The sequence below is a fragment of the Phaseolus vulgaris genome, chromosome 10, assembly GCF_051622355.1.
Source record: "Phaseolus vulgaris cultivar YP4 chromosome 10, ASM5162235v1, whole genome shotgun sequence".
Lineage (NCBI taxonomy): Eukaryota > Viridiplantae > Streptophyta > Magnoliopsida > Fabales > Fabaceae > Phaseolus > Phaseolus vulgaris.
In genome coordinates this window covers 36,273,767-36,417,945 of record NC_143507.1, presented here as the reverse complement: position 1 = coordinate 36,417,945, position 144,179 = coordinate 36,273,767, and the positions used below count along the sequence as shown (strand labels likewise).

Sequence of the window (144,179 nt, the reverse complement as noted above, 5' to 3'; positions counted from 1 at the left end):
TATTATTCATGAAGTAACCCCATCGTATTACCTGAGTCTAATGGAGTAGCTGAAAGGAAAAATAGGACTCTTAAAGAAATGATGAATGTCATGCTTATTAGTTCTAATGCTCCTGATAATTTATGGGGTGAATCTCTGCTTACCACATGTTTTTTGCAAAATAGGATACCACATAGGAAAACTGGTAAAACACCCTATGAGTTGTGGAAAGGTTATCAACCTAACCTGAAATACCTAAGAGTGTGGGGGTGTTTAGCTAAAGTGATGTTACATGATCCTAAGAAAAGGAAAATAGGCTCTAAAACATCTGATTGTATGTTCTTAGGATATGCAGAACATAGTGTTGCCTATAGGTTTTTAGTTCTTAATAGTGATATAATTGAACGTAACACTATAGTAGAGACGAAAAACGCTGAGTTCTTTGAACACATCTTTCCTCTAAAGAGTAGTGGTACATCTGAACAACCTATAGATAGTGCTAGTGATACCTTGAGTGAGGATGTTAGGAGAAGTAAAAGACAGAGAAAGGAAACATCTTTTGGAGATGACTTTTATACTTATCTAGTTGAGAATGATCCAATAAGTTTTTTAGAAGCTACTAGTGCTCCTGATGCTAAACATTGGGATAAGGCCATTAAAACTGAGCTTGATTCAATTAAGAAAAATAATACGTGGACCTTAGTAGATCTGCCTAAAGGAACAAAACCCATTGGTTGTAAGTGGATCTTTAAGAAGAAGTACCATCCTGATGGATCCATAGAGAAATATAAGGCAAGATTAGTAGTTAAAGGGTTTACTAAAAAACATAACATAGATTACTTAGATACTTTTTGACCTGTTACTAGGATTTCCTCTATCCGTGCATTGCTAGCCTTAGCATCTATCCATAAGTTAGTAATTCACCAAATGGATGTTAAAACAACTTTTCTGAATGGTGAATTAGAAGAGGAAATTTATATGACTCAACCTGAAGGTTGTGTAGTTCCAGGTCAAAAGGAAAAAGTATGCAAACTTTTAAAATCCTTGTATGGTTTGAAACAAGCACCAAAACAATGGCATGAAAAACTTGATAATGTTACTTTGTGAAGGTTTTTCTACCAATGATGCTGATAAATGTGTGTATTCTAGATCTGAAAATGGTGAATATGTCATTATATGTTTGTATGTAGATGACATGCTAATTTTTGGTACATGCAATGATATAGTTTTCAAACAAAATTGTTTCTTAGATCTAAGTTTGAGATGAAAGACATGGGTGAAGCAAGTGTGATTCTAGGAGTTAAAATCATAAGGAAGGGAGATAGTATATTACTATCCCAAAAAAAATACACTGAGAAACTTCTTAAGAAGTTTGGTTACTATGACTTTAAGTCAGTGAGTACCCCTTATGATGCTAATTCTAAATTAAAGAAGAACAAAGGAGAATTTATTTCTCAAACTCAGTATGCCCAGATAATTGGGAGCTTATTGCATTTAATGAGCTTTTCTAGACCAGATATTGCTTATGCACTAGGTAGATTGAGTAGATACACTCAATGTCCTAGTCAGGATCATTGGGATGCACTTGCAAGACTCATGAAATACTTGAGAGGGACAATGGATTATGCCATTGAATATAGTGGATTTCCCGCTGTGCTAGAAGGGTACAGTGATGTTGACTGGATCTCTAATTCACATGAGACAAAATCCACTAGTGGTTATGTATTTACACTTGGGGGTGGTGCAGTTACATGGAGATCAACCAGGCAAACTATTATTGCAAGATCAACAATGGAATTTGAGTTTGTTGCTTTAGAAATGGCTGGTAGTGAAGCTGAGTGGTTGAAAAACTTCTTAGCAAACATTCCATTAGGAATGAAACCAACCCCATCTGTATCAATGCATTGTGATTGTCAATCGGCAATAGCTATTGCTAAAAATAAAAGCTACAATGGAAAGAATAGACATATACAATTGAGAGATAATTTGGTGAAACAGTTGTTAAAGAGTGGAACGATTTCTATTGACTATTTCAAGTCAGAACGAAATTTGGCAGATCCTCTGACAAAACCCCTAGGGAGAAAAATGATTTTTGAAACATCGAGGGGAATGGGACTTAAGCCACCTGCAAACAAACAAGTGATAGAAACCCAACCTTTGTGATTGGAGATCCCATGAATAAGGTTCATATGGGTAAAAACTGTTAGAAAAGATGGCTTTAAACTAGAGGGGGGTGAATGGTTTAAAGGGGTTTTCGCAAACTTTTCAAAGCTAGAATGAACTTATTTCAGAAATCAAATGATCACTATCATCACTTGAATCTTGTTTTCCCTTATGTTTGGATGCTTTCAAGGCTATGCTCCTTGTGTGCTTATCTTCACTTTCTTGAACATTGAGTCTATTCATCTCTAGCTCATGTTCCCTAAGCTTTCCAAACAAAGAGGCAATACTTAATGATGTTAGATCTTTAGATTCTGAAATAGTAGTTACCTTTGGTTGCCAACCTCTATCAAGACATTTCAAGATCTTGATGTTCAGCTCCTCTTTATCAAACGTCTTGTCAAGGTTCATAAGGTGATTTATGATGTGTGTAAACCTTTTCTGCACTTCAGCTATGGTTTCACCTTTCAGCATTCTAAACATCTCATACTCTTGGATGAGAGCATGCTTTCTAGCCCTTTTCACCTCATTTGTTCCTTCATGAGTGATTTCCAAAGTATCTCACATTTCCTTTGATGACTTGCATTGTGAGACCCTGAAAAAAATCATCAGAATTTAAAGCAGAGGTTATAATATTTTTGGCAATGCAATCGAATTTGGCCTTTCTACTTTCTGCTTCAGTCCATTGAGACCATGGCTTCTCAATGACAGAACCATCTTTTTCAAATGTTGGAATAAAATGACCATTTTCAATTGCATCCCAAATTCCTTTGTCAAGAGATTCCATAAATATTTTCATTCTAACTTTCCAAAACTGGTAATTCAAACCACAAAACAAGGGTGGTCTGTTTATTGAGGCACCTTCCCCAAAAGGTAGTCTATCAGCCATTTTGAAAGATTTTTAGGATCAACTTGAATGACTTACAAGAACCAAGCTCTGATACCAATTGTTAGAAAAGATGGCTTTAAACTAGAGGGGGGGGGGGGGGGGGGTGAATGGTTTAAAGGGGTTTTCGCAAACTTTTCAAAGCTAGAATGAACTTATTTCAAAAATCAAATGATTAAGCAATTCAGTTAACCAAAACAGCAAGCAAAACCGAAATACCAGGAAAAACAATCGGTTGTTTCTTCGAAACAATCGGTTGTTTATACCAGAAAACAACAAACAAACTGAAATTAAAGAGTTAAGGATAGAAAGATTGTACACAGCTGTTTATACTGGTTCACTCCAACCCAGAGCTACATCCAGTCTTCTCAGAAACCCTAATGAAATCCACTAAGCAACCACACCTTGATCACTTACAATAATAACCAAGAGAATGACCTTGAATACCTCAAGAAACACACTCTCCTTGGCCAACACTAAGATTGCTGATCTTGAACACCTCAAGAACACACAGCCAATCTCAGCAACACACACAAACAGAATTGTTCAGCAGTTTACACAGATTACACTTGTTACAGATGAATATCTGAAATCAATACAAGAGAATCCTATTCAGCACTTTGATCAATCTCTCAACTCTTTTGCAATCTCAGAATATCTTGAAAAACTCTTCTTCTTTTTAAAACTTTGTTTCAAGATTCTTAATATATCAAAACTGTTTTTCATAATATATCTAAGAATATAGTTTGTTATTAAATCTTAACAAACTCTTAATTGCATTTAAAATAGATTGGTCAAAGCATTTAATGACTGGAACGTATTCAGTTAAAGCATTTAAAGCTCAGTCAAAGAAAACAGTTTTTCTGTTATGGTTTTAAAACAAACAATCGATTGTTTCCTCGAATCAATCGGTTGTTTTGTTACTTAACAGAAACACCATTCAAAAACACCTAAGTGTAAACAATCGGTTGTTTCGACAAAACAATCGGTTGTTTCAACTTAGTTTGAAAAACATTTTGCTTTGATAAAATTGAGATGCTAATTGCTTTGAGATTTAATCTAAGTGTTGATTACAACATTGAACTACCCCAGAACAAGGCTAAAACCAACACAGCAGCATCAAACAAAGCAGAGGCTTTATCATCCTTCAAAGGATTTGGATTCTTCAAAACATTGAACACCACTTGGTTCAACAATCTTCCCCTATTTGATGAAGACAAATCCCTGATGCTTGTGTTGTTCTTGATTAAATCTGAAGCAGTTTCTGCAAAAGAACTTTGAGCAATATTTTGAAATTTCTGATATTCTGTTAGTATACAGATAAACAATTAAAGCTTAAAACAGTTAATATCATAGCCAAACTTCATGTTACTCATGTTTTTAACACTATGAAAAACAGAAAATTAACAAACTTTTAACAAACTTCAAGCACAGCATATATCTCCCCCTATTTGTCTTCACAAATAGACAAAGATAAGAGATAAAAAGAAACATTGTTCACATTACATCAGAATAAAACAGCAACAGCAGAAGGAAGGAAATTTTTAAAAAAAACCAGAAACGAGAACAGCCAAAAACAATCGATTGTTTCGATTTTCAATCGGTTGTTTTTCTTCAATCTTCTTCATCAGCAAACTGAAGATCAAAGATCTGATTCTGGACAGCTTCAATCTGTTCGTCCAGTGTCATAAACCTTGCATCCATGTTGTCAAACCTTGTGTCAATCCTTTGAAAGTTGCTAACACACAGATCATGAAGGCTCCTTTGATTTTCAGCAAAGCTATCAAGCCTATTCACCATGAGTCTTTCAAAAGGTGACATGGTTTGCATTCTTTCTCTTTGATTTCCATCTTCAGTGCTAGGTCCAGCATCTTGAAAATCTCCAGTTGGATCTTCATGTTGAACATCCATATTAGCAGCTTCATCTGGTTCAAGATTGGCAGCACCACTTGATGAGGCACCATGATCACCATCCTTACTTAACCACTTTCCACCTATTTTTGTGAAGCCCATCTTGCTGAGTGATCCATTGTTCAACTCTTGAGTTGACTTGACCAGCTCAGAAGTTTCTCTTCAAGATTAACTTCAAAATAGAGTAGAAACTTAGATATTAAAACAGCATAGGGATAATGGTAATCACCTAACCTTATGGCTTTTTGCATATGTTCTTTGATTATGTGAATCCAATTGATCTTCACTTTCTTGGTAATGCAGAAGATGTAAACCAGATCTTCTTCAGTCAACACAGAGTGATTGCTCCCCCTAGGAGTTAGGATCCACGTTACAATGAGAGCAAGCAGCCTCTCATCTAGCTTCAAGCCACCAACCGAACAAGTGCTAACTTGAGTTTGATTATTCTTCAAGCAACTTTTGTAGAACTGAATCTTGTTGAAATCTTCTACCACACCAAGGTTTCCTTTGTTGATTCTCAGTCCAGAGAACTTGAGTCCAGCTACAGCAGCCCAAACCTCATGGGTTATCTCCATCTCCACGCCTTTTACATGAGAGACCAAGTTGTTTCCCTCAAACTTCAAGTTGGTGTAGAAGACTCTCATCAAATCTGGATATATGTTACCTTTGAGCTCCAGAAACTTTCTAAGTGACTGGTCTTTGAGAAGCTTCCTCACATTGTCAAGCTTTTGATCCTTCAGCCAGTTGAAGCACACAACCTTGGGGTTGTTTATTTTCTTGACACTTGTTTCATATCTATACTTCTCAATGAGCTCGATGTCACCAGAAGACTCTCATCAAATCTGGATATATGTTACCTTTGAGCTCCAGAAACTTTCTAAGTGACTGGTCTTTGAGAAGCTTCCTCACATTGTCAAGCTTTTGATCCTTCAGCCAGTTGAAGCACACAACCTTGGGGTTGTTTATTTTCTTGACACTTGTTTCATATCTATACTTCTCAATGAGCTCGATGTCACCAGAAAACCAGCTTTCAAGCCTTCCTCCAGACCTTACAACTCTGGTTTTGACTCTTTTAGCAGTGGGAGGAGTTGATTCCATGATAGCAGAGACGAAAACAGAGGAGAGCACAAAACCCAGATTTTTCAAGAGATAGAGCAAGAGATATTGCAAGAGATGTTGCAATTGGTTGTTCTTGTTGAAAGAAATCTGCACCTGATTTTATAGCAGCAAGAGAATCAATTTGAATTTAATTTCATTCAATGGGTACCTGATTTTCAGAGAGAGGGCTTGACTCTGTTCTGCACTGAAAATGTCAGAAAAAGCTGAAAATCACATGGTCTTCACATGTGATCTTTGACTAGTCATTAAGGCTTTTGATTTTCCAAGATTTTGGAATATATTCCTTTATGACTGTTGTAAATCCTTTCTGAACGTGATCAGCTTTCAACACAGATCCATTGACCAAGATTCTCCCTTTGAAAAATATCTGCAACAGCTAGAAATTCAAAAATCAGTTAAATCAATTTCTACACAGTGCTGTCAGACTCAAAACAATCGGTTGTTTTCTGCAGCAGTTAAAAACTTGATTTTTCAATTTTTAACCATAAACAGAAACAGATTAAGGCACATGACATTGATTGAAATACAATTAATCATAAGAAAGAACTTTGAAACAGAAATTGAGAACAAATAAAAGGAAGGTCTTATCCTTGTGTTGTTTCTTCAATGAGCCAATCGCTTGTTGATCAAGAAAACTTCTTTTCACTGTTTTGACCTTTTGCACAACATTGACTCAGCTTCAATGACTGCCCTTTTTCTTCAACAGCTTGATCAGAAGGCTCAAATCTTCCTTTTCTCTTCATTTTTCCTGCATAAACAAATTCAAGTTGCAAGATTTGGTCCCCTTACAAATTTGGGTCCACTTGGCTTTTCTTTGCTGTTAGAAACATCACATCCCTTAGGAATCCATTTCATAAAACATTTAGGAACATAATATTTTCTAATTTTGCAGAATCTAACAGAGTGGCCTTTCTTCATGCAGTAAAAGCATGTAACAACCGGTTGTTTCGTCTTAACAATCGGTTGTTTTTCTGATTTTCTCAAAAAACTTTTTGAAAATATATCTTGCTTGTTCTGTGGATTGAAGCCTAAACCAGCTTTTTCAAAAACACAGTTTTGAGATGCTAGGACATTCTCAAAGTTTGACTTTCCTTTTGAAAGCTTTTCAACAAGATAGTGAACCTTTTTCTCAAGATTTTCACAATTTTTGCAATTGAGAGTATCACACTTGCAAGAGGCATTTTTGAAATCTTTTTCCAGTTTTTCAAAATCATTTTTTGCTTTTCTCAGTTCCTCTTCAAGTGATCTAACTTTCTTTTCAAGCCCATTGTTAAGATCTTTCAATCGGTTGTTTGAAAGAACCAATCTATTAGCTTCATCATGTGTTTCTTGAAAAGCTTCAAACAATTCACTATAGTTTTGTTCATTTAAGGAAGCACATGAACTTACCTCACTTGAACTGCATGAATCATCACCATCATCCTCAGCAACTAAGCAAATGTTGGCTTTTTCATCTTCACTTGATGAAGAACTTGATGATGACACTTCATTTTCATCCCAAGCTATGTAGGCTCTTTTTGTTTTGCCTTTCTTCTCCTTGTAGCTTGTCTTTTTCTCTTTACTCTTGTTGGGACAATCAGCCTTTATGTAACCTTGCTCACCACAACCAAAACAAGTATAGTTATTTGAATTAAATTCATTGGGTTTCTTGTTTCCATACCTATCCTTGTTGTTGTCTTTGTTGCGGCTTCTCTTGAGGAATTTGCTGAATTTTCTTGACAGCAAACTTAGATTTTCCTCATCACTATCATCACTTGAATCTTGTTTTCCCTTATGTTTGGATGCTTTCAAGGCTATGCTCCTTGTGTGCTTATCTTCACTTTCTTGAACATTGAGTCTATTCATCTCTAGCTCATGTTCCCTAAGCTTTCCAAACAAAGAGGCAATACTTAATGATGTTAGATCTTTAGATTCTGAAATAGTAGTTACCTTTGGTTGCCAACCTCTATCAAGACATTTCAAGATCTTGATGTTCAGCTCCTCTTTATCAAACGTCTTGTCAAGGTTCATAAGGTGATTTATGATGTGTGTAAACCTTTTCTGCACTTCAGCTATGGTTTCACCTTTCAGCATTCTAAACATCTGATACTCTTGGATGAGAGCATGCTTTCTAGCCCTTTTCACCTCATTTGTTCCTTCATGAGTGACTTCCAAAGTATCTCACATTTCCTTTGATGACTTGCATTGTGAGACCCTGAAAAAAATCATCAGAATTTAAAGCAGAGGTTATAATATTTTTGGCAATGCAATCGAATTTGGCCTTTCTACTTTCTGCTTCAGTCCATTGAGACCATGGCTTCTCAATGACAGAACCATCTTTTTCAAATGTTGGAATAAAATGACCATTTTCAATTGCATCCCAAATTCCTTTGTCAAGAGATTCCATAAATATTTTCATTCTAACTTTCCAAAACTGGTAATTCAAACCACAAAACAAGGGTGGTCTGTTTATTGAGGCACCTTCCCCAAAAGGTAGTCTATCAGCCATTTTGAAAGATTTTTAGGATCAACTTGAATGACTTACAAGAACCAAGCTCTGATACCAATTGTTAGAAAAGATGGCTTTAAACTAGAGGGGGGGGGGGTGAATGGTTTAAAGGGGTTTTCGCAAACTTTTCAAAGCTAGAATGAACTTATTTCAAAAATCAAATGATTAAGCAATTCAGTTAACCAAAACAGCAAGCAAAACCGAAATACCAGGAAAAACAATCGGTTGTTTCTTCGAAACAATCGGTTGTTTATACCAGAAAACAACAAACAAACTGAAATTAAAGAGTTAAGGATAGAAAGATTGTACACAGCTGTTTATACTGGTTCACTCCAACCCAGAGCTACATCCAGTCTTCTCAGAAACCCTAATGAAATCCACTAAGCAACCACACCTTGATCACTTACAATAATAACCAAGAGAATGACCTTGAATACCTCAAGAAACACACTCTCCTTGGCCAACACTAAGATTGCTGATCTTGAACACCTCAAGAACACACAGCCAATCTCAGCAACACACACAAACAGAATTGTTCAGCAGTTTACACAGATTACACTTGTTACAGATGAATATCTGAAATCAATACAAGAGAATCCTATTCAGCACTTTGATCAATCTCTCAACTCTTTTGCAATCTCAGAATATCTTGAAAAACTCTTCTTCTTTTTAAAACTTTGTTTCAAGATTCTTAATATATCAAAACTGTTTTTCATAATATATCTAAGAATATAGTTTGTTATTAAATCTTAACAAACTCTTAATTGCATTTAAAATAGATTGGTCAAAGCATTTAATGACTGGAACGTATTCAGTTAAAGCATTTAAAGCTCAGTCAAAGAAAACAGTTTTTCTGTTATGGTTTTAAAACAAACAATCGATTGTTTCCTCGAATCAATCGGTTGTTTTGTTACTTAACAGAAACACCATTCAAAAACACCTAAGTGTAAACAATCGGTTGTTTCGACAAAACAATCGGTTGTTTCAACTTAGTTTGAAAAACATTTTGCTTTGATAAAATTGAGATGCTAATTGCTTTGAGATTTAATCTAAGTGTTGATTACAACATTGAACTACCCCAGAACAAGGCTAAAACCAACACAGCAGCATCAAACAAAGCAGAGGCTTTATCATCCTTCAAAGGATTTGGATTCTTCAAAACATTGAACACCACTTGGTTCAACAATCTTCCCCTATTTGATGAAGACAAATCCCTGATGCTTGTGTTGTTCTTGATTAAATCTGAAGCAGTTTCTGCAAAAGAACTTTGAGCAATATTTTGAAATTTCTGATATTCTGTTAGTATACAGATAAACAATTAAAGCTTAAAACAGTTAATATCATAGCCAAACTTCATGTTACTCATGTTTTTAACACTATGAAAAACAGAAAATTAACAAACTTTTAACAAACTTCAAGCACAGCATATATCTCCCCCTATTTGTCTTCACAAATAGACAAAGATAAGAGATAAAAAGAAACATTGTTCACATTACATCAGAATAAAACAGCAACAGCAGAAGGAAGGAAATTTTTAAAAAAAACCAGAAACGAGAACAGCCAAAAACAATCGATTGTTTCGATTTTCAATCGGTTGTTTTTCTTCAATCTTCTTCATCAGCAAACTGAAGATCAAAGATCTGATTCTGGACAGCTTCAATCTGTTCGTCCAGTGTCATAAACCTTGCATCCATGTTGTCAAACCTTGTGTCAATCCTTTGAAAGTTGCTAACACACAGATCATGAAGGCTCCTTTGATTTTCAGCAAAGCTATCAAGCCTATTCACCATGAGTCTTTCAAAAGGTGACATGGTTTGCATTCTTTCTCTTTGATTTCCATCTTCAGTGCTAGGTCCAGCATCTTGAAAATCTCCAGTTGGATCTTCATGTTGAACATCCATATTAGCAGCTTCATCTGGTTCAAGATTGGCAGCACCACTTGATGAGGCACCATGATCACCATCCTTACTTAACCACTTTCCACCTATTTTTGTGAAGCCCATCTTGCTGAGTGATCCATTGTTCAACTCTTGAGTTGACTTGACCAGCTCAGAAGTTTCTCTTCAAGATTAACTTCAAAATAGAGTAGAAACTTAGATATTAAAACAGCATAGGGATAATGGTAATCACCTAACCTTATGGCTTTTTGCATATGTTCTTTGATTATGTGAATCCAATTGATCTTCACTTTCTTGGTAATGCAGAAGATGTAAACCAGATCTTCTTCAGTCAACACAGAGTGATTGCTCCCCCTAGGAGTTAGGATCCACGTTACAATGAGAGCAAGCAGCCTCTCATCTAGCTTCAAGCCACCAACCGAACAAGTGCTAACTTGAGTTTGATTATTCTTCAAGCAACTTTTGTAGAACTGAATCTTGTTGAAATCTTCTACCACACCAAGGTTTCCTTTGTTGATTCTCAGTCCAGAGAACTTGAGTCCAGCTACAGCAGCCCAAACCTCATGGGTTATCTCCATCTCCACGCCTTTTACATGAGAGACCAAGTTGTTTCCCTCAAACTTCAAGTTGGTGTAGAAGACTCTCATCAAATCTGGATATATGTTACCTTTGAGCTCCAGAAACTTTCTAAGTGACTGGTCTTTGAGAAGCTTCCTCACATTGTCAAGCTTTTGATCCTTCAGCCAGTTGAAGCACACAACCTTGGGGTTGTTTATTTTCTTGACACTTGTTTCATATCTATACTTCTCAATGAGCTCGATGTCACCAGAAGACTCTCATCAAATCTGGATATATGTTACCTTTGAGCTCCAGAAACTTTCTAAGTGACTGGTCTTTGAGAAGCTTCCTCACATTGTCAAGCTTTTGATCCTTCAGCCAGTTGAAGCACACAACCTTGGGGTTGTTTATTTTCTTGACACTTGTTTCATATCTATACTTCTCAATGAGCTCGATGTCACCAGAAAACCAGCTTTCAAGCCTTCCTCCAGACCTTACAACTCTGGTTTTGACTCTTTTAGCAGTGGGAGGAGTTGATTCCATGATAGCAGAGACGAAAACAGAGGAGAGCACAAAACCCAGATTTTTCAAGAGATAGAGCAAGAGATATTGCAAGAGATGTTGCAATTGGTTGTTCTTGTTGAAAGAAATCTGCACCTGATTTTATAGCAGCAAGAGAATCAATTTGAATTTAATTTCATTCAATGGGTACCTGATTTTCAGAGAGAGGGCTTGACTCTGTTCTGCACTGAAAATGTCAGAAAAAGCTGAAAATCACATGGTCTTCACATGTGATCTTTGACTAGTCATTAAGGCTTTTGATTTTCCAAGATTTTGGAATATATTCCTTTATGACTGTTGTAAATCCTTTCTGAACGTGATCAGCTTTCAACACAGATCCATTGACCAAGATTCTCCCTTTGAAAAATATCTGCAACAGCTAGAAATTCAAAAATCAGTTAAATCAATTTCTACACAGTGCTGTCAGACTCAAAACAATCGGTTGTTTTCTGCAGCAGTTAAAAACTTGATTTTTCAATTTTTAACCATAAACAGAAACAGATTAAGGCACATGACATTGATTGAAATACAATTAATCATAAGAAAGAACTTTGAAACAGAAATTGAGAACAAATAAAAGGAAGGTCTTATCCTTGTGTTGTTTCTTCAATGAGCCAATCGCTTGTTGATCAAGAAAACTTCTTTTCACTGTTTTGACCTTTTGCACAACATTGACTCAGCTTCAATGACTGCCCTTTTTCTTCAACAGCTTGATCAGAAGGCTCAAATCTTCCTTTTCTCTTCATTTTTCCTGCATAAACAAATTCAAGTTGCAAGATTTGGTCCCCTTACAAATTTGGGTCCACTTGGCTTTTCTTTGCTGTTAGAAACATCACATCCCTTAGGAATCCATTTCATAAAACATTTAGGAACATAATATTTTCTAATTTTGCAGAATCTAACAGAGTGGCCTTTCTTCATGCAGTAAAAGCATGTAACAACCGGTTGTTTCGTCTTAACAATCGGTTGTTTTTCTGATTTTCTCAAAAAACTTTTTGAAAATATATCTTGCTTGTTCTGTGGATTGAAGCCTAAACCAGCTTTTTCAAAAACACAGTTTTGAGATGCTAGGACATTCTCAAAGTTTGACTTTCCTTTTGAAAGCTTTTCAACAAGATAGTGAACCTTTTTCTCAAGATTTTCACAATTTTTGCAATTGAGAGTATCACACTTGCAAGAGGCATTTTTGAAATCTTTTTCCAGTTTTTCAAAATCATTTTTTGCTTTTCTCAGTTCCTCTTCAAGTGATCTAACTTTCTTTTCAAGCCCATTGTTAAGATCTTTCAATCGGTTGTTTGAAAGAACCAATCTATTAGCTTCATCATGTGTTTCTTGAAAAGCTTCAAACAATTCACTATAGTTTTGTTCATTTAAGGAAGCACATGAACTTACCTCACTTGAACTGCATGAATCATCACCATCATCCTCAGCAACTAAGCAAATGTTGGCTTTTTCATCTTCACTTGATGAAGAACTTGATGATGACACTTCATTTTCATCCCAAGCTATGTAGGCTCTTTTTGTTTTGCCTTTCTTCTCCTTGTAGCTTGTCTTTTTCTCTTTACTCTTGTTGGGACAATCAGCCTTTATGTAACCTTGCTCACCACAACCAAAACAAGTATAGTTATTTGAATTAAATTCATTGGGTTTCTTGTTTCCATACCTATCCTTGTTGTTGTCTTTGTTGCGGCTTCTCTTGAGGAATTTGCTGAATTTTCTTGACAGCAAACTTAGATTTTCCTCATCACTATCATCACTTGAATCTTGTTTTCCCTTATGTTTGGATGCTTTCAAGGCTATGCTCCTTGTGTGCTTATCTTCACTTTCTTGAACATTGAGTCTATTCATCTCTAGCTCATGTTCCCTAAGCTTTCCAAACAAAGAGGCAATACTTAATGATGTTAGATCTTTAGATTCTGAAATAGTAGTTACCTTTGGTTGCCAACCTCTATCAAGACATTTCAAGATCTTGATGTTCAGCTCCTCTTTATCAAACGTCTTGTCAAGGTTCATAAGGTGATTTATGATGTGTGTAAACCTTTTCTGCACTTCAGCTATGGTTTCACCTTTCAGCATTCTAAACATCTGATACTCTTGGATGAGAGCATGCTTTCTAGCCCTTTTCACCTCATTTGTTCCTTCATGAGTGACTTCCAAAGTATCTCACATTTCCTTTGATGACTTGCATTGTGAGACCCTGAAAAAAATCATCAGAATTTAAAGCAGAGGTTATAATATTTTTGGCAATGCAATCGAATTTGGCCTTTCTACTTTCTGCTTCAGTCCATTGAGACCATGGCTTCTCAATGACAGAACCATCTTTTTCAAATGTTGGAATAAAATGACCATTTTCAATTGCATCCCAAATTCCTTTGTCAAGAGATTCCATAAATATTTTCATTCTAACTTTCCAAAACTGGTAATTCAAACCACAAAACAAGGGTGGTCTGTTTATTGAGGCACCTTCCCCAAAAGGTAGTCTATCAGCCATTTTGAAAGATTTTTAGGATCAACTTGAATGACTTACAAGAACCAAGCTCTGATACCAATTGTTAGAAAAGATGGCTTTAAACTAGAGGGGGGGGGGGGTGAATGGTTTAAAGGGGTTTTCGCAAACTTTTCAAAGCTAGAATGAACTTATTTCAAAAATCAAATGATTAAGCAATTCAGTTAACCAAAACAGCAAGCAAAACCGAAATACCAGGAAAAACAATCGGTTGTTTCTTCGAAACAATCGGTTGTTTATACCAGAAAACAACAAACAAACTGAAATTAAAGAGTTAAGGATAGAAAGATTGTACACAGCTGTTTATACTGGTTCACTCCAACCCAGAGCTACATCCAGTCTTCTCAGAAACCCTAATGAAATCCACTAAGCAACCACACCTTGATCACTTACAATAATAACCAAGAGAATGACCTTGAATACCTCAAGAAACACACTCTCCTTGGCCAACACTAAGATTGCTGATCTTGAACACCTCAAGAACACACAGCCAATCTCAGCAACACACACAAACAGAATTGTTCAGCAGTTTACACAGATTACACTTGTTACAGATGAATATCTGAAATCAATACAAGAGAATCCTATTCAGCACTTTGATCAATCTCTCAACTCTTTTGCAATCTCAGAATATCTTGAAAAACTCTTCTTCTTTTTAAAACTTTGTTTCAAGATTCTTAATATATCAAAACTGTTTTTCATAATATATCTAAGAATATAGTTTGTTATTAAATCTTAACAAACTCTTAATTGCATTTAAAATAGATTGGTCAAAGCATTTAATGACTGGAACGTATTCAGTTAAAGCATTTAAAGCTCAGTCAAAGAAAACAGTTTTTCTGTTATGGTTTTAAAACAAACAATCGATTGTTTCCTCGAATCAATCGGTTGTTTTGTTACTTAACAGAAACACCATTCAAAAACAGTTTTCAAACTTTCTCAAAAACACCTAAGTGTAAACAATCGGTTGTTTCGACAAAACAATCGGTTGTTTCAACTTAGTTTGAAAAACATTTTGCTTTGATAAAATTGAGATGCTAATTGCTTTGAGATTTAATCTAAGTGTTGATTACAACATTGAACTACCCCAGAACAAGGCTAAAACCAACACAGCAGCATCAAGCAAAGCAGAGGCTTCATCATCCTTCAAAGGATTTGGATTCTTCGAAACATTAAACACCACTTGGTTCAACAAAAACAAGTCACTTGTTAGCTCTGCTAGCACTGATATTGATTTAAAATCAATTTTGTCCATTCCTATGGTGTGTGTGAAAGTGCTAGTTACTGCATTATAGAGAGGATAAACCTTATGGTTAAAATTCAGAGGTAAAAGAGTTTTAACGATTTACAAAGTTTTAATGATTTTCATATCCCTTATGGGTGGTGTATGATTTGCAGCATACACTTGATGAAATCACCTATATGAGTGTCAAGTGGGGCCGTTTCCATGAGATCTTGGCAAGATCTCTATAGCACTCATGAATATCGGGCAGGCGCATGGCCTAGTAGCGCAACACAACAATAATAGCAAGTAATGTGGGGGTGTATTGTGATTGATAAACCTCTAACACATACTAAGTGTCTTGGTTCATATAGCTTGCTATACCAACTACACTATGTGTTAAGTTCATCAATCTAAGACTGGTTCATATAGCTTGCTATACCAGTTCTGATGCATTACATCTTAGATAAACCCAGTATTTTTTGTCTTTCTCTATCTCTATGTTTTATATTTTGCAATATGTGGGGGATTGTTGTAAAACAGAACCTAATATAGCAAAATAAAAACGAAAAACAGAGTGTGTGAAACGGAAATCAGATTGTGCGTAGAAAACCCTAGATTTTCAATTCCATTGGAGGAGATCTCGGAAGTGCAGTAGAGACTGGAACTTACCGAGATTGTCGCGCTCATTGCCCTCTCCACCCTGGATCGTGGCCGCATGACCAGGAAATCACTGCCTTGCCCTTCGAAAGTTGAAGAACGTTGCTCCGCTTCCGCGCTCGCAGTGCCTGGTCCTTCGGGATTTTAGAACGTTGTCGCTGCAGTTGCGATGTTGAACGGAAGCACGTGGGTCTGGAAGTTGCAACGGACTCTTGGATCCTCTCCCTATATAAAGAGAGCTTCACCCTCTTCAGAAAACGCATCAAAATCACTCACCTCTTCATCTTCTTCAAACCCTTCGTTCACCATCTTCTTCCTTTTCAATTTTTCCTTTTCAATTTCTCTCTCCTCATTATTTTATTATTATAATATTTATGGGTTCTATTTGGGTATTACTCTTTTAAAGAGAAACTTGCTAGTTCTGATCCTTAGAAATTACCGGGAAGTTCCTATTGTATCCTGAGGGGCTTGCACAATACACTGCAGATAAGTCCTTACGAACAGTGATCACTCACACCTCGAGAAATCTTTTTTTTCGTTTTAAAGCCTATTTTACTAAACAAACTACATAAAATTTTGTATGATTTAAAACAAACAACAAGAGCATGTTATAGTCATGTAGAGTCTCACTTTATTAAGAAATGGTAAAAGTTCAAATGAGCAAACATTGTTTAAGACCAAACATGTAAGATTTTAAGATTAACAAAGACTTCTTCAATGTTTATCATTTTATTAAATTTATACATAAGTAACATGCACATAATGAACACGTGTATAGGTATCTAACAAGTAGAAAGGTGATGATTAAAATTGCTACTTATATAAAGATAAGTTGGGTTAATTTACAAAAAAAAAATAGTGTAGTTTTCTTTTAAATTTACTAGAATGGGTAAATTTTAAAGTTTTATGAAAATAAAAAAATTGTGATTAGAAACACGACTTTAAAATGAAGAATTAATCATGTGTCAAACACAACTTTGATTCTGTTATCTATTCTACTTTTGAAATTGTGATTGAAAATGTATTTTTTATTTTTTAATTACTTTTAGAAAAATAAGCATGATTTTAATTTTTTAATTTTTATGTAGAAATCACGTCTAAAAACATGATTTTACCACTTCTTCTTCCCTTTAATGTGTTGAGACATTTTACATTCTTTAATTCAAATATTGCAATTGCACTCCATCATTACCACCACCCAATTCCTTCTTCTATCTCTTCTTCTTCTTGCACCCTTTCTTTTTGTTCTTTTTCTATGAACTCACATTTGATTTCCTTAGTTGTTGCACATTCACTTCGTCGTCATTGTTTACCTCGTTGCACATCAAAACTTTCTTCACCACCACTCGTGCTCTCTTCTTCGTTTTCTCTCATTTTCACATTCTCACTTCTATATTTTCTTTTGTATTTGAGTTTTCTTTTACATGGTGTGCCATGTTGTTGTTCTCTTCTTCTCCCCTTTGGTCATCTTCATATACTTGAACACTTTGCCCGTCTTTCTCACTTCTACCACTTTTCTAATCATTGTCCAAACCTACAACAAATCCGTTTGCACCCAAAACTTCTTTCTTAATAGTGTTTCCACCCTTACTTTTAAAATATAAATATTACTTTAAAATTAAATTCAATATATTTATTTTAATATTTTAAAAAAAATCAAAAGATTTAAAACAAAATAAACATTAAATAAGTGAATTGCATGAAGATTACTTTCTCATGTTTTTGTAAGATTAATGAATGAGTGAATTGCATGTCACTCCTTTAACCTGTCTCTCTAGGATAAACACTTTAATCTTCTTCTTCACCTAACTCAAGTGATATAACCCAACCAATCACTTGAGTGATCAAAGAAGTTTTTGTTGAAGCTGGAGGAAGTTTCTTCCCTACCAAGGCTTGATGTGTGTTTGATGAAGAAAATGGCTTGGGTGCTTTGAAGATTGTAATAGGTTTTTAGATTCATTTGTAATTAGGCTTGTAAGTGTGTATGATTGCCTTTTGCTGTGTAACCTATCCTAGATGCCTAACCAAGTCTAGATCAAGCACATGATGTGGTTAAATGGTTTTTGAAAAGTCTTTTGAAATGTTTTTAACAGTTTTAAAACAGTACACAAATAAATCTGTTTTATGGAGAAAGAATCTGTTTATTTCTTCTCTGTTAAAAAGGCTTTCGTTAAATGGTTTTGAAAAGCTTTTTAAAATGGTTTTAACAGTTTTAAAACAGTACACAAATAAATCTGTTTTATGGAGAAAGAATCTGTTTATTTCTTCTCTGTTAAAAGGCTTTTCTAAACTTCTGTTAAGGCACCAAGGGAAAGCTCAGTACGTTATTTCAGTTAAGCTGAGCTGGCTTGTGTGCTATACTTTAATCTGTTTTACTGTGAAAGAACAGGTTTATTCTTTGGTCTGCTGAAAGGTTTTCACAAGTTAGTTAGGGCACCAAAGGTACCACTCAGACAGTTATTTCTGTTAAGCTGAGTTGGCAGTTTTCACAAAATAAATCTGTTAAGTTCAAAACTGAATCTGTTGTTTTCTTAACTGCTTTTCAACTGTTTTTTGAAAAGAAGTTAGAAACTGTTTTCTATATAAAGAAAAGTCTCTCTCACATGAATTAGTGCTGAGGAATTACGCTTTTAACAGAGATCAAACAATTTCCATGTGAGAAGAAGGATTGAAAAGAGTTTTTGAAAGGTTTCCAAAGAGATTTTCAAGTGTGCTTGTTCTAGGAAACCTTGAATCTTGGTGAAGGTGCTGGTGCAGTTTCTGCAGCAAATTGAACTACTGGTTTTGAGTTCTTGCATCTTCTTTTCAGGTGTAATCTTTCCTTTATTCTGTTTTGTAAAGGTGTAAGTGTTAGTCACTCCTTGATAGGGTTTCTTGGAGTGCAAGGTGTGCTGAAATAGGGTTTTTCAGCATTGTGTGTGGTGTTCTTGTAGTGTTCAAGAACTGCTGGTTTTGTAAGTGATTGGCACTGTTTTTTAGTGAATTCCACCTTGGGGTAAGGTGAGACTGGATGTAGCTCTGTATAAGTGAACCAGTATAAAAACGTGTGTATCTTGCATTCTCATCCCTGCACTCTTTTCTGCTTTTGCTTAATTCTGTCAAGAACTAAATCTGTTCTTTTTAAATTGAATCTGTTAATTCTGGGTTAAGTGAAAACTGTTCTTCCTGTCTTGTTAAAGTTTTCTGATCATAAACAAGGTTGCTGCATATAATGGCTTAAGTGAATTGTGAACAAACTGACCATTCATTAAAACCTGTGAAAGGATCATTCTTCTTGAAATCTTGTGTTGTGTAATTTTGGTTGGTCTCTAAGCATAGCTATATCCTTCATCCTCACAATAATAAGCTGATCTGGTTCTGTTCTGATTCTCTGTTGATCACAATTTTACAGTGAACAAAATTCAAATTGTGCCAATACTGCTCTGAAAAATCAATCTGTTTCATGTAAAAACAATCTGTTCTTTTTGCCTCTGGAATACTGAAAAATTGTGTGTTCTTGCGAAAATTTTATAAGCTCAATTCACCCCTCCCCTCTTGAACTTAGACACTAATAGACCCAACAATTGGTATCAAGAGCTAGGGCTTGTATTTTGCTCAAGTGTGTGTATGATGTCTGAGTTTAAAATGCCTTTTGCTGAAGGTGCATCTATTAATAGACCTCCTATGTTTGGTGGTGTTAACTATGCTTTCTGGAAAATCAGGATGAAGATCTTTATGGAATCTATTGACATGGGAATCTGGGATGCAGTGGTCAGTGGACCTTTTATACCTATGCAGGTTGTCAAAGATGAAACAATAAAGAAGCCTTGGTCCGAATGGAGTGAAACTGAGAAGAAAAAGGCCCAATATGACTCCTTAGCCAAGAATATCATCACCTCTGCACTGAATATGGATGAGTTCTTTAGAGTCTCTCAATGTAACTCAGCAAAGGAGATGTGGGATGTACTAGAGGTGACTCATGAAGGAACTGATGATGTGAAACGGGCAAGGAAGCACTCACTCATTCAGGAGTATGAGCTGTTCAGAATGCAATCTGAAGAAAGTATTGCAGATGTGCAGAAACGATTTACACACATTGTAAATCACCTCACTGGCCTTGGTAAAGTCTTTGACAAGGAAGTGCTTAACATTAAGGTATTAAAATGTCTTGATAGGAGCTGGCAGCCTAAGGTAACAGCAATCTCAGAATCCAGAGATTTATCCAAGATGTTCACTGCAGCACTTTTTGGAAAGCTGATAGAACATGAAATTGAGCTGAAAAGATTGAAAGAACAAGAAACAGTGGAAAAGAAGGCCAAAGGAATTGCTCTGAAAACTACCATAGAACATGATACAAGTGAGGAAGAAGGTGATCCAGAACATGATGAGACTGTGAGTCTGCTCACCAGGAAATTCAGCAGATTTCTTAGAAAGAAAAATCGTGACAGAACTCAGCAGAGAAAGAGGTATTCCAAACAACCTATTGATTCAAATTCTTCCAATTACATGTGTTTTGGATGTGGTAAACCAGGTCATATAAAAGCTGATTGTCCAAACAATCAAAGTAAAGAAAAATCAGCAAGCAAGAGGAGTGACAAAGGGAAAGGTAGAAGAGCATATATCTCATGGGAAGAAAATGATGTATCCTCATCTAGTGATTCTTCAACTGAAAGTGAAAAAGCAAATCTTTGCTTCATGGTGAATGATGAGGGATCCAACTCTGACTCAGTAAGTAATTTCTCCACTGATTCTGAAAACTATGATCAACTGCTATTAGCCTTTAAGGAAACACATGATGAAGCAAACAGGTTGGCTGTAATGTGCAACAGATTGAATAGAGTAAATAGGGTACTTGAACCAAAGGTTAAAACTCTTGAAGAAGAACTGCACAAAGCTAAAACTGAATTAATTAGTCTTGAATTGACATGTTTGCATGCATCAATTAAAACTTGTGATAATTGCAAAAAGCTGGAAAAATAGGTTGAGTATTTGTTAAAAACATTTCAAATTTCACTAAGGGAAGAGAAAATCTTGAAACCTTATTAGGTTCACAAAATGTTGTTTTCAATAAAAATGGTTTAGGATATAATCCTGGAATGAAAGGTAATGTGAAAAAGCTGTCCAGTTTCTTTGTTCCTTCCAAAACAGGTTTTTCCTCTTTTAGTAATTCAAAAACAAGGCATACTGCAACATGTTTTTATTGTATGAAATTTGGTCATGTATCTAGAACATGTAAGGCTAGGAGATATCTTGTTCCTAAAGGATTGGCCAAATGGCTTCCTAAGGAAAGGTGTTAATCATGCTGGACCCTAGACTAAAGGGGTACCATATATGCTAAATCTGTTTTGTTGCAGAAAAACAGCAGGAGAAACCAGTGGTACCTAGACAGTGGCTGCTCAAAGCACATGACTGGTGATGTGACTCAGTTTATAAATCTGAAACTCAAAGCTGAAGGGCATGTCACATATGGAGATAACAATAGAGGAAAAATTCTTGGAAGAGGAGATGTTGGTACTAAAGACTCAACTACAATTGAGAATGTTCTATATGTTGAAGGGCTAAAACATAGTCTTCTAAGCATTAGCCAGCTGTGTGACAAGGGATACAAGGTCAATTTCGAAGCAAATACTTGTACAATTTCAAATGAAAATTCTGGTAAGGTGTTGTTCACTGGAAAAAGGGTAAACAACATTTATCTCCTAGACATTATAAAGAGTTGTTCTGAAAATGAGTGTTTGCTATCTAAAAATGATGAGTCATGGCTGTGGCATAGGAGACTAGCTCACATTCACACAAATCACTTGAACAAGCTAAAATCTAAGGAACTTGTTTCTGGTTTACCAAACATAAAGTTTCAAAATAACAGATTGTGTGATGCCTGTGTAAAGGGAAAACAGATTAGAACTTCTTTTAAATCAAAAGATATGGTTTCCTCAAATAAAGCTTTGGATGTTTTGCATATGGATTTGTTTGGACCATCTAGGACTGCTAGCTTAGCTGGAAATTACTATGCTTTGGTGATTGTTGATGACTTTTCAAGATATACATGGACTTTGTTTCTTGCTTCTAAAAATGATGCATATAAAGCCTTTAAGAAACTTGCTAAGGTTCTGCATAATGAGAATGAAAATAGGATAAAACAGATTCGTAGTGATCATGGGGGAGAATTTCAAAATGCAAAGTTTGATAAATATTGTGAAAAACATGGGATTATACATAGTTATTCTGCTCCTAGGACACCCCAACAAAATGGTGTTGTAGAAAGAAAGAATAGATCACTAGAAGAGTTAGCTAGGACTATGCTAAATGAATCTGGTTTACCTAAATATTTTTGGGTTGATGCTGTATATACTGCTTCTTATGTGCTTAACAGAACATTGATTAGACCAATCCTTAAGAAAACTCCCTATGAATTGTATAAAGGAAGGAAGCCTAGCATTAGTCATCTTAGGGTGTTTGGCTGCAAATGTTTTGTTTTAAATAATGGTAAGGATAATCTAGGGAAGTTTGATCCTAAATCAGATGAAGGAATACATATTGGTTATGCTATAAATGGTCATGCTTATAGAGTATATAATAAAAGATTGCTTGCTGTTGAAGAATCTATACATGTTGTGTTTGATGAAACAGATTTTTCTGTGCCCAAATCTGTTGTGGATGAACCTGGTATGGATGATTTAAGAACAATTATGCAACAGAATCAATCCAGTGAGCTTGATGCTACTAATCCAAATTCTGTCAAAGAATCTACTGTGAATGCAGGACTGCCTAAAGAATGGAAGACTCCAAGGGATCTCACTCTTGACAATGTGATTGGTAAAATTGAGAAAGGAGTCTCAACAAGGAATTCACTCAATAACTTCTGCAGAACAGTAGCTTTTGTGTCACAGATTGAGCCTAAAAGCCTGGAAGAAGCACTACAAGATAGCAATTGGATAACAGCAATGCAGGAAGAGCTGAACTAGTTTGAATACAATGAAGTGTGGACTTTGGTTCCAAGGAAGCATGAGATGAACATCATAGGAACCAAGTGGGTGTACAGGAACAAGATGGATGAACATGGAGCTATCACTAGAAATAAAGCAAGACTGGTTGCTAAAGGATATAACCAAGAAGAAGGTATTGATTTTGGTGAAACCTATGCACCAGTAGCACGTCTTGAAGCTGTCAGACTTCTTTTAGCATTCTCCAGCATACAAGGTTTCAAGCTGTTTCAAATGGATGTCAAGAGTGCATTTCTAAATGGCTACATCAATGAAGAGGTGTTTGCATGTCAGCCTCCAGGTTTTGAAGATCACAAGAATCCAGAACATGTGTTCAGGCTTAAGAAAGCCTTATATGGATTAAAGCAAGCACCTAGGCAATGGTATGAAAGGCTAAGTGAATTTCTGCTGTCTCAAGGTTATAGCCGTGGCAATTCAGATAAAACTCTCTTTCTAAAGAAGAAAAGTGAAGATATCATACTTGTGCAAGTCTATGTAGATGATATTATCTTTGGATCCACAAATGAAGAGATGTGTGAAGACTTTGTGAAAACCATGAAAAGTGAGTTTGAAATGTCAATGCTAGGAGAAATGAATTTCTTCCTTGGTCTACAAGTTAAGCAACTCAAGGATGGGATTTTCATAAGTCAAGAAAAATACTGCAAGGAACTGCTCAAGAAGTTTGATATGGACCAATGCAAAGCAATCAACACTCCTATTTCAACAAATTGTCAGCTGGATCAAGATTCTGCAGGAAAATCAGTGGATCAAACGAAGTATAGGGGTTTAATTGGTTCCCTATTATATCTAACTGCCAGCAGGCCTGACATTATGTTTGCTGTATGTCTATGTGCTAGATATCAATCTGATCCAAAGGAATCACACTACAATGCAGCAAAGAGAATTCTGAAATATTTGCAAGGATCTAAGGATGTTGGATTGTGGTATCCTAACAAGGTATCTTTGAATTTGATTGGTTTTTCAGATTCTGATTTTGCAGGTAGCAAAGTTGATAGGAAGAGCACAAGTGGGACTTGTCACATGCTTGGATCAAGTCTAATCTCTTGGCATTGCAAGAAGCAAGCTTGTGTTGCTCTCTCCACAGCAGAAGCAGAATACATAGCTGCTGGAAGTTGTTGTGCTCAAACCTTATGGCTAAGGCAGCAGCTAAGTGATTTTGGTATTCTGTTAAATAACATACCTATAAAGTGTGATAATACAAGTGCCATAAATTTGTCTAAGAATCCTGTCATGCATTCTAGAACTAAACATATTGAAATTAGACATCACTTTTTAAGAGAACATATAGCTAATGGAACATGTGATATACAATTCATTGGTACTGAATTTCAATTAGCTGATTTATTCACTAAACCACTTGCTAAAGACAGGTTTCACTTTCTTTTAAATGAATTGGGTATTATTAGCTTGAATTGTCCTCTGCAGTGAAAATTTCAATATGTTGTTTTATGCTTTAACATGTTTCATTGCCTGTTTCAGAAATCACAACTGTGACTAGGAAAGAGAAAGATTTATTTTTTTCCTCTCTCTCACTTTATTGTTGACTGCTTTTACGGTTATTAACCAGCAGGCCTATGCCAATTAGCTTGTGGGTATCCCAACTGATTGGATTGTGTGTAAGTGCAACAGATTTGATTTATCAAATTAAAATCTGGTTCCAATATATTCTTGTGCAAATCAATATCTGAATCTACTGCACCACAGGAATAAAATCTGAAGCATATCAAATTGATTTTCCTTTTAATCCATAATTGTTGAAATCTGATTTAAGTGATTTGCTTTTACAATTGGTGATTTCCAAAATCTGATTTAAGCTCTATAAAAACCTAGCTCAAATCAGTTCTTTCTCACACTTTCTCATTTGTGCTATAAGCTGTCCAGGTTCACACTTGCTTCACCACAGGTTTCGTTTCTGTTCTGAGTAATAATCTGTGCTGTTTTTTTCTCTAGAATTGTATGTTAATAAACTGATGCAGGAAAACACAGATTAAGCATGGCATCCTCATCACACAGAAGGAAGAAATCCAAAGAGCAATCCAGCAGCAACCAAGGCATTCTGGAGAAATGGTTTGCTGGAGATTCTGAAGCAATGACAAGGTACATCCATGAGACAAGCAGGAAGCAAGTCAATGCACCCAAAGTGCTGGAATTTTCTTGGCTGAGAGAAGAAAATCTGATTGAAGCAAAAACCTTGCTCAAGCATCAAAAACTGAAGAACTTTCTAGAGATGACTGGAAATGTATATCCAGATTTAGTGAAAGTTTTCTACAGCAACTTGGTTCAAGATGGCAAAAATCTGGTCTCCCATGTGAAAGGTGTGAAGCTGAAGATTACAAGGGAAATATGGAGCAATGTGGGAGGAATCAAATATTCTGGAATGAAGGTAAGCAAAGGGAACACTGCTGGAATCCAGGGATTCAACAAGATGCAGTTTTACAGAAGTTGTGTGAGGAATCCTGCTGAACCAGTGGCTAGATTTCATGCTGGAAATCTCACAATCATTCCAAGACTCCTTGCCTACATCATTGCTTGGCAGCTTACTCCAAGAGGAAGTAATCATGCAACTCTCCATGAAGAGGACTTGATTTTATTATACTGCATCATGAATCAACTCAAGGTAAATTGGGTAAGTACTATGGTGGAGCATATGCTCAAATCCACAAGGTTACCAGACTATCGCTTTCCATATGCAATTTTTGTGTCAAAGCTAATTGATTACTTTGAAGTTGACACTACAAATGAAAGAAATGACACAATTAAGGCAGCAAGTGAGATAGACAACTCCACTCTCCTCAAGATGGGATTTCAAAAGGAAGATGATAGCTGGATATTCAGAAGGAATGCTGCAAACAGAGCTGAAAATGAAGCTGCTGATCCAGAAAATGAAGAAGAAAATGCTGATGGAGTGCAGAACATGGATGCATCACCAGTACACTCTGCTGGACATGAGGATATTGCTGCTACAAGCCAAAATGCAATGGTTGCATATGAGGCACCTGAATACAGAGGTGAACCTTTGTCTATGTTTGAAAGACAAGTGCTAAGCAGGCTGGACACACTCACATATGAGCAGAAAGCACACTATGAGATGACCTACGCTAGGTTTCAACACTTGGATGATCAACTTGAAGGAGTTCAAGTGCAGCTAGCTGAGCTTTATTACAACAACAAGTGATGGTGTTTTAGTTGTTTTGTGATTTGTAATGAACCTCTATGGTTTATTGGTTTTATTTGAACTGTTATGTATGGCTATTATTATTTCTGTGGTATTTTGTGCTCCCATTCTGTTTGATGAATCCAAAGGGGGAGAAGAATAGCCTAGAGAACAGCCTAAGAATAGCCTGGTACAGGTTCTGCAGATGATATTCACAGTGGCTGCTGATATGATTCAGATGTTAAATCTGCAGGTATATCATTTCTAAATCTGTTGTTCTGCTTTAACACCTGTTTTCTGTGTATATGATTCTGTACAGATTTGGTCATGATCTCTCTTCAAAGCTGTGCAAAGCAAAGGGAATTTGTCTCCATCAAACAGGGGGAGATTGTTGAAGCTGGAGGAAGCTTCTTCCCTACCAAGGCTTGATGTGTGTTTGATGAAGAAAATGGCTTGGGTGCTTTGAAGATTGTAATAGGTTTTTAGATTCATTTGTAATTAGGCTTGTAAGTGTGTATGATTGCCTTTTGCTGTGTAACCTATCCTAGATGCCTAACCAAGTCTAGATCAAGCACATGATGTGGCTAAATGGTTTTTGAAAAGTCTTTTGAAATGTTTTTAACAGTTTTAAAACAGTACACAAATAAATCTGTTTTATGGAGAAAGAATCTGTTTATTTCTTCTCTGTTAAAAAGGCTTTCGTTAAATGGTTTTGAAAAGCTTTTTAAAATGGTTTTAACAGTTTTAAAACAGTACACAAATAAATCTGTTTTATGGAGAAAGAATCTGTTTATTTCTTCTCTGTTAAAAGGCTTTTCTAAACTTCTGTTAAGGCACCAAGGGAAAGCTCAGTACGTTATTTCAGTTAAGCTGAGCTGGCTTGTGTGCTATACTTTAATCTGTTTTACTGTGAAAGAACAGGTTTATTCTTTGGTCTGCTGAAAGGTTTTCACAAGTTAGTTAGGGCACCAAAGGTACCACTCAGACAGTTATTTCTGTTAAGCTGAGTTGGCAGTTTTCACAAAATAAATCTGTTAAGTTCAAAACTGAATCTGTTGTTTTCTTAACTGCTTTTCAACTGTTTTTTGAAAAGAAGTTAGAAACTGTTTTCTATATAAAGAAAAGTCTCTCTCACATGAATTAGTGCTGAGGAATTACGCTTTTAACAGAGATCAAACAATTTCCATGTGAGAAGAAGGATTGAAAAGAGTTTTTGAAAGGTTTCCAAAGAGATTTTCAAGTGTGCTTGTTCTAGGAAACCTTGAATCTTGGTGAAGGTGCTGGTGCAGTTTCTGCAACAAATTGAACTACTGGTTTTGAGTTCTTGCATCTTCTTTTCAGGTGTAATCTTTCCTTTATTCTGTTTTGTAAAGGTGTAAGTGTTAGTCACTCCTTGATAGGGTTTCTTGGAGTGCAAGGTGTGCTGAAATAGGGTTTTTCAGCATTGTGTGTGGTGTTCTTGTAGTGTTCAAGAACTGCTGGTTTTGTAAGTGATTGGCACTGTTTTTTAGTGAATTCCACCTTGGGGTAAGGTGAGACTGGATGTAGCTCTGTATGAGTGAACCAGTATAAAAACGTGTGTATTTTGCATTCTCATCCCTGCACTCTTTTCTGCTTTTGCTTAATTCTGTCAAGAACTAAATCTGTTCTTTTTAAATTGAATCTGTTAATTCTGGGTTAAGTGAAAACTGTTCTTCCTGTCTTGTTAAAGTTTTCTGATCATAAACAAGGTTGCTGCATATAATGGCTTAAGTGAATTGTGAACAAACTGACCATTCATTAAAACCTGTGAAAGGATCATTCTTCTTGAAATCTTGTGTTGTGTTATTTTGGTTGATCTCTAAGCATAGCTATATCCTTCATCCTCACAATAATAAGCTGATCTGGTTCTGTTCTGATTCTCTGTTGATCACAATTTTACAGTGAACAAAATTCAAATTGTGCCAATACTGCTCTGAAAAATCAATTTGTTTCATGTAAAAACAATCTGTTCTTTTTGCCTCTGGAATACTGAAAAATTGTGTGTTCTTGCGAAAATTTTATAAGCTCAATTCACCCCTCCCCTCTTGAACTTAGACACTAATAGACCCAACAGTTTTAACCACTACACCAAGTTCTTTTGTCATATTATGATTTTTATTATACTTATTATTATTATTATTATTATTAATATATAAATATAATTTTTATTATTAATATTTTTAATATCATTTATATTATTAATATTATTTTATTATTAATATCATTTATATTATCAATATTATTAATATCACTAATATTATTAATATTATAAACTTTATAAATATTATTAAATATTGTTAATATTATTAAGTATTGTTAATATTATTAAATATTATTAATATTATAAATATTATTAGTATTATAAATATTATTAATATTATAAATATTATTGTTCTTGCCGGTTGACTTGGTCGTTGGTTGACTCCGATGACTGGTTTAGGCTTCGCCTGTCTCCTTTGAAATCTGTACTTCTCCTGGTCGTTGGAGGCTTTACCTGTAGAGACAAAGGGTGCCCTTACGGTCGTTCGCACTATGATGCTCAAGTTAGTAAGGGCTTATCAAAGAATAAGAAACAACTAGTTTCAGTATTAAAAAAGTGTATTCAAAATTACGTACATTCATATGGGACCTTAAGACCCTTTTATAGACTGTTGCTAGGTTACCACTGGTAACCACCTTCCCTTCCGAGAATCCTTATCTCTAGTGAAAGTGTATTTAATAAAAAGAATTCTATTATAGTGTGCATAATCCTAACAACACAGCTGTGTAGAGTTCTATCTCCTTGGAATGCAACAAACCCTAACAGAATGACCACTGGGGCATCAACAAAGGCAACAACTCTTGGGGCCCAAGCTGTTTTCCAATACATTTGCCTGCTTTTACATATAACATATGCAATGGCTCCAGAGAGAATAAAATCTCAACTGGAATATAACTGGGAACATTATCTTTTACCTTTAAGGTGTAGACCGCAAGTAATTACGGATGCATGCTCCTATCTTTAAGATTATATCATGCAACAAATAACTAATTGCGACTCTCCGCACCATGCATGCATAACGTTCCATAAACCCTAACGCACTTGGGTTTGGGCTTTCACATGATGTTTTTCCTATGCGGGACTTGAATGCGCTAAATACACCCCTAGGCCAATCAAGCCTTATACACGAAGAATTATATCGAATGCATGAATACGAGCTATTGCACAAGTACCTAATTCCAAATGCATGGCCCATCACGCTTGCCATAGACCAGGACGTGTTAAGTGCACCCCTAGGCCTATTAAATGTCTTTACCTTAGCGATTCATAAAGGATTATCCTATAGGCATGTATGAGAGTCAATATGTACGCATACTTGGGACCCAGTCACACGGCCAATGAAACCCATATGCCGAGTTGACCTGCCTAAAGAAGTTGCCAAAGTCTGGCCGACGAGCTCTTAAAGCTACGAGTTCTGGTCCAATACAATTATAAATATTATAAATATTATAAATGTTATAAATGTTATAAATGTTATAAATGTTATAAATGTTATAAATGTTATAAATGTTATAAATGTTATAAATGTTATAAATGTTATAAATATTATAAATATTATAAATATTATAAATATTATAAATATTATAAATAGTACAAATATTATAAATATTATAAATAGTACAAATAGTATAAATATTACAAATATTATAAATATTATAAATATTATAAATATTATAAATATTATAAATAGTACAAATATTATAAATAGTACAAATAGTATAAATAGTATAAATATTATAAATAGTATTAATATTATAAATATTAATAATAATATTATTAGTATTATTAATATTATTATTTGTTTTTTTAATGAAATTTTAATTAGTTACATACGGATATAATCGGTATCTAACAGTTTTCTTTTAATTAATTTTTTAATAAATTATATAGAAATATAATTCTATGTAACATTTTAGTTATTTTTTAATTAAATTTAAAATAAGTTACATACCGATTTTATTTGTATGTAATAATTTTTTTTAACATATGTTATAGTTTTTGTTATTTTTTAATTAAATTTGAAATAAGTTACATACGGATCCTATAAAACATTTTTTTTTAATTAAATTTTTAATACATTATATACGAATATAATTCGTATGTAACATTTTTTATTATTTTTAAATTAAATTTAAAATAAATTATTATATTCATATGTAACAATTTTTATTTTTAATTAAATTTTTAAATACCTTACATACGGATTATATTCGTATGTAATAATCTCTATTTTTTGAATTAAATTTTAAATATCTTACATACGAATTAGAATCTGTAAGTAAATATCCCTATGTAACGTTCACTTTATATACAGATTTTTATTCGTATGTAATAATCGTTATGTAATTCGAGATTTTCTTGTAGTGTCCAACATTGTTAAGGGCTACCTTCAATCCAAAAAGAAGTGAGATCACTCAAATTCATTATCTTAAAATGTTGGTCCAGTAGATTGATGATGTGAATTATCTCTTCAATATCATTACCAGTAAGTATAATATCATTGACATACACAAGGAGAAAAGTAAGCTTAGTATCATGATATTTTAAAAATAATGAATGATCAACAAAAGGTGATACATAATCATGAGAAAGTAAAACTTGTGGTAGTTTGACATACCATTGTCTAATTCATCCTAAATTATTCTAAGCTTAGTAAAGTACTCAGTAACAAATAAATCACCTTGACTCAAAGAAGCAACTTCCATTTGCAGATCAGAAATTTTGGATAAATCTCCTTGAGCATATATCATTTTTAAATCATTCCAAATATCTACTGTGAAATCCATCCATATAATACTCTGTTCAATAGGGATGCAAACATAATGAACTAGTCAGGAGACTACTGTGTTGTTACATCTAGTTAAACCAAATAGGTTGGATGATTCTTGGCTAGGCAAGGATGAGAACCCAAACTCCACATTTTTTTGCACTCAGCACTGTTATAACTTATCTACTCCAAGAGTGATAATTTGTGGAGTCAAGAATCGGTAAGGTTTTCACTAGGATGAAGATAGAGATAATTGTTGGCTGATAATGTTGTTTTGTCCAACGATTGAGCGGATTGTGTTGATCGTTCTTCAACCATCTCTTAAAGAAAAAAAGATTTAGAATCAAGAAATCATGAAAAATGAGAAAGAGGCAAAGAAGTAACAAAGCGCGCAATAGAGCTCTTCGAAATGAAGAGCTTTGATTCCATAACACCATTGAATCTTTCGTCTAGGAAGATGTTGATTACTGTAAAAATGAATTATTTTTTGAAGAAAAAGCTTATGAAAGAATCAAGAACAGAAAAACTCTAGAAAAGCTTCGAAGAAAATATAAGTGAGTAATTGAAAACTTATATTATTATTTGCATGTAAAATAAACTTTACAAAGGGTGTATAAAAAGCAGAAACTGAAAAGGAAAGTGGGCCAAAATATATAAGACCTAGAAACAAATGAAGGGGTTACAAAGAGAAAAAAGCACAGGCCCAATATGGGTCAAAATAAACATACATTTTATCATCAGTTTGCTAAGGTTGAGTTATACTTGAAGTTCACTTCTTAAGATAATATCAGAGTTATTTATAACCTATTTTAGCGAGAGTTTGTTGGACCTATCAGGCTACATACTAATATACTATCGAGCTACCCGTTATCGGGTCGTTATCGAACTATTCATAAATGTTTAGTCTCATAAATGAATTGATTGTTTCAACGTGAAAGAGGTGTGTTTGAGATCTACATCAACTAAAAATAAGATCAATTCATAATATATAAATGAATGCGAACTGCATCTTACATACCAATTTTATAAAGTTGAATTAAACTTATATTCTAACTTAAAACAAAATAATTTGATACATATACCAAATATAATTATCATGCCTTTAGCTCGCGACTTGCACTCAGAATATTCCAACAACTCTTATTATGGCAAAAAATAGTTTACTTTTATCTACAAAGGAACCAGCCAACTATAATTTACTATCCTCACAAACAAGTCAAAAAGATTATATAAACTTTAAAGCTCTTTTCATCATCAAAACAAAACACTTCAAGATCTAAATTACGAACTCGAGTTTTTAACCAATCAAAACTCCAACTTAGAACATGACGAAGTCAACTTCATTTCATCAACCTGCAGACACATTATAATTTGTTGATTTCATCGACCAAGAACATTAGTTTTGCTTCCTTACACAGAAAATTGGACAAAACTTGGGAATTTTTGAACAAGTTAAGCTTTTGGGGAACATGTTGCAGTAGCCATAAAATAAGTAAAAGTTTTGAAGTCATAGGATTCCCTCCATTCATGGTCCTCCATAATCATAGACACTAACCAATCTCATACCCTCATCATTATCATTTTGCTTAGTGGCAATAAACCTCACAAACTCAAACATGCCATGTGTCATTCTTTATACACAATTATCCCAAACTCCACCATATTAGTGGACAAATCTCATTCCTCCAAGTTAACAACAAACACAAGCAGTGGCATCTTGGCTGCATTTAGGTGATTAGTCATAATTCAAATGGACCACGTCACGAAGAAGGGACAAAATAGCCATCTTAATTGCACCCACTAAACTCAAATTGCAACAAATTAATATTCCCTAATGGTGTGATATAAAAATGTAATGAAAGCATTAAGGGTGCATGGAAACAGCAGAAGGGACAGGGAAACAAAGAGGTGAGCCCCATGAATCATTCTATCAACAACGGCTAAATTCCAACACGTCACTAGAAGCTATAAACAAACTTTTTATCATTGCTTTCTTAATTTTTCTCTTTTGTTCTTCATTTAACGTTGCCAACCCGTTCTTTTCCTTTGCATCACGACAAACTTTGACGGCCCTTCTTTTGTTTCATTCTCACTGTAGTTATACTATTATGAGGTTTGATTTGTACGTATTATTAGTGTAACAAGTTTTACATACTCAATAAATGTTTCGTTTAATTTAATTTTCAAAAATAATAATGGGGTTTATAACATAAAATTAATTCCAAACTTTAAATATCATCTATACTTATGATTTATCAATGATTTCTTTATTTAACAAACAATGTCTCAGTGTGGATTGTATTATAATATTACAACATCAATGTTTCTGATGAGTCAACATAAAATATTTTAACATCCTAGTTCACATTGTAGATCTCACTACAAAAAAAAATCATGAAATAGAAACTAATTTTTAGTGACAAAAAATAATTAGTTGCTATAATGATAAAATTAGAGACTAAAAAATGTTTGGTTTCTAAATTAGTTTCTATTATTGTTAAATGATTTTTAAATTGGTATCTAATTAGCAACCAAAGCTTTTGCTATCAAATTTAGAAACTAAATGATCAGTAGTTAAAACTTTGATTGTTAATTAGATACCAATTTAGAAACCATTTAACAATAACAATAATAGAAACTAATTTGGAAACTATTTTTTTTTAGTTTCTAAAATGATATCTAATTTAGTTACTATAACAACTAATTATTTTTAGTCTCTAAAATTGGTTTCTATTTCATATTTTTCTTGTAGTGTGTGTTTGTCATGTGATCACAGCTACTCATTCAAATAGTTTCTTTATTATAACTAATGAGAATCAATTTAATGTGAAAATAGAGAGATGAACTATATATTTAACTCAATAATAATGTATATTTTTAATGTCAAACTTTAAACAAATTGGTGATTATTTTCATAAAAATAATTTATACTATATAAACAAAAAAATATGTCTTTAAAGTTTATTCGAACAAGAGTGATAAAACTATTTTAATTAGATGGCAAAAAGTTTGCAACAATGTAATAGAGACAAATATTCTTAAGTATTATCAGTGTAAATAAATTTACCCGGTCAACCAAAAAGAAATCATAATATATATAGTTACTATTAAAATCAACAACCTTACCTTACCGTAGCATCTATTTTGGATGATATATTTGTATATGAATGACACAATTTTATTTTCTAAATTTATTCTGAAACTGATGAGAGTTAAAAGTAAAAGTAGAAATAATTTCAAAATATATTACTTTTACGTTGAGCAACGTGAAGGTGATGGCAGTGCAAGTGTAGTGTGGTGTTTCGACAACATAAAATGGCAACCTTTTGCAACAAACCAATAATCTTCCCTACCCTTAATTTACTTTGCAACATACATGCAAAAACAGACTATGTAAAAAGGTTTTTACTTTTTTTCTGTCGTGACCTTTATGCCTAGTAGCTCCTCACATCCACAAGAGTCAAGAAATACCTTTGCATAGTCCCTTTTTTTAATTCAATGAACATATTCATTGGTCTTCCAAAGGTTTAATCTTTCACTAATCTGACTTGATTGAAAGATACAAAAGTCTGAGATTTTCAACGTTGTTTCCACCAAGTATTGAACTTAGGTAATGTTAGAACAAATTGATCTTAAGCACATTAATCACTTCTGTTCAACTTGTTGATTCCTTGGATATTCCCTTGAATGCACTTAAATAACTCAAGTTAAATCTGTGTTGTTTATTTTCTGCAGTTGATTTGTGATTATGTGTGTCGTTTTCGCATGCGTTTTACCTATCGATTCAACCATTCGTGATTATGTGTGTCGTTTTCGCGTGCGTTTTTTCTATCGATTCAACCATATATATATTGTTAGAATAGGATTTACAGAAGCTAAAGAGAAGAGTAAAATGTTAAAGTACTAATGGTCAACTAAATTGAAATGGAGCTGAGTGTGTAGTCATGCAAAATTACAAATACAAAAATTACAAAGGCAGCATTAGTCGAGTTAAGTTGGCTGGTATATCTGTTTCTGTTGCAGGCATGCATTGTAAATAATTGAGCTTGGATGATTTTGTGGCTAGTAGTGATTAACACGGTTCAATTTGGAATTTAGCAGATATTGACCATGCTATGTATCCCAAAGAGGAAATACTTACAACTCATTTATTATTCTTCTCCTTTACAATCATCAATCACCCCTGGAATGATTTCAAATGCACAAAAGAACACATATTTTAATGGTTAAACATATCATTCATCTACAAAATAAATATTCAACTTTACAATAAAATTATTAAATAAAAACCAATTTTAAAAACAAAAAATAATTAGCTGATATATTGACTAAATTAAATATTATTTTAAAGTAAATACTATTTTAAAAATTAAAAAAATATTGGTATTTAAATTAGTTTCTATTATTGATAAATAGTTTCTAGATTGATATCTAATTAACTATCAAGATTTTAACTACCAATTTTAGAATCTAAATTAGATAACAATTTAGAAATTATTTATCAATCATAAAAACTAATTTAGATACTAATAATTTTTTTAGTCTCTAAAATGATATCTAATTTAGTCAATATAATAACTAATTATTTTTAATTTTTAAAACTAGTTTATATTTAATGATTCTCTAGTAATGATGGACTCCTATTCTAAATATGAAATATAAAATTTTCATCCCAAAATTACTAAATTTAAATTACATTACATTTTTAAGAGAAGTGTATACACATTTACATATAATATGATTAACCCAAAGATAAAAAGAAATGAAAAGTGTACTATTGGGAGATCGAACATCCGTATACACTTAAGTACTTGACTAATTGACTTCCCGATCATCCCATCTCATATTCCAAATATTAGTTAAGAGCATCATTAGACAATCATTACGTAATAATCATACAAAAACTACAATTAACGGATAATTGGACTTCGTTGGCTCATATTTGCTTCATTGAGTCATATCTGTTGATCAGTTCACCCTTAAGGTCCAAAACTGTAACTATAAATAGACAACTCTCTCTCATAAGGAAAGTGATGGTATTTGCATCCTGAACAACTAATACTATAATTTTTAAAACCGACTTGAACATTAGAATGTTATCACAGGTACTCAAGATAGAAGATCGAAAGAACGGTAATCCTGAACACCTAATACTATAATTTTTAAAACTGACTTGAACATCAAAATATTATCACAAGTACTCATACAAGATAGAAGATCGAAAGAACATTTCGGTAAGACGAAAACGAAAACGATATACACGACACTTAAGTAATAAGGATAATTCATCCCTATGAGAACAAAAAGTGTTAGTTGAATGTTTAAAATAATGTTGCTAAAACATCATTACTCTTTTTCTATTTCAGAAATTGTGCACATGAACCTACGTAAGAATGATATATTTTGCACAGTATCAACTGTTGGCATTTTCAGAAGCTAATGAAACCCATCCAATATGCCGGGAGTGCAAGTTGCAAGTACAAGAGGAGCACATTATAAACATTAAAAATTAGAAGCATGAAGAAACGTACAAACTACAAATGGGGATGGGAATATACCTACATTCATACGCACTCTCTTCCAAATCCTTACTCACATATATATACAGCATAAATAGATCAGTATCATCATATAAGCCACCAACGTGTTTTCTCTATCCAATCATACACACCATATGCTAAAAAATACTCCAAACTCAACCCAAACCAAAACAAGCTACTCTAGCTAATCAAAGCGCTAAAATCTCATTCTCTTCTTTCTTTGCCTTTTTATTATTATCCTTGTTATGGCAGGAGCTGAAGCTACAAAATATGCTTCTCCTACAAGTCCTACAACCACTGCTACCACCAACATGGCCACCAGATCGAACAAGCCAGCAACCATGATCAGAAGATTCATTGGGGTGAGGCAAAGACCCTCGGGAAGGTGGGTGGCTGAGATCAAAGACTCTTCTCAGCACGTGAGGTTGTGGCTTGGAACCTATGACACCCCAGAAGAGGCTGCAAGGGCTTATGATGAAGCTGCAAGAGCCCTGAGAGGTGAAAATGCCAGAACCAACTTTGCTCCAATGAACCAAGTCACAGGGCAATCAGGGTCTAACCTTTTAACTGGTGATGGGAAGCCTGGTTTGAGCTTTGCTTCCTTGAAAGCCAAGTTGAGTAAGAATCTTCAGAACATCATGGCTAGGGCAAGTGATCACAACAAGTCCTCGAAGAGCCGGGTGAGTGACCACTTCACCTTTGCCAGCATATTTCACCGCAGGAGCTACCAAATCCCTGAAGGGGACATGAGGAACATTGAGAAAGTGGTGCAGCCTAGCATTATTGTACCACCTGTGGAAGGTGGTGTTGATTATGCTGCTGCTGCTAACTGGGAAAGTGCTTCCAGTGTCTCTGATTGCAGCTCTGAGTGGGCCGGGTTCGGGAAACTCGGGTTGGATCAGTCAGACGGATCGGATATTGGAGAGTTCGGTGTTGGTGATCAAGGGTTCTTGGAGCAGCTGATGGGGTGGGTTGAAAGCCCTGATGTTAGTGATCAAAGTGAGTGTTCAAGGAGTAAGAGGTTCAAGGTCTCTTCTTCTGTGCTTGTACCTCCAACTTTCACTGCCTCTCCTTATGATTGTGGATCCCCTTATAGCGGTTATGCCTCTCCTTACAGCGGTTATGCCTCTCCTTATAACGGTTATGCCTCTCCCTATAACGGTTGTGCCTCCCCTTGTAATGGTTGTGCTTCTCCATATTACAATAAGAAGTGAATGAAATTGAAAGCACCATCATATAGCAAATATGCTCATACATATAGAATCAATCATGGAGCTGGTGCTTGCTTCGCTTACTTAGAAGGTTAAGAGAATAACTACATGTTTTGGTGAAGGAAAGGTTTTCACCACATGTATATACAAAAGTGAACATGGCTGTTGAGAAAAAAAGATTGTTATGTCATGGATACGAAATTACTGATATGGAAGTTTGGCTGCAAAGTTAACTCTCTTTCAAGTTGGTTTCATATCTGCACTGTTTGGGATGTAACAAAGGTAAATTTGAGTTTAAAAAGGGCAAAGAAGCATGTGATGTACATGGACGTGCCTATATATATGTGTATGTAATATAGAAACATCCTTGAATCAAAATATAGTGGCAGTTACTTTTGAGTCAATGAAACACACAATGAAAGTGTATTGTGAAAATTCCATGTTTTGCTTTTCATTTTAGATGTACATTGGAAGTTTTTGAGGGAATGATATGGTTGTTTAAGGAAGCTCCAATGTTGTGGAAACTAGATTGAGACGAAGCACTCAAATTACAGTATACTTCAGGGCAGCACCTATATGAGTAAGGCACACTGTCATAGTTAATGCTAGGTTTGAAATTAGAGGAAAAGGGAAGATATAAAGGAGAAGAGGCTGAAAATTATTTTGTTCAGGGTTGACAAAATAAAAAGACTGAAAAATAAAAAGAATAGTAGAAAGTTTATAATTAATTTTTTATTATGTAATAAATAATTTTTTATATTAATATACTAAAAATGTAATTTTTAAAATGATTTTTCAAAAGTAATTTGATATAAAAGAATAATTTTAAAAATGTAAATTAAATTTAAAATAAAATAAAAAAATATTACAAAAAAATTTAGTAAGAAAAACTTATATTTCAAAAAAAAAGTTTTAAAGTAAACTAATTTAAAAATTCAAAATTAATTAATTAAATTTTATTTATTATTTTTTAAAAATATTAATCATTTATCTTATTATAATATGAAATATAAATATTAATAAAAATATTAAATTACATGATTTTATTTGTTATTTAATATTTATTTTGATTTATTAATAAAATATTAAATTATTTTGATTTATTTAATATTTTATTAAAATACAAAAATGTATTAATACTATAATTGTTATAAAAAATGATCGTAATTATAATTAAATCAATGATGCACATAAATAATAAAATAATATTTATAAATATTGATTATAATTTTATATAATTTATATTGTAAAGATTTTATCATTATTTATCCCTATATAAATAATGGATTATTATATATTTTCCTTATAAATTCTTATTTTATTGTAGAAAATATAGCAGTGTAAACATTTATTTATTTTTTCCTGTTTTTGATTTTTGTGTTTTTAATTTCTCTTTTTGCAATTTTTTTCCCTTTGTGCCTGAATAGTAAATCTGCAGATTAGCATATGAGATTGGAGCTTTTATTTGGGTAACAGGATAAGAGTTTTAATAGCTAGCACGTGGAATGTAATTATCAAATTTTAGATTTTGAAGAGAGTGTCTCTTACTGGCCTAAAATTTAGTTGGACGAAGCATTATATTTTCAATTAAAATTTCTAAACACTATGAATATTTTTTCTGTTGGTTCACAAAAAAAATATTGCAATCCTGCTTAAAGTATATGTATCATTCTTTATTATGAATGAAGAATATTTTATTGTTTCTCTCTTCCACTCATGTGAGTTTAGATTTTTCTAGGGTAATATAGTAATCGTGGCTTAATAAATTTGGTGTTTTCATCCACCATCCCAAACCACCTACCAAACTCAGTCATCAATGAGCTCACATAACTTCTCCATCATCAGGTTTTTCACAAACTCTTTGGCATCACCATTCCCATACTCCGGTTACTCAACCTATTCTTCCACCACCACTCCATAGCATTTCCACTACACATATACCCTTCTCCCACCCCACCAACCAACACTTCCTCTAATTATCCACCACCACGTCTAAATTCCTTGTAAAACCATATCACTTTCCATTTTAACCACACTTTTACTATACCCTTTACCCACATAACCAATCACACGGCATTTCCTACTTTTCACCCTCCCAAGCTGCACCTACATTTGATGACATTTGATGGTTCAGAACCTTGAGAGTGGTTTTTTTCAGGCTAAACAATATTTTTCCCTATATTAGGTTGTTTTTACATGTATTCTTTTTATATGAAAGAGACATTTTGAGTTGGTATAAATGGATGCATCACAACTCCCTGTTCACAATTTGCGATTCCTTCAACTACAACTTTGGAAATTCGCTTTGGTCCTTCTTCTTATGAAAATCATCAAGTTGAACTCTTCAAACTATGTTAGTTTGGGTTGGTGGTATACTACCAAACAACTTTTGAGAAAATTTGTGATCGGCCATGGACTTATCCCCTAATGTTATTCTCAATTATTTTCTCTTTAGACTTATTTCTAACATTTGTCGCGAGTTGGCCATCCAAAAACCTACCTTTATTTCTCAAGCCATTAGCAAAACTTATCTAGGCCAAGCTTAAAGATGCTAAAAACCATTTCCATAAACACCATTCACCTCCCACCAATTTGCCCCACTCTAACACCACCAACCCTACCCCTCACCCCTACATCGCAACCACTTTTACATCATCCCTTGCCACTTTACCCACTAAACGTCTCACAGACTCTCAACTCAAGAATGTCGTGTGCTCAAGAGTTATGCTAGAATTGTGATGAAAAATTTATCTCGAGCCATAAATGTGCTCGGTCTTGTTTTCTTTTACTCTTAATGATTGATGATGATCCCCTTATAGATCCATCCTAAACCATCACATTAGACCATGATCTTGACTTCGAACCCCCTCTCCACTTCCAATTATCCCCCCAGCCCAAACATTAAGTTTAAAAGGCACCACACACAACATTCATGTTACTGTCTTAATTGATACATGCAACTCTCATAATATTAAACAACCTCGTCTTGTCCATCACACTCATTTCTTCCTTCTCAGTTATGATGGGCAATGAACAACGTATTCCGTGTGAAAGATTATGTCCGCAAGTCGACACTCGCCTCCAATCCACACTTTTTCAATTTCCCTTTCTCCTCCTACCAATATGAAGGTGCAGATATTGTACTTGACACTGAATGACTTCACACACTTGGGCCTACTATTGCTAATTTTGCAGTCTCGACTATATCATTTACTTATTGCAATAATGTCATTACCTTACAAGGTACTTCCCACCAAAAATTGCAACCTGCCTTTATTCACCAATTGTGCCACTTACTTCTGACTCTATTACCTCATTCCACCTTTTCATCTTTAACCCCCTTCCTCCCACCTATTCCAACTTTCTAACCACAAATGACATGATGATAAGTGTTAGATTTCAGTAATATTTCATATTAAAATATAGACACTTATGGATATTAATTGATAAAATAACCATAATATAACCCCTAATTTTTTAATTTAAACCTTTTTACATAATTTGTGATAATAATTTGAATAAGAACAATTTATTCCCAAATTTGTGTTAATTTCAGGATTCTAGAAAAAAAAATGGAAATGAAAGGGCAAAAGAAGAATTAACAAAGCTAAAATGGGAAAGTTGGAACGCACCGGCACTCACCCAAGCTCACCTAAGCCAGAAGCTCCCAGAGGATCTCGCCCAGGCGATATCACTACAGTGACTTTGGGCCAGTTTTCTTCTAACTCTCTCAGGCAAGCCCAATAACGCTCAGGCGAAAAGTCACTTAGCCCAAGCCCAACTAGGTTAAATATGAGGCTTGAGTTACAACTCTAGACATCATCGAGTGGATTGGAAATCATTAGGGAGAATAAAAGGTGTTAAAAACCCTGGAGGAGGCAATTGTCAAGGAAAAACATTATGAATCTTCTTTTCTTGCTCTTCATGCTTGTGATAGCCAACATGAGTGGCTAATTCTACCCTTTGGGATTTGGAGTAATTTGTTCAAACTCTTATGTATTGAGGTGATATTTAAATATATGTATTGTCATTTTATTTGTAATGCTTGTTTACCATGATAAAGATCCTTATATTTGACTGAAAAGTACTTTTAAGTTTCTGACTTAAATGATAATGCTTAACATATTTGAATGCTAGGAATAGATTTGAAATGTTAATTGTTATCAACATCTAATCGTAATTATAAGAAGTTTTTATAAATAGCAAGGAATTGATATTTAGGAGGCTCTCTTGATAATTTTATATGCGAGGAATCAATAAGTGCTAGATTTCAGTAATATTTCATATTAAAATACAGGCACTTATGAGTATTAATTGATATAATAGACATAAAATAACCCCTAATTTATGAATTTATACCTTTTTACATATTTTGTGATTTTTATTTGAATAAGAACGATTTATTTCCAAAATTGTGTTAATTTCAAGATTCTGGGGAGGAATGAAGATGATTGGACAAAAGAAGAATATACAAAGCTAAAAAGGGAAAGCTGGAACGCACCAACACTCACCAAAGTTCGCCCAAACTCGCCTAAGCCAAACGCCACCAGAGGATCTCGCTCTAGCGAGCTCAATCTCACCCAAGTGAGATTGCTCCAATAATGTTGGGCCTTTTTTCGTGCTTCTCGCCTAGGCGATCCCCAAGGCAGAAGTCACTTAACCCAAGACAATTAGGTTAAATATGAGGCTTGAGGCACAACCCTTGGTGTGGAAGATTAAGAGGAAAACACCATTGAGTGAATTGTAACCCTATTGAAAGGATAAAAGGTGTAAGAAACCCTAGAGGAGGCAGGCGTCAAAGAGAAACATCATGGATCTTCTTTTCTTGCTCTCCCTGTTTGTAACAGCCATCATGTGTGGCTAATTCTACCATTTGGGATTTGGAGTAATCTGTTCAAACTCTTATGTATTGAGGTGATATCTAAACATTATATTTTGTTCTTGATTGATGATTGATATTATTGTTTTGTTTGTAATGATTGGTTTATAATAAGTTCCTAATTTCAATAATACTTCATATTAAAATATAGGAACTTATGAGTATTAATTGCTAATTTTGATATAAAATAATCCATAATTTATGAATTTATACCCTTTTTTTTACATATTATATGATATTTATTTCAATAAGAGCATTTTATTCCCAAAATTGGTGTTAATTTCAGATTTCTAGGGAAGAATAGAGATTTGGACTAAAGAATAAGGATATGAGCTAAAAGGAGAAGGTTGGAAGGCTCAGACGCACAAAAAGAGAAAAAAAAAATCCAACTCAGTAGTGGAGTATCTCACTCAAGCGAACTCATTCTCGCTTGAGTGAGAATGCTCCAGTGAAGTTTTTCGAAAAAACAACACCTTTCTTGCTCAAGCGAGATATTCTCGATTGAGTGAGAATGCGTCATACAAATTGGGCCATTTTTATGTTTTATCAGTAAGCCCATCAGTGCGACGCAGGAAGTCGCCTAACCTTAGTAAATTAGGTTAAATAGGAGGCTAGAGGCTAAACCCTAGTGTGGAAGATTGAGAGAAAAACATCATTGAGTGACTTGTAACCCAATTGGAAGAATAAAAGGTGTTAGAAGATGTGTGGCTTATTCTACCCTTTGGAATTGGGAGTAATTTGTTCAAAATCTTATCTATTGAGGTGATATCTTAACATAATATTATGTTCTTGATTGATTATTGGTATTATTGTTTTACTTCTAATTCTGGATCTAGAATCTTAAATTTGACTTTAAAGTATTTTTTGGTTTCTGACCTAAACAATAATAATTAACATATTTGAGTGTTAGGAATAGACTTGAAATGTTAATTGCTATCAACATCTAATCTTAAAAGATAAGTTGTTTTTATAAATATGCAAGGAATCAATATTTAGGAAACATCTTAATAATTTTATATGCGAGGAATCAATATAAATTATTTATGTTCGGGCATCAATATCAATCAAAGGGCACAATATTGTCATGCTAATCAAAATACAAAAGAGTGAGAAAGATAAAACCCAATCCCTATTTTTCCATTTGAAGCAACAAACTATTTGACTTGTTTTCTTATTAATTCTTGCTATCATAACAACTCTCAACAAACTTTTATTATTCTTTTAATTATTTAGCGAATATTTTACTTGATTATTTAATTGTTCCTTGTGACACATTATTACTTCTGACAACGCGGTGCACTTCTTGTAGAAAGTCATCAGTTTACCATGATCTCATAAATTTAGATTTGACTGTAAAGTACCTTTAAGTTTCTGAATCAAATGATAATGCTTAACATATTTGAATGCTAGGAATAAATTTGAAATGTTAATTGTTATCAACGCCCATCTTAATAATTTTATATGCGAGGAATTAATATAAATGATTTTTATACGGGCATCAATTTCAATCAAAGGACACAATATTTTCATGCTAATCAAAATACAAAAGAGTGAGAAAGATGAACCCCAATCCCTATTTTTCCAATTGAAGCAACAAACTCTTTGACTTGTTTTCTTATTAATCATTGCAATCTTAACAAACTCTCACTACAAAAAATCATGTATAAAGTGACAGTTTTAATATGGCGGTTATTAATAACCGTCACAAATTTTCGTATAATACGACGTTTTAATAAGCATCACAATTATCCTTCAAAATGTGTCATTTTGAACTGTCAGAATTTTCATTCAAAATAAAATCTCGTGTTCCCCTTCCCTCCATTCACCATTCCTCATATTTCTAATTTTTTTGAAAAACCTCTCTTCCCTCCTTCTCTATCATATACATTCACGAAAACTCTACCCACTAGTACAAAATATGAAAACAACGACCCTTTATTTAGTGCAGCTTTGCATTTAAACGCATTTGTAAAAAACGCGATGGCATTTTTGTAATTAAATTGATTTACAAATGCGGTTCTAGGGTAAGACTGTTGGGTTTAATAGTGCCAAAGTTCAAGAGGGGGGGTGAATTGAGCTTTTAAAACTTTCTCGCAGAAACAGTGTTTAACACAGTTTTACAGAAAATAAATCGATTTATGTTAAAATGAACAGATTTATTTCAGCACTGTTTTTGTTTGAAAAGCTTTTAATTCAGCAAGGTTAATCACAAGATTATGCAGTGAGAATTTCCAGATGCACACACACAGATATCAGATTTGAAAAGCAGTGAAACACAAAACAGCAAGCTTCAATTTCAAGCAAGTGATTAAGGTTCAATTGATAGTATGCTAATTAATTGAGTGACCTTAGCAAACAACCTGTTCTAGTGGCTTTTAACAGACTATGAGTGTTCTTCTTGATGTAAAGCAATTTTCCATAAATTAAGAACAATGAATCACAGAACAGCAAGCTTCAACTTTAAGCAATTTGTTTAAGGTTCAATTGATAGCATTGACAGTTTCTTAAGCAGTCTATCACAGTCAGTCTGTTCAAATGGTTTTTTAGCAGATTTTATATGTTCTTATCAGATTAAAACAACTTTTTCAGAAATCAAGAACAGTATGCACAGTGCCCAGAAAGAACAGATTTATTTTCAATTGAACAGATTTATTTCTTTGCTGTTTTATCAATTATGCAGAAACAAAATTGCAGAGAGTGAGAGAGAATGAACACAAGCAATTATACTGGTTCACTCAACCTGAGCTACATCCAGTCTTCACCAACAACAGGTGGAAATCACTAACACACAGTACAACCAAGTACAATTCCCACTGTTCTTGAAACCTACAAGAACTTAGGTACTCTTGCTGAAAAAACCTATTTCAGCATACACACACACCCACTCTTCAAGAACACCTATCAAGAAGAGTGTTCAACCAAACTATTACAAGAAAGAGATGTGAAACGACTACACCTGATTGAGGATACACAGATCTGCCTTAAACCAGTAGGCAAGATTGCTAGAACAGTAGCTGCACCTCACACCAAGCTTTTGGAACCAAACCAAGAACAAGCACTTTGTGATTTTTTGAAATCTTTGAAGAACAAATGCTAATCCTTGAAAACACTTAACTCTCTGCTGTCAAAACTTGTTTTTACAAATGTATGAACTGTTTGAATCGTTGTTAAACTCAGAAAACAAGTTTGCATTTTATAGAAAGCCAGCTTATAACAGAATTTTGAAAAACAGTTAAAGCTGTTATAAAATGAACAGATTGAAAATAAAATAAACTGATTTATTTTCAAAAGCAGTTAGAGAATCTGTTAAGTGAGGAGACTTAGTCAACCATTCTGGTGCTGAGATAAAACTGAAAAACGTTTAAGCTTGACATGGCACCAGAGGCAAAAAGAATCTATTCATTTACAGATGAACAGATTTATTTTTTCAAAACGAAAACAGAGAAAGTTTAACTATTTGAAACTCAGTCGTTTTGAAAAGAAGAAGACTTAGTCAAAATACCTGATGCACAAAATCAAATTTTTACAAGACTTTAGCCAAGGCATCAGTGAAAAAAATGAATCTGTTTATTTAGAAAAGAACAGATTTATTTTTATGCAGTAAACGTGTTTTTGTGTAAAACATGTGAAAAACCGTTTAAGAAAACTTATGCTTGTTCTTATCACATGGCCAGTGGTTATGAGGTGAGTTACTCAGCAAAAAGCCCATTCTTAGACAACCTCTAAGCACTAACTAAGACATACTTAAAGCAAAGCAAAAATACACATGAAATGTACATATAAGACTTCATCAAACACTACATATAGGTCTTCATCAAACACAATCTTGAAGGGGCAGCAACCATCTTCAACAATCTCCCCCTGTTTGATGGAGACAAATCCCCATAGCTAACCTCATAGCATTGTTGCTTTAAGTACCTACACTGCACCAGATTTTAAACCAGAAAAAATAGCAGTATTGCATAGCATAAGACATGGTTTTAAGGTGCAGAATTAACTCCCTGTTTCAGCTAGCTTCACCTAGCATGGTGAGCTATTTTTCTCCCCCTTTGGATTCATCAAACAGCATATAAGCATAGGGAATAAAGGGATATAAAGCAGAAACCACAATCATGATAGTTCAGAAACATAAAACCAAATTGTTCAACATTACAGAACTTGAAAACTGATAAAGAAAGCATTGAAAACAGAAAACTACTGATCCTTGTAGTAAAGCTCTGCAAGCTGTGCCTGAACTCCTTCAATCTGATTATCAAGGTGTTGGAACCTTGCATGAGTAGTCTCAAAGTGTGCCCTTTGTTCTGCAGACATGACATCAAGACGGTACAGCACTTGCCTCTCAAACATAGACATTGGTTCTCCACGGTATTCTGGACTTTGATAGGCAACTATGGCATTTGCAGCAACTTCCTCATGTTCAGATTGGGCAGTAGGTGAGTCATCATCCATAGGAATAGCTTCATCCTCATCCTCATGTTCTGCTTGAGTGTCCTTCTCCTAGAGAACCACCCACTTGTTTTCAATTTTGTGAAAACCCATTTTGGTGAGAGTTGAAGTATCAATCTCACTTACAGCTTTGATAGGGTCATTTCTCTCATTTGTAACATCAATACCAAAGTAATCAATTAATTTGGAAACAAGAATAGCATAGGGAAATCTGTAATCAGCCAACCTTTTTGACTTGAGCATGTGTTCATTGACAATGAACACCAAGTTTACCTTAATCTGGTTCATGATGCAATATAGGAGAATGAGATCCTCTTCATGTAAGACAGCATGGTTTGTCCCTCTTGGAATCAGTTGCCATGCTATGATGTATGCAACTAGACGTGGAGTGAGGTTCAAATGCCCTGCATGGAACCTGTTTATACTCTCTGTAGGATTCCTCATGCAACTCTTATAATATTGCAGCTTGTTGAATTCTGAAATTCCACTGGTATTTCCTTTCCCAACTTTCAGTCCAGCATATTTTATTCCAGCCACAGAATTCCACACCTCACTTGTGATCTTCATCTTGGTCCCTTTCACATAAGAGACAACATTCTTCCCATCCAATGTGAGGTTAGTATAAAACACTTTAACCAAGTCAGGATAAACATTACCCGTTAATTCCAGCATCTTTTTCAGTTTCTGGTGCTTCAACACAGCCCTTGTTTCTACCAATTTTTCAGATTTCAGCCAGTTGAAATCCAGCACCTTGGGTATGTTGATCTGCTTCCTGCTTGTTTCATGAATGTAGGTATTGATGCCTTCTTCATTTCCAGCGAACCATCCTTCTAACACACCTTGAGAAGTGGTTTGCTTTCCCTTGCTTTTCTGTTTTTGTCTTGAAGACGAAGCCATGTTAACCTGAATTCTTTTCTTGATTTCAAATGGTGAGAATAGAAAGAGAATGGCCAATGTGGGTAGCAAGTATTCACACAGATTTATAGCAGAATAAATGGATTGATATGGCAGTTATGAGTGGATATGCATGAAGATATTATGCTCTGAATTTGTGCAGAGAATCTTTGAAAATATGCACCAAATATTTAGGGTCACGATGCATACACTCAAATTCTATTGAGCACCCAAACCATCAAATCGGTTACATAACCATGACCAAAACCGTCAAAGGTACAGAGGTTAATGCCCACTAAGTCAGTCAAGCAGTCAAATATCAGAATTTCTCTTTCCTAGTCATCAATGCATATCAGTGCAGAAAATAAACACATTTAATTGCGAATAAACAGATTTAATTTTTCACTGCTAGGTACAATTGACATTTATAATACCCAATTCATTAAGCAGAAAATTAAACCTATCTTTGGCTAATGGTTTTGTGAACAAATCAGCAAGTTGTAAATCAGTACCAATGAACTTAATATCACATGTTCCATTAGAAATGTGTTCCCTTAGAAAATGATGCCTTATTTCAATGTGTTTGGTTCTTGAATGCATGACAGGATTTTTGGTTAAGTTGATTGCACTTGTATTATCACACAGCAGAGGTATATGGTTAAGTAAGATACCAAAATCATTCAATTGTTGTCTTAGCCATATAGTTTGAGCACAGCAACTCCCTGCTGCAATGTATTCTGCTTCAGCAGTGGAAAGAGCTACACAAGCCTGCTTTTTGCATTGCCATGAGATCAAGCTTGATCCAAGCAAATGACAGGTTCCACTTGTGCTCTTCCTATCAATTTTGCAACCTGCAAAATCTGAATCAGAATACCCAGTTAAGCTTAATGAAATGTTACCTGGATACCACAAGCCAACTTCTTTAGTTCCTTGCAAATACTTCAAAATCCTTTTGACAGCATTGTAGTGTGATTCTTTAGGAGCAGACTGAAACCTTGCACACATGCACACTGCAAACATTATATCTGGCCTGCTGGCAGTAAGATACAGCAGTGATCCTATGAGTCCTCTGTATTTGGTTTCATCAACAGAAATTCCAGCTTCATCATGATCCAAATGACAGCTTGTTGAGAAGGGTGTGCTGATTGGTTTACACTTGTCCATTTCAAATTTCTTCAGCAGATCCTTGCAATACTTGGCTTGACTTAGGAAAATGCCATCCTTGAGTTGTTTGACCTGCAAGCCTAGAAAATAGTTCAACTCACCCATCATTGACATTTCAAACTCACTCTTCATGACTTTCACGAAAGCTTCACACAATTCTCCATTGTTTGATCCAAAAATGATGTCATCCACATATACTTGGACTAGAATTGAGTCATCTCCTTTCTTCTTAATGAACAAGGTCTTATCTGATGTGCCTCTGTCATAGCCTTGAGAGGTGAGAAAATCACTTAGCCTCTCATACCATTGCCTAGGAGCTTGCTTGAGTCCATAGAGAGCCTTTTGGAGTTTGAACACATATTCTGGATGTTGATGGTCTTCAAAACCTGGTGGTTGTGAGACAAATACCTCTTCATTTATATAGCCATTTAGAAAGGCACTCTTCACGTCCATTTGAAATAGCTTGAACCCTTTGATGCAGGAAAAGGCAAGCAGCAGTCTAACAGCTTCTAACCGAGCCACTGGTGCATATGTCTCATCATAGTCTATTCCTTCTTCTTGATTGTACCCTTTAGCTACAAGCCTAGCCTTGTTTCTGGTGATCACTCCATGCTCATCCATTTTGTTTCTAAATACCCATTTTGTTCCAATAACATTCATCTCAGGTATTCTAGGAACAAGAGTCCAGACCTCATTAAGAGCAAACTGATTCAGTTCCTCTTGCATAGCTAAAATCCAGTTACTGTCCTTGAGAGCTTCATTCAAATTCTTGGGTTCAACTTGAGATACAAAGGCCATTGCTTCACAGAAATTGTTCAAGGATTTTCTAGTTGACACTCCTTTCTCAATGTTTCCAATGACATTATCAAGGGTTAAGTCTCTTGGGGTTTTCCACTCTTTTGGCAAACCTGCAGCTGCAGTAGATTCTTGTATAGCATGTGTATCAGCAGTATCAAAATGAATCGATTCATTTTCATTTAAAACAGATTTAAATTCATTACTGTCAGGTTCATCAGCAGTTTTAGATAGGCTATGATCAGTTTCATCAAAAACAACATGCATTGATTCTTCTACTATAAGCAGCCTTTTATTGAAGACTCTATATGCATGACCATTCAAAGCATAACCAATGTGCACACCTTCATCAGATTTAGCATCAAACTTACCAAGATTTTCTTTGCCATTATTCAATACAAAACATTTACACCCAAATACTCTAAGGTGACTCACACTAGGTTTTCTGCCCTTATACAATTCATATGGGGTTTTCTTAAGAATTGGTCTTATTAAGGTTCTATTTAAGACATAACCTGCAGTATAAACAGCATCAGCCCAAAAGTACTTAGGAAGCTTAGATTCATTTAACATAGTTCTAGCAAGTTCCTCTAGTGATCTATTTTTCCTTTCAACTACACCATTTTGTTGGGGTGTCCTAGGGGCTGAAAAGGTATGAGTTATCCCATGCTTCTCACAGAACCTCTCAAACTTAGCATTTTGAAACTCTCCCCCATGATCACTTCGAATAGATTTTATGCAGCAACCATTTTCATTTTCCAGAATTTTTGCTAATCTCTTAAAGGCAGAATAAGCATCATGTTTATGTGCAAGAAATAGAGTCCATGTAAATCTAGAGTAATCATCCACAACAACTAAAGCATACAAATTTCCAGCCAAGCTAGCAACTCTAGATGGACCAAATAAGTCCATATGCAACACATCCAATGGATTTTTTGTAGAGACAATATCCTTTAACTTGAAAGAGGATTTGATTTGTTTACCTTTCACACAAGCATCACAAAGCCTGTTATCCTGAAATTTAATGTTAGGTAAACCAGAAACTAAATCTTTAGATTTCAATTTATTCAAGTGATTTGTGTGTATGTGAGCTAACCTCCTGTGCCACAACCAAGACTCATCACTTCTGGACAGCAAGCACTCATTTGAAGAGTTAGTTTCCATGATATTCAACAAGTAAATGTTATTCACTCTCTTACCAGTAAACAGTGCCTTACTAGATGAATTACTTGAGATTGTGCAGCCACTTGACTCAAAATTCACTTTGTATCCTTTGTCACAAAGCTGACTTATGCTGAGAAGACTATGCTTGAGTCCTTCTACATACAGCACATTCTCAATGGTTGTTGAATTCCCTGTTCCAACAATTCCTCTGCCCAAAATCCTCCCTCGGTTATTATCACCATAGGTCACATGTCCTTCTGCTTTGAGCTTTAAGCTGGTGAACTTTGTAAGATCTCCAGTCATATGCTTGGAACAGCCACTGTCCAAGTACCACTGGTTTTTCTTGCTTCCAATCTGCAAAACAGAATAAAAAATATACAAATGGTACCCTTTTCAGTATAGGGTCCAGCACAGATTAACACCTTCTCTTTGGTAGCCATTTAGCTAAGTTCTTAGGCACAAGATGTTTTCTAGCAATGCAAGACCTAGATGCATGACCAGATTTCATGCAGTAAAAACAGGTTACATGAGATTCCTTTTTGCCACTGTTAAAAGCTGAAAAAACTGATTTTGCTGGAACAAAAAAACTTGAAAGCTTTTTGACATTGGTTGTATTTCCAGGGGTATAACCAAGTCCATTCTTATTGAAAACAGCATTCTGTGATCCAAGGAGAGACTCAAGGTTTTCTCTGCCCTTGGTGAAATTGGAAAGGGTTTTCAGCAAATATTCCACTTGTTTTTCCAATCTTTTGCAATTTTCACAGTTTTTAATAGAGGCATGCAAGCAAGTCAGTTCAAGGCTTACCAAATCTGTTTTGGCCTTATGCAATTCTTCCTCAAGTGTTTTTACTTTAGGTGCAAGCACATTATTAACCTTTTGCAGCTTATTGCATATTACAGCTAGCCTATTGGCTTCCTCATGTGTTTCCTTGAAGGCAGCAAGCAAATCATCATAGTTATCAGAATCAGCAGAAAAATTACTTACTGATTCAGAGCTTGACTCCTCATCCTTCATCATGAAGCACAAATTGTTCTCCTCATCTTCTGTTGAAGAGCTGCTAGTTGAGGATACTTCATTTTCCTCCCATGAGATGTAGGCTCTTCTTCCTTTGTTCCTTTCAAATTTCTTGCTGGCAGATTTGTCCCTTGTTTGATTGTCTGGACAATCTGTTTTGATATGCCCTGTTTTGCCACATCCAAAGCAAGTATATTTAGAGGAATTTGAATCTTTGGGTTTAGGATACCTTCTTTTCTGCTGGTTCCTGTTTTTGCTTTTCTTCCTCAGGAATTTGCTGAATCTTTTTGTAAGAAGGCTGATTGTATCATCATCTTCAGCATCTTCTTTTTCTTCCTTGATCTCATCCAATTCAGTTGCTTTCAGTGCAAGCCCTTTGGGTTTTCTCTCTGTTGTTTCCTGCTCTTTAAGTCTTTTGAGCTCTAGCTCATGCTCCATCAGCTTTCCAAACAGTGCAGCAGTTTCCAATTTTGACAGATCACGGCTTTCAGAGATAGCTGTCACCTTTGGTTGCCAGCTTCTGTCGAGGCACTTCAATATCTTTGTGTTGAGCTCCTCTCTGTCAAATTCTTTTTCCAAGCCAGTGAGGTGATTCACAATGTGGGTGAATCTCTTCTGCACATCAGCAATGCTCTCCTCGGGTTGCATTCTGAACAGCTCATATTCTTGGATGAGTGCATGTTTCCTTGACCTTTTCACATCTTCAGTACCTTCATGAGTCACTTCTAAGACTTCCCACATCTCCTTAGCTGACTTACATTGAGATATCCTGAAGAACTCATCCATTGTCAATGCAGAGGTTATGATGTTCTTGGCCACAAGATCATGTTGAGCCTTCCTCCTTTCGGTCTCATTCCATTCTGATCTTGGCTTTTCCACTTGTTCATCCTTGACAACCTGCATTGGCACATAAGGTCCATTGACCACAGCTTCCCAAATTAATGCATCAATAGATTCCATAAAAATTCTCATTCTAACTTTCCAAAATGCATAATTCATTTCATTAAACATAGGTGGTCTATTAACAGCAGAACCTTCAGCAAAAAGCACATTGAACTCAGACATTATTACAAACAAACTTGATTAAAATACAAGTCCTAGCTCTTGATACCAATTGTTGGGTTTAATAGTGCCAAAGTTCAAGAGGGGGGGTGAATTGACCTTTTAAAACTTTCTCGCAGAAACAGTGTTTAACACAGTTTTACAGAAAATAAATCGATTTATGTTAAAATGAACAGATTTATTTCAGCACTGTTTTTGTTTGAAAAGCTTTTAATTCAGCAAGGTTAATCACAAGATTATGCAGTGAGAATTTCCAGATGCACACACACAGATATCAGATTTGAAAAACAGTGAAACACAAAACAGCAAGCTTCAATTTCAAGCAAGTGATTAAGGTTCAATTGATAGTATGCTAATTAATTGAGTGACCTTAGCAAACAACCTGTTCTAGTGGCTTTTAACAGACTATGAGTGTTCTTCTTGATGTAAAGCAATTTTCCAGAAATTAAGAACAATGAATCACAGAACAGCAAGCTTCAACTTTAAGCAATTTGTTTAAGGTTCAATTGATAGCATTGACAGTTTCTTAAGCAGCCTATCACAGTCAGTCTGTTCAAATGGTTTTTTAGCAGATTTTATATGTTCTTATCAGATTAAAACAACTTTTTCAGAAATCAAGAACAGTATGCACAGTGCCCAGAAAGAACAGATTTATTTTCAATTGAACAGATTTATTTCTTTGTTGTTTTATCAATTATGCAGAAACAAAATTGCAGAGAGTGAGAGAGAATGAACACAAGCAATTATACTGGTTCACTCAACCTGAGCTACATCCAGTCTTCACCAACAACAGGTGGAAATCACTAACACACAGTACAACCAAGTACAATTCCCACTGTTCTTGAAACCTACAAGAACTTAGATACTCTTGCTGAAAAAACCTATTTCAGCATACACACACACCCACTCTTCAAGAACACCTATCAAGAAGAGTGTTCAACCAAACTATTACAAGAAAGAGATGTGAAATGACTACACCTGATTAAGGATACACAGGTCTGCCTTAAACCAGTAGGCAAGATTGCTAGAACAGTAGCTGCACCTCACACCAAGCTTTTGGAACCAAACCAAGAACAAGCACTTTGTGATTTTTTGAAATCTTTGAAGAACAAATGCTAATCCTTGAAAACACTTAACTCTCTGCTGTCAAAACTTGTTTTTACAAATGTATGAACTGTTTGAATCGTTGTTAAACTCAGAAAACAAGTTTGCATTTTATAGAAATCCAGCTTATTACAGAATTTTGAAAAACAGTTAAAGCTGTTATAAAATGAACAGATTGAAAATAAAATAAACTGATTTATTTTCAAAAGCAGTTAGAGAATCTGTTAAGTGAGGAGACTTAGTCAACCATTCTGGTGCTGAGATAAAACTGAAAAACGTTTAAGCTTGACATGGCACCAGAGGCAAAAAGAATCTATTCATTTACAGATGAACAGATTTATTTTTTCAAAACGAAAACAGAGAAAGTTTAACTATTTGAAACTCAGTCGTTTTGAAAAGAAGAAGACTTAGTCAAAATACCTGATGCACAAAATCAAATTTTTACAAGACTTTAGCCAAGGCATCAGTGAAAAAAATGAATCTGTTTATTTAGAAAAGAACAGATTTATTTTTATGCAGTAAACGTGTTTTTGTGTAAAACATGTGAAAAACAGTTTAAGAAAACTTATGCTTGTTCTTATCACATGGCCAGTGGTTATGAGGTGAGTTACTCAGCAAAAAGCCCACTCTTAGACAACCTCTAAGCACTAACTAAGACATACTTAAAGCAAAGCAAAAATACACATGAAATGTACATATAAGACTTCATCAAACACTACATATAGGTCTTCATCAAACACAATCTTGAAGGGGCAGCAACCATCTTCAACAAAGACCGCATTTGTAAATCATTTTAATTGATTTACAAAAGCGGTCTTACCCTAGAACCGCATTTGTAAATCAATTTTACCCTAAAAATTGAAGCGCGCCACTAGTTTTCACTTTCACTTTCGTCTTCTCCGCTCTTCGTTTCAACGTTCTCAGTTTTAGTTCCCACTGCATTGTAAGTTTCAGCTCTCTCCGCTCTTCGTTTCACTCGTTTGTTTTCGTTTTCGTTTTTGCATCATTCATTATTCACTTCCTTGGCATTGTCATTTTCGTTTCCTAACTCGTTTTTGGCATATAGGTTACTGTTCTATTGGTTTCGCTGATTTTTTCTGCTCCGCCACCGCCACAACTTCCGCCACCGCCTTCGCCTTCGTCTTGTGCCTCTGCCACTCCGATCACCATCAACCTAAAGGTTGGTGTTGTATTTAATATTTATTTAATATTTTGAATTTATATTTAATATTTAATATTTTGAATTTATATTTAATATTTTGAATTTTTATTTAATATTTTGAATTTTTATTTTTCTGTATTATAATATATATTTAATTAATAACTAATACAACTTGGAATTTATAACTAATAACTAATAATTTATATATTTGTGTGTATTTTGAATTTTTGTATTATATAATTTCTATTTTCTTAAATTTATATTATATATTTAGTTAGTTGTTAATTACATTTTAATAAAAGTTTTATGCTATGTTAGTTATTGTTCCTTTTAGAATAGAAATATCGTGTTTGGATTGAGTCCGGGGATGTTCGACCCTCGGCAAATGTGTGAGATTGAATAGAATACTAATTATTAGAAAATCCTAACTATATTCCATAATATATAATGGATCGAAGTTGGATTAATGTTGTTCGTATAAGTGATGAGTACGAAAGGGGAGTAGAGGAATTTATACAATTTCCGCAGCGTAACGCGATTATTAGTGGTCATGATGGAGCAAAGATCAGGTGTCTATGCGTTAACTGTTTGAATGGAAGGATACTGGATGTGAATATCATAAGGGAACACCTGCTATGTGATGGGTTTCTTCGATCTTATACAACTTGGACATGGCATGGTGAATTATTAAATTTACCACGTGTTTCCGTAACTGAAGAATATGTGGGTTCTACCATGGATGAAGCAGTACACGATGATGGAGATGATGATCGATTGGAGGACATGATTCGTGATGTGGGAGCTGAGTGTTTTGCAAAAGCGCATGGATATGAAAGTATGTCAAAAGATGCAGAGACTCCTTTGTATCCTGGATCAACTAACTTCACACGGTTGTCGGCGGTGTTAAGATTGATGAATTTGAAGGCAATAAACGGATGGACTGATAAAAGCTTCACGAAATTGCTCCAGCTGTTGAAGGATATGCTTCCAGAGGGAAATAGTCTACCTAATCGTAATTACGAGGCCAAAAAGATTCTTTGTCCAATGGCTATGGAGTACAAAAAGATACATGCATGTCCTAATGATTGTATATTATACCGGAAAGATTTTGAATTGTTGAAAAGTTGTCCGAGGTGTGGGTTATCACGTTATAAGTTGAAACAAAAAGATGATGATTCTATTGATGACATGGAAAAGCATGGACCCCCAATGAAGGTTATGTGGTATCTTCCCATCATTCCAAGGATGAAGCGTTTGTTTGCAAACCCAGACGATGCTAAGAATCTTAGATGGCATGCAGATGAGAGGAAATGCGATGGCATGTACCGACATCCAGCTGATTCTATTCAATGGAAGAAATTTGATGATGACTTTCCAGAATTTGGCAAAGAATCAAGAAATATCCGACTTGGTTTAGCTACAGACGGAATGAATCTGTTTGGTAATATGAGTACAAATCACAGTTCATGGCCTGTATTACTAGTTATTTACAACTTACCTCCTGGATTGTGCATGAAGCGAAAATACATGATGTTGTCTATGATGATATCCGGTCCGAAACAACCAGGGAATCATATTATCTAAGTCCCCTAATTGAAGATTTGAAGTTAATGTGGGACCAGGGTGTCGAAGTATTTGACGGATTTGCTAATGAAACTTTCAAGCTTCATGCCATGTTATTTTGCACCATCAATGACTTTCCGGCATATGGTAACTTATCAGGTTATAGTGTTAAGGGTCACAAAGCGTGTCCAATATGCGAAGAAGACACTGCTTCTCAACAATTGAAACATGGAAGGAAAACAGTATATCTTCGGCATCAGAGGTTTCTTAGAAGTCATCATCCTTACCGGAGGTTGAAAAAAGCCTTTAATGACACCAAGAGGGTAGTGGTCCACCAACTCCATTAACTGGTGTTGAGGTTTACGAAAAGGTAAATAACATAGACCACACCTTCGGTAAGTCCAAAAAAAAGTCATCTGTGACAAATATTTGGAAGAAGAAATCAATCTTTTTTTATCTTCCGTATTGGTCGAGGTTAGAAGTCAGACATTGCATAGATGTAATGCAGGTTGAGAAGAATGTGTGTGATAGCTTAATTGGTACACTTCTTAACATTAACGGGAAGATGAAGGATGGTCTAAATGCTCGTTTAGATTTGATTGAGATGAACATACGCGGCGAGTTGGCACCCATAGAAATGGGTAAGCGTACATATTTGCCCTCAGCCTGTTACACAATGTCAAAAGATGAAAAAATTAGTTTTTGTCAATGTCTAAAGGGTGTGAAAGTGCCACAAGGACATTCCTCAAATGTGAAGAGCCTAGTGTCAATGCAAGATTTGAAGTTAATTGGGTTGAAGTCTCATGATTGTCACATCTTGATGCAACAGTTGTTGCCGGTAGCTATCCATGGGATCTTACCAAAAAATGTTAGACACACCATAACCCGTTTGTGCTCATTCTTCTCTTCCATCTGTTGTAAAGTCATTGATCCCTCAAAAATAGATGAACTTCAAAATGAAATTGTTGTTATCTTGTGTGAATTGGAAATGTTTTTTCCTCCGTCTTTTTTTGACATCATGGTTCATCTAGTGGTGCATCTGGTAAGAGAGGTTAGATTGTGTGGACCAGTGTACTTAAGATGGATGTATCCTATTGAGCGGTATATGAAAATTTTGAAAGGTTATGTGAAAAATCATTATCGTCCAGAGGCTTCAATGATTGAAAGGTACATAGCTGAAGAAAGTATTGAATTTTGTTCAGAGTACATGACAAAAGCAAATCCAATAGGTGTTCCAGCTAATTCATGGCACCACAGGCGTTCTACAACTAAATGTTTACGTGGTGTGAATATTGTAAGCAAATCTCGATCAGAAGTCTTGCAAGCACATTTGTACATATTGAATAACACAGATGAAGTTGTACCTTACATAGAAGCTCATAAAGCCATTGTGAAGGCAAATAACCCAAGACAAGCAGAGAAATGGGTCTTGATGGAACATAATAGAACTTTCATGCCTTGGTTTAAAGATGAGGTGTTCAAGGATTCAACGGCATCAGAGACCTTGACTTGGTTGGCTGCTGGATTGAAGTTTGATGTCATCTCATGTACAGCGTACGAAGTGAATAATTGTATATTTTACACGAAGTCCATGGATGAAAAGAGTAGAGTTCAAAATTCTGGTGTTACTCTTGAAGCCGAGTCAATGCAGTTTTCGACTTCGAAAGATACAAATCCAGTACTTGGATCAATGGCATACTATGGGTTTATAGAAGAGATATGGGAGATTGACTACACTAAGTTTTCCGTTCCAGTTTTCAAGTGTAAATGGGTTGACAATAAAAGTGGGGTTAAAATTGATGAATCAGGATTCACACTAGTGGACTTTCGAAAGATAGGGTATCGAGATGAGCCATTTATAATGGTTCAACAAGCATCTTAGGTTTTCTATGTGAAAGATCCTACGTCAGAACATTGGTATGTCGTTTTACACGGGAAAAAACAAGGGGAAGCCATAGATGATATTGAAAATGGCGAAACTCGTTCATTCACACCAATGATAACTAATAAAGATGACGATGTACTTGATGATGTACATGCAACCCGTAAAGACCACAGTGAAGGAATTTACATATAAACATTCAACCCACATTCAACCCACATGCAACATGTAAATAAACATTTAGAATTTTTTGTATTATTTTTATATGATTTTAATTCGATGCACATTAACTAATGTTTGTTACCTAATTTTTTTAACAGAGACATGGATGACGACCAGACTCCAGAAAGACCTTGATCTGGACGAGGCAGTAGAGGACCTACTAGATTGAAGCGTCTTGCATTGAGACGTGCTGCTGGTGAGAAAACACATGTTGACATTGACGTCAACACTGGAGTAGCTTTTGGTCCTAAGGCAGATGAGTTTATGAGCTATCTTGGAGTTGTTTCTCGTGAGAGGCTCTCCATTTTGATTAATTCATGGGATGAGGTTTCAGAGGTTATCGGAACATGCTATGGGAGGATTTTCTGGTAAGCTTTACATTATTATTGTTATCATATAATGCTTTTTAATATTGATTAATTAATTTTAATTTGATGATGTTATTTTCCAGGCAAACTTTGACATTCCTGATGTGGAACCGCTTCGATCAAAGATATTATCCAATATCGCACTTAAATTTCGTACCTTTAAGTCAAGACTGACTTCGAGATACATTTTTGGCGACCTTAAAGACGAAAATCCATGTTTAAAGTACCAACATATTGATGAAGAGACATGGCGTCTTTTTAGAGAAAGCCGTGAAAATGAGGCTTAGATGGTAAGTGAAGTAACTTTTTTGTTTATATAACATTAATAAGTTTATCTTATTTACTTCAGTTTGTTTATTTCAATTATGACAGGATCGTCGGAAGAAAGCTCAAGAGATAGCTTTGAAGAATCTTACCCCGCACGTTATGTCTCGTTTGGGGTATAGAAAACTTGAGCAAACACTGATGGTGGAAAAGGAGAAATCTCAACAGGGGACGTTGTCTGAGAATGTGGAAACAGGGGTCACTTCTCCTCCATCACCACCTTTTCGCCATGTAAAATGGAAGAGGGCCCGAATTAAAAAGTCGGGTGCACCAAGTTCTGAGCAATCCGGGGTTATAATCGAAAAAATTGTAAGTTATTTTTGTTATTTTCAATTTTTTTAAAGCATTAATTATATTAATGATTGAAAATATGATTTTTGTGTACTCTTGCAGGATTCCTTGGAATCCGACGGTAAATTTGTTGCTGAAGGTCGTCACGATATCCTGGTTGAAGCAATTGGACGACCTGAACACTCTGGTCGTGTTCGTGCCACTGGACAAGGGGTCGGAATTAAACTTTATTTTGGAGTTTCAGAACGACAGCCATCCTCCTCCTCCAAGAAGAGTAAGTTACGTGAAGAAATAATGGAGGAGATGAGAAAGGAGACTGATTTCATGTGGCTAGAGATGAAAAGGGAGAATGATCGAATGCGACAAGAGTTTCTATCGCAACAAGTTTGTGCTGAGCCGATTGAACCCCTTGTTAGTCCCACTCCCAAGAGCACAAAGGGGAGTTGTGCGGCTCCTCCAACATCAGGGGATGATATCAATGGGCAGACAGAGGATTGTGAGCTACTGGTAGTGGGCGGCAAACTTCCTCGGGTGGTGGCACTTGGAAAAGTCTATAAAAACGCCACCACCTTACATAACGTTCCTCTCTCCCCTGATGTGGCGAAGGTAACAGTTGAAAAAGTACGATTTCCTGATGCTCGTGTTCCACTACCTTCAGATGAGGTAACCACTGTGGCCGATGCATTTCAGACATTCGTTGCCTGGCCCAGAGAGCTCATTCGATCTATGCCCGAACCTCATGTAATAATTTCGTTTCATTATATTATTTTTTATTTATATTTATATATTACATATAATTTAATACAAATGTTGTTTATCTTGTAGAAACCTTTTCAGCCACCAAGTCCGAAAAAGAAGCGTGAGGTTCCAGTTGACGATCCTATGGCTTCCCTACGTCTCATTGCTAGTCAGATTGGCAATGATCCTTTTACAGTTCCGTGGGATAATACATTTTTTCAAATAAACACTGAACTGCCACTGATGATTTACAACACAGATTTATCAGAATTTATATCTGGGAAACAGGAGCTCAATATAAGTATAATTCAATTTTTTATGATGTAAGTATCTTTACCTATTATTCAATTTACTTTATGTTAAATTATTATTGATTATGCTTTAACTAAAAACTTGTAGGTTTTTGCATAGAGTCTGTATCACTGAGGGGAAGGAAAATATGTATGGATTCTTAGATCCTGCATATACTAATCCCGTTGGACCAAACTCAACTGAGACTCAAGCATACATCACTAACATCCTGGAAAAAGAGGGAAAACAAATTTATTTATGCCCTTATATTAATGAGTAAGTTTAATTATATGTCATCAATTATTATTATTTCATGTTTTAAATATTTACTAACTCTTTTCATTGATCATATAGGCATCATTGGCAGTTACTTGTCTTATCAATGGTTGATAAGACTGCTGTGTGGTTTTGTTCCCTACACAAGAAGATGCCCACAAAATTTAAGGATATCATTGATACGTAAGTATAGTATAAACTTAACTTTGTATGTTACTAATTAACCATCTACTAACGAGGTTTTTTGTATTAACCAGTTCATGGCGTGGATATAACATCCTAAAAGGTCGATCCAGTTCAAATAATTTGAACTACATAAGAGTAAAGGTTTGTAATTTTTTTTCTTTCTCTATTATCATTGTTTATCAATATACTAACATATTACTTTTTATTGAATTATAGTGTAATAAACAACCAGGAAGCTATGAGTGTGGCTATTACATTATGCAATGGATGATTACCATTATAAGACTAGGTGTTAAAACTGGTTGGAAAGAGGTATATGTTAAATCATTTTTATAATTCTTGAACATATATATATATCTAGAAACTAATTTATGTCAACTTTGCAATGCAGTTATTCACAGAAGAAACACCAATGAGTGAGGAAGGCATTTCATATGTTAGAGATTCTTGGTTCACATATTTCATTAATTTTTATAACTCTAGCATAGGTAAACAATAGTGGTTTTATTATATGTAATTTGATCACTTGTAAATGTACATTTTGATGATTTCAATTGATTACTACATTTCTGTATTTGTCTGGCTGGGTTTGATCATTATGCAGGTTATTTAAATATATGGTTTCTGCACAAAACAGAGTGAACTTTAAAAAAAAAAACACTATTTACAAATGCAGTCTTCTTAAATGACCGCATTTGTAAATAGTGATTTATGAATGCGGTTTTTACCTAGACCGCATTCATAAATCCTAAACCCCAAACCCACTCCCTAATTCAGAATAATATACAAATGCAGTTATTTTAGGTAACCGCATTTGTAAATGTGATTTATGAATGCGGTCATATGACCGCATTTGTAAATGCCAGATTTACGAATGCATGCTGATCAAATGCGGTTCTATGACCGCATTTGTAAATTTAAAATAGCCGCATTTGTTTTACATATTTGCACTAGTGACCACTCTTCTCTCTCTCTGCAAACCTCTCCGTTCAAGAATCTCCTACACCTCCACTTCTAAACCCTAACCGAGACGATTCCCCTTCAGCATCGTCTTTAAAATCTCTCACACCAGATCTAAAGTTCTTCTTCCATGGTCATCCGCCACCTCAAGATCCACACCGAGATCCAGCAACAACTTCGTCACGCCGAGCCTCACCTACCCCACCGCCATGTGCAACGCCGCGAGACTCCCGTTGCGATCGTGGTGGTTCAGATTCGCGCCGACTTCCGCAAGCAACTTCACGCACATTTAAGTTTGAATCTAGACTCATTCGTTTCAGTTCCAAGTTACATTGATGCTCTGGTTTCATTTCAGCTCTGGTTTAATCTTTTTTTCCGCATACCGAGACGATTTTCGCAAACTCAATCACTCTATAATGTTATTAGGTGTATCTTTACTTAAACTTGGTGGAAGAATGATTTATTCAACCTGCTCAATGAATCCTATTAAGAATGAAGCGATTGTTGCAGAAGTAATCAGTCCTGAAATTTCTGAAATTATATTTGGTGTCAGCTGTATTATCTAGCTTATCCTATTAATAGTTCACTCGTATCGCACGTATCTTCTGTTGGCACGCGTTTCATTCCTCTTGTTTTCTAATTGATGTCCAGTCTTTTGTTATTACTACAAATCTTTCCAAGAATAATTATGAATTCAACTATTTCAATGGTGTTGTGTCATGGGTCGTTATTGTTCTGGTTAACTTATTTTTTTAATTGTGTTTTGGTTGTTAATTCTTTGTAATTGATTACTGGGATGTTCATGAACTTGTACCATGTTCACATTCCTGGTAAAACATTAAATTTCAAATTTTCTGAATAGAAAATTATTATGTTTTCTCAAATGAAGCTTTCATTTCTAGCAGAAGATGTTTGATTAATGTGTATTTAATTCAAGTGCAGTAGTCTAGAATAGAAGGATTTAAGGTTGTTATGCAACAGTATGCATTGAAATGCTTCTAAAGATAGTTTGGATGTACAAGTATGCAACAAGGGCAAGTGGTTTTTGTTGAAGATGGTTGCTGCCCCTTCAAGATTGTGTTTGATGAAGACTTTTATGTACATTTCATGTGTATTTTGCTTTGCTTTAAGTGTGTCTTAGGTAGTTCTTAGAGGTTGTTTAAGAGTGGCTTTTTGCTGAGTAACTCACCTCATAACCACTGGCCATGTGATAAGAACAAGCATAAGGTTTCTTAAACTGTTTTTCACATGTTTTACAAAAAAACACGTTTACTGCATAAAAATAAATCTGTTCTTTTCTAAATAAACAGATTCTTTTTTAATTTGATGCCTTGGCTAAGTCTTGTGAAAATTAGATTTTGTGCATCAAGTATTTTGACTAAGTCTTCTACCTTTCAAAACGACTGAGTTTTATATAGTTAAACTTTCTTTGTTTTCGTTTTGAAAAATAAATCTGTTCATCTGTAAATGAATAGATTCTTTTTCTCTCTGGTGTCATATCTAGCTTAAACGTTTTTCAGTTTTATCTCTGCACCAGAATGGTTGACTAAGTCTCCTCTCTTAACAGATTCTCTAACTGCTTTTTGAAAATAAATTTGTTCATTTTATTTTCAATCTGTTCATTCTCTCTCACTCTCTGCAATTAAGTTTCTGCATAATTGATAAAACAGCAAAGAAATAAATCTGTTCAATTAAAAATAAATCTGTTTTTTCTGGGCTCGTTTCATACTGTTCTTAATTTCTGGAAAAGTTGTTTGATTCTGATAAGAACATATAAAATTTGTTAAAAGCCACTGGAACAGATTGATTGTGATAGGTTGCTCAAGATATTGTCCAAGCTATTAATTGAACCTTAATCAATTGCTTAAAATTGAAGCTTGTTTTTCTGTGATTCACTGTTCTTAATTTCTGGAAAACTTTTGAATTCAAGAAGAACACTTATAATTTGTTAAAAGCCACTGAAACAGGTTGATTGTAAGGGTTACCCAATTAATTGGCATGCTATCAATTGAACCTTAACACTTGCTTGAAGTTGAAGTTTGCTGTTTTGTGTTTCACTGGTTTTTCGTTCTAATATCAATGTGTGTGCATCTGGAAAATCTATCTGCATAATCTTGTGATTAACCTTGCTGTGTAAACGCTTTTCAAACACAAACAATGCCAAAATAAATCTGTTCAATTTCAAATAAATCGATTTATTTTCTGTAAACTGTGTTAAACACTGTTTCTGCGAGAAATATTTAAAAGGTCAATTCACCCCCCCTCTTGAACTTTGGCACTATTAAACCCAACAATTGGTATCAAGAGCTAGGACTTGTACTTTAATCAAGTTTGTTTGTAATAATGTATGAGTTTAATGTGCTTTTTGCTGAAGGATCTGCTGTTAATAGACCACTTATGTTCAATGGAATGAATTATGCATTTATGCATTTTGGAAAGTTAGAATGAGAATTTTCATGGAGTCTATTGATGCATTAATTTGGGAAGCTGTGGTCCATGGACCTTATGTGCCAATGCAGGTTATCAAGGATGAAGAAGTGGTAAAGCCAAGATCTGAATGGAATGAGACCGAAAGGAGGAAGGCTCAACATGATCTTGTGGCCAAGAACATTATAACCTCTGCATTAACAATGGATGAGTTCTTCATGATATCCCATTGTAAGTCAACTAAGGAGATGTGGGAAGTCTTAGAAGTCACTCATGAGGGTACTGAAGATGTGAAGAGGTCAAGAAAACATGCTCTCATCCAAGAATATGAACTGTTTAGAATGCAACCCGAGGAGAGCATTGCTGATGTGCAGAAAAGGTTCACTCATATTGTGAATCACCTCACTGGTTTGGGAAAAGAATTTGACAGAGAGGAACTCAACATAAAGATATTGAAGTGCCTCGACAGAAGCTGGCAACCAAAGGTGACTGCCATATCTGAAAGTCGTGATCTGTCAAAGCTGGGAACTGCTGCACTTTTTGGAAAGCTAATGGAGCATGAGCTAGAGCTCAAGAGACTCAAAGAGCAGGAAACAACAGAGAGAAAACCCAAAGGTCTTGCACTGAAAGCAACTGAACTGAATGAGATCAAGGAGGAAAAAGAAGATGCTGAAGATGATGACACAATCAGCCTTCTTACAAAAAGATTCAGCAAATTCCTGAGGAAGAAAAGCAGAGATAGGAACCAGCAGAAAAGAAGGTATCCTAAACCCAATGATTCAAATTCCTCTAAATATACTTGCTTTGGCTGTGGCAAAATAGGGCACATCAAAACAGATTGTCCAGATAATCAAGCAAAGGACAAATCTGCCAGCAAGAGAGTTGAAAGGGGCAAGGGAAGAAGGGCTTACATTTCATGGGAGGAAAATGAAGTATCTTCAACCAGCAGCTCTTCAACAGAAGATGAGGAAAACAATTTGTGCTTCATGATGAAGGATGAGGAGTCAATCTCTGATTCAGTAAGTGATTTCTCTGTGGATTCAGATAACTATGATCAATTGCTTGCTGCTTTCAAGGAAACTCATGATTAAGCAAATAGGCTAGCTGTAATATGCAATAAGCTGCAAAAGGTAAATAATGTGCTTGCACCCAAAGTAAAAACACTTGAGGAAGAATTGCATAAAGCCAAAACAGATTTGGTAAGCCTTGAACTAACATGCTTGCATGCCTCTATTAAAACCTGTGAAAAATGCAAAAAATTGGAAAAACAAGTGGACTATTTGCTGAAAATCCTTTCCAATTTTACCAAGGGAAGAGAAAACCTTGAGTCTCTCCTTGGCTCACAGAATGTTGTTTTCAATAAGAATGGTCTTGGTTATACCCCTGGAAATGTAACCAATGTCAAAAAGCTTTCAAGTTTTTTTGTTCCAGCAAAATCAGTTTTTTCAGCTTTTAACAGTGGCAAAAAGGCATCTCATGTAACCTGATTTTACTGCATGAAATCTGGTCATATCTCTAGGTCTTGCATTGCTAGAAAGCATCTTGTTCCTAAGAATTTAGCAAAATGGCTACCAAAGAGAAGGTTTTAATCTGTGTTGGACCCTATACTGAAAAGGGTACCATTTGTATCATTTTTATTCTGTTTTGCAGATTGGCAGCAAGAAAAATCAGTGGTACTTGGACAGTGGCTGTTCCAAGCATATGACTGGAAATCTTACAAAGTTTACTAGCTTGAAGCTCAAAGCAGAAGGACATGTAACCTATGGTGATAATAACCGAGGGAGGATTTTGGGCAGAGGCACTGTTGGAACAGGGAACTCAACAACCATTGAAAATGTGCTCTATGTAGAAGAACTCAAGCATAGTCTTCTCAGCATAAGTCAGCTTTGTGACAAAGGATACAAGGTGAACTTTGAGTCAAATGGCTGCACAATCTCAAGTAATTCATCTAGTAAGGTACTGTTTACTGGTAAGAAAGTGAATAACATATATCTGTTGAATATCATGGAAACTAACTCTTCAAATGAGTGATTGTTGTCCAGAAGTGATGAGTCTTGGCTGTGGCACACGAGGTTAGCTCACATACACACAAATCATTTGAATAAATTGAAATCTAAAGATTTAGTTTCTGGTTTACGTAACATTAAATTTCAGGACAACAGGCTTTGTGATGCTTGTGTGAAAGGTAAACAAATCAAATCCTCTTTCAAGTTAAAGGATATTGTCTCCACAAAAAAATCCACTGGATGTGTTACATATGGACTTATTTGGTCCATCTAGAGTTGCTAGCTTGGCTGGAAATCTATATGTTTTACTTGTTGTGGATGACTACTCTAGATTTACATGGACTTTATTTCTTGCACATAAACATGATGCTTACACTGCCTTTAAGAAATTAGCAAAAATTCTGCAAAATGAAAATAGTTGCTGCATTAAATCAATTCGAAGTGATCATGGGGGAGAGTTTCAGAATGCTAGATTTGAGAGGTTCTGTGAGAAGCATGGGATAGCACATACCTTTTCAGCCCCTAGGACACCCCCAACAAAATGGTGTAGTTGAAAGGAAAAAATAGGTCATTAGAGGAACTAGCTAGAACCATGTTAAATGAATCTAAGCTCCCTAAGTATTTTTGGGCAGATGCAGTCTATACTGCAGCTTATGTGTTGAATAAAACCTTAATAAGACCTATTCTTAAGAAAACACCATATGAACTGTATAAGGGCAGAAAACCTAGTGTGAGCCACCTTAGGGTATTTGGGTGTAAATGCTTTGTATTGAATAATGGCAAAGAAAATCTTGGTAAGTTTGATGCTAAATCTGATGAAGGTGTGCACATTGGTTATGCTTTGAATGGTCATGCATATAGAGTCTTCAATAAAAGGTTGCTTATAGTAGAAGAATCAATGCATGTTGTTTTTTATGAAACTGATCATAGCATATCTAAAACTGCTGCTGATGACCTTGACAGTAATGAATTTAAATCTGTTTTAAATCAAAATGAATCGATTCATTTTGATACTGCTGATACACGTGCTATACAAGAATCTACTGCAGCTGCAGGTTCCAAAAGAGTGGAAAACCCCAAGAGACTTAACCCTTGATAATGTCATTGGGAACATTGAGAAATGAGTGTCAACTAGAAAATCCTTGAACAACTTCTGTGAAGCAATGGCCTTTGTATCTCAAGTGGAACCCAAGAATCTAAATGAAGCCCTCAAGGACAGCAATTGGATTTTAGCCATGCAAGAGGAACTGAATCAATTTGCTCTTAATGAGGTCTGGACTCTTGTTCCTAGAATACCTGAGATGAATATAATTGGAACAAAGTGGGTATTCAGAAACAAAATGGATGAGCACGGGGTGATTACCAGAAATAAGGCTAGGCTAGTAACTAAAGGATACAATCAAGAAGAAGGGATAGACTATGATGAGACCTATGCACCAGTGGCTCGGTTAGAAGTTGTTAGATTGCTGCTTTCCTTCTCCTGCATCAAAGGGTTCAAGCTATTTCAAATGGATGTGAAAAGTGCCTTCTTGAATGGTTATATAAATGAAGAGGTATTTGTTTCACAACCACCAGGTTTTGAAGACCATCAACATCCAGAATACGTGTTCAAACTCAAAAAGGCTCTCTATGAACTCAAGCAAGCTCCTAGGCAATGGTATGAGAGGCTAAGTGATTTTCTCACCTCACAAGGCTATGACAGAGGTACATCAGATAAGACCTTGTTCATTAAGAAGAAAGGAGATGACTCAATTCTAGTACAAGTATATGTGGATGACATCATTTTTGGATCAAACAATGGAGAATTGTGTGAAGCTTTCGTGAAAGTCATGAAGAGTGAGTTTGAAATGTCAATGATGGGTGAGTTGAACTATTTTATAGGCTTACAGGTCAAACAACTCAAGGATGGCATTTTCTTAAGTCAAGCTAAGTATTGCAAGGATCTGCTGAAGAAATTTGAAATGGACAAGTGTAAACCAATCAGCACACCCTTCTCAACAAGCTGTCATTTGGATCATGATGAAGCTGGAATTTCTGTTGATGAAACCAAATACAGAGGACTCATAGGATCACTGTTGTATCTCACTGCCAGCAGGCCAGACATAATGTTTGCAGTGTACATGTGTGCAAGGTTTCAATCTGCTCCTAAAAAATCACACTACAATGCTGCCAAAAAGATTTTGAAGTATTTGCAAGGAACTAAAGAAGTTGGCTTGTGGTATCCAGATAATATTTCACTAAGCTTAACTGGATATTCTGATTCAGATTTTGCAGGCTGCAAAATTGATAGGAAGAGCACAAATGGAACCTGTCATTTGCTTGGATCAAGCTTGATCTCATGGCAATGCAAAAAGCAGGCTTGTGTAGCTCTCTCCACTGCTGAAGCAAAATACATTGCAGCAGGGAGTTGTTGTGCTCAAACTATATGGCTAAGACAACAATTGAATGATTTTGGTATCTTACTTAACCATATACCTCTGCTGTGTGATAATACAAGTGCTATCAACTTAACCAAAAATCCTGTCATGCATTCAAGAACCAAACACATTGAAATTACGCATCATTTCCTAAGAGAACACATTTCAAATGGAACATGTGAGATTAAGTTCATTGGTACTGATTTACAACTTGTTGATTTGTTCACAAAACCATTAGCTAAAGATAGGTTTAATTTTCTGCTTAATGAATTGGGTATTATAAATGTCAATTGTGCCTAGCAGTGAAAAATTAAATCTGTTTATTCGTAATTGAATGTGTTTATTTTTTGTACTGATATGCATTGATGACTAGGAAAGAGAAATTCTGATCTTTGACTGCTTGACTGATCAAGTGGGCATTAACCTCTGTACCTTTGACGGTTTTGGTCATGGTTATGTAACCGATTTGATGGTTTGGGTGCTCAATAAAGGTATGAGTTGTGTGCATCGTGACCCTAAATATTTGCTGCATATTTTCAAAGATTCTCTGCACAAATTCAGAGCATAAAATCTTCATGCATATCTACTCATAACTGCCATATCAACCTATTCATTTCTATATAAATCTGTGTGAATATCTGCTACCCACATTGGCTACCCATTTTCTGTTCTCACCATTTGAAACAAGAAAAAATTTCTGGTTCAACCATGGCTTCTTCTTCCAAGAAACAGAAAAATAAGGGCAAGCAAACCACCTTTCAAGGTGTGCTAGAAGGTTGGTTCACTGGAAATGAAGAAGCAATCAATGCCTACATCCACGAGACAAGCAGAAACCAGATTAATATACCCAAGGTGCTGGATTTCAACTGGCTTAAATCTGAAAAATTGGAAGAAACAAGGGCTGTGTTGAAGCACCAGAAACTGAAAAAGCTGCTGAAATTAACGAGTAATGTATATCCTGACTTGGTTAAAGTTTTTTACACTAACCTCACATTGGATGGAAAGAATGTTGTCTCTTATGTGAAAGGGACCAAGATGAAGATCACAAGTGAGGTGTGGAATTTTGTGGCTGGAATAAAGTATGTTGGACTGAAAGTAGGAAAGGGAAACACCAGTGGAATTCAAGAATTCAACAAGCTACAATACTATAAAAGTTGTATGAGGAATCCTACAGAGAGTATAAGCAGGTTCCATGCAGGGCATTTGAACCTCACTCCACGCCTTGTTGCCTACATCATAGCATGGCAACTTATCCCAAGAGGTACAAACCATGCAGTTTTACATGAAAAGGATCTAATTCTTCTATATTGCATCATGAACCAGATTAAGGTAAATTGGGTTTTCATTATCAATGAACACATGCTCAAATCAAAAAGGTTGGCTGATTACCGCTTTCCCTATGCTATTCTTGTTTCCAAATTGATTGATTACTTTGGTGTTGATGTTACAAATGAGAGAAACGACCCTATCAAAGCTGTAAGTGAGATTGATAATTCAACTCTCACCAAAATGGGATTTCACAAAATTGAGGACAAGTGGGTGGTTCTTAAAGGAAAGGACCCTCAAGCAGAACATGAAGCATCAAACCTCTACAATGAGGATGAGGATGAAGTTGTTCCCATGGAGGATGACTCACCTGCTACCCAATTTGTGCATGAGGAAGTTGCTGCAAATGCCATAGTTGCCTATCAAGCTCCAAAATACCGAGGAGAACCAATGTCTATGTTTGAAAGGCAAGTGTTGTATCACCTGTCTGCAGAACAAAGGGCATACTTTGAGACTACTCACGCAAGGTTTCAACACCTTGATGATCAGATTGAAGGGGTTCAGGCACAACTGGCAGAATTATACTACAAGGATCAGTAGCCTTCTGTTTTTAATGCTTTCTTTATCAGTTTTCAAATGTCTGTAATGCTGAACAATATGGTTTTATTTTCTGGACTATTATGGTTATGGTTTCTGTTTTATTTTTTTTTTTCCCTATGCTTATATGCTGTTTGATGAATCCAAAGGGGGAGAAAAATAGCTCACCATGCTAGGTGAAGCTAGCTGAAACAGGGAGTTAATTCTGCACCTTAAAACCATTTCTTATGTTATGCAATGTCTCTATTTTTTTCTGGTTTAGTATGTGGTGCAGTGCAGGTTCTTAAAGCAACAAGAGCTATGGGGATTTGTCTCCATCAAACAGGGGGAGATTGTTGAAGATGGTTGTTGCCCCTTCAAGATTGTGTTTGATGAAGACTTTTATGTACATTTCATGTGTATTTTGCTTTGCTTTAAGTGTGTCTTAGGTAGTGCTTAGAGGTTGTTTAAGAGTGGCTTTTTTGCTGAGTAACTCACCTCATAACCACTAGCCATGTGATAAGAACAAGCATAAGGTTTCTTAAACTGTTTTTCACATGTTTTACAAAAAAACACATTTACTGCATAAAAATAAATCTGTTCTTTTCTAAATAAACAGATTCTTTTTTAATCTGATGCCTTGGCTAAGTCTGGTGAAAATTAGATTTTGTGCATCAAGTATTTTGACTAAGTCTTCTACCTTTCAAAACGACTGAGTTTTATATAGTTAAACTTTCTTTGTTTTCGTTTTGAAAAATAAATCTGTTCATCTGTAAATGAATAGATTCTTTTTCTCTCTGGTGTCATATCTAGCTTAAACGTTTTTCAGTTTTATCTCTGCACCAGAATGGTTGACTAAGTCTCCTCTCTTAACAGATTCTCTAACTGCTTTTTGAAAATAAATCTGTTCATTTTATTTTCAATCTGTTCATTTTATAACAGCTTTAACTGTTTTTCAAAAATCTGTTATAAGTTGGTTTAGTATAAAATGAAAACTTGTTTCTGAGTTTAATAGTCGTTCATACATTTGTAAAAACAAGTTTTACAGCAGAGAATTAAGAGTTTTACAAAGAATTAGCATTTGTTCTTCAAAGATTTCGAAAATCACAAAGTGTTTGTTCTTTGTTTGGTTCCAAAAGCTTGGTGTGAGGTGCTGCTACTGTTTTAGCAATCTTGCCTACTGGTTTAAGGTAGATCTTTGTATCCTCAATTAGGTGTAGTCGTTTCACTTTTCATTTCTTGTAATAGTTTGGTTGAACACTCTTCTTTATAGGTTTTCTTGAAGAGTGTGTGTGAGCTGAAATAGTTTTTTTTCAGCAAGAGTACCTAAGTTCTTGTAGGTTTCAAGAACAGTGGGAATTGTGTTTGTTTGTATTGTGATTTAGTGAATTTCACCTTGGTTTAGGTGAAGACTGGATGTAGCTCAGTTGAGTGAACCAGTATAACTGCCTTGTGTTCATTCTCTCTCAATCTCTGCAATTAAGTTTCTGCATAATTGATAAAATAGCAAAGAAATAAATCTGTTCAATTAAAAATAAATCTGTTTTTTCTGGGCTCGTTTCATCCTGTTCTTAATTTCTGGAAAAGTTGTTTGATTCTGATAAGAACACATAAAATTTGTTAAAAGCCACTGGAACAGATTGATTGTGATAGGTTGCTCAAGATATTGTCCAAGCTATTAATTGAACCTTAATCAATTGCTTAAAATTGAAGCTTGTTGTTCTGTGATTCACTGTTCTTAATTTCTGGAAAACTTTTGAATTCAAGAAGAACACTTATAATTTGTTAAAAGCCACTGAAACAGGTTGATTGTAAGGGTTACCCAATTAATTGGCATGCTATCAATTGAACCTTAACACTTGCTTGAAGTTGAAGTTTGCTGTTTTGTGTTTCACTGGTTTTTCGTTCTAATATCAGTTTGTGTGCATCTGGAAAATCTAACTGCATAATCTTGTGATTAACCTTGCTGTGTAAACGCTTTTCAAACACAAACAGTGCCAAAATAAATCTGTTCAATTTCAAATAAATCGATTTATTTTCTGTAAACTGTGTTAAACACTGTTTCTGCGAGAAATATTTAAAAGGTCAATTCACCCCCCCTCTTGAACTTTGGCACTATTAAACCCAACAGTTTTATCTCTAGCAAAGATGTTCCCAAGTTTCATAGAAATGTAGTTCTTCTCAGCATGTTTCCAAATGGCAGAAACTATCAGCATGTTTCTCAAAGTATTGCTGAAGTGCATAGACATGGTGGGCGCAGCTCAACGCAACAACCATCTTCTGAAATCGGCAGAAATTAATAATCACATGTATCTGATTCTAGCCCGTGTTCCATTTCTGTATGATTTCTTTAGCGGTTTGGTCAGCATAAACTACCAACTTGGTTATTTAAAGTGTAGTGTTATTGCTTCAATGAACTTATTGCCATAGCAGTAATTTTTTTTAATCACCAAAGAGCCATAGCAGTAGTGAAGATAGACTTCGTGATATAGCATTAGTTGAGAGATAGGGGATATAAATGCTTCCAAATACATTCTTTTTTATTTTTTGATCTTGTTTTAAGGATAGATTATCGAGAAGGATGGATGCAGCTTGTACATATTCTTCAAATAGTGTTATGTTGGTATTTTTTTCTCCTCTGTGAAATAGTGTTGTATTAGTCTTTAGAGTAAATTAGAACAAATGATTTGATAAATTAGGAGAGAACACTGGTAAACACAGTCATTGGGTAGTTGATAGAAATTAGATGTGTAAAGTGTTTCGCTTTGTATTGATGATATTTTAATGGTCATTTCATAAGGTACTAGCTCCATTGTCGAAACAAATTAGTCATTACATTGAGAATTAGAAAACAAATTGTTACCTATTGTTATTGTTTTCTGCGTAAATAGAAAAGGATTTTTTACCTATAGTATTAGAAAATTGATTGTCGAAACAAATTAGTCATTACATTGAGAATTAGAAAACAAATTGTTACCTATTGTTATTGTTTTCTGCATAAATATAAAAGGATTTTTTACCTATAGTATTAGAAAATTGCTTCTTTTTGCTACTCTGTTAATTGAATTTGAAACTTTGATGGGATGTGATTTTTAATTTTATTTTAGGATTTTAATTTTATTTTAGGAACAACAATATCAATCGGTCAGAAAATTTGAATGAATTGCAATGCTTTGTATTTTCAATATTACGATTGGGGAAAACAAAAATTGAAAACATAGTTTTTCTTGTGCAGGTCAAACAACGAACTTCAAATCTTAAAGATTATGAGATGGGTCCACATGTGATGCAGTATGGTGATGCCATCACGACAGCTGAAAAGCTTTATTTATACCAAGGTATTCATAGCAACAAATTCTTTTTACTTAGATTAATTAGAGGTTAAATTCTTTTTACTTAGATTAATTAGAGGTTTGATTTGGTATTTTTACTAAAAGCCAAACTATAATATCTCTTACATTAATAAAGACATTTAAAAAGTAATAAAATTGAAACAATACACAAAAGTGTATGATTAGCTAATGTTAAGGATAATTAAGTTTGAAAATAAAATGTATAACAATTTTAATATTACTAACTATTTTTTTAATTCTTGTAGTGCACTTTTCAATAAGAGAAAATGGTCTCTATTTGAAATCTCTCTCTTAGAAAGAGATCTCAGCCATTTGTTTCATAGCTTAAATAAAAAGAAGGTTGATTCGCAGTATTTTAAGCATATCCAAAATAACATCCCAGATTTTTTTCATCTTCCTCTTTCTACAGCTTTTGTGTGAATGTGTAAATCCTATATATGATTACAATTTTTGGATTATTAACACTTTTTAAAATTATTTATTTCAGGTACGAGATTATGGAAGTGGTGCTCTATCACCTAATCAAGTAATAGGATCAAGTGCTAGAAGCAAAAGTTATTAGGGATATGTGTTTTAATTTTAAACTTGATTAAGAATGTATGAACTTTTGAACAATTATGTGTTGTAATTTTAAACTTGATTAGGGATGTATGAATTTTTTATGTGTTTTAATTTTCAATTACTTGAACATTATTATGTGTGTTTTAATTTTCAATGAAATGAATGGATGATTATAACTTTATACATTATTTTATTTTATTATGAAAAAGTGGTGGTTAAATTTTATAATTGTATAAAACAAATTATAAAAAAGTGGTGGTTAAATTTTATTTATTCATAATTAAAATTACGTCAGTTAAAAACGTCACTACTTATACATATTATGGCGCTAGAATCTTCTTCAATGAATGTAAATTGCGACAGTTATAACTAACACTACTTACGTATATTATGGCGCCATAATCTTCTTCAATGAATGTAAATTGCGATAGTTATAACTGACACTACTTACGTATATTGTGGCGCCAGAATCTTCTTCAATGAATGTAAATTGCGACAGTTATAACTGACACTGCTTACATATAAAAACCGCCACTACTTACATATAAAAACCGCCACTACTTACATTATGTTTAAAGTGGCGGGTGTTGCGACGAGTAGCGTAAAACCGCCACATTAAACTTTGTGGCGGCCAGTTCTATGGCGGTTGGGAAACCACCACAAGCGTATATTGTGGCGGTTATAAACGCCAGTTTATACGAAAATAACCGCCACAATATACACTTTTTTTTGTAGTGTCTAACAAACTTTATTATTTTGTTTTCTATTTAGTGAATATTTTACTTGATTATTCAATTGTTCCTTGCGGGTTCGATATCTGTCTTTAGGGACAAATTATTACTTTTAGTGACATGGTGCACTTGCCGTAGAAAAGTCATGAGGAATCAATATAAATGACTTTTATATGAGCATCAACATCAATCAAAGGATAGAATATTATCACGCTATTCAAAATACAAAAGAGTAAGAAGGATGAACCTTAATCACAATTTTCTCAATTGAACCAATAAACTCTTTGACTTACTTTCTTTTAATTATTGCAATCATGACAAATTTCCAACAAACTTTATCATTTTGTTTTCTATTTAGTAAATCTTATACTTAATTATTCAATTGTTCCTTGTGGGTTCGATATTCGTCCTTAGGGACAAATTATTACTTCTGACAACATGGTGCACTTGTCGTAAAAAAACAATCATAAAGTCTTTGGCACTATTGTTGGGGAACAATTGAATTTTTAGTACAAATTCCTAAATATTGTGAATATTTTAATTACTTATTGTTTATTGTTTTATTTTTGTTTATTTTATTTTATTGTAGATTTATTTTATTTTCATATTTATTTTGAATTTATTTTAAATTTTAATTTTTTGGGCAACTAAAAGAAACAAGAAGACAAAGACAAAAGAGAGACAAGGAGACAGTAGAGAAGAATCCTTAACTACTTTTCTTTTCCCATTAATATTTTCAGGAGCAGAGCAACATGACAGAAAAATAAGCACCACCTTTTAGGAGAACCCTTGGAGATTATGTCATGCACCAAGAGCCAAGGCATTTTTCTAATATTGCAATACCTGCTACCACCAGGGCCTTAGAGTTGAAACTCGTTTTCCTTAGTCTTATCAATACCCATCAAGATGGTTTTCCACTTGCCTTCTTCAGTAAAAATATGTGTCTTCAAATCCGAAGCTCTTCCGTTTATTTTTTAGAAATGTTTGTCATCACTAATATGTAAAAGAAAATGGCGACAATACTTGTTAAGTCACCCATTTAAAATTTACATAGATAAAAAAAGTTTGAAGTCATTATTAATTATTAACCCAAACCATTTAGATACCAAAACAATAAAATTGGACATCAAAGTCACACTTTCTAATTATCAATTATATTTTTTGATTTAATAGTAAACACTCGATATAATAATGGGTTATGAGAATCAAAGTCACAAGTTTGATTCCAATAAGCCAATTGCTAAAGAAAATATTGTTGTAGGTGACTTTAATTTTCTCGTGACAAAGGTTAGGTGAACTAGGTCACAACTTTAAATTGTGATACTTGAGTTATTATTCTCTTAAGTAATAAGTAAAAACAGTTGCACCTTTATCCTAGTAGTAATGATTAATGTAACATAAAATGTTCAACATTATTTTGTTATTTATGTTTGTTATTACATGTCTCTTTTAAAAAAATGGTTTCTTTTAAAAAAAAAAAATAATTAATAATCAGATTATGAATTTAAATATGTGTTTCTATTATATTTTCTTATTAATTTTTATTATTGTCAGTTTGTGTCGGTCTACGTTCACTTTGTACTACAACATGTATATCACTGTTCTCTTAAGTTTTCATTGCTTTGCTCTTAATTGTCTTTTTTATTAAATTTATATATTTTGTGTCACAAAATTAATGATTAAATAAAATTACTTTTTATATTGTAGGAGAAATACAATGAGCGTTTAAAAAACATGTTAATAAGAATTAAGGTTGTGAAAAAAAATTCAAATTATCAAATTCAATCCAAAATATTCAAATATATATTATTTTAAGTCTATTTAAATGAATTTATTTTGAATTCATATTTTATTTATTTATAGTTAAATCCCTTTAATTGGATTTGAGTTGGATACACATTGGATAACTTTTTGGATTTAGAAATTCAAAATTAAGGTATATTTAAGTCATTTCAAGTTATGAAATTTTAGGTTGGTTTAGACCCAAGTAAGGTAGCACCGAGTCGAACTCATGAAAGGTAAAGTTGAGTCGACCAAGGAGAAAAAGTCAAGCAAAGTCGACCTGAGCCTAAGTTAGATTGAGTTGAGTCCACTTGACCCAAGTTAAGCCAAGTCGACTCGTACCTTGGTTGAGTCAATTCAGCCTGGGCGAGGTTGAGCCGAGTTGAGCGGAGCCCACATTCCGTCGAGTAGAGGTAAGTCCACATTCATTCGAGTCAAGGCTGACCCACTTTCAACTGAGTAGAGCTAGGCTAAAGTTGGTCCTAATTCGATTAAGACTAGGTTGATTCGGACCCAATTTGAGTAGTTGGGCTCTAGGTCGAGTCAAAGTGAACCAAAATTCAGTCAAGCCAATTCGGCATGGATCCACGTTGAGCCAAGTCGGCCTTGACCTAGGTCGAGCCCTAGTTGAGTCAAGTCAGTTTGAGCCAAATTTAGGTTGAGTCAGCCCTCGGTCCAGGTCAGGAGAGGACATTCCGAACCTAGGTCGAATCAAGTCAGACCCAAGTCGAACCGAGTTGGCCCATGCCTAGGTTGGGTTGAGTGGGCACGAACTTAGGTCGAGCCTAGTCGACTAGGACCAAGTTATGCCGAGTTAGCTTGAACCTTGTTTAAGTCGAGTTGGTCTCATCTCATGTCGAATTGAGTCAGCTAGGTTAGGTTAAGCCGAATCAGCTAGTCTCAAGTTCAATCGAGTTAGGTTGAGTCAAAATTTTCCTTATTAGGTCAAACTACATTCACCCATACCCAAGGTGAATTGAATTGGGACAGAGACACGTTCAACCGAATTAGACTAGGTCTCTATCAAGTCAAGTTTGATCAAATCGGACCTAAGTGGAATCGAGACATATTGAACAATCATACCAAATTAGATTATCCTTACATTTGAAGAAAAACTTAAAAAAATCAATATAAAAAGCAAACAATTATACGATTTTTCACATATAAAAATAAAAATAATTATTTTACACTATATAAGATAACATAATCCATTATATTATATATATATAGTTGTTATCTTACGTTATCGACGAGAAAAATTATTTTTTATATTTAGTGTTTCTGACAATTTAGCCTTATTAAGTACATTATTCACGATTTGTCTTTTTTTTTAAAGATCCAGCGTCGCTAACGGATTATTGACAGTTTTTACAAATCCATGAAAAATAGTTACCTTTCAGCGGTTATATGAAAGTCTCGTTACTTTTTGCAGTTTTAAATCCCGTTATTTCTAAGAATTTTCCATATGCATATATAAATATATAAATATATATATATATATATATATAAAAGTAGGTGTCAAAAGAATGAAAATATTTGACAAAAATTAATGGGTCAAGACTTTTCAAAAAATCCACTGACACACTAAATAACCACCATCAATTTACATTCTACATAAGAATAATAAATTCACGTACTTAGAAAAAGTGCGTTTGGAGAATCAAAGAAAACAAACTTAACGGGGCATTTGATTTCAGGATCATTAGCCATGTTTCTTCAATTTGTTTCTTATTCGTTTAAGCACAACTCCCCACTTTTTATACCTAATAGAGATTAGAATAAAAATTAAATTATAAAAATATAGTATAAAAGTATTTTAAGAATAATATTATGAAAAATGATAATTTAACCATCTTTGAATTGTATATAGTTTTTTATATGATAAATTTAAAAATAAATATATATATATATATAATATAAAGAGTAAGTTTGAAATTAAATAATATAAAAAATATTAAAATAATAATATTAAAAGTTGTAATGTGATTGTATAAAAAATTGGATGGTGAATATATATTATCTAATAGAAAAAGTTAGTTACAATATTAATATATATATATATATATATATATTATCCTCTAAATAAATTTAGAGTTTTTTACTTTGAAAATTTGCATATTATTAAATGCATTATATATTGTCAATGAAATTCTAAACATAATTAAAGAAAAATACTAATAGTAATAATGTATGATAGTGTTTTTTTTGTCAACAAATATTATGGTCCCTGATATGACTCCTTTAGACAATTTCTATGGCTCATTGTATTCCCACTTTATTAGTTCTTTGTCTTAAATGTCATAATAAGAGTAACTCCTTGACAATAAGTTTGTCTTAAATGTCTGAAATTGACATATAAAATAGATAGTTATAATTCTACTATAATTTATATAAGTTTTACTAAATTTGTATTGAAAAATAAAAAGGAATATAACATATAGAAATTCAAGATAAATAAGTGGTTTTGAAATTTATCCAAGAGAAACTTTATACGATTATAATATTTTATCCATAAAAGTGAATATCAAAGTCGTTGTAGTATAGTGGTAAGTATTCCCGCCTGTCACGCGGGTGACCCGGGTTCGATCCCCGGCAACGGCGATTTTTTCCCCTTTTTTGTTCTTTCTTTTCTATAATACAGACACACATTATTTCACTACTTGGAAAAGATATAAAAGCAAAGCCAAATGCAACCACAATATTACTAGAATGGTATTGACCAAGTATCATGCAGAAAAGTTTATTGTATTTTTAATATAAAAAAATTGAACTACTTATTCTACAGCACTGTGACCATAGGGGAAGAAAGAATCCATCTATTTCCAAATCAAGCTTTTAGAACCAGAAAACCTTAATGAAGATTGACAAGTTACTATTAAAAGGTAAAGGATGTAGCAAAAATGGCAAGCATAAAATTTTCATGTGTCCATTTGAAGGACACAAGGAAAAGATATAGAATAAATTTGGTAAATTACCATAGAGAATAAATCCAATAAATGCATCTCCAATAAATTAGGTACATTCTCAGCTGTTCCAATGTATAACGTCCCAAAAATTGTTCATGTACCTTCTGCATGCAATTTTGTCACTGACTGGAAAGTAAATGGAAAAGAAAGATATAAATAACAAGATTACCAAACGCACATAATGTTCAAGTTACAACTTACAACCCCTTCCATAGTTTCAAAAATGCAAGTAATCCACAATATCACAACTAATACCCAAAAAAATAATTTATTTAATTAAGTCAAATAGTTGTAATTGTAACCGATTGATATACTAAAACAAAGACCATAACATGGAAAAATAAATTCTAATTTATACCAGGATTTCCTTAAGCTTGCTTAAGTTTTCCTAAAACGATTTTCTTAACACTGTATGATATCCATAAAGTGAGATAGATGAGTGTTGCACAAACACTTGATTAAAGACCTCCCAACTCATGGCGAACACACCTTGGCGAACACACCTTCCTGCCTAGTGATAACAAGGACAGGCTTATGGCCCACGATGAAGATTGTTCTCACCGGTTGACTTTTCCGTTGATTGATTGGGTTGAACGCCTCTTCCTAGATCTGCCTCAGTTGAGTATAGACTCATGTCTCCTTGTTGCACTGAATCGTGGCTCCGTTATGACAGAGGACACCATACCTGTTGATTGCACTCTAACGCTCAAGTTAGTAAGGTCATAAAAAGTAACAATTCTCAGTTTAGTGTGCAAAAACAGCGTCCCTTCATCTGGGGTCTTAGGCCCCTTTTATAACCGCACATGTAACAATTTCTCGCTTGAGAGAATAAAATCTTAAATGAAAATATACTAAACACATTAATTTTTTATCTCTAAAAGAAAAACCACATGCCACGGGCACCAATGATCTTCAGGTACTAAACTGCAGGCCAACATTATGTTTTAACTGCACGTCCCTGTCTTTTAGGGTTAACAACAACTATCAACAGACATTAATACATAATTAACATGCAACAAATAACAAACATGCACAGTACACAAGTAACAAACACGCACATATCATAACTACTTGCGCACACTTATTTATAAGCATATACAATGGGTCTCTCTCAACTGGCAGCCCCATATATATTTATAAGCACATGTATATATAAAATTTATTTCGCACAACGACCTTACTATGCACTTTGGGCCCATCCCTAGAAGATGGCCATTTGCGCAAGTCTCACCCAGGCCCAACAATCGAGCTGTCATAATATACTACCGAGAACCGAGCTCTGATTAGTACAGAAGCCCCCAGGCTCGAGTTGAGCTTGGCTAAGCAAAGAGTCTCCTGAGTACCTTTGACAATTGACATGACTGCTTCTCAAGGGTAGGTGAGGCGCAGCGCATGAAGCGTCTTTGAAGTGAAATTTTACTGCACGCGACCCCACGTGTACACATGTCCTAGCATTAATGGTAGCAAAAAATCCATAATTTTGAATTCCCATTTTCCAATTAAACTTCGTCCAGAAATGTTCAGTTCTCTACACCTTCTAAAACTTACTCTCTTCTTAACTTACTACTCAGAGCTCTTCGCACATTTCTTAAAGCTTCTCTTTTTCCAGCCACAAAAGGTATTCTCTTTCTCAACCCTGATTATTCATCTTTACAATCGTATACTCTGCCTAGGATCATTCTCTGCCTTTATCTATTCATTATACATGCTTGACATCGATCACTCATATGTTGTCGTATGAATTCCTAAATGCGTGCTAGGTTTTGCTTGTTTGTTCTGTTATACTTCGTATGAACTTCTAAATTTATGCTTGCTTTGTTGGTTTCTCTATTGTGCTGGGTCTGAGTTGTTTTTCGCATTCTGCGTGTGATTGTGTTTAGATGCAACAAGCCATGGATTATAAATCTTTGTACCCCTGGGCACCGCCAAACCTCCTATCCGAAACCTCTTCCTCACTTCCCACAAGAAAATCGTAAGCCTTATAAAGAGTAAATGCCACTTCGGTAGGGAAGACGACTGTATTTTCTTAGATCCTTGTAGGGTAAACGAGCTCGTGTGTTGTGATGAATCTATATCCCCTAACAAACTTTTTTTTTTATTTCTACGCCACCATTTTTAAAAGGGTTCTTCTTCACTTCCCCTTATTTGTTTTTGAAAAAGAGCTTTTAATCGAGCTCAATGTGGCCCCTGCCCAGCTACATCCTAATAGTTGGGCATTCGCCCGAGCCTTTTCCATTCTCTGTGACCGACTCGGCATCCCACCCTCTGTTGACGTGTTCCTTTACCTCTTCGAGGTGAAGAAATTAGGTCATAAACTATGGGTTTCTGTAAATAGTGCTCCTGGAAGGGGAATTCTTACCTTTTTCCAATCTTCCTATAAAAATTTCAAAGGCCATTTCCTCAAGGTTTGTGCCAATAAGAAACATCCCGACCTTCTAGATGGGTTCCCCCTTTACTGGACTCCAGAGTCCAACTTCAAAGTTGCTCGACGCTTAGACAACCTATCTCCCGCTGACTAGGGGGTTTGCAAATTTTTATCAGGCCTCCCAGTTGCCTTCGATATTGCTTACCTTCTGGCAAACGAGTTTGACCCAGATTCTTTAAAGAGTTATACCGGTACATTTTTCTCCTCTAACCTTAGAAAGCAAGATTTTTACTTATGAAACGTAAACAATTCTTCTTGTGTCTTTTTTGCAGATAGAATGTTGACACATTTCAACAAGGAAGACCTATTAAAACTGGCCACGAAGGCGAAGATGGCCAGCTAAATGCCACTGAAGGCAGTGGTTGCCCCAATCTCTTATGAAGATGACAAGGACACCACCTCGGGCTTCGTCTTCACCAGGAAGAGAGGGAGAAACCGTGCCATAAGCCCGGTGCCCTTTCCTTCCTGGGGCAGACGGCTTCGAATGTTGCTCCTCCTCCGCAACCATTCAACGTCCTTCTAGCCACACTGTGTCATCTTGAAGGGGGTGCAGAGAGCTCAAGGAGGAAGGGCTTGTGGGATCCTGACGTTGACATCACCTCCTATTTGGAGGACTCCTTGCTGCGTCCTGAGGACGAGGAAAGGATGGTGGTTCACGAGGGTCATCATTTGTTGCAAGAGGCTATGAAGCAGTTTGGGCTCAACTCTGACTTATTCTTGGATCCGTTCTTGCTCTCGTTTATGCTCCTCGTTGGCCTCCTAGAGGGCCCTAATGGCATCCATGAGTTGCTGTAAGACGGGGGCATCACTTCCTTTAGATCCCTGCGGGTCGTGCCTTGTGTTTCTCATCCCGTCAGAAGGCTCATTCACAAATGCGGATGGGATCAAGTATTATCGGCCCCACGGTGGGTGCCAAATGTTCTGGTCGGTTGACCTTCGGTTAGACTGAATGGAGAGCTTCGCTTCTAGTCTGTCACCTCTTGGTGCACTGGAACAACACTCTGCTGAGACAAAGGGGCTCTACCTATTGATCACACTCCGACGACCTATTGATCACAAAATAATAAACAGTTTCAATCTCAAGTATTTAGAAACCGTGTACCTTTTTCGGGGTTCTCAAGCACCTTTCATAGTTATCCCTTCAACAACTTTCACTCACGAGAATATAATCTCAATTGAAAGGATATATAACAGAAAAATATTTTGTCTACGGGTACCTTTACTCACTCACGGTGCTAATAACAAAAAAGAATCTCGTACACATTTATTCACAGGTGTTTGCTACTTAATTAACAACTTTATTAACACATATATTTAATTATAAGCTTATATATTCATTAATATATATGGCTAACAACTTGATATTCTTATATATATTCATTAGGATAATATATGACCAAACTTAGTATTTTCTGTTCTTTAGTTATTTTTTACCGAGTTTACCATTAAAACTGGGTCTTTTGGATCTAAAGTCGAGTTCACCATAACCAAATGCTTGGATCGAGATTCCGAACATTCCTGCCTAGTACAAGAAATTATAAATTATAAAAGTGAAAGTAGTAGAACTAAAAGAATCAATAATAATAAAATTAAATTTAAATAAATAATAATTTAATATTTAAATAACTTGATTATTTTATAATTCTTTTTAATATTTATTATATAACAATTTTTCATAATTCTGTTATTTCTTTTCACTTTTCATTTTTTTTAATTCAAGCAATCTTACTTTTTATATGTTTTTTTCACTTTTTAAATTCAATCCTTAATTCAAATACAGCAAATAAAATTGTGTGATTATCTTGACAGTATTTCTCAATGGCCCAATTTTTAAAAATATGAAGATTTTTACAATTTAGTAAAGATAGATAGGAAGTTGATGCCAGGTGGCCTTATGATTTGATGTGAACACTACCATCATCTTCTCTCTCTTCTCACTTTTCAACATTCTCTTTCTCTCTTGCTTCGCAATTTTCCCAATCTCACGTTTAGGGTTTCTATCGCAAACCCTCCGTCCTTCCCGCCCAGGTAACATGCTTCCGCCCAACCCCAGATCTACCTCACTTCCTGCTTCCTCCGCCTACGATCCGTCTAATTCCAATTTTTTTTCTTTGATTTCATCGTTTTTTATCTGCGATTATGACTTGATTTTTCCTTGCATTGCATCGCAGGTAGGTCGCCTGCAAAGGGATTCCGAAGCTTTGACTTTGCTGGAGGAAAAAATGAGGCCTGTTTTCTGTGGAAACCTGGATTTCGACGCGCGTCAATCTGATGTGGAGAGGCTCTTTAGAAGATATGGGAAAGTCGACAGAGTCGACATGAAATCTGGTATATCATTCTTTGTTTTCGTTGATTTTTATTTTAATTTTGTTTAGTTTAGGAGTGCTCTTTCTCGACATACATTTTTTGTTGCATTGTGAATTGTGATTACTTATACGCTGGATTGTGATTTTTTATTATGGATTTGATATATCGGATGGCAAAGTTGAATTTCTTCTGTGATAGTTTAAAGCGTTTTTGGTTGTTATTGTTGTGCTGAATTTGCTGCGTGGTATTTGGATGGAACTGGAAGATTTGATGTTTCAGAGATGAGTTAGTTCTGTTGCCAGGAAGCAGGTTGACTGGCGTTACGCAGTGAATGACGGTGTTTAAGGATGTGGAAGTTGAGATGAAATTGTCCACTTGGGTTGAGTCACATGTTTGGGACAGGAAAATGTTATGTACAACCATTGAAAGCAATCATAGAACTCATTGACCCTTGTTTGATGTTGGTTCGGACACCAAGAAACAAAAGGAAGAAGATTATTCATTGTTCTGAAACTTTAAGCAAGTTAGTAGTCACTTATTTTCTTTGCACATTTGGCAGAGAGTATAAGCAGTAAAATCCTCATATTTCTGTTTACCCAAAATTTTATTCTAATGTACCGTATGAGTGTAAGGGCGGAGATGCCTTTTTGGGCCTTTAGTCTCGTAAAACTTTCTGCTTTTTGTCTTGAACGTGAATTGGAGCAAGCTTGACAACTCGGAGTCCACCATTGATTCATCCATGATTTACCTTCCAAAAACTTTCAACCGTGACTTCTATCCTCAATTGATTCTTGAAAGGGTCGAGATGATGTTCTATGACTAGTTTCTTTTGAATGGATGTACATTTTCTTTTCCGTTTTAAGAAAGAAAACTGTCATTAAGATATGAACCCCCATACTCAACCATTTCTTTGTGGCAGGATTACTTGGAAAGTTGGAATGTCCATGCTCTTCTTGGATGGATGTGCTTCTCTGCATTTCTTTTCTAGAATGTGCCCCAGCTTCTCCTTCTTGTATTTTTCCAGAAGAAATAATCTGATCCGTCCTTGCCCTGCCATTCTGCATTTCCTCAGCATTCATTGCTTTTTCATTCCTCATGACTTTTGCTCAGTGTTCAATTTCCAACATGTTTCAACATAGAAACCATGATGATTTCGCAACTGTGGCAGGTGTTGTGGTACTTCTTGACAGTTTTTATTTGTGTTTTATGTTGAATTTTTTATCTCATCTGCAAAGTTGATGCACACCTTCATTACTAAATTGTCTTCATGCCAGGAGTCTTCAAATGTTTAAATTAAGTATTTATGTGCTGTTTTGTGTTTAACATTCTTGTTTCTCAGGGTTTGCTTTCGTTTACATGGAAGATGAACGAGATGCTGAGTATGCAATCAGAAGGCTTGATAGAACAGAATTTGGTAGAAAGGCGCGCCGGATTCGTGTTGAGTGGACTAAGGTAGGTTGTAGTCGGTAGTAAATTGCATTGTGATTACTACTAAGTAATAGTTATTATATTACTTTGTGTACATGCTTCGTATCATGATACCTGGGCATAAAAGAAGGGTATGGGATTCTTCTTTGCAATTATTTTGGGAAGCAAATTGTTTGATTTTGTTCTTGATGATAGAGTGTCATTTCTCATGAAAATCAATACTAACTGTGCATAGTCTCACAAGTTGACAAATGTTTGTTTATTCAAATGAACTTTTGCTTTTGGCTGCTGCTTATTTTGTAATTCTGGTTTATTGTTCAAATTTTTAGTTTTTAACATTTTCTGTATTTTTATTATGATTTGTAGCAAGAACGTGACAGTAGAAGATCGGGTGGTGATTCCAGAAAATCTTCATCTAATTCAAAGCCATCCAAAACTTTGTTTGTTATTAATTTTGATCCAGTTCACGCTAGGACAAGGGATCTGGAGAGACATTTTGACTCTTATGGGAAAATATTAAATATAAGGATCAGGAGGAATTTTGCTTTTATTCAGTATGAATCACAGGAGGATGCTACTAGAGCTTTGGAGGCGACCAACCTGAGGTTGTAATTGCCTTCTCAATTGTTGACTAGTTATTTGTGTTTCCCCATTCCCCGAACTTTTACCCCTTTGAAATACTCTGGATTCAGTAACTTAAGTAAAGAAGGTATCGGGGAAGGGGATATATTTGCTGATTGCATATTAGTTTAAACCTCTTTTGATTGTTTAATGCTTGATTTTCAGCAAGTTTATGGACCGTGTTATCACTGTGGAGTATGCCATAAGAGATGATGATGACAGAGATAGAAGGAACGGATACAGTCCTGAAAGAAGAGGTCACGACTCTCCTGATGGTAGATATGGTCGTGGTAGATCGCCTAGATCGCCTAGTCCATATCGTAGAGGTAGGGGTAGCCCAGATTATGGTCATGGATCGAATCCATCTTCCCGACCAGAAACAAGAGGAAGCCCCAAGTATGAACGACCTGAAAGTCCGATAAATGGGAGATATGATAGGTTTGATATAAATTACTTTTTTTGTTTTCTTGAATTAGTTTTTGGTGCTATTTCATTATGTTCTGACTTTTTTACTGTTCATGCAGCCGGTCTCCACCTCCCAGAGATAGGTCACGTTCTTGAGGAAAAGCTGAACAGAACTGTGAAATTGTTGTTAGACCATTTTATTTTTTATTTTAGTCCATAGTTTGGCAGCAAAAACTCAAACTTGTTATGTTTGGTTAGAACCGTAAATTGCTAAAGACATACCAGATGTTATTATGTTGCATGTCAAGTTATGGTTTTTCTTCTGCTGAAAAATGTTCTTTTGTTTACCATATTTTAAACTGAAGGTAAGGCTACTCCTGGTTTCATTATGTTGATGAATACGTGTTTAGTGACTTGCAAGCTTCATTATTCTTGCTTATACTGTTTCAATTTTCAATGGTCTTGACTTGGGTGTTATAGTATAGTGTGGCCATTTGGCTCGTCCTTTTGTTTTTTTATTTGGTGTCAATTGTTTTGCACATCTTTTTATGCGATGTATTTGAACTTCTAAGTTTAAACTCGGATGAGTTTGGTTCTCTTAAGTTCTAACAAGTAGCACATTAAATAGTTAGGTAATAAATCTTAAAGTTTGAAATGTGATGAATCTAATCTAATGAAATTATATAATAAATGTTTCAAAAGTATTATTTTTCTAATAATATCAGTATATATAAAAAATAATCTCATAGTTAGTGTTCATAGAAATATTTTGTATCCTTAATTGTGATTGTTTTCAATAAGTTGAAAAATTCACTTACGTATTTTGGGTTGACATCTTAATATTTTTAGAATAATTGTTATTATTTGTATTTTGAGTATCATTTCTATTTTAATAAATATTAAGAAATATATATGCCAACAGTTTTTGTGTTTAAATCATTTTTGTCCTTGTAGTTTTGTGCATGTTTAATAATAATTATTATAGTATTTTATTAAACATCTGGTATTTTAATTTTTTAAATTTAAATAATTTTAATCTGCTGTTGATATATTATCAAATTGCTAATATGTGTTTGGAAAAATCAATAAATGCAATAATTTTTTACTTTAGTTAAATATTTATAAATTTGCTACTTTGTCCTTTTTATTTCTACATTACTATAAATACATATAATTAAATTAATTAAAGATTACATGAATGATAGGAATATTAACGATATAAAAGTAATTATTCATGTATGATATGAATAGTAAAGTTTAAAATCAAATTGTAATAGTTGTTATTCTCGCATTTATAGTAATTTTTTTGTTAACAAATTTATTTTTGAAAAATTAAAGAACAAATGCACAGTTGAATTTTCATTATAATTAAAATTGTATATCTGTAAAACAGTATAGGAACTAAAAGTATTTTTGATACTAAAATTATTACGAGATTAAGTGTAAAATAGAATTTTTATTTTTGAACAAAAAATTCTACAAAATTCATCACCACAACAAAACTATTCAAAGCATCAATTTGTGATTCTCGTCAACACTCAAATTTCGAACTCGAAGCATAGAAGCGTCTGTAAATGTTTTCTTCAATAATTTTGTCTGTATTTGTTTGTTGCACTGTTTCTCCGCAAATCGGGGAGAAACTGGAATAAGTTTTTAAATAATATTTTATAATTATTTTAAGAGTTAAATATTTTGTAGTAAGGTGAAATTGATTTGAATTAGGCATTTTTATTGTTAGTTTTTTTTAGGTGAAAAACAAACTTTTAATGTGAACTATGTTTAAATATTTAATTTTAGTTCATTATTTATTATAATATTGATTATGTTGTAAAAATTCGTTTATTAAGTAAAAATTATTTTAATAATGTTTTAAGAATTTACGTTTTAACTCTTAAATATTCGTTTTACTTAGATACCAAGTAAACGATGTGGTTGCCTTATAATATTTCAATTAATTTACTTCATTTTTAAAATACTTTTTTTTAAGAAAAACACTTCAAATTTTCTTCTATTTCAAATTATTGATTCCGATAAAGTAATTTAATTTTCATCCTATGCCATTTCTATTCCGTTTTATTTAAAATGTTACTATACATTTAAATTTCAAACAAAAATAATTTAGATTTTATGTGATATTTTAAATTCATTTAAAAATTAAGTTCCACTCCAAACAATAGAAAATAATTATGTATTAAGTTGTTCTGCAACAATACTGGTTTACAAATTTGAGATTGGACATTAAAATTTCATTAATTAACATTTATATTATAAGTTTTCGTTTTTCTTTTTAAAAGTGAGTTTTTTTTTTATAATTTACCACATCTTCTTAAGATGTGGCCTGTTCTTAATTCTAACTATTAATTTTTATTTTTATTTTTTATGATTTATTGTTTCATGATTGTCAATAAAACTATTGTATTTATTAATTTTTCAAAAAATTCATACTGATTAACAAAGTTATATATGATACTTATATAATAATAAAAAAATATGAATAGAAATTGGAACTAACAATCCCAGTGGCAATTTCTATGAGCTTAGCAAGCCAGGAACCTCACATGCTCTGCTTAACCAAACTTTTAAAGTGGTATTTTCGTAATTTTCTAGCAAAAACAATGTCAAATGTTTGCAAATTCAAAAACCATAACAATGAACAGAAGACTTCCTCATGATTCGTTTACTTCGCACGTGGGATATTCATCCTAATCTCTTTGAAAAGTAGCATCTGTCCCCACATCACACGTGGCAATGACTACACGTCATCACATTGCAACTTATAAATGAGTCTTTTATCTAATTTTATAATTTTGATTGATGGTATGAAAATAAATATGAAAATGTTTATATTTGATGATAATTAAACAATACTAATTTCAGGTGCTAAATTAGTTTAAATGGTAAATTAAATATGTAAATCAAAATGTTCAATTTGTTGGTAAAATTTTTAAAAGTGATATTTTTTTTTAACTTTATGATTTTGATTGATTACATGAAAATAAATATGAAAGTGTTTATATTTGCTGATAATCATATGAGGTTAACTTTACGTAATTAGCTAAATAGGCTCAAATGGTAGATTAGATATTAAAATCAAAATGTCCAACTTGATGGTGAAACCCTCAAAAAGGGTCTTTTCCCCAACTTTATGATTTTGATTGATTACATTAAAGTAAATATGAAAGTGTTTATATTTATTGATAATCATATGAGACTAACTTCATGTAATTAGCTAAATCAACTCAAATGGTGGATGAGATATGCAAACCAAAATGTTCAACTAGAAAGGAGTATTTTCCAACTTTATGATTTTGATTGATTACATGGAAATAAATATGAAAGTGTTTATATTTAGTGATAATTATATGAGGCCAAGTTCAGGTAATTAGCTAAATAAGCTCAAGTGGTGGATCAGATATGCAAACCAAAATGTCCAACTTGTCGGTGAAACCCTCAAAAGGGATCTTTTGCCCAACTTTATTATTTTGATTCATTACATGAAAATAAATATGAAAGTGTTTATATTTGTTGATAATCATATGAGGCTAACTTCATTTAATTAGCTAAATCAACACAAATGGTGGATCAAATATGCAAACCAAAATGTCCAACTTGTTGGTGAAACCAGGATCTTTTTTCAACCTTTATAATTTTCATTGATTACATGAAAATAAATATGAAAGTGTTTATATTTGATGATAATCATATGAGGCTAATTTCAGATAATTAGCTAAATAAACTCAAATGATGGATCAAATATTGAAACCAAAATATCCAATTTGTTTGTGAAATCCTCAAAAAGGGTCTTTTCCCCAACTTTATGACTTTGATTGATTACATGAAAATAAATATGACAGTGTTTATATTTGTTGCTAATTATATGAGGTTAACTTCATTTAATTAGCTATATTAGCTCAAATGTGGATCAAATATGCAAAGGTGAAACCCTAAAAAAGGGTCTTTTCCCAAACTTTAATATTTTGATTGATTATATGGAAATAAATATGAAAGTGTTTATATTTGATGATAATTGTATGAGGTCAAGTTCAGGTAATTAGCTAAATCAGCTCAAATGGTGGATCAGATATGCAAACCAAAATGTCCAACTTGTCGGTGAAACCCTCAAAATGGATCTTTTCCCCAACTTTATTATTTTGATACATTACATTGAAATAAATATGAAACTGTTATATTTATATTTGTTGATAATCATATGAGGCTAACTTTAGGTAATTAGCTAAATCAGCTCAAATGGTGGATTAGATATGTATACAAAAATGTCCAACTTGTTGGTAAAACTCTAAAAGAAGGGTTTATTTTCCAACTTTTTGATTTTGATTGATTACATGGAAATAAACATGAGTTTATATTTGTTGATAATTATAAGAGTCTAATTTCATGTAATTAGCTAAATCATCTCAAATGGTGGTGTTATATTCTAAAGTTTTGGGATTTGATTAATATTATTATTGGGTTGTTAAGATTTAATTAGTTAGGATTTTATCATTTATTTAATTAGTTAGGATTTTATTAGGATTTTATCATTTATTTAATTAGTTGGGATTTTATTAGGATTTTATCATTTATTTAATTAGTTAAGATTTTATGATATTTAGTACTCTATAAATAGAGTATTGAACTATTATTTGAGATATGAATAATATATGCAGTTTGTTTCCTTTTCTCAATTCTCTATCATTGTTCTTGTTCTTGGTATAATCGGAAGCCACCTAAAGGTTCCCTTTGTCCAAAGTCTAATCGTTCTTCGAAATCTCTTCCGAGAGGACCTAGACGCTTCTACACACGATTGTTCATATCAATTGGTATCAGCTAGGACCTTCCAGTACTTTCAATGGCAGATTCAACACGCTTCGCTCAAGCTGCTAAGGAGATGGAAGATCGAATCTCCCAAAGGATGGATAATAAGTTTCGAGAACTCGCGAATACGTTGAAGGAAACCTTGACTCTTTCTATGAAAGACACCATGCAGGAATTACTTACTCAATCTCAAGAAGAAGGGCCCCATGGCCTCTCCAATGACAACATGGGGTTTGGTGCAATTGGCGATGATCCCATGGTTGAGTTGTTGCGTATACGACAAAAGACTTCAGTTGATGCCTATCATGAAGAGTTCAATTCAATCATTACAAGATTGAAGTTATCTGATGATCATATTCTAAGGTGTTTCCTTGGTGGATTAAAGAAAGAAATCCAGATGATGGTAAGCATGTTCCGACCTCAGTCTCTACAACATGCGTTTACCTTGGCCAGGACGTATGAAGGAAATAATTCAAGCAATTTGATGGCCAAATTCCACAGGGGAGTCTTGGATCCAACACCAGTCCCTATATCGTCGTCTGCTTCAATCAATGTGGAGATGGAGGAAGATGACTCATATGATAGTCCTCCCAGGGATGTGACTGAATTATTGCAAAGGAAGGAGCCACAAATCTCAGTCAACGCATTAACCATAGTGGTTGGGTTCAGAACTATGAGAATAGTTGGATATCATAAAAAACGACCTTTACATATTCTCATTGATAGTGGCAACACTCATAATTTCTTAGATACCCAAATGGAAAAAAATATGGGTGCATAATTGATACGATTGCCCAAACCTTAAAACAATTAAGAGGGTTTTTGGGCTTAGTTGGATATTATAGAAGATTTGTCCGTGGGTATGACGTCATTGCTACACCTGATAATTTCATTTGAAAGACGGAGTACACATTGTTCCATTCTTGAGGGCAAGAATGTTGTTGAGGGGAGGGCATTGTTATATTCTAAAGTTTTGGGATTTGATTAATATTATTATTGGGTTGTTAAGATTTAATTAGTTAGGATTTTATCATTTATTTAATTAGTTCACGATAGTGTGTAGAAGCGTCTAAATCCTAATAAAATCCTAACTAATTAAATAAATGATAAAATCCTAACTAATTAAATCTTAACAACCCAATAATAATATTAATCAAATCCCAAAACTTTAAAATATAACAATGCCCTCCCCTCAACAACATTCTTGCCTTCAAGAATGGAACAATGGGTACTCCGTCTTCAAATGAAATTATCCTTCTTAAGCATATCAGGTGTAGCAATGACGTCATACCCACGGACAAATCTTCTACAATATCCAACTAAGCCCAAAAACCCTCTTAATTGTTTTAAGGTTTGTGGTAGAGCTCAGCTTACCATGACATTCAAATGGGCAATCGTATCAATTATGCACCCATATTTTTTTTTCCATTTGGGTATCTAAGAAATTATGAGTGTTGCCACTATCAATGAGAATATGTAAAGGTCGTTTTTTTATGATATCCAACTATCTGAGATTTGTGGCTCCTTCCTTTGCAATAATTCAGTCACATCACTAGGAGGACTATCATATGAGTCATCTTCCTCCATCTCCACATTGATTGAAGCAGACGACGATATAGGGACTGGTGTTGGATCCAAGACTCCCCTGTGGAATTTGGCCATCAAATTGCTTGAATTATTTCCTTCATACGTCCTGGCCAAGGTAAACGCATGTTGTAGAGACTGAGGTCGGAACATGCTTACCATCATCTGGATTTCTTTCTTTAATCCACCAAGGAAACACCTTAGAATATGATCATCAGATAACTTCAATATTGTAATGATTGAATTGAACTCTTCATGATAGGCATCAACTGAAGTCTTTTGTCGTATACGCAACAACTCAACCATGGGATCATCGCCAATTGCACCAAACCCCATGTTGTCATTGGAGAGGCCATGGGGCCCTTCTTCTTGAGATTGAGTAAGTAATTCCTGCATGGTGTCTTTCATAGAAAGAGTCAAGGTTTCCTTCAACGTATTCGCGAGTTCTCGAAACTTATTATCCATCCTTTGGGAGATTCGATCTTCCATCTCCTTAGCAGCTTGAGCGAAGCGTGTTGAATCTGCCATTGAAAGTACTGGAAGGTCCTAGCTGATACCAATTGATATGAACAATCGTGTGTAGAAGCGTCTAGGTCCTCTCGGAAGAGATTTCGAAGAACGATTAGACTTTGGACAAAGGGAACCTTTAGGTGGCTTCCGATTATACCAAGAACAAGAACCATGATAGAGAATTGAGAAAAGGAAACAAACTGCATATATTATTCATATCAAATAATAGTTCAATACTCTATTTATAGAGTACTAAATATCATAAAATCCTAACTAATTAAATAAATGATAAAATCCTAATAAAATCCCAACTAATTAAATAAATGATAAAATCCTAATAAAATCCTAAATAATTAAATAAATGATAAAATCCTAACTAATTAAATCTTAACAACCCAATAATAATATTAATCAAATCCCAAAATTTTAGAATATAACAGGTGGATCATATATATGCAAACCAAAATGTCCAACTTGTTGGTCAAACCCTTAAAAGGAATTTTTCCCTAACTTTATGATTTTAATTGATTACATGAAAATAAATATGAAAGTGTTTATATTTGTTGATATTCATAAGAGGATAACTTCAAGTAATTAGCTAAATTTAGTCAAATAGTAGATAAGATATGCAAACCAAAATGTTCAGCTTGTTGGTGAAATTCTCAGAAAAAGTTTTTTTCTCTAATTTTATGATATTTATTGATTATATGAAAATAAATATGAAAAAGTTTATACTTACGGATAATTACGAGACTAAGTTCAATTAATTAACTAAATCAACTCAAATATGTATTAGATATTCTAACAAAAGTTTGAACTTCTTAATAAAACTCTTAAAAAAAATATTTTCTTCAACTTTATAATTTTAATTGATTACATAGAAATAAATATATATGAAATTACTAACAACTCGTGCAATTTCTATGAGCTTAGCAAGCCAACAACCTCACATGTTCTGCTTTCTGCGTCACCAAACTTTTAATCAGTGGTATTTTCGTAATTTTGAAGCAAAAACAATGTTAAATGTTTGCAAATTCAAAAACCATCACACTGAAGAGAAAACTTCCTCATGATTCGTTTACTTCACACGTGGGATTTTCATCTTAATCTCTTTGAAAAGTAGCATCTGTCCCCACATCACACGTGGCAATGTCTACACGTCATCACATTGCAACGTACAAAAGAAATCCTTAGCATTTTCAAATTTTAACAAATCCCAACGGTAACCTTGTCTGTCCAACTTGCATTCTCCACCGTCCGATGATCACACCTGCTCGACCTTTAAGCCTTGTTTTTACAATAAACATAAGCACCCGTTCTCCCTCAGCACTGACACTGGCTTCCACGTTGGTGAAAATTTGATTTTTGAATAGTGGGGGTGTGTGAACGTTGTTGTCTGTATTGTACTTGCTGTGTCGTTTTGTGAAGCTAAGCTTTTTAATAGACTTTGTAGCAGGTTTTTGATTCAAACTTGATCACCACTTTCATTTTTAGTGTGCGGTGTCTGTTCTCAATTATGACACAGGCGTTTCTGATTCTCAGAAAATGAACGGTATGGTTTTGGAGTAATCCAGCTGTGTTTTGATTGATGAGTTTGGAAGCATTGCATTTACATTTGCCAGTGTTGGTGGGTGGTTGGTGGTGCTCTCTATAGCAATTTCGGAAGCACACTATAGTCTGATAGAGAGTGTCAAGTTTGAAGATTAAGCTATACAAAGGCTTAGCTTGTTGCCTTAGTTACTCATTCTTAAAGGTTGGTCCTTCATGTGCGTGTTTTTTTGTTGTTGCTTCTTTGCTTTGTTCTCTTCTATACATAAGAAGAATTCCGTTTTTTTTCTTCCTTTTTTTGTAGTGGAACTTAATATTTTCTCTCATGTCTTTTGGGTTGCAGAAACAGTCGAGAACAGCAGTGATAGCTTCTGACAGGATCAATTCAGTGAAGATTTAGCAAGTCAAGTTGGTTTGAGGTATATTACTATTTGAATTTATGATTTTGAATTTTCATCAATGTTAGTAGTAGCAATGATAACAATAAATAAAAATAGTAACGGGCTATTTATTGGAGATAATTGGGTTGTATGATACAACTTTTGTTTTGTGTCTTTCCTTCGAAGTAAAGCCTTTCCCTTTCTCAAACCGGTAGCCTTTATGAGGAGAAGGAAGGAAAAACCCTGCCAAGAATTCCACTTTTTAGGAGCCTCTCTTTTAGAAACAGGAATCTTTCATTTGGGTTGGAATCAACATGACAAACAAAACTTGCTAATTTTACCTTTGATACTCTCTCCAACCAAACTTCATTTTCATGGTTAGAAAGTAAAGTTGGAGGAGGTTGTCAATGACCAAAGTACCCCCTGAGAGGGCCTTTTATTACATTTATACCATGTTGGGGTGGGTCTTTTTGGCCTAATGTATTTGATTTGTATGATATTATCCACCGACGGCTTCTTAATTGGACTTAATAGTTAGCCGTTACACGCCAATTCCCTCACTTTCATCAACACCCTTTATCATCAACTATGGTTTAGATTGTCTTCTTAATCACATCTGAATTTAATACATGGTTTGGAATTTCTAAAGGGCATTAAATGATTACTTGCTCCAAAGTAAGGGAAAGAAAGCCTCGTGGGGCATCTTTAGGTACTTCAGTTTTGATGATGGTTTAGCCATGCTTTCAAACAAGATTTGTGTGTGATCATAAGATTCTCGAGTTATTGATGTTGGTCTGGTCCTTTTTCTTTCTTTTTATTGTCTGAGAATTTTCTATTGTAGTCTTAATTTATAATTTACTGATTTTATGATTGCAACTGCTCCACAACTTTTTAATTATCTATGCTGATAGTATCATTGCCTTTCTGCAAATTGGCATCTCCATCATCTCTCTGAGCTTGGTTTTCTTCTATTCTACAGCTTTGGTGACACCAATTCAATTTTACTTCACCACCACTTTGTCCAAATTTGAAATCATGGTGGAAGCCAGTAAAGATGCAGTAGCAGTTGATGCTTGTTCAAGAGAAGACTGGTTGTTGCATGCACAGGAACTTGTTCCTGTGGCTCTTGCTAAGGCAAGAGAGGTTAAGGTGTTCCCTGGTAGGTGGAAGATGATCATTTCAAAATTGGAGCAGATTCCTTCCTGTTTATCGGATTTGTCTAGCCACCCTTGTTTCTCCAAGAATGCTCTTTGCAAGGAGCAATTGCAGGCTGTGTCAAAGACACTTGAAGAAGCCACAGAATTGGCTGAGTTGTGTGTGAAGGAGAAGTATGAGGGTAAGCTTCGGATGCAGAGTGATCTTGATGCATTAACTGGGAAACTGGATTTGAATTTGAAGGATTGTGGTCTCTTAATCAAGACCGGTGTGCTCGGTGAAGCTACTTTGCCATTGACCGTGTTAGGTTTTATGGCAGAATCAGATATTGCAAAACACAACAATATAAGAGAACTACTAGCGCGGCTTCAGATTGGTCACATGGAAGCAAAGCACAAAGCCTTAGACAGACTCTATGATGTTATGAAAGAGGATGAGAAGAATGTTTTGGCTGTTCTTGGCAGGAGGAATGTTGCTGCTTTGGTTCAATTGCTCACAGAAACCTCTCCAAGGATAAGAGAGAAGACAGTTACTGTTATATGCTCTCTTGTGGAATCGGGGAGCTGTGAGAAGTGGCTAGTTTCTGAAGGAGTTCTGCCACCTCTTATTAGACTTGTTGAATCTGGTAGTGCTGCCAGTAAAGAGAAGGCTATAGTATCTCTTCAGAGATTGTCAATGTCAGCAGAAACAACTCGTGCAATTGTGGGACATGGTGGTGTTCGGCCATTGATTGAGCTTTGTCAAAGTGGCGATTCTGTGTCACAGGCTGCTGCTGCCTGTACTTTGACAAATATATCAGCTGTTCCTGAGGTGAGACAGGCTTTGGCTGAAGAGGGTATTGTAAGCGTTATGATCAATCTTCTTAATTGTGGACTTTTGTTAGGTTCAAAAGAGTATGCAGCTGAGTGCTTGCAGAATCTGACTTCAAGCAACGAGCATTTGAGAAAGTCTGTTATATCAGAAGGTGGTGTTAGAAGTCTTCTGACCTATCTTGATGGTCCACTTCCCCAAGAATCTGCAGTTGGAGCATTGAGGAATCTGGTTGGATCAGTTTCTGAGGAAACTTTGGTTTCTCTTGGTTTGCTTCCCCGTTTGGTTCATGTTCTCAAGTCTGGATCTTTGGGTGCTCAACAAGCTGCCACTTGTGTGATTTGCCGAGTTTGCAGCTCAATGGAGATGAAGAAAATGGTGGGTGAAGCTGGCTGCATCCCTCTTCTTATAAAGATGCTTGAGGCTAAAGCAAATAGTGCTAGAGAGGTTGCTGCTCAAGCAATTTCAAGCCTAATGGTTCTGTCCCAGAATCGGAGAGAGGTTAAGAAAGATGATAAAAGTGTGCCAAATCTTGTCCAGTTGCTTGATCCAAGTCCTCAGAACAGTGCCAAAAAGTATGCAGTTTCATGCCTTGGATCACTTTCCCCATGTAAGAAGTGTAAGAAACTAATGATTTCGTATGGAGCAATCGGGTATCTGAAGAAGCTTATAGAGATGGAGATTCCAGGAGCTAAAAAGCTACTTGAGAGGTTGGAAAGAGGGAAATTGAGAAGCTTGTTCAGCAGAAAGTAGAGAGGAACCATTGAAAGTTGCAAACAACATGAACCTTTTTCTTTGTTACTTTTGTTCTTGCCAATGTTGTTTCATTGTCTATATGAAACAAGTAGCTTAGAGTGTAAACTGTGGAATGAGAAGTTTGGTAATCTCTGTGCAATCAATGTTTAGATGATATAATCTTTTATCTTTCTGCATCATCATTTCTTTTATTTTTAGAAACTTCTTAATTTTTTTAATTTTAACATATATCATAACAAAAAGATAATAATTTCAATTTTGAAAATCTTCTTTCAGTTGATGCTACATTCACAAAATCATTTAACAATATTTTATGACCAATTGTCATATTTTGTTAACAATTTACAGTTTTGACAAACTCATGAATTTTAATGGCGGAAACTAAGTTAGCAAATAAAGTCAATTCGGAGAAAAAAAATCTTCTAGATTAAATATAAATTACAATAAGAAAAAAAAAGATAAAGTAATCAACATGAACACAACTTTGTCTCCAATTATCATATTTCTTTTTGTAAACAATCAAATAAAGTTGCATTTAATCATTCATTTATTTCTATAAGAAATATTAATAACAACATCCCTTAAACTGTCTTCCACACCTACAAATAGACTCTAGAAGAAACTATAATCACTCATCAACATTGAGAAACAGCCATAACATTTAATTTCATCCAAAGAAAAAAAATGTTAACATATTAAACCATGATTTGACTACTTTTCTTAATTAATTGAATTTTTTTAAGAGAGAAAAAAAATTAAAGTTTTAGGAGAAAGAAAAAGTTTTTCTTGTGTGTTTCAGTGATTAAACTGAAAATTTATATAAAGGTGAGGGGAAATAAAAAAAAGTTATATTTATATTTGATGAATGATCTTACAAAATCCTATAAAAGAAAACCTTATTTGCACTCTAGTGGATAAAAATTGTTAAGATTTTCTTTGGATTTTTAGTTTTGTTCCAAATTTATTCCATGCCTCTTATTCATACAACCTTATTTTTTATTATTTTTTATTATGAACCTAGAAATGATGGAGATTATTCAATGTTTAGGAGAAAATTGAACATCCATTAATTAAAACTTTGAATTTGAGGTTAAAATTTGGGAATGAAATCATTATTTTGCAGAAAATAAGCAGATATATATACTGTCTTAACATTTAGCTTATGAAAATGCTAAATTTTCGTGGTTGAAAAGAAAAAGCATGCTTGCACCAAAATAAATAAATAAAAACTTATGAGTGCAATATGTTTCACAAATGCATTGAATAGTGTCCAACCCCACATCTCTCTGACTTTGGTAAAAATGGATTAGAAAAAAAGGAAGGAGAAGAAAAATGTAAAAAATAAATGAAAATTACGGCAACTTAATTTCAAATAAAAATAAATATAAAAAATGAAAATGGAGATTTTTGATTTAAAAAATAAAATATTATTATTATTTTTATAAAAATAATTATATATATATATATATAAATTATAATCCATTAGAGGTTTATATTTTCAAATATAATATTTTTATTTTTTTTGTAAAGTAATTAAATTTAATTAAGTTCTAATTACTTCGTAATTTAAAATGATTTTAATTAATTTTTTATTAAATTTTTTTATTGATAACTGTTATTTCTATTTTATTTTCTTGATTTCCAAATTTATTAAATAACTCTATCTCCAATATCTTCTAGTTTGTGATGAACTCGCCATCTAAGAAGAAGGATTGATTAGAAAATAAGAAGACAAAAAAAGAGGAAAACAAGTTGACCGATAGAAATAATTATTATTATCTAATTTTTTTAACACTTTATGAGATACTTAAAATTTAATTTAGGTTAAAAATTAATTATATTAATAATATAATTGATTGTATATATTTTTTAAACCCAACTTCTCTATTTTTAATAACATAAGTTAACAATATACTCTATTATGCTATTAAAAATAAATGTTTAAATATAGTTATGGTGCAAGGTTAAGTTTTTGGTAACTTTTTTACACTTTTCTTCTACTTTTTTTTTCAAAATTCATTTTATATTCCATTCACTTTTATTTCCTTTTTATCCTATCATTTCACCTTTTCACTTTTTTTCCCTCACCGTCTTTCACATGTAACAAATTATATTTGAGAGTTTTAACCTGTTATACGAAAATTAAGAGTAACTTGTTATATTCTGTTAAATTAACTTGTTATAAAATTTATTTAAAATATATTCAAAGATATCATCATATTATAAAAAATCAAGAATTTTTTTAAAGAAAAATTGACTTTCTAGCAAAATAAATTAAAAACGTAAAACGTAAAATGATGTCTCATCCACTAGAAGAAAAAATGGTTTTAATGACGGTTTATTTTTACATTATTCAGGATTAAAATCTCTATTAAGTCATTTATTCAGGATTAGAGTTTCCTCCGCTAAATCATCCATGGGGAACGTGTTTCTTGTTTTTTTTTAAACCTCAGGAAAAGCCTTTCAGAACCCCTATTAAATACCATGAGTTTAAGAACCTCCGTAAAATACCATATGTTTCAAAACCTCCGTAAAATACCATGAGTTTCAAAACCTTCGTAAAATATTATGAGTTTCAAAACCTCCGTAAAATACTACGAGCTTCAAAACCTCCGTTAAATACCATGAGTTTAAAAACCTCTATAAAATACCATGAGTTTAAGAACCTCAGTAAAATACCATGAGTTTCAAAATTTTCGTAAAATGACTTGTCGTTTGAAATAACCTTCAATCCCATTTTCCACCATCTCTAACGATCCTTCTGACTTCTCTCTCTTCGACTGTAGACACACTGCTCAATAACCGCCGACGACAGTTCTAACAAGAAACCACAATTTAACCACACTTATGTCTATTATATATAAGGAAAAGAAACACTAAATAAAGCACTATCTTCTTCTTAGTCCAATATTACTTCTTCCTTCACCTTACTACCCCAACTTGGGTACAAGCCACTGTTACCTAGCTCAACAACAACTGGTGTTTATCACTGTTTTATATATCCTAAATAATTGTATTATCTATCATATGTGGGCTTAAAAGCCAAGTGTGTTCTTGGCTAAAGATTGCAAGAACATATTGCGAGGAGAAATTAACTTTATCACTTCTCACTTTCACAGTCAATTAATTATTAGATGCATTCTAAAATAAAGATCTTAATTTAAAATATTTCAAAATTATGAGAATTAAATATTAACAATTATAACTAAAACTAAAATTGCACATAAAATATATGTGTTGAAGATGGATGAAACCTCTTCTCTACCTAGTTTTAGTGTGTGTTTGATGTAGAAAATAGCTAGATTGTCTTGAAGTTTGTAATAGGTTTAGATGATCTTGTATGTTGGCTTGTGTATGTGTAAGGTTGCCTTTTGCTACATGATCTATCCTAGATGCCTAACCAAGCCTAGAATAAGCACATGAAATGGTTAAAAGTTTTTCCAAAAGTTTTTTTGAGTTTTCTCCTAAAATCAGGATACTGCATAAAAATAAATCTGTTTCTCTGTAAAAGAACAGGTTTATTCTTTGGTCTGTTGAAAGGATTTTCGAAAGTTAGTTAGGGCACCAAAGGTACAACTCAGACAGTTATTTCAGTTAGCTGAGTTGGCAGTTTTCATAAAATAAATCTGTTAAGTTCAAAACTGAATCTGTTGTTTTCATAACAGCTTTTCAACTGTTTTTTTGAAAAGAAGTTAGAAACCGTTTTCTATATAAAGAAAAGTCTCTCTCACATGAAAGGATGCTGAGCAATTGCGTTTTTGACAGAGATCAAACACTTTCAATGTGAGAAGAAGGATTGAAAAGTTTTTTGAAAGGTTTTCCAAAGGGATTTTTAAGTGTGCTTGTTCTAGGAAACCTTTGATCTTGGTGAAGGTGCTGGTGCATTTCTGCAGCAAATTGAACTACTGGTTTTGAGTTCTTGCATCTTCTTTTCAGGTGTAATATTTCCTTTATTCTGATTTGTAAAGGTGTAAGTGTTAGTCACTCCTTGATAGGGTTTCTTGGAGTGCAAGGTGTGCTGAAATAGAGTTTTTCAGCATTGGTTGTATTGTTCTTGTAGTGTTCAAGAACTGCTGTGTTTGTAAGTGATTGGTACTGTTTTTAGTGGATTCCACCTTGGGGTAAGGTGAAACTGAATGTAGCTCTGTATGAGTGAACCAGTATAAAAACCTGCTTGCCTTCTTCCTCTCATCCCTGCACTCGTTTCTGGTTTTTGTTTAATTCTGTCAAGAACTAAATCTGTTCTTTTGAAATTGAATCTGTTAATTCTGGGTTTAATAAAAAACTGTTCTTCCTGATTTGTTAAAACTCTCTGATCACAAACAAGGCAGTTGTATATGATGTTTTAATTGATCTGTGAACAAATAGTCTATTCATTAAAACTTGAGAAAGATTCATTCTCTTTAAAACCTCGTGTTGAATGAATTTGATTGATTTCTTAGCATAGCTGTATTCTTCATACTCATAAAATCCAACTAATCTGATTCTGTTATAACCCTCTGATTGATTACATTTTTAATTTGAACAAATTCAAATTGTGCTAGACTGCTCTGAAGAATCAATCTGTTTCATGTAAAAACAATATGTTCTTTTGCCTCTGATATACTGAAAATTGTGTGTTCTTGCGAAAATTTTATAAGCTCAATTCACCCCTCCCCTCTTGAACTTAGACACTAATAGATCCAACAATATGTACATGAAAAGTTAAAACAAAATAAGTCAAGTTTTTTGAAGGCGGCTAGCCGCCTTCTTAGATTCAAACAAAGTGGACGACTGTGGTAAACTTTTCCCTTTTACACCTACCTATATTAATTATTAATTTATAATTAGTATATGCATTATTATTAATTTATATTATGTTAGTTGTTAGGTTAGAATAGTATGAAGAGCTAACTGTGACGGTGAAGACCGACAACAACGACGACAGCGAACGACAATGGCGAAGAACCAAATGGAGGAACAATGAAAACCCAAAGAACAACGTGCAAGGCAATGAAAGTAGGAATGGTGAAGAACCTTCACAACAATGGGAGAAAAGAAAAAAAAAAAAGAGAAAAAAAAAGCAATGGTGAAGAACAAGCAAAGAGATTGAAAGAAACTTACACAATGGCTTGTAAAAGACAATGACTTGAGGAAAATGAAGAAGAAGCACAAAGAAGAACAGAAAACGACACTATAAAAAAATGTGTATTAGAATGTGCCAAAAACGGACCCTAACTATGAAAAACAGACGCAAAAAGGAAATTATCGTGGGATTATAACATTAATGGAAATTTTGAAGCTAATGTGCTCGACGTAAACATATTGGCGGGTGTGGGCGACAATATGGTGTCTTTTTTGCGTAGGTCAAGCCTACAAGGAGGTGACAAATTTTTAAGCTAGCGTGGGTTTGCCCTACGTGTTTCCCACACAAAATTATATTTATTTAAAAGAGTGTGAGCTTAACCTTCGAGATGTCCACACATTTTTAAAGAAGCGTGAACTTAGCCCACACGAGTGCCACACAATTTTTAAATAAGTGTGGATTGAGCCTTCATGTTGGCCACAAATTAGCGTAGGTTAAGCCTTCAAAATAAATTTTATATTATTTATTTAAAGAAGTGTAGGCTTAACCTACAAGTTTGCTACACAAAGAAGTGTGAGCTTAACCTACACTTTTATAAACTCAAATAACTAGCGATCCAATTTCTAGTTTCATCTGATTATAGTTAAAAAAAATATTTTTTATTAAAATAAATTAATTTTAAAATTACATTAACTAATATAAAAAATATTTTTTTATTAAAATAAATTAATTTTAAAGTTACATTAACTAATGTGGTAAACAAACTAATGTGGTAATCAATAGTCTACAACTAATAACCTAAGTTTTTTTTTTTAAATTAAAAAGATTATCCATTTCCAATAACATTATCGAACCAAAACTTGTTTTTAGATGGCTGAAAAAGTCATCATAGCGAATAACTGTTTTTCTTTTTCTTGATTTTCACCGTCCTAAAATATTAGCTAATATTTTAGACCCAATTACAGTTTTTAAACCCCATAATTCTTCTCATTTCACACACCCAATATTTTTTTTTTCACTTTTTAATACACAAACTATAAAGTGATCAAAGTCGGTTACCATGCCACCAACCCACAACCATTTTCTTTCCTTCAAGTTTATCTTTTTTTTATGACATTCTCTCTAGATTAAAAAGTGTATATATAATATTGACCTTTTTTTATAATGGTCTTGTAAGCCAGAAGCAAGAGAAGAGTAACAGGAGAAATAGCATATATTTTCCTACCTGTATCTTTGAGTTCATGCTATGAAAATCTAGACTTAGTAAAAGTGAAAATCTAGACTTAGTAAAAGTGAAAATTTATTTTTGATGTTGAGCCAAGAATTCATTAAATCCTCCATAAGATCTGTATATTGTCCAAATAGATTCTTCACTACAAGAATAACCAATTACATTTTAGTAATCATTTAAAGTATTAGATTGTTTCTCTTTTCCTGTCATGAATTTTTTTTATTAAAACTCATGTTCAAATCCAGCTAAATTCTATATATTCAACCGGAATGGATTCAATAAAACAAAAAAATAATTTAAATAATTTAAATTTAAATATAAATTATACCAATAATTTCAATTCTTCTCGGATAATTAATTCCTTGTTATGGATAAGTAGGTATTTCAGAAATTCCTGAAAATAATATGGATTTCGTAATTTCTCCTTTGATTCTTCAAGGTAACCAAATACCCCACTAAACATACCTACTATGACCAAATTTTAAAAAATAAAGTGAATCATAAAAGGAAAATAAAGAGTTAAAATTACCAATGAACAAATAAAATAATACAGAACAATAACAAACATTATCCGAATGATTTTTCTTCTCACAATTCTAACATTTAAACATGGAAACAATCTAACCTAGATATTAAATACATAATACAATGCATTTCTCCATTTTAGATAATCCAATAAATAGAGATATCATATGTTTTATACCTCCATTATCAATGAGAGAAAAATGAGCAACTTTTTTCATTAGAGATTAATTTCCAAGTGTGTTAATGATTTTCTTCTTTTTTATAATATTCAAATACATGTTTGCACTACAAAAAATTTTATACTTTTTTTTCATAAAATCTATTTGAGAATATAAAAGCATTTCTAAATTGAAAATAGGAAGTGTTAATATACTCACTTTTCATAGAACTTATATCCTCAACAACAAATGAACTAGGGTGTATGCCAACATTTTCATCAGTACCATGATTGGCACCAGAGTCTTGGACCCTTCAACTAGATTTCTTTTTGTGAGGTAGTTCATTCTCCAATGCCAGTGTAATTTCATATTCAGTTGGCAAGAAAGTATTCAATCCCAAAATTAGATCTTTTTGCCCTTTAAACAATTCCTTCACTCTTGCTACGACACCTGTTGTATCAATTCTATGATGAAAAAGAGAGAATTGGAGTACCATACAATCCAAACTTGGTATTGAAACTCTCTAATTGAAGATCTATTTTACCCATCACATCAAGGTCTCCCACCAACCTCTCCAAACATTCATACAGTCCACGTTTCACCTCATAATCAACTTTAAAGTCAGGATGATAGTGTAACATGGGATTAAGATAGTTGCCTGCAGCATGCAACGACCTATGCAATTGGTTTCCCATCGATGATCAATTATTTCCCAAAGAGGAGTGTAGCTAAATAAGATAAAAATAAATAAATTAATCTCCAAAACAAGTCTATATATCTAATTGAGAAATCAAATATAGGTAAATTACTTTTTACTAACTCCATTGAAGAGATTTTGTATCTTCTCTTTTGCAATATCCATCTCTTCATAAATAAATCCCATGGCTGGTTTCTCATCTGAATAAACCATGCGCAACACTTTAATCAGGGGAAGAGCACCCCTCAAACAATTTAAAATGTTTTTCCAAAATCCCTTATCTAATATCAAATTTTCCACCAACCCTCCATCTCTAGTTTTTGCAAATTGACTGGATTGCCACTCCGAGGATGTGAACATCTTAATAAGTGATCCTCTATTATCATTCAAACATCCTAAAACTAGATAAGAGGTGGCAAAACGAGTATTGGCTGGTCTTATCAAATCTTTTCCTTCACTATATTTGTGCGACAAGGAGATAAGACCAATTCTTGAGTAAATGTAGGTTCTAATTTTCTTACCATTGGCGATTCTGTCGTGATGAAGTGGTATTTTCTTTTCAAAATCTTCCAACATCAGATCAATGCAATGAGCTGCACAAGGGGTCCAATACAACTTTTCCTCTTTTGCATTAACAACTCCCCAACTGCTTTATAATTTGCTGCATTATCTGTTACAACTTGGATGACATTATTTTCCCCCACTTCTTCAACAATATCATCTATCATTTTGAAGATTTTTTTAGCGGTCTTGCATACATCAGATGCATTAATAGATTAAGTATAGTCCTCCTCTTCCTATTCGTCTATCCATCTGTCATTATTGTACGTCCAGTTTTTTTCCAAACAAGTTTATGTTCTTCTACAGTTTGCTTTGTCTTCTCAACCTCTTGCTTCAAATACTTCACTCTTATTTCATGATATGATGGTGGCTTTAATCCGATAGAAATGGGTAAGCGTACATATTTGCCCCCAGCCTGTTACACAATGATGAAAAAATTAGTTTTTGTCAATGTCTAAAGGGTGTGAAAGTGCCACAAGGACATTCCTCAAATGTGAAGAGCCTAGTGTCAATGCTAGATTTGAAGTTAATTGGGTTGAAGTCTTATGATTGCCACATCTTGATGCAACAGTTGTTGCCGGTAGCTATCTGTGGGATCTTACCAAAAAATGTTAGACATACCAACCCGTTGTATTAACTAGTTCATGCGTGGATATAACATCCTAAAAGGTCGATCCAGTTCAAATAATTTGAACTGGATAAGAACAAATGTTTGTAATTTTTTTCTTTCTCTCTTATCATTGTTTATCAATATATTAACTTTTACTTTTTATTGAATTATAGTGTAATAAACAACCAGGAAGCTATGCGTGTAGCTATTACATTATGCAAGGGATGATTACCATTGTAAGACTATGCCTTAAAAATGATTGGAAAGAGGTAACATGATATGTTAAATTATTTTTATTATTCTTGAACGTATATGTATCTTAAAACTAATTTATGTCAATCATATTTTGAAATGCAGTTCTTCACGGATGAAGCACCAATGATTTCGGATGCCATAGCATATGTGAGACATTCTTGGTCCACATATTTCATAAATTTTTATAACTCTAGGATAGTTGATCAATAGTGTAGGGATTATATGTAATTTGATTACTGTTTGTAATGTACATTTTGATCAATATATATTTGATTCTCTGAATTTATTTGAATTTATGTATTTGTCTGGCTGAGTATATATAATTGAAGAGGTTAATTTATATGGGTTTAGAACAAAACAAATTGCACTAAAAAAAAAACAACCACTATTTACAAGTGCGATTATTTACCAAAGCCACATTTGTATATCCAGCGCATGATTTACAAATACGGCTATTACCATAGCCGCATTTGTAAACCCTAAACCCCTAAACCCTGTCACCTGATTCAGAAGCATATACAAATGTGACTACCTGAAATAGCCGCACTTATAAATAGTATTTACAAATGTAACTATATAGCCGCATTTGTATCTATTTGATTTACGAATACGTGCTGATCAAATGTGGCTCTATAGCCGCATTTGTAAATGTAAAATAACCGCACTTATTTAGTATTTATGCGCTAGTGTCTGCTTCAAAATTTACCATGTGTTTTTTGTTGCTTCTCCATTAGTCATTGTATTTAAACATAGGTTAACCACTAAAAGTTTCAAGTTATATTAGTTTTTTAATTCAAAATTTACCATGTGCTTTTTATTGCTTCTCCATTAGTCATTGTATTTAAACATAGGTTAACCACTAAAAGTTTCAAGTTATATTAGTTTTTTAATATCCCTCATTATATGCACACATATTTGTGTTTATTTTCATTATCTGTTTTAAAACTATCATTCTCTATGCATGCACTTGGCTATATAACCCCATTTTAATGGTTAATGTCTCAAATCTTTCTAAACGTGTTGGTACGGTGGACAATAGTTATTATCTGTCTGTCTTTATAGAGCATGTGGTCGTGCTTGTGATATGATAGCCTTGTTTACCCAAGCTAGGCACCTCATTTTCAACATTGAATTACGATAACATTAAATTTTTCTTCTTTTCAACTAACATCTACATGATGGTTATTTTCATAGTGTGAAATATTTATGAAAATCAATGATTTCTACCACCTCTGCTTCCCTATTATACATCAGAACCACATAAGTTTTATTTTTTCTCATTTATTTGTATTGTTTCCAGCCAATCTCAAAGGTAAATGTATACATAGGTCATTCTAACTTTTCTCATTCATTCTCTCTGCACATGCCTCACTATCCTAGAGATATTCTTTGAATCTAAAAACAATACTTAAAAGATATACATGTCAGGGTGTGGTCTAAACTCAATCCATATCAATAAAAATGGATTGAATTTAAATTTTATATTTATTTTAACGAGGTCAATTTTTTTTGGATTTTATCAAAATCCATTTAAAATAGATTAAATTTATATTAAATTTATTTTATCAATTAGATTAAATCCTTCTCGATTTGAACACGAGCTGACTTACCTCGACTTGGGCCTAGGTTGACTTGACCTGAATCCGGGTCGACTCGGCTAGACTTAGGTTCGAGCCGACTAGATTCGATATAGGTCCGAGTCGACTCAACTCGATCTCAGCTTGAGCGGACTTGGCTTTACCTGGGCTTGAGCTGACTCCGCTCAACCTGGACCTGCTCAACATGATCTCAGGCCCACTCGGTTCGACATGGGCTTAGACCCACTTAACTCGACATGGATCTAGGTCCGCTCCGCTTAACAATGCCCCAGGTTGTCTCGGCTCGGTATGAGCCTGGCCGACTTGAATTGGATTTGGCAATTTGAATTTTTTTTGTCCCCCTTACCATTAAGTAAAGGTGATTTTATGCAAGTAATTGCTATTCAAACCCAAATTACTCAACTTGGGAGGTTATCCTCACTTCACCACTTATTGGGTTAGCTTTTGGAGTTGAATTTAAACCCATATTCGTAAAAGTTTTAAGCTAATTAATAGTAATGATTAATGGAATTCAATACCATAAGAGATTTTACACCTACCTAGCAATTCTACCCAAATATTTGTTATTAAAAAATATTCATTAGAATACCGGTAGAAGACCCAAGTATTTTTATGAAAATTTTAGAAAAGTTTATTTTAGAAATTGTCATGTCATATTGATGTATACCATACATACAAGATATGAGAAATTATTAAATTATTTTTTAAAAAGGGTTAAAATCTAATAAAAAAAATAGTTTTTTTCATAAATTTGATAATAAACATCTATATCATTGTAGTGTTATTTTAATTCGAACACCCTATAAGAATTGTAGGTTGGGTCTTCCAAGAGGCAAATGTTCAAAGTATCTTGTGAGTGAAGATTTTACAAAAGTTTCAGCATGCACATAATACTTCAAATCAAGGGAAGAAAGTTCATGAAGGAGACCATGAATTTGGTGGAATATTAAAATATTATATAATGAATTATGTTATGTTGGAATTTGAAATTAAATTTGGGTTTTATTTTATAATTAGGTATTTATTTTATAATTAGGTATTGTATTGGATGATGTTTGATTTTTTTAGTTAAATATTATAAGTTTAATACAATTGTGATAGATTGTTTAAAATTAACTTGGACATGTTGGATTTGAGTTATGTTTGAAAGTTTTATTGTAAAGTGTAAAAGAATTAAAAGAAATTATACATTTTGATTTTGATTTTGATGCCTAAAGATTTTATCTATGAAATTTGGTTTCGAAGTTTATCGACAAAATTAGTTGGAGGATAATACCTACGAATTGAAGTTTGTGGATAATACCTACAAACCGAAGATGGTGGATAATACCATGATTTCAATTATCTACAAACTCATCATCCGTAGATTAATTACCTACGAATTTAATAATCTGTGGATAATGCTGATTCAGCTACAGATTTTTTGTGTTAGATTTTTTGTGTTACCTACGTATTTCAACTGAGTAAAAACAAATTTTTTGAAGTCTTGTCTTTTTCTGTTCTATTTTGATTCAAATTTTCATCTTCTATGTTTGGGATATAAAAATCTCATTCGATTGTTGTTTCCGTTGAACTTTGGAGATCCCCTCTCCCTCCAATTTTGCTTTCGATTTCGGATTTGATAGTATCTCTCTATCTCTTACATTTCATTTTCATTTTTTTCGTTCTCGTTATTTGTGATTTAATTTTATTTTGAGATTGAATGGAGATACTGGTAGACTAAATCTCGCATTACAAGTGTCATTATAAGTCGTAATTTTTTTATCTTAACTGATTGGGTAAGTAATGTTAACAACCTTACTTTTTTGTGTTGTTGTGTAATATTAACGAAGCTTAATACGCAAAGTAGACGTTCAAAATTGGGTTGTATTTGAGAAGGCAAATTCCTTTATTGGATGAGGAGGCAGAGTACATGTTTGTGACTTTTTCTTCCTACACCTCCATACCTTCTTGTGCCACTCCATACTAAATATAAAAATACCATTTTATCCTTTTTTTTCACCTCCTTGAATTTGAAATAATAAGCCTATGGATTATGTAATCCGGAATTTACATATTTAGAAAAGACTTCCGGATTATGTAATCCGGAAGCTAATAACACATCTGAAAAAAGATTTCCAGATTATATAATCCGGAAGCTAATCTTATGTATAGAAAAGACTTATAGATTATGTAATCCGGAAGTTAATCACAAAAGACTTCCGGATTACATAATCCGGAAGCTAATTCTGAATCTAGAAAAAGACTTCCGGATTATGTAATCCGGAATATTGAAAAGGGTATTTTTGGAATAAGAAAAATTTATGGCACAAGAAGGTATTGAGGTGCAGGAAGAAGCAGCCCATGTTTGTTAAGGGTGTGTTCTTCGGTGGACTTGAAACCTTAACCACCATTTGCTCAAGACTGTTTCTTCCTGCACCCCTACATTTTTCTTCCTGCACCCCTATAACAAAGATCAAATTGTCCTTATTATTTTTTAAAAACCCTAAAATGCACTTGAATTATATTTATTTTTTTGCATTATGATTATGGAATCTGGAAAAATTTCGGATTGACACTTCCGGTAAAATTTCGGATCCACCAATCCATAATTCAAAATATGCATTTCACATTCAAAAATCCATCATTCAAAAAAGCATTCCAGATCCACCAATCCGTAACAGAAATATGCATTCTGGATTCAGAAATCTGTAATTCAAAAAAAGCATTCTGGATCCACGAATCCGTAACAGAATTAGGCTTGCAGATTCAGCAATTCAGAAATTAATAATTTATGCAAAAATTACTTCCGAAACACCCCCTCATCCGGAAAAAACAATATTCAGTTCTGGATTGATGAATCCGTAGCACACTCCCAGATCCCTATTTCCGGTACCACTCAAATAAAAGATTAAGGCCAGTTTCGGAATTTAGAAAATTGTGGGGTGCAGGAAGAAAAATGTAGGGGTGCAGGAAGAAGAAGCCTTTGCTCAAAGGTGAGTTCTATGACCTTTTTTCTTTGAAAACCTTTTTTCTATTGTGTTTTTTTTTTTATTTTTTATTTATTTTGAAGCCTATGCTGAGACAACCTTAAGAGTTCATAACAGAGTATAAAAAAATTATTGTTTGAACTATTTTGTGAATTATTTAAACTTGTCTATAGGTAGTTTTGTCAATTATTTGAACTTGTGACAATAATATAAGAATAAAGGAAAAAAGGTAATTAGACTAATAACGAACAGCTTTATGAGGATTGTTATTTGATGTGCTATAATAATAAAATTTTATATTTATATAAACGCAATAGTTATACATTCCTTAAGAAGTACGAACATTTTCTCTCCTCATGGATGTAAAATCTCCAACAATAGTTATACATACCTCCTATAGATGGTGATGACACATCTTCGTTACGAAAAATTTCTTTTATATAAAAGTTAATACTGTCATGCAAACATTATATTCATGAAACACCTTAGACCTTAAAAACCATACACAACAACTGTAGAAATGCATGAAGTTGCCAACTTACTCCATGTAGCGTCCTTCTCAGGTCACATGAAACACCTCTGATTTAAAAACATACACACCTTGTATAACTTCAAACACTTCATATATAGCAGCCCTTTATTCTTGAACACCGCCACAGTTCAACAGAAAACAAAAGTAAAGACCTCCATTTGTTCATACTTGTTGTCACCATTCTATGCTCTTCTTTGATTCTCTTCATTCATTGAACCTTCATTTAAAACAGAAAAACAACTACGTTAGATAGTAAAAAGTAAAGCAGTCTCAAACCTATATGTCAAATCTATTCAGGAGCAGTGTGGAACACGAACTTTGTTTGGTAAGAGATTCATAACAACTAAACATTATTGTGTAAGGCCATTGATGCCATTGATTTATGGACAGAATTAGTTCCAATGACCAAACAAAATCTGCTAGTCGGGAAAAAATAAAGACACAAAACTGAACCAGGAAAAATCAGGAAGCAATAAATAACCTGTCTTCTATGATCTGATCATAATTTTGATTGTATTTAAATTTGATTCTGAACATATTTTTACAAAATCAAAGCAACATAATGTATAATCCATCATATTAAAATTGTTAATATTGAAAGATAATAAAAAGTAAAACCAGATGTGTCTAATGAGCCAAGTTAATATAATATAACTAATAAGTAAACAGAGAATACAGAGTGAGAAAAAATACATTACCATTAGATCATATAGAAGGTTTACAACCACCACATGGTCAACAAGAACTGTCCATAGAAAAGATGTTTCAATGAGAATGATGATATAATCTTCTATGATATTTCACTGAATGTGTAGAAGGATTTTATAAGTACTAATTTGTTCTTCTTTCAAATATTTCTAAAACTTAACTTATCATTTTTATCTTTTCATTTACGATGCTAATGTCCATGATTTTATAATTAATTCAACCTGTCTCCATGGGAATAAGCAAATCAAATATATACTTACTCAGGATGCCTCTGCCTCGTCTTGTTGCATGAACACAGAATTCATATCACGGTTACACTCATCTATTTCCACTCTTAATTTCTCTGGAACTTTGTCACCAAACCGGAAAAGTTTCCCAGTGCAGCATTTTCTTAACGACATTTCTTCCAAGGACAGAAAATTCAAAGTGGAACTCCCACTGTAAAAGCTTCGAAGTTTTGGTAATGATTTAAGAGTCAAAATCTCAAGCTTCTTGAATGTAATCTCATCTTCACATTCATTTCCACCGTTATTACATTCACCTGCATTTTCATTTCTATCTTCATCACCTTCACCTACACCTTTAGCATAAGCTTTAACTTCATCTTTATCTTTATCTTCGTCTTCTTCTTTATCTTTATCTTCATCTTGGTCGTCTTCACCTTCACCTTGTCCCTCCTCCTCCTCTACACCACCATCTTCGTTATTGTCACCTTTATTTTCATCTTTGTCTCCATCACCTTCAGCATCATCTTTATCTTTATCTTTGTCGTTTTCACCTTCACCATGTTTCTCCTCCTCCTCCTCCACATCATTATCTTCATCACCGCCACCTTCATTTTCATCTTCATCTCCATCAACTTCAGCATTAGCATTAGCTTTATCTTCATCTTTATTCTTATCTTCGTGGAGTTCACCACCACCTTGTCCCTCCTCCTCCTTCACACCATCATCTTCATCTCTGTCACCTTCATTTTCATCTTCATCTCCATCACCTTCATCATCATCATCATCATCATCATCATCATCATCATCATCATCTTCATCGTCTTCATCTTCACTTTCACCTTGTCCCTCCTCCTCTACATCATCTTCATTACCTTCCCCTTGTCCTTCCTCCTCCACCTCATTGTCTTCATTCAGGTCATCTCCATCTGTATCAGCCACTATCGTTTCTAGCGATTTACAATTGGTTACGCAAACCTCCTTCAGTACAACCAATGTTTTGGCCGTTGAAAATGTGAACAAGTATTTCAACTTCCGACAATTCTTTACATTAAGCTTTATCAGATTTGAGAAAGACACAGTGGATGGTGTCAAGTTTGTCAAACAATGGCAGTCCCAGACATGTAAGGTATTTAAATTTTGTAGTAAGGGGATTACCCAGGAGTGCCCTAATCCTATGGATTTAAGTTGGAAGAGACTCAGAAGCTCCAATGTTTTAAGCTGTGAAAGTATTTTAGTACAATCTATGCCTGGTGCTTGAGCGGGGAATATCTCTTTGAAGGCACAATGAAGCAACCCAAGCTTTTCGATAGTGGGGGGGAGTGACACTGACACCTTCGAACCAAAAACAAATGGATATACATCCCCTTGTTCATCGTGAAAGCACTGCAATATGAGAGAGCTTAATTTGGGGAGCTCAATATGAAGTTTTCCTTGCAAAATCATCACAGCTTCTTCCTTACCTAGCGACATTACCTCCATGCAGGGAGTAACCTTGGATCCAAAACAAATACAAAAGATTAGAAGGCCACACAATTGTGACACACAAAGTATATGTTGGATGTCCCAATAATAACCTTAAAAACAAGTCCCAATGATAAATGTATGTGTAAGCACAAAGTGCAGTGTGTTTAGGCATGTTCTGTCTAATCAGCCATACCTTTTCAAGAGAGACAACTGCTTGCTTATCTGTTGAAAAATCATCTTGATTTAAACCTGTATAGTTCTGATATTCTGTTGCAAAAAACTTCAGCTTTTGACAATGTCTGACATGCAACTCTTTTAACATACCCCACTTTAATATGTGCATTCCAGGATATATGCACCTTAGGTTTGGCAAATTCGATAGCCTCAACAAGGTTATGCTGGAGAACATAGCAATCTCTTTAGTAGCTTCATCAGTTTCTGCTTCACCCTTTGCAAGAATTGCCACTAACTCTTCACAGTTTTCCACATGAAGTTCTTTCAGATGGGTGAGACTTCCTTGAGGTCCCATATTAGTGATCTTCGTATGACTAAATACTGCCTTTAGAGAATTACATCTCCGCACTTGCAACTTTTTCAAGTTACTTAGCAAATGAAGTAAATGGGAAGGAAGTATTGCATCAGATAAAAAATCACAATCTTCCACTACCATAGAAGTTAAATTGTGCAAATACCCTTCTGGGAGTGTCTCTGATTTCCATATCTCTTGCAACATATGAGACTTCCCGAAAACTATATGATTCTGGGCATACAAAAAGAGTAAAGATGAGTATGTAAAGATTCACATTGTTTAACTGTAAGGTACAGTTTAAAATGTTATACTCCTTTTCTTTCTTTGTCATTTGAAATATTTTACTTTGTCGTTTTCTCGTCTTTAATTTGAATCTTTTTCATTCATCAGTTATCTCACTGTATGATATTTCTGTTATCATATTTTTCTAAAGGAAAGGTAGTTCTTTCAGAGTAACAATATATAGCTTGGTCATTGCTTAATTGGATTGTACAATGCTGATTGTGAATATGGAAGATTTCAATAAATTTTAATATGTACATGAGAGTAAAAATTTATACATCTTATGCACTTCATAAAAACTGAGTATAAAATTTAGGATCCATATTCCCTACAACTAGAAATCAATTCAAGCAGTTAGTGAATTGGAGCTATTGATCAGCTCTTATTTTATCTTGTAAATTTGACTTAAAATACATATTTGAAATGCAAAATTGTCTAATGTTCAAGGGTAAAATACATATTTGAAATGCAAAATTATCTGTATCCAACATGAGTTTTCCCCCTTGTTAGTGGTAAAATCAATCTATATGTGAAATGTAAAACTCCCATAAGTCGTGTAGATGAATGATGTATATGATGCAAAAGGCACTGTGGCTTAGTATGTCTTCATACAGTGTGTAAATGGCTAATATTTCTCATTAGATAACTTCAAAAATGTATTAAGTTATGAATACAAAACTGATATGAAATCAGAAAACAGTAAAGAGTTGTAAAACCAGAAAAACAAAGAGGGATTTTGTGAAGTTGTGCAACGAAAGGGAGAAAAACAGTAATTTTATATTTGCTCAGTGCAGTAGGTTGTGTTACTGAAAATAAAGATTATCACTTTAGTAAACACAAAAGAAATAAAAAAATCTCCACAATATATAAAGACAAACATTACTTTGTACTTAATCACTGTCATGCAACCAACTCTCCCATAAAATAAGGATTAACACTAGTTTCAACCTAACAAAACTGAGCACAACAGAAAATTACATATGTGATAAAGTATCTAGAAAAGTCTCAATTTCTAACAATAACAATAAACTACTGACAAATTATCAAAATAATAGAATCACAATGATAAGGAAATTATTGAGATACAAGTGTTGGTATCCTGTGCCACAATGGATCAAAAGAGATGTTTGGAAATGGCTCACAAGTTTAAGACATCAAACTCACACAAAAGTTGAAGTTGTAGTTAATTGATTTGGAAGAAGGGGTTACCTGTTGCCAAAACACCTTTTTGACAGTCGAGTTAAGATCATCATGCACGATGACCGATCCATCATTTAACTTAGCGGAAGTTGTAATTTTTCTACAAGAATTAGGTCCTATTGATCCTTGAGAGAAAATTTCCATCTTGGGGCACTTATTTATTTCAATTTCTAGCAAAGAGGGTAACTGCAAAGTGTTATTTCCAGAATAAAAACATTTCAAGCTTGATAAATCATATAAAACTATGTGGTATAGCTTCTGCAATTTGATCTCTGAAGTTGTTTCAACTTGCGGTGCCACTATTTCTTCTAGTGATCTACATTGGTAGAGATGGATACGCTCAAGCTGAGTTAACTCTTTTGCTGCCGAGGATGTGAATAAATACTCCAATCTTTGACAATTGAACACATACAATTGTTTCAAAAAGGAGAAAGATACTGCAGAAGAGGAAGACATTAATTCCTTGAAATGAGGACAATATGAAACATATAATTCACGGAGCTTCTTACAAATCATGTCTAACCATGGAACATCCCCTGATCCAATAGATTTGAGCTCCCATACATCTGTCAGATCCAAAGTTTTCAAGTCTGTACGCTTCCTGTTTTGACCAATTTCAGTAATTTGAGTGCGGAATGCCTCTAGGCAATGACAATAACTTATAGTCATTCCTTCTAAATTTGGCACATTCTGGAGTATTTGAATGGGCAAAACAGGCTTCTCATCCTCATCAGCATCAAATCCCAGATGAATAGTGCTTAAATCCTTAAAGTGGTCCTTAAGATCTCCTAAGATTGAATTTAACCTCGAAATGTGTTTCCATTGGAGTGTCAATTTTTCCAGGTTGGGATTGACCTAGTCAAAACAACACAACAAAAGAGAAAAGACTGTGAATTGGAATTAGGATTAGTAGACGAAAAACTAATATATAAATTAAATGCAAACTGCATATTACATACCTTCAGATACAAGAAAAGCGGAAATAGATCCAACTTTGGACAATCTAACACATTTAAAGTATTTAACACAGGGCATTCTAGGGTGAATGATTTGGAGTAAAGATAGCTGAGCTCGGGCAGGTCCAAAAGAATTAGTTTAGTTAAACAAGGGAACACAAAATTCTGCGTTGAGTCTGATGCTGGATTGTCTTCCTTTCCAACAATTTCTAACAACCCCCTACTAGATTCAATTTCAAGTTTGTAAAGCTTTGTAAGATTTTTTACAAGGGCTGCAGGAAACACAGTTTGCAGCATGTCACAGTCTTGAACAGATACTTCTTGCAGATTTTGAAAGCTATGAGTTCCTTCACCATTCCTTTCCCACACATTCTTAAGCTCTGATAGGTTGCCTAGAGTTAATTTCTGCAATTGGAATGTCGCTCCTGTTCCCTCTGTGACATTCATCTCAAAAACTACCTTTACCTTGTTGCAATCTTGCACAAACAGCTCATTTAAGCATTTCAAATAAGGAAGAATATTAGATGGAATTGCACATGGTTGAATTTCACAGTTCTCCAACTTCAAAATTTTCAAACTATAGAACCAATTATTTTGCGGATAAACTTTATCACCTTGCCAGGCTTTTTGTAGCTCTGGGTGATCAGAGAAACTCATCATGTCCATGCCTTCAAAAAATTTCTGTGAATATAAATAACCATGAAGTTAATATTAGGATACAACATAATCCTCTCCATATTAAGTCAATCAATTGTCTTTCACTTTTGTTATTTCCTAATTAGTAAAAATACAGCTTATATCTACAAATTTCAAAAATAACTATTTCCATAAATTTTAATAACAATATTATTCACATAGATATTTATCAAGTGCAATTCAGAGAAAAAATACTAGTTACTTAGAAATAACTGCAGGATGAGTAGTAACCTTCAGAACCACTATATTTCTCAATTCCTTAAAACAGTTAAGAAAAAACAAAACAATATCACAATATTTTGATTGACATGGAATTTCATATTCAATCTAATTCATTATCTAATAAGCAGGAATTCCTTCTTAATTTATTTCAATTTTATTGTTCATTTTTTTCTTTATTCACCAATAATTCAAAAAGTCATTTCAAAAATAAATTTTAAAAGAGAGAAATAAAAAAGTGTAAAATGAAAATTCGGTCCAAAAGATCATAAACACACATACCTTATCCTGAAATATTTTTTGTATTGTAGCATTTAAATCACCTTCCCAGCAATATCTTTTCTTCTCTTTTTCAGGTACCACATATATATTTTGTAAAATGGGTGTGCTACGGCTTGTGACTTTGTCAGAAAATTTTCTCATATTATAACATGAACTCACCACTAGTTTTTCCAATGAAGGGAACTCAAATTCACAACTATCAGAGCTACAAAAACTCTGGAGGTTCTTCAGAGAAACAAGCTCCAGGCTCTTCAATTGTTTAAAAACAACTTTATCAGCATTCTCTGCATCTTTTCCTACAATTTCCTTCAGAGAACTACATTTGGTTACCTTCATGGAGTTGAGTTGACCCAAGCTTTCTGCAGTAGATTGTGACATTAGCTTTACTAATCCATCACAATTATCCACTTCAAGAGTCACCAAGTTACTGAGAGATGCCGAAGAAGACACTACTGTTTTCAGGCGAGGACATTTTTTCAAAAGCAAGAGTTTTAACCTTTTAAGAATTATGTCTTGTTCAAAGCCTAGATCTGTAAGATTACTTAAGTTTATCAACTTTAAGCTTTTCAGCTTTGGAACTACTCCCAGTGTTTCAATTTTTGTATGTTTTTCAAGAGGCAGTATCTTTTTAAACAAACAATCACTCAAGGACAGGCTTTCCAGATTAGGATTGCTATGGAGAAAAGAATATAAGATCTCAGTATCCATTAATTCAGATAAACAAAGCTCTTCTAAACTATTTCTTCGATGATTCCCTTCACCCATACAACTGTTTGGTGACTCTGCATGCCAAGACTCAATTTGCATGGACTTCAACTTATTGAGTACCTATAAGAAATAGATAATGGAAAAGAAGTATAAATTTAAGTAAATGTGCACTTTTCATGTCAATGAGATTATTGTTCTATATTTTTACAAGAATTAGAAATTATTGTTAAAGATTTGAAAGGCTTAGTAGTACCTCTTCAGGAAAGAGGACAGACTTTTCTTGTGCATCAACAGTTTCTTTGTGGAATGGTTCCAGCCAGTAACAATTTTCAATAGATAGGTCATTCAACGTTGGACAAGACAGTTGAAAAGCTCCTGGATAGAAACTTGTAAGGTGTGGTAGGACTGAAAATTTGATGCTTCTTAGGTTAGGGAACTTCAATGATAAATTAGCAGTGTTGGCAGCTGCTCTTTTGTTCACAATTTCCCTCAATTCATAACAAGAACTCACCACAAGGAATTCAAGATTACCAAGACTCTTAGCTACAGAAAATGGAAATAAGTCTTCTAAGCAGAAACAATCTTGGACCATTATCTTTCGCAGATTGTTCAAGTTAAGAATCCCTCCTCGACCTTCTTTCAATTTCCATACATGCTTCAAATTTGGGAGTATTTCCAAATGAACATCTTGCAAGCTAGTTACATCCCCAACATCATTTTTTTTATTATCTATGTCAAATATTGTTACCATTAACCTGCACTCTTTAACAGTCAGGCTGCATAGACTGTGAAATATTCCCTCATTGTAACAAGGAAAAACACTGACTAATTTATCGCACTTCTCAATGATTAGTGTGTCTAGCTTGCTAAAGGATTCTGAAGGGACTTTTGAATTCCATATCTCACGCAAACTCTTCATGCTACTAAATTTGATAATCTTCAATTTTGGAAAAATGCCACCCTGTTTTGGTTAAAAATAGTCCCAAGTTAAGCAAATTAGATGCCAAACAATAACAAACTCAATCAATAAAGAGAGAGAAAAAAAGTATTTTTGATTATAATAAAGTAAGAGTGGACAAAAAAATCCAAATTGACAAATCCAGTTCATAATTATCCAAATTCATATTACTTTTAATCCATTTGATAATGGTTTTATCTCAAATCCAACTCCATATTTTTGGATTTTAAGTCCAATCCATTTAATTGGATATGGATTAGATATAGATTGGATACATTTTTGGATTATCCAAAATATATTTTGGTTTGAATTTTGAGTTGGTCTGGACACAAATCGAGCTAAGTCGGCCCCAACCAAGGTTGAACTAAATTGGCCCGAGCAAAGGTCCAGCCAGCCGAGTCAAACCAAGCTCAAGTCGAACTGAGTAGATTTGAACTCGGACCCGGATTAAGCCTAAGTTGAGATGAGTCGCAACGAGCCCGGACCGAGACCACCCATGTCGAGTCGAGTCGGCTTGGACCCAGGTCGAGCTGAGTTCGCCCGAATCTAGTTAGAAACGAGTCAGCCCATGCCCAGATCGATCCAAATTGAGTCAGTCGGGCCTAGGTCGAGCTAGCCCGAACCCAGGTCAAGCTGAGTCGGCCCGGGAAAAGGTCGAGACGAGTTAGCATGGGCCCATGATGAGCTGAGTCGTCCCGGGTGCAGGTCCAGCCGAGTCAGCCTACTACTAGATCCAGCCGAGCCGGCCAAGTCCTAGTTCAACTCGAGTTAGCCCCCGCCCATGGAGAGGAGAGTCTGTTCGAGCAAATATCGAGTCGATTCGGGCCATGTCGAACCGAGTCTCTATGGGTCCATAACGAGAAGAGTGGTTCGGGCCATATCAAGTCAAGTCAATCCGGGCAATATCGAGTTGAGTCCGCCCGGACCGATATTGAGTTGTGTCGGCCCGAGCCCATATCGAGTTGAGTCGACCCGAGCCCGTATCGAGTCGAGTTGAGTCGACATGAGGTCAGACCCATATCGACCTGATTCGTCCCAGACCCAAATCAATATGAATCGGCCTAGGCACGTATCGAGCCAATTGATCTAGGCCCATATTGAGTAGACTGGGCTCGTGTCGAGCCGAATCAATCCGGGCTTGTATCGAGCTGAGCCGAGTAAGCCTGAGCACGTGTGGAGCCGAGTTGGGTTGGCTTCTTGTCAAGCCGCGTCTGCCTGGGCTCGTGTAGAGCCGAGTTAGCCCGAGACCTTGTCTATCCGATTTGACTCATGCCCGTATCGAGTCAAGTCGGGTTGGGCCTGTATAGAGTCGAGTCTGCCCGAGCCCATATCAAGATGATTCAGATTGAGCCCAATCGAGTCGGGTGGGTCCGGGCCAATGTAGAGCTGAATGGGCCCGTGTGGAGCCCAGTGTGCCTGGGCCCGTATAGAGCCATGTCGGCCCGAACCCGTGTTGAGCTGATTCAGACAGGGCCCATGTCGAGCTGAGTTTGTTTGGGCCCGTGCCAAGCTGATTCAGCTTCGCCCATGTTGAGTTGGGTGGGTCCGGGCCAATGAAGAGACGATAGAACCGAGTCTGTAAGGAGCCGAGTCGGCTCGGGACTTTGTGAAGTCGAGTCAACCTAGGCCTGTCGAGTTGAGTGAATCAGAGCACGTGTGGAACCGAGTCGGCCTGGGCTCTCGTTGAGCCGAGTCTGCCTGGGCTCGTGTAGAGCCGAGTTTGCTTGGGCTCATGTAGAGACGAGTCTACTCGGGCCTGTGTCGACCAGATTCGACTCGGGACCGCGTCTACTCAAGTTGATCTAGGCTCGTATCAAGTTTAGTCTATTTGGGCCCGTGTCAACCTGATTCAGCCTAGGCCCATATCGAGCCAGGAAGGTCCAGGAATATGTAAAGCCCAATGGGCTCGGGCCCGTGTAGAACCATGTCAGCCTGGGCCTGTGTGGAGCTGCGTATGCATGGGCCCGTCTAGAGACAAGTCGGCTTGAGCTCGTGTGGAGCCAAGTCGGCCCAAACCCGTGTTGAATTAATTTGGCCAGGGCCCATGTCAAGCCGAGTCTGCCTGGGCCCATGACATGTTAATTCGGCTTAGGCCCATGTTGAGTTGGGTGGGTCTGGACCAATGTAGAGCGAATAGGCTCGACCCCGTGTAGAGCCCAGTCGTCCCGGGCCTGTATGCAGCCGAGTATGCTTGGCCCTTGTAGAGCTAAGTCGACCTGAGCCCTTGTTGAGTCGAGTCAACCCGGGACAGTATCAAGCCGAGTCGGCCTAGGCTCGTCTCGAGCCAAGTCTGCCCGGGCAGTATCAAGTTGTTTCAACCTAGGCCCGTGTAGAGTAGTGTTCAGGCCAATGTTGAGTCGAATGGGCCCAGACTTGTGTGGAGCCAAGTATGCCTGGGCCTATGTAGAGCCGAGTCGACCTAGACCCGTGTTGAGCTGATTTGGCCTGGACCCATGTCGAGCTGGGTGGGTCCGGGTCAATGTTGAGCTGAACGGGTCGTGACCTAGGTCAAGTCGAGTTGGCTCGAGCCCATGTCGAGCTGAGTGGGCCAGGCCCATTCGAGTTGAGTCAGCCTAGTACTAGGTCGAGCTAAGTCGACTCGGGCCTAAGTAGAGTTTTGTCTGCTCGAGCCTAGGAAGAGCGGAGTTGGCCCGGGCCCAGGTCGAGTCAAGTTGGCTCTGGTCCTGGTTGAGTCAAGTCAGCCTAGGTTCAGGTCTATCTGAGTCGGTCTGGGTCCGGATCAAGTCAAGTCGATTTAGACCCAAGTCGAGCCAAGTCAACTCGTGTCTAAATGGAAATGGATGTTATCTAATTGACAAAAATGGATTTAATATAGATTTAATCTATTTTAAATGGATTTAAAAGAATCCAAATAATTTTCATCTAGTTAAAATGGATATAGAATCCGATGATCAATTTGTTTGGATTGGATGTATATTGGATTTTTCCAATTCATTACCACCCCTACTATAAAGGTTCTAATTCCTATAATGGTTAAGATATTACTGTATATTGGTATCATATAAAGTGTGATAAAGTTGAAACTATGATTGTGAGTTGTAATTTGACATCATGACCACAAGGGAGACCAGTCATACCTATATGTCAACTAGTTTCAGATATTTAAGACTTAGAGAACCTACATTTTACATATAGCATGCTAACATAATATTAGAAGATGAAAATTAGAAACTGAAATATAATCTGACCACCTACTCACCTCCATTTGTAGGCTCTCAGGAAAGATGCTTCTCATGTTCTCACATTCACTCACAAAAACGCTTTGAAGGCTTAACAGAGACTTTGCCATTGAAAATGATATTAGATATTTTAATTTCCAACAACCATTAACATCCAAATGTGTCAAATTTTTAAAAGAGGACCTGTGTGAATAATGATCACTCCATATGTTGGCAATGGGGATTGAGGACAACTCCATTCTGTCTAATTTTAAAACTTCAACCTGCAAAGAGACACACATGAATAGTGTCCGGAAATTAAAGAGATCATTTTGACTTTCTCAACTTAAGTTTTAGCACCTTATAAACTCCTTCCTTGCTTTAAGAAAAAATGTGAAAAACAAGTTTGAGCGGTTAAAGATAAAAACATTTAGAGCATAATTTTAAACATACCTTTTTGTTGAAGAGTTCTTTTTCCGCTCTTACAGTTGATGATGGTATGGGATAAAATTCACCAAACTGAGACAAAGATTGTAGCTTCAAATAAAGTAATTTAGGAAGCACGAGTTTGGATTCCTGAGTGTTGCTTTGTGAGTCTTCTACTGAGACAATCTCCTTCAAAGAGTTACACTCAGAAACTTCAATCGTTTCAAGAACAGTTAAAAGATTTACAACAGAAATTGAGAACACACTCTTTAATTGACCACAGAGATTGATCTTGATGACTTTCAGTTTACCAAAGGAGGGTTCAGAAAGTTTACAGGAGCATATATTATCGATCTTCTTGAGCTTATAGAGATACAATGACTCCAGTTTAGGAAACGCTTTCTCAGGGTGTTGTGACTGTTGTCTGTCTTTGGGATAGATGAGAGATTGAATGGTGGAATTATTTACAATCAACAGATGTTTTAGATATGGAAAACCCTTTAAATTCAGTCTATAAAATATATCATGGACAGTATTAAGTTCTTCCAAAAGTAAACTTTGAACTCCTTCAAACAGCATTTTGACCCCCTTTAGAGAATGAATGTCAACCCCATCTTTTAATCGTATTGCTAAAAATCTAGATGTTTCATACCTCTCTGGAATATTGAAATCAGTCTCTAAGCTTGCACTCAAATCTCCAATAACAATCTTGTAACTATTTAACTTGTCGAAGAACAAGGTTTTCGGCAAATGGGAAACCTCTGGGATTTGTATGTCAAGAGTTGTCAATTGACTCAAATGCTTCAACTCAGAAAGAAGGGCTATTTTACTTTGACGAGTAAGTTCTTCCTCCTCCCATTGAATCAAGGTGTTTCTCATATACAACTCCTCTAAGCATACCAAGCTTGATATGACACCAGATGGAATTTCTCTAAGTTTAGAGCAATTACTTATGTCAAAAATTTGTAATTTTTTCAACTGTTGCAATTCAACCGGCAATTTCTCAATATCAGATCTTGAAAAACTAAGAATTCTTAACTTTTTCAGCACTCCTATGATGGATAATTCCTTGTCTAGTGTGCAGTGCTCCAAACAAAGCAGTCTGAGTTCTGTCAAGGATGAAATGGACGAATCTAAGAGAGAGAAATGAATGCCGGTCAATATCAACACTTTGAGTTCCTTCATTCCCTTAAAGAAGTTTTTGGGTATTTTGAGATGTGGATCACTATTGTTGACATGGAAGACCCTAAGTCTCGGATAGTTTATTCTCCTAGGAAACCCCTCAATGAAGTCACAATGATGCAAGGAAATAGCAGCATACTTTTCCAGTTTATCAGGCCATTCATCTATCTTTCCCTTTGTCATTGTAAATAAATGTTTTTCCTTATTTGCTATTGACAAAGCTGCACTGCGAATAGTATCTTGCATGGTAAATTGATCCCGTGAATAACTGTCAGACAACAAACCCGATTCTTTTAGCTTTTCAACCAGGGTATAAACTCTGTCTCTGGTTTCCCTTACTGTGTAGATCCCTTGAAGGAACCCCAAACCGATGCAGTATTTGACCAAGTCCATAATCAATGCATCATGACCCATGCGACCACAAAGTAAGAAAGTATACTTCAGCTCCTCGTCTTCTAAAAGATCATAACTCAACTTTGTTGAAAACTCAGGTGCCCCAGTTAACTTCTGCCATTCAAGTCTTCGGAGAGAATCCTCCCATACAGAGCGGCTCTGATTTTTTAATGCCCTTGCAGTTGTAACAATTGTCATTGGCAACCCATTACACTTGTTGGCAATTTGAGCTCCTAACTTCTGAAATTCAGAATTAAAGTCTCCCATTCCAGCCATTTTCTTGAACAGCATCTCTGCTTCCTTTTCCTTTAAGACTTCCAAAGAGAAAACACAGTTTTCTGTCCTTCCCATTTGACTTAATAATACTTTTTTGCTTTCAGAAATCATCAAAATTTTGCACCCTTTGTACTGGCTACGAGTTTCTTCAGTTTTCATCTCAGGGGAAGCACCACGGGCTTCTTTAGACTTTCCATCTTTCATATTCATCAAGCTACCAGCAAGGAGGGATTTTCCTTCTTTAACATTTTTTAGGCCGTTATCACCATGTATTTCATATGGAATCCCAAGCATATTGAAGTCCACTTTTTCCCAAAGATCATCTAGGATTATAAGCGTCTTCTTCTTTTCACTCTTCAACATCCCTTGTATTCTAGCAGCTCTTGCAATGTCACTTTCCTCATCCAATATAACCCCCAACGTGTCAGCAATTTGTCCTTGGATTTTTCTGATGTCAGGATTTCTTGTCACGCTTGCCATGGTCACTACATCGATCTTCTTAGCTTCTAAGACTACTTTAACAATCTCTTTGACTAAAGTGGTCTTGCCCATGCCACTTAACCCATGAAGACCAATCATTCTAACACTTGGCTCTTCCAATTCTGCAATCATCTTTCTCATTGTTTCTTCTCTGGATGGAAAGCTTTCATAACCAACGTTAGAAAAAAAGGCATCCATGGAGGGTGGACCAGACCAATAAGAAAATGTGTCAAACTTTGCACTCTGCAATAACCCATTGACCTTCCGTCTAATATCATGTGCTTGTCTGCTTTGACGATACCTTATCCCCGGCTTGGGAAGGTAACCACTCTTCAACAAGTCAAACACCGCAAGTTCATGATATGTGTCCTCATTGAAATCCTCATATTCAGAAATTAGTCGGTTCACGCTCTCTATCCATTCTTTCACTTGAAGAGGAATTTCTCGTCCACGTCGTTGTTCTTCCTCATCAACTTTGTGCAGAATTTCATCTCTCACATTCTTGAGGTTCTCGACAGCACCTTTTAGTTCATGAACACTTGTCTCGTACGATGTGAGGTAAATCAATTGCTCTTTTAGCCATGCCTTTAAAAGAGGCCACCTCAGGAACTTACGAAAACCAGCTATTATTAGAGAGTCCATGCTACATCTCAACTAATCTTCTTCTGCATGTACATATATAGGAACATGGTATTAATTAACAAACGGTTTAACAGGCCTGTGATATGATAGAGATTCAATAAGCCAACTCAATTCATATCAGGGTGCGCTAGTGTAAGAATTTTTACATTGTCAACCAAAGATGAGCTTTGTTGTTGTTTTGTTCTTCCTTGAGCAAGAAATATCAAGTTTTGTAAAACAAATGGGTTGAGTGATGTGAGGGCACAGCATGAGCTGTTTCACTTGGTGCTAGAATAAATTTTTTGCAATAAAAGATGGAGCTATCATAGAAAGAATCATCAAGTTTAGTAATACAAATTGGTGCTAAAATAATCTTTTTGTAAAATTATAATTTGATCACCAGAGGAGTATACTATATATATGCAGATTTGACGGCCTAGTAGCAATATTAGGTGTTGCATTATGCTAAACCCAGTTGAAAGGGATGAACCACAACAAGGTAAATAATGTGAGCAAAAGTATGTTTAGGACACTGTTTAAGGAATAAAAACTGCGTTTTCATTAAAAATATGTCATTAATGCTTATGAACTGTGAAATGAGAGAATCTTGTTATACATATGGGAAGATACCAAAATAGAGAGTGAGGGGAAGAGGGAGAGGAGTGCCTAAATATATCATACAACCACGCATTAAGGGCATATCTAATGTATGGGTCTTATTAAGCTTAAGATGTGAATCTTATAACAAACTGTTTTTAGAACATGCTGATGTAATATGAGAGAGTAATGTGTTCCTTACGGAAGCTATAGGATTTATCATCTCAAGAAGAATTTGAGAAACCAAACTCTATGGATGGCTCAAAGAAGCTTGCGGCATTGATCAAAATGTAACAAGAACAAGTTGCAAAAGAAATTACAAATTGGATTTAAGGTAAAAATAGGGAAAAGGACTCGTCAATTATAGAATGAATTCTATGTACAAGTGTAATGGAGATTCACAACTTGAAAAAGCTCTTAAAAAATATAAGAACTAATGAACAAGAGTTTCATACTCTTAAAACACTGAAAGATGCTTACAATTTTAGTTGTATTTTAAGTGACAAAGAGGATGACCTTATTTATAACTTATGGAGTTCAGCCAAGAGACTCTTAAAAATGGGTCAAAGCAATGTGAACAAAACTGACGATTACTAGTGTGAACACAAACCTAGTAAGTACACTAATGAGAACACTAAGTTTATGATTATGAACCTCATGTTTATACAAGTGAACCAACGAATCCTGTGCTAAAACATATTTGGGACGCCATAAAGTTAGGAAGATATGTGAAGTAGTTACATAACCTTTATATCTTGAAAGTGATATATGTAAAGGAAGTTATAACTTGCACATGTGCTTCCTTAACATTTGGTATCCTCCACCTTTTGAACTTCTAGGAGATTCTCAGCTCTACACTCTGGTTCCTTTTCACTTCGAACCCCACCTTAACCTCCTATAGCTTTTGTTTACTGCTTGCTTACTCGAGCTCTTTTCCTCCCACCTAATCCTGCAAACCACCAAGACTTTTTCCTTTGTCTCTGCTTAGTTCCTTCATTACAGCTATCAATGCCAAGCCTCCATTCACAGCACATGCTCTATGTAGGTTTAAATCCCAGTGCCAAGGTACCACCTCCTACTAGCCATTGACCCCTGCAGACCAAATAAACTTACCCAAACCAGCACCAAAAATAAAGGTTGGTAGTACCAACACATTTTACAATTTTAACAACTGATTCCCTCCTATAACCATCCAGATTTTTTCACTGATTTCAGACATGTCATAGCCTCCATATACCACTCAGCATATGAAAATGCAGCTATCAGTCCTCTTCCTTCCAGCTGATCCATGAGTTGTGTTACATGATTCATCTCCCACTCAAACAAATGCCTTCTCCACTTTTCAAATCTCTCCACCAAAATGATTCCTTATTACTTTCCTTTGATGCTTTAGTTTTCTCCACCCCCATACCTTGACTCTAGCATTTCTTTCTATAAACCTTCTTTGACTGATTTTAACCGTCACACCGATTTACCTATATATTATTAAAGTTAATATTAAAGTTTCTAACTAGGAAGGAGTTAAACCCAGGTCTACTCAGTTCAAAAGCTTATAACCACCATATCAAAGACTTTTATTGATTAAGTTATTATTATTATTATTATTATTATTATTATTATTATTATTATTATATTACTATTACTATTCTTAATATTATTATTAGTAAAATTATTATTAATATTAATAATAGTATCACTAATGTTATTAAAATTAAAACTAATATTATTTTAATTATTATTAATACTATTAATATTAATATTATTACTATATTATTAATCTTGAGATTAATATTAATATTATTAGTATTTTTTATTAATAATTTTATTAATTTTATTTTAATTGTAATTATTATTAATATATTTAATATTATTAAAATTAATTTGGAGAGGGGAAAAGAGTGAGTTGAACTTGAAACTTGGAAGAGAGAAATATTCATAAAGTGTTGGGGAATAAAAATTTAGTACAGTCATCGATTTTGTGGCTGATTTGGTGATGTGACTGATTTCCTGTGATCGATTTTGTGAGTGATTTTGTGATTGATTTTTTGTGACTAAAATTGTAGTCATTAAATCATAAAAATAACTTTTAGTCGCTGATTTGATCACTAATTTGGACACTAATAGTAATCATTTTACAGCCACTGATTTCGGCCACTATTCAATAATTTTGTACTAGTGTCAGAACCTGTATCTTCTATGATTCCACCCAACTTTCATTCCTAGATATGTGAAAGGGATTTTCATTATAGCACAATTAAGAATAGAGGCATACCTCTGAATTATACTTTCATTTACCCCACACCCCAATCCGACTTTTTGAGAAGTTTATTGTTAGTTCAAAGTAGTTTAGAATTGTTTTTAGGAGTATTACATTTTGAGTATCTGCTTTACAAAAAAATAACGTGTCATCAGTGTATTGTAGCATATTCACCTTTATCTAACTACTTCCTACTTCAACATATTATTTTTGTTTGCTTGTTTAACTATTGTAGTATATTAACCTTTATCTGACTACTTCCTACTTCAACATATTATTTTTGTTTGCTTGTCTAACTATCCCTACTAGGTTCTCCGCCACGAGAAGAAACAGAAATGGGGCAAGGGAATCGAATTACCTCAATCCTTTTGTGGTCCGAATTCCTTAGCCTTCACTAATATTGACATTTTTGTTCATCCAACTAATTCACTTTTCACATAATCATAACCTCCCCCAACATATAATAAAGAAAGGCTCGTCTCACTAAATCATAAGTGTTTTCATAATCCATTTTTAATAACAAACATCTTTTCTTCTTTCTAATTATCTCTTTATTAATGTGTTTTAGTATAGTCACATTTCAAATTATCTTTTATTTATATATAGTTTGAGAGATCAAATTATATTTTAACTGTATTAAATTGATTGTATGATTGATACAAAATATAAATTTCTTGGAATATTTAAAATAGTATTTTCAAAATTCCTTTTAATAAGAGACTTTTGTAGCAATATTCTGACTACCTGTTTGGGTGTTTTTCCAATCAAGTTTTTATTCCATATAATTAATTTTGTTGTTAATTTTTTGGAATATATTTTTGTGACTACTTAAAAAGTTGTTGTTTATTTTTTTTCTTAAATTATTATTTTATTATTTTTTAATATATTTTCCTTTAAATATTTGGTGTATTTAGTACATATAAACATGGAAAAACAGGTTCAATTTTGATTTTTCTTTTCATTTTTTGTCATTTTATAAATTAGAGAAAAAAAATCTACTTTACAATATATATTACTTTGAAACACTTCATATTTTAATAATGTATTATAAAACTACATATTTATAATTTAATTTTCCTTTTATAACTTATAATTTTTTTTTATTAATTAGTTCATACACTAGATATAATATATTAAGAGGTCGACCAAGTGCAAAGTCTTAGAAGCTGACATGGTTGCACCTAATAAACAATTTTTAATTTTCATTATTAATTTTTTATCTTCCTTTGTTTGTGAAAAAAAAATCATTATTAAGTTTTCATTAATATTGAATTGTAGTAAAACAAACATACGGGAGAGTATAAGTGTGGCTACTATGCAATGCATTGGATTGTAAGAGCCGAAATTGAAAAAGGTTGGGACCAAGTAATCATGTTTAACTAATTGTTTATATAAAACTATGTGTACTTTATTGACTAATTTGAAGTTATTTTGTGATATAGTATTTTATGGATGTTTAATCACTAGATTCAGAAACAATGGACTAGGTAAGGAACGCTTGAGCCACATATTTCATTAGATTTTATAATTAACACTTTAGGATAAATGATCAAAATAATTAAATCATAAGTTGTTTAGACTTAGTTTTGGTTTATATGATTTAGAGTATAGAAACTTTGACTTTACACATTACTTTATAATTTCGTTTGATTCATTATATATTGTTTTATAAAACTTTATAATTTTTTTACATTATTATTAAATCTGACTAGGTTTTAAATAATACATTAAGAGGAGGAAACGTAATAAACAAATTGTTTAAACTTCGCCTATTCTATGGCTGTGCACAAAAAAGGTTCACATAGGCGACGATTTTGATTAAAACTATAATTTATGAGATAGTATGGTTTTAGTCAAAAAAATTGTTGCCTATGTGGGCCTTTTTTGTATACATCATAGAATAGGCAATGGTTCAGACAACAATCGTCGCTTATACTTTTCTTTTGTGTTCATTTAAATGGCACGCATTAGGCGGTATTTTATCAAGTAACAGTCGTCTATGAGATATAAATAGGCGATAATTCAAACAAAAATCATTATTTATAAGAAAAAATATAGATGTCGACTTGAGTTATCGTTTATATTGAGTTACTTTAGACAATGACTGCATAAACAACAATTTCAAAATATCATCGTCTAATAACTTTTACATTAAGATTTTATCAATGTCTAATTTGAGGTTTCAGAAATTGATGTATTGAACATGTGAGGAACAAATGAAGGAAGAGAAGATGAGGTTTCAGAATTAAGAGAAAAAAGAGTGAAAGCCATGGAAGGACCATGTATATAAAAAGAACGAGATATGAGAAAGAACGAGATAGGTAGAGAGGACAAAAATACTGGAAAATATTATAGAGAGAATGTATTGTATCTTACAACTATATAGAAGACTATGTATATATAAAGGCTAAGATATAACACTACGAGAAAATCATGAAATAGAAATCAATTTTAGAGACAAACAATAATTAGTTGCTATAGTAACTAAATTAGAGATCATTTTAGAAACTAAAAAAAATGGTTTTTAAATTAGTTTTTATTATTGTTAAATAGTTTCTAAATTAGTATCTAATTAGCTACCAATTATTTAGATTCTAAATTTGGTAGGAAAAATCTTGATTGCTAATTAGATAAAAATTTAGAAATCATTTAACAATAATAAAAACTAATTTAGAAACTAAAATTTGTTTTAATCTCTAAAATGGTTTCTAATTTAGTTACTATAGCAACTAATTATTTTCTATCTTTAAAATTGGTTTTTATTCTATGATTTTCTTGAAGTGTAAGTTATAACCAAGTAATAGTGTTATGATTTAAAATTGAAAATCAAGAACGAAATACAAATGAAATAAATTGCTTATAGTATAAAAATATAATGGTATATCTTTATATTTAATTAATAATTAATAAATATGCATAAGTGTGTCTATTGAAAATTATTAGGATTCGATTTACTTAAAATATATTTCTAATTATGAAAGTATGTAGCAAATTTGTATAATAGGTTTTTAACCATAAGATTATGTAATTTATTAATGAATTTATTAGGAAATAGAAATTATAAATATGATAATAATTATAAAAAAATTTTAATGTGTTTTTATTAGTTATCAATTTTAATTTCGTAAAAAAATATTTAAAATATTTATAATAAAAAAACAAAAAATTTGATCTAAATATTAGTTTAGTTTTATTCAAACTTTATATTAAATTAAAATTAAATCAAATTGAACCATATTTTACTCTTAGATTTAAGTAACCTTTTAATAAAAAAGTATCTAATCAAAATTAACGACGATCTTTTTTAATATATGATCTCGTAATATAAGATAAAGAAAGTGATTATCTAAAAAAAAATCAAAGAACAAAATATACTTAATAATGTATTCTCAGAAAAACTTACATTTACTTCTTTTTATTTTTCGTTGGATAAATTAATTATTCATGTGTGTGCTGTTGTTGAAAGTGAATAGAGTATTATTTTCTTTGGAAAATGTGAGTTAAAGAGAAAAAATAAATAATATATATTTGGTGAATGATATAGAGTATGGAGTCAAACAACAAAGTTATTAAATAAAAATTATTTTTAAAGATAAAAATAATTAATTAGTATATTAATCAAATTAAATATTATTTAAAAATAAAAATATTGTTACTAATAACTTCGTAGCTTCGTTTAAGAGCTGTACTCTCAATGTAGAGTTGTTGCTTACATTTTGTTTGTTTATGTTTGTTTCTTTTAATAATTTATTATCTATTTTCATTTCTCATCTTCTATCTATAATTTTTTAACCATTCAAATCAACCCTTTTCATCTATATCTTGACTCTACAAATTTTTTAATGTGAGATATGACTTGAATCATTTTTTTTTTTCTTTTTTTATGTTCCCTTTTAAATTATTTTTATTTAATATTTTTATAATATGAAAATAGGCACATTTAATATTTATTATAATAACACAAACAGTTACCAAATTTTATAAGTTTAAATTTTGCAATTATTTGTTAGAAAATAGTGTTCTGCATTAATTTTTGTAATCATGAAATTTTATTGAATCCTAATTTGTTTTTTTTTTATAAATTCATTTTATTATAGATTAGTTATAATAACAAACCTCTTTAATAAAGAACTATTTACCATCCTAGAAAGAGATAAAATAAAACTTGAATTTTCCGTAGGATTTTTACTATATCTTTAAAGTATATTAAATTTAATATTTTGAAAGATGATGTAAGTTGTATTTGTTCGGATGTAATTAATGCTGTTAGATATTTACTATATATATAAATAATAAAATAAAAAATTGCGTCTGTAAATATTTCTTATTTAATGTATATATTTCATATTTTTCTTTTATATTTAATTATATTTTTAAATTAAAATGAAATATTTTCTTAAAAGATTATAATAATTATACACATTTCAATAACACAATACACTATATAAATTATTTACTATTTTCTATAATAACTATTATTAACTTTATTTAAAAAATAATATATTACAAATTATTTACTATTTTTATGTAATAATAATAATAATTATTATTAATTTTATTTTCTTATAAGAAATATTGAGGCACGGATGTGAATTTCCTACTAATTATATACAATAGAGAATGTGTTTTTAACTTGTTTATTAGTAAGTATACATATTATTTTTTCTTTTATAATAGGAATTGTGTTTTGAATTTGTAATTATACACATTTTTTTTCTTTTTCTATCCTTATAAACATAACTAATGTTTTATAAATGTTATTTATGTATATATTCTTTTACCATGTTTATTCTTATAAATATAATTATTTTATTGATTTAATGTTTTACAATAAAAAATATTTTACAATAAAAATTATGAAAACAATAAAATATTTTGTTTAATTTATATAGTTTTATAGTTTTAATGTAAAATACTTTTTATTTTAGTAATTATTATAATAATTAATTTTTTAATTACATACTTTTTATTATAATAATAAAAGAGGACACACATAATCATACGTGTGTTTCAACTATTTATATATAATTGGATTAAATTACATTGTTAAGAAGATTATACCATCCATATCTTTTCATTATTATTTAAAATTATAAATTTGTTCTGCATCTCTATATTTCTTAATTCAACCTTAAATCTAACATATTTACTTAAAATACTACTGAGAAATAAATTAATCAATTAAAAATTTGAAATAAAACAAATAAATGTATACAAAGTTAAAAATTAAGGTAAAATTACATATTTTAAAATATAAAAACTGAAAGTCTTCTTCAATATAATTTTTCTCAAATAATATTTTTTAAAGCTAAACAATGCTTAGTAGATCTCATCACTAGAGAGAATAACATGACAGTACTTTTATAAGTCATCTTATGCTAAAGAGAATTTAAAAGATGAAACGATTTAATATAAGCAACTAGTTCATGTGGTTGCTTGTGAAAGTTGACTTAAGAAAAAAAAACAAATTTTATTAATAAAATTTCGTGCTAGAGCACATGGCGTCAAATTGTTTATGCAATATTATATTTTAAATTAATATGTAGATTAATTGTAGGATTCACATAAATAAATTTCAAAGTTAAAATAAAAAAATCATGCATGTAGATGTTCTAAAGCAAATATACAATTTACATGCTCTAAAATTGAAAAAAAAAATATGGAGAACTAAAATTAATAATTTAATATAAAAATCTCATTATCATTTATGATTGATCAACAAGTACTTAGATGAATTTCATGATATAGACGAAGAAAAATACATTACCATTTTACATTAGAGAAGATCCACAGCCGTCACATGCTTAATATAACTTCAATTTAGGTAATATTACTTCACTTGACAAACCTGAAATATAAAACATGATTCAATCAAAATTACTACATTTAATCACTATATAACCTTTTATTCTTTTATTTTATAAAATTTAATTTTAATTTCACTGAATCTGTGGCAAAATTTTATAAATACTAACTTATTCTTCTTCACAAATCACATTCCATGATTAAAAAAAATTATCGATTGCAAAATTATAGTCCAGTTTACACACACACATATATATATATATATATATATATATATATATATATATATATATATATATATATATATATATATATATATATATGAAGATTCCTTTTAGCATCAGTATTGAAGTTAGAATAAACTGATTTCTTTCGTGAACTTTCAAGATTGATGAATTCAGTAATTTTATCTGTGAAAATTTGAGCAGCAGCAAAGTTAGAAGGAGTTGAAGATACTGAGAGGATTTAGATTATAGATAGACTAAACATATGCATTGTTTCATGAATAGAACAAGATGACTAAACCTAAACATTAAGAGCAAGCAGTGATTATAGTGTTTACCTGACACCAATGAAGAGAAGATGAAGAACCAGAAAGAAACTATGATGAAGAATGCAGACAAAGAATCCTAGGTTCTTTCAAAGATTGAAACTGAAGTTCTGAGAAGACACTGAAAGGAAATCTGGTTTCGATGTATACCAAATACAGCCTGGAAGAACCCTCAAAATGCATTGAATTTGACTTTTATAAAATGGATTTTTGGTGTATAATAAAACATTTGCATGTTATTATTTATGGCTAGTTGACTTTTCAAGTCCTCTTAGAATATTGTTGCGTGAGATGAGACTGTATTCCTAGTGAAGACAAATATAGTAGCAAGAGGAAAGGAGTTATAAAAGCAGCAAACTACAGAAGAGGTGAGAGCAGCCTAATATCCCCCTTAACTCACATGTGATAGATAATAGAGTATCACTCACGTGACGTGTGATAGATAATAGAGTATCATTTCTATACTATCATTGTAACCTATAAAGGTTAATCATGAGATAAGTTAACCATGTCAAAAATTTCATTCTCATCCAATGAAAAATCATCTTCTGTTTAGTTTTCTCTTCTTTGTATTTTGAGGAGTTTCTTGAAAGAAGACGAAAATCACTATAGATAAATACTATATAATCTGTCATTTTAGGTGTCATCTTATTTCTTTTTTAAAGAATGTATAAAAGAGTAGGTTTCCAATTCATTTCACAACAAGCAGACCATGGTTGTCCAAATAGTTTAAGAACTATCTTGTGAAGTGTTGGTGCATGAGTTTCCATTAACAATTCGCTATGATTTTGCATCCATTTTATCTTTATTCCTTAAAGAGTCAACATCGACAAAATCTTCTCTTCCATGTGAAAAGTTTGCAACCTATATATTTACATGTCTTCGTACATCTGCATCATCAAAGTACCTCAAAACATTTCTTCCTTTTATGAGTAAGTTCCACATCTTGATGTGGGACACTAGTTTAGTGAATCTTCATTTAACCATTCATCATTGTAATATCTACATTAAAAATATTATAAACATAAATTTACATAATATTATAAATTTATGATATTATAAGTAATATGTACACAATAAAATATAATTATAAAATAATTTAACTATAAAGTATTACCTTAAATTTAAAGAATGAGCAAGACAATAAAGAGATGTGCTACTCTTAGTCTAATAATCAATTAATATTGAGTTTACTACCTCAAAAAATGATGAATATTAAACTTTTGTCTTTCTTTCATGTTAGTATATGACTTTTCTAATATTTTCAATCATTAAATCCTACATTTCGTATACTAAATGAAGATTAGCCACATTCATATCTATTTTCTAAGAACATCATAAATTGGAGTAGCAAAAACAAGTATGTAATCAACATTCATTCACCAATTATCAGTTAACAAAGTTTCTTTCACAAATTGTGCATTATTCATGTCATCCTCTTTGTAAGAAGACCATTCATCACTAATAACCATCTATTGGAGTTTTTTTTTTCAAACTTTTAAGCCTTTTTAGCATGACTATGGTTGAAGCAAATCTTGTTGAAGCAACATAAAGCAACTTCAATGAGTTGAAATTATTGAACATTGATGATGTCATAAAGTGCCCCACAATAAAGTTTTTAATAAAGGTAGCATCATCAACAATTTATGAGATCAAAGAAGATTGTTGATAAGTATCATTTCTTTCAGTTTTTTTGGCTGCACAAATACTTTTCAACACAAGATTCAATGTGTGCACTACACAAGGAGTCCAATAGATTGAAGAAAATTCTAATTCTATGAGCATACACTACCTTACATACAAGGTATTATTAGTTATAATTTGTACTACATTTTGCGGCCCAACCTCCATAATTACATCTCTCATGTGTTTAACATTAAAATCTTTGTCATTTATCTTACCAGATCCATCTATTGACTTCAAAAACATTGGTTCACTCCCAGTTATAGCCATAAAATTTAAAAGTGGTCTTTTTTTAGGATCACTCAATCCATCACTAAAAATTATCACACCTTTCTAATTCCATGAGTTTCTTATAGGTTGTAGAAGGTTTTCTAAATAACTTCTTTCTTTTGAAAGTAAATAACCTCTCAATTTATTATATGTTGACGATACATATCTACTAAGATTAGAAGTAATAGCTACATAAGAAAATGCATTTATCTCTTCCAAATTTCTACAATTATTTATGCTTCCACGATAGTGTTCATCATCTATAGAAGATATTCAAATCAAAACAATGAAGAAGATCTACAAATGAAGATGCAAGCTAGGATTGCATCACATACAATATTTTGAATTAATTGATATTGATGCAACTTATAAGAGTGATTCATATTGATGTCTCTATTATGAAATTATTAATATTATTCCCTAAACATTGATGTCTCAAATATTTAGAAAACATTCTTATCATTAAGAAAAAATGTTATATAGAAATTAATATATTCTAATATATGTCTAGTATCAAAACATATCAAGTATTCTCATTTAGGTTAGATTCTTAGAATTAAGAATCAAGTTCATGAATAAAAATTCAAGATTTAAGCACAAGATCCAAGAATCAAGTTCATAAATAAAAATTCAAGTTTTAAGCACAAAATACAAAAATCAAGTTCGTGAATAAAAGTTCAAGCTTTAAGCATAAATTGACAATACCAATATCAAAGAAGAAAAAAATATCATATATTAATATTACCATGATTTATTAGAGCTTGAAAAGACTACATTCAATCCCAAAAGAAAATGAATTAGTCACTCATGGTGGCCATTACATGCACCAAAGCAAAAGAAAGAGATCCATAACATTTTTCCTTAACGGCTACTTCCTAGGATTTCCTCCCTTTGCTCTTTCTCTCTACCTTATGTCCTTATTTAACCTAATTGAATTTGGGCTAACTCATTATTCATAATATATCATTTTGATTCATCTCTCTTTAAGGGTGTGTTTGTTTGTGGGCGCGAAAACATTTAAAGCAATGAAAAGCAAAGAAAATGCAAATTTCAAGAATTTGAAATTTTTTAAAAAAAATACACAAAATGACAAAGTTGGTTATGATTTAAATTTTTCACTCATATAGGAAGAGATTTGCAGGGAAAGTACTGTTCACTTTAAAAAGATAATGGATTATATTTATTTTAATAATTACATTTATTATAATAAAATAAGTAAATTAAAATTAAAAATATTAAAATAATATATTATACAAATTAAATTAATCTAAAATAATAATGTTATTTAATTTATAAATAAATCAATCCAATTAATTTTTTAACAATTTTTAAATATAAGAATAAATTTGTAAATCTACATTTTTATCAACTACAAAAATATAATTTCAATCACACCTATCACATCACAAACTTTCATAAATTTTCCGTACACTTTCTACTATATTTACCTTAACCCAAACAACCTCATTTTCTTCACACTTTCCCTTCAAATCATCTCAAATTTATTCTCTAATCCAAACAAAACACAAATTTCTGAAAATAACACAAAATTGGGAATAAATAGTTCTATCTAATCTCATAACTCCAGATATATTACTAAATTCTGATTTTTCAAATTAGGATTATGTCATAGCTTAATCAACAATTAAAATGAATAAATATCTAACTTTTTTGCATAAAATTTCAATAAATAATGACTCTTATAATTGTGATTTAACTTTTCACCATAAAATATGTTCTTCTTTGTTTGTGCTATAGAAATCTTCTTCAATTGTTGTTTCCTTTCAACTTTGGAGATGTCGATCTCCTATCTCTCTCTCTCACACACACACTCCCACACACGCACACCCAGACACGCACACACACACATGCACACACACGCACACACACAACAAACTTGCACACACACGCACGCACACACACATGCACATGCACTCACACACACGAACACACACGCACACAAACACACACAGGCACACACGTACACAAACCCACACCCACCCACACACACCACACGCACACACACATGTACACACACACCAACACACACACACCCACACACACAATTTTGTTAATGCCCATTAGTGCCATATATGAATAAATTTGTGTACATTATTATATGTTCATTCAACCAAACATTAACACAAATAGCACACATTTTAAAATTTAAATTTAAACTTCATATGTGTGTTTTCAGTAGTTATGCAGATGAATTGATAGTTCTTTACAGATTTCAGTTTGAGTCAATTACTTTGTATCTGAATTACTTTGTAATTTACACTATTTTCACTTCTATCCTAAAAATTTCTTGATTATTAGTCTGATGCAAACATTCTTCCGAATTTAAATTCAATATTTTAGTATAAGTTAGGCCCTATTATTTTTTCCTAAGCAGAAAAGGAACCTTTACATAAGAGGCATGTTAAGGATAAATAAACATATAATCATTACTTTTTTTTAGTACCGAAATGCAATAAAATAGTATTGGGAATTTAGGAGTATGGACTAAAGTTGTGTATTGGTTAGAATGTCATAATATTAACTAGAGTAAATTACATTCCCTTTTGTCTTTCTTTTTATGGCCATCAATATTAACTAGAGTAAATTACATTCCCTTCTAACATTCTCATTTTGTCTTAACTAGTGTTATTCAAAATGTTTCAAAATACTGCAACTGGTTATATATAACAGATATCACGTCACAAATGAGCGAATAATAGATTTTCAAAAAGAAGCCAAACAACACTCATCCAACAATTAAGTTCAACAATAGATAAGTAAAAAGACAAGACAAAACAGTTTAATCAATACAAATGGAGCATACAGATCAAGATTAGAAATCACAGCTTTATTCAAACACTTGGAAAAGGTTCAAAGTTCTAGTAGATTCTTTGAGATTGTAAATGAGGGAATACAACATGAGAACATAATCTAGGGTTTTAAGATGGGGAAGTAAAGTTGCGCAGATCTTCGATGAGCAAACACAAAAATAAAAGGCAAATGGCGAGAATGGAGCAAGAATTGAAACTTACGATGATAAGCTTGAAGAGGTTGGCCTCCTTCGGAGCAGAGAAACACCATTGTTACAAAGTGCGTTGTCGTTGCAAAGTACTTTGTCATCGCAAGGTGCGTTGCCATCACAAGGTGCGTTGCCATCACAAGATGCGTTGCCTTCGCAGGGTGCATTCCCCCCATTGTCCTTATCGAGAGTGAGAGATGATTAAAAAAGCTTAAAAAGAAAGAGATAAACTTAAAAATTCAAACCCTGCAGACAATTTGCTCAGATTTAAAAAAATAAATAAACGGTTGAAAAGTATGCATATCTATTTAAATTAATTCATAAATTTTTTAATTTAAATAATTTATTCATAATAATTTAAATTATTTTATAAATTAAAAATTAATAATTAATTTTATAAAATTTAATTACTCTGAAATTAGTATCTAAATTCAAATAACAGTGACTAAAAATTTAAGTATCTAATTATATGATGATTAGAAACTAAAAAATTAGTTTCTAATTTTATTATTTTTATAGACCAAAAATTAGTCTCTAAAATAGATAAAAAGTGTCTAAAAAAATGGTTTCCAATTACATCTTAACAAGAGACTAAAAAATTGTCTCTAAAAAAAACTTTTTTGTTTTGTTTTCATTATTAGTTATAAAAAATATAGTATCTAATTGTATTATAATTTTTATTAATAATAAATACTTTTTTAGTATCCAATAATTTTTAGTTTATAAAATAATATCTAAATTAGTTTATTTTTATCGGCAAAAAAAGAATAAATAATGGAGGTATTTCAGGGATACCTCAACCCTTATACAAGAGACCGAAATGGCCAAGAACCAAAACAAACCTCTAACCGTGAGCAAGCCTGTTCTACCCAACCTTGCCTCTCTTCTCTTTTACAAAACCAACTAAATTACCACTCACCCCTCTAACCTTTATTATTTTTAATATATCTCATACAAACTAAAGACTCCAGACACCCATTAGAATAAGAGAAACTAGTTAAACGTACCTTCGATGTTACCTAAGACCAAACATTCAATTGTGCCATCGAAAATTTCAATGTGATCTATGCGTCCATTTTTAAAGATCTTCTTATTTCTTTGTTTCCACAATTCTCCTACAACTGCTATCCAGACACACAATCATACCTGATTAATATCTTCACTCTCCTCGGGCATTCTAAACTGAGAAAAATGTCTCTTTGGCTCCTAATGAATTGTTGACGCTAAGCCCACCCAATGGTAGCACTTCGACCACACAAGTCATGCAACCCTACATGTACAGAAGAGATGAGACGTTGTTTCCTCACCCTAACCACACATATCACAAACGTTGCTTTCCACTTCTATCCCTCTTTTCACTAAGTTTATTTTGGACGCTATTTTATCCTCCAGCACCCTCCGTGCAGTGAAATGTGTCGATGGTTGTGCCTTAATTCTCCAGAAGCCCTCATACATAGCAACACCTTTCTCTTGACCTTCACCTTTTAGAACTTTGGATGCGGATTGGACATTAAACTCTATAGAATCATTAGCTTTCCAAGCCCACAATTCCTCCTTTTGCTCGTTAAGACTCTTCCTCCCCATTATCAAAACCATCTCTTGCTCTTGTTGCTCTTCCCATTCAAACAGACTCCTTCTCCATCCTATCTTTCAGGTCCACTCAAGATTGTTGTTCCATTCCCCTCCTTGCCTCAACTTGGCTTCCCTGCAAGAACATATAGAGAAAAGCCT

General features: G+C 33.7%; 5 protein-coding genes and 1 non-coding gene across 12 annotated transcripts; 5 read left to right on the top strand and 1 right to left on the bottom strand.

Annotated features, from left to right (window-relative positions):
• Positions 1 to 36,561: 36,561 nt before the first annotated feature.
• LOC150024762 (uncharacterized) lies at positions 36,562 to 38,100 on the top strand. The gene has a single exon (XM_090296654.1). It carries the CDS (start codon positions 36,700 to 36,702, stop codon positions 37,666 to 37,668), a length of 969 nt encoding a protein of 322 aa, XP_090152780.1. The 5' UTR covers positions 36,562 to 36,699; the 3' UTR covers positions 37,669 to 38,100.
• Positions 38,101 to 60,944: 22,844 nt separating this feature from the next.
• LOC150024761 (uncharacterized) lies at positions 60,945 to 83,756 on the top strand. Its single transcript, XM_090296147.1, has 6 exons — positions 60,945 to 61,061; positions 61,138 to 61,305; positions 61,384 to 61,488; positions 61,563 to 61,632; positions 61,708 to 61,803; positions 83,436 to 83,756. The coding sequence occupies exons 1-6, from the start codon at positions 60,982 to 60,984 to the stop codon at positions 83,754 to 83,756; spliced, it is 840 nt and encodes a 279-aa protein (XP_090152273.1). The 5' UTR covers positions 60,945 to 60,981.
• On the top strand, positions 80,100 to 80,171 carry TRNAD-GUC (transfer RNA aspartic acid (anticodon GUC)). The gene has a single exon. It is a non-coding gene; the product is annotated as a tRNA-Asp (tRNA).
• A 1,096-nt stretch (positions 83,757 to 84,852) lies between the features above and the next one.
• Positions 84,853 to 88,135, top strand: LOC137818379 (serine/arginine-rich splicing factor RS41). Of its 3 annotated transcripts, none has more exons than XM_068621771.2 (6): positions 84,853 to 84,989; positions 85,133 to 85,289; positions 86,608 to 86,720; positions 87,063 to 87,301; positions 87,483 to 87,755; positions 87,842 to 88,135. In XM_068621771.2, the coding sequence occupies exons 2-6, from the start codon at positions 85,184 to 85,186 to the stop codon at positions 87,876 to 87,878; spliced, it is 768 nt and encodes a 255-aa protein (XP_068477872.1). In that variant the 5' UTR covers positions 84,853 to 84,989; positions 85,133 to 85,183; the 3' UTR covers positions 87,879 to 88,135. The 3 variants fall into 3 exon arrangements, with proteins under 3 accessions (XP_068477872.1, XP_090152420.1, XP_090152421.1); XM_090296294.1 differs by lacking the exon at positions 84,853 to 84,989 and adding an exon at positions 86,188 to 86,436; XM_090296295.1 differs by lacking the exons at positions 84,853 to 84,989; positions 85,133 to 85,289 and adding an exon at positions 86,188 to 86,444.
• A 7,545-nt stretch (positions 88,136 to 95,680) lies between these two features.
• On the top strand, positions 95,681 to 99,459 carry LOC137819037 (uncharacterized). 4 transcript variants are annotated; one of them, XM_068622750.2, is made up of 4 exons: positions 95,960 to 96,087; positions 96,174 to 96,384; positions 96,523 to 96,598; positions 97,539 to 99,459. In XM_068622750.2, the coding sequence occupies exon 4, from the start codon at positions 97,595 to 97,597 to the stop codon at positions 99,275 to 99,277; it is 1,683 nt and encodes a 560-aa protein (XP_068478851.1). In that variant the 5' UTR covers positions 95,960 to 96,087; positions 96,174 to 96,384; positions 96,523 to 96,598; positions 97,539 to 97,594; the 3' UTR covers positions 99,278 to 99,459. The 4 variants fall into 4 exon arrangements, with proteins under 4 accessions (XP_068478850.1, XP_068478851.1, XP_068478849.1 ...); XM_068622749.2 differs by having other exon boundaries at positions 95,681 to 96,384; XM_068622748.2 differs by lacking the exons at positions 95,960 to 96,087; positions 96,174 to 96,384; positions 96,523 to 96,598 and adding an exon at positions 97,065 to 97,268.
• A 13,910-nt stretch (positions 99,460 to 113,369) lies between these two features.
• On the bottom strand, positions 113,370 to 128,297 carry LOC137819300 (uncharacterized). 2 transcript variants are annotated; one of them, XM_068623100.2, is made up of 10 exons: positions 125,343 to 128,297; positions 124,931 to 125,173; positions 121,006 to 121,713; positions 120,045 to 120,872; positions 118,851 to 119,528; positions 117,901 to 118,746; positions 116,074 to 116,640; positions 114,450 to 115,907; positions 114,180 to 114,226; positions 113,370 to 113,698 (listed from the first exon to the last, which is right to left on the bottom strand). In XM_068623100.2, the coding sequence occupies exons 1-8, from the start codon at positions 128,286 to 128,288 to the stop codon at positions 114,450 to 114,452; spliced, it is 8,274 nt and encodes a 2,757-aa protein (XP_068479201.2). In that variant the 5' UTR covers positions 128,289 to 128,297; the 3' UTR covers positions 113,370 to 113,698; positions 114,180 to 114,226. The 2 variants fall into 2 exon arrangements, with proteins under 2 accessions (XP_068479201.2, XP_090152547.1); XM_090296421.1 differs by lacking the exons at positions 114,180 to 114,226; positions 124,931 to 125,173; positions 125,343 to 128,297 and having other exon boundaries at positions 113,570 to 113,698; positions 121,006 to 121,707.
• Positions 128,298 to 144,179: the final 15,882 nt, after the last annotated feature.

Excerpts from the sequence above, each read along its gene's own strand:
- LOC150024762 (XM_090296654.1), top strand. The coding sequence starts at position 36,700 with ATGGCAGGAGCTGAAGCTACAAAATATGCTTCTCCTACAAGTCCTACA.
- LOC150024761 (XM_090296147.1), top strand. The coding sequence starts at position 60,982 with ATGATTTACAACACAGATTTATCAGAATTTATATCTGGGAAACAGGAG. Across the intron at positions 61,062-61,137 it reads ATAATTCAATTTTTTATGAT|GTTTTTGCATAGAGTCTGTA; the intron begins GTAAGTATCTTT and ends AAAAACTTGTAG. Across the intron at positions 61,306-61,383 it reads TTATGCCCTTATATTAATGA|GCATCATTGGCAGTTACTTG; the intron begins GTAAGTTTAATT and ends TTGATCATATAG.
- LOC137818379 (XM_068621771.2), top strand. The coding sequence starts at position 85,184 with ATGAGGCCTGTTTTCTGTGGAAACCTGGATTTCGACGCGCGTCAATCT. Across the intron at positions 86,721-87,062 it reads TTCGTGTTGAGTGGACTAAG|CAAGAACGTGACAGTAGAAG; the intron begins GTAGGTTGTAGT and ends TATGATTTGTAG. Across the intron at positions 87,756-87,841 it reads ATAAATGGGAGATATGATAG|CCGGTCTCCACCTCCCAGAG; the intron begins GTTTGATATAAA and ends CTGTTCATGCAG.
- LOC137819037 (XM_068622748.2), top strand. The coding sequence starts at position 97,217 with ATGATTACTTGCTCCAAAGTAAGGGAAAGAAAGCCTCGTGGGGCATCT. Across the intron at positions 97,269-97,538 it reads GCCTCGTGGGGCATCTTTAG|CTTTGGTGACACCAATTCAA; the intron begins GTACTTCAGTTT and ends TCTATTCTACAG.
- LOC137819300 (XM_068623100.2), bottom strand. The coding sequence starts at position 128,288 with ATGGACTCTCTAATAATAGCTGGTTTTCGTAAGTTCCTGAGGTGGCCT. Across the intron at positions 119,529-120,044 it reads AAAAAATATTTCAGGATAAG|AAATTTTTTGAAGGCATGGA; the intron begins GTATGTGTGTTT and ends TTATATTCACAG. Across the intron at positions 115,908-116,073 it reads CAGTTGTCTCTCTTGAAAAG|GTTACTCCCTGCATGGAGGT; the intron begins GTATGGCTGATT and ends TTTGGATCCAAG.